We start from the raw sequence: 121,896 nt of genomic DNA on the forward strand, positions 1-121,896 counted from the left end.
AAACGGCAGGGAGGGACTTCTCCCGAGGAATGGACGGAAATTCGGAGGTTGGGTCAGCCAGGGACCCTCTCTCCAGATATACCAGCAATCATAGGCCAAGAGGCCAGGGAATAGGAGTCTGCTTGGTCTGTCAGGGTCTGTAGCGGGACACGAGGAGGGGGAGGAGCACCTGCCCTGAAAGTAATTCAACAAACCAATTATCGTGCAAGCTTCCGAGTCAAAAGATGTCAAAAGGAAGTAATTGGCTTTGCTGAGTTCCTTTCACATTATTTCTCAGAGCTATTATCTCGTTCATTTGAATGGCAGCTCATCAGATCCCCAGTCTATGGGCCGTCTCTTCCCAGGTTTTGGTGATAGTTTCTCTCCAGGTACTACTACTGTCTCCGCTCTATACATCGTCCACGTGGCAATCAATTAGCATTTCCATGCTGCTTTGCATTACGGTGTTAGATGTCAAACTCATAAATTTCAGTCATCTCAATGGATTGAGTTATCTGCCCTTCAGACTTCTTACACAACATAAGCCAGACCAGAGCACAATATGGCCCGCTCTAATCAGGAACATGCCCACGGAGGAAGTGGCTACAATGACAAACTGCAGAAACAAAATCTTGTTCTCTTCTGGTGATACAGCGTTGTCAGGCGGGTTTCGGCTGAAGCACATTTTTAGGCATTCTCTGACTGCTAACTCCCAGTGACTTGTCTCATTGACATAAATGAAAGGTTCGTCGCTGGCGACATGAGCTAAAGCGGCGAAGTTGAGGCGTTCAGAATTCACTCAGCTGTCCGCTCCCTTGTCTATTGCAGGCGGAGCTGGTTTAACTGCACCAACCCGCGATCACAAGAATGGGACGCACACCCTGACTTTTCTGTCAACATCAAGTCAAGTTAAGTTATACTTTACTGTCATTCATCCATGCTATAAAAACACATGGAGGAACGAAATGTCGTTTCCCCCAGACTCTCACAACAGAGGACATACATAGAACAGAGAACATACAATAAACGCAGACAAAATAAAATTTGCAAGTACAAATAGTGCAAAAAAACCCGTATATACAGAATACAAAGTTAGTGCAGGGTTAGTGCCAAACCGAGTTGGACGAAGAAAATACAGAACTCAGTGTGTTGCACTAAATGTACAAACATGTGCAGCAGCAGCCAAAGTTCTTGTACGCCATGTTCTTATACAACATGTAGCTGTGCCATCGACTGTGTAAACCAGTGTCATGATTTTAGAATTGTGGTCTGAGCAACTCATGACAATTAACACAGCGCAGCACGTAGGGAACCTCGCCGGAAAATTAAAATCCGCAGGAATTGCGAATTCGCAGTATTTAAACCAATGTTCACACCTGCCATTAAAGTGCGAGAAATGATAGCGTCGGAGACTTGGCAGCGTCTAGGTTAGTGAGGTTCTTCAAGAATATGGTTGCTTGTGACGCCTAATTATCCGCACAACTTCAGTCCAAAAAAACCTCATCCACAACATTCTCTCATAAATCAGACTTAGTTTACGGTGTACGGTGAGAGGTTTCTGGGAGATTTCAGGAAGCCCGAACCAAATATGTCTCCTTTGTAGCAATAAATTCTATAATCACCAATATCATGGCTATTTAACATTGGTAAGTAATAATGTAGGCAGAAGTGAATTTATGCATCTGATGACCCTGAAGGAATCAGGTCCTTGGTGAAATCATACATTAGGTGCAATTAGAAAATTAGTAGAAGAGGCATTTGTCTGTAATTTTCATTAGAGCGCCTCAAAACTTCTCATACACTTATTGTGACTTTTTTGGTAAGGTATTTCTAGATGTTGGTCTGTGGACCACTATTAACCAAGGCATCGTGAGAACTCATCTACTCTTTTGTTTCAATGTAGCGGGTAGGTCCGTCCGATTTATCGAATCAGTCCCAGGATGGTACATTCACTGCGCAACACTGCTCAACACTGCCGAGATTTAACATGCAGTCTCTCAAGCTATGACCTTTTGATTTAGAGGCGAGGATGCCACCAAATGAGCCAAAGCTGACACCCACTTTGAAGTTGGCTGCATTTCACTTAAGGGATTTGTCCAATTTTGACGTTCCGGCGCTTTTGAATTGCGATTAGCTGTCAGTAGTGCATGGAGAACTGAAAAATCTTGTTGCAGTGTAAAATAGTTACATCCCAGAACGGAAATAATTCAGGTATTAGTAACTGCTCGCTTGTAATTGCGTGGAATTTGAAGTGAAAAAGTAACTTGGATGTTCCGAGGCAATCGCCGCACCCTGGGTCTACATTGGGTATTATGTTCCCACGGTTGGCACCATATTCAATGTCCCACTCAGTTCCCTAAGAAACTGTGGTGTGAATTTACAGTTGGAAGCTTGGCATCCCAGAAGACCAACAGAAAGTTTTGGTTGTCAGATGCGTTGTTGCAGCCATTTCCAGGTCTTGGTCCCTCTGGTAATTCCGTGTTGGGCATTCCCGTCTGCAGCCAATAACTTGGCAGACTTCTGCACTAACATGATGCAAAACGTCTGTCTTCTCAACTGATACTCATCCTACCTAATGTCAAGCAAATGACGTAATGTGAAGCCTTGTCGTACCTCACCAAGTGAATTCCTTGTTTGAGATGCTATGCAGTGAATGTTGGGAAGATATTTTGTCCTGAATTGTATCACAACTGAGTTTAATGAGTCCATTCTCACCCACCGTGCGCGCACACGCACCTGTAGAGAAGGAACCCTTCGTTATTTTCTTCAATTCAGTGATACTGATGCCGCTGCGCGGTCTAAATCACAGCAAGGTATGGAAAACCTGACCTTTTACCTTCCTGTATTTAACAATGGGGTTCTTCATGTAGCTCTCGGGGAACTGTGATACTTTGATAGGTGGATAGATTTCGGATTCATTCTCCATTTTACTAATGTCATGACTAAAACGCCGGCGATAATCTATCTTGAAAGGTCTTGGTATAAACAGTGAAGTCATTTTATGGCGACATGTCTCTTTGTTCTACATACATGACTTTCAGAAAATAAGAGTGGTCTTACACAAGGAAAAAAAAACAGCATATTAGTGTTCCTGGTAGCCTTCGGTTCACCTTTATTCAGAATTTTCACTCCATAAATCAAAGTAGTAAACTTGCAAAAACTATCTGGAAATGAATTCATTTTCAAGCCCAGAATGTTTCACATCAACATTGTTTCGGTGCCTTGCATTTAACTGAGGATCTTGCAGAACCATTCTTCAGTTGAACTGAAGCAACAGGAGACCCTTAAGGTCTTGGTAACATTTGTTCTGACATTTATTTCTAACACCAAATATTTCTCATCGTCCTGTCCCGGTATTCCACACGATGTCTCCCCACAGGTCAGCTGATAGAAATGGTTTCTCGGCAACAATCTATGGTGCCAGATCTGCTTCGATTAAGTTTTCATATGTTGGAAATACTTCGAATATCTTCAATGCCCTGGTTGAAACAATTCACACAAATATTTTGGCAAAATGGGGCTTTAGTCAAACGGAGGCCAAATCAGCAACACCAGTAACTGAGGTCCAACTTTCTGTGAAATAAATTAATTTGTCGCATGTCTCCCAGTACATAATATGCTTGTCTACAGTCATGCAAAGCGTATGAGTTCTTGCTGCCTGGTTTCAGGAATGTAGAGATGAGCTTTAGGCTTTTATAATTCGCATGTTTAAATCTATTCGTGAAGATAAATATTTCATTCAGTGTTCATATATCCTTCCCAATGGTTTAAAGTTAAGTTGCGTTGTTCCAGAACATGACAACAGGAGGTCTTTGAGGTTCTGAGTGCTCGTTTTACAGTTAATGGAGACTTGTCATATTGACTCAGACTGCTGCAATCTTTAAAGTATTTCGAGATTCAAATATCTAAAAAAAAACTTCATATCAGTAGGACGTTCATTATTATTAATGTTGAATCTATTGTTATACCAAAGCTAAATGCTGCGATCTGCCTTTCTATTCAACTATTTAATATATTCCTTCCACCATTACATTTAAATGCCACATTGAACATGACTCATTTTACGTTCCAGCAGTAATGTTGCAATTTCCATTGCTGCCACTGTTACTGAGTAAGCAATAGGTAAAGATTCTGATGTCCCACGGTGTCAAGAGATTTGGAGTTGAGGCGGAGCTGGGGGTAAGGTACAGCTTTAGTCTGGAACTAATTTGGAGTTGAGGCGGAGCTGGGGGTAAGGTACAGCTTTAGTCTGGAACTAATTTGGAGTTGAGGCGGAGCTGGGGGTAAGGTACAGCTTTAGTCTGGAACTAATTTGGAGTTGAGGCGGAGCTGGGGGTAAGGTACAGCTTTAGTCTGGAACTAATTTGGAGTTGAGGCGGAGCTGGGGGTAAGGTACAGCTTTAGTCTGGAACTAATTTGGAGTTGAGGCGGAGCTGGGGGTAAGGTACAGCTTTAGTCTGGAACTAATTTGGAGTTGAGGCGGAGCTGGGGGTAAGGTACAGCTTTAGTCTGGAACTAATTTGGAGTTGAGGCGGAGCTGGGGGTAAGGTACAGCTTTAGTCTGGAACTAATTTGGAGTTGAGGCGGAGCTGGGGGTAAGGTACAGCTTTAGTCTGGAACTAATTTGGAGTTGAGGCGGAGCTGGGGGTAAGGTACAGCTTTAGTCTGGAACTAATTGTAAGGCGGGACAAGATCAAGTGACAGGAAAGGCCATCTCCCGTTCCCGGTGTTGTTGAGCATCCCCGATTTCCTTTGGCAAACCATGACACCACTTCCCAAACCTCTCCTCTCAACGTCCCCTTTCTTTGAGGTTCTCCTTGAGGTTTCAGTGGGTCTAGTGTAGGAAACTGGCGCGATGGTGGAAGACCAACCATGATTTTATTGACTGCAGGAGCAGCCGCGAGGGGCTTTTACTTCTTGTGTTCTTAAAACCTCTCTCTTTGACCGAGTTTCTGATCACCTGCCCTCGGTTGTCCTCAGTGTCACGGAAACACCTTGGGAAGTTTTGCAGTGGTAAAGGCGCGGTGTCAGTTGCTGTTGTAGCCGTTACGTCGCCACTACACATCTCGCAGCTCATGCGGTCCAAAAATGGACTTAACCCCATCCCGTGAGAGAATGTTCGAGGTATAATGCAATGCCTTACCTTCAGATTTCCTTTCACTAGCTTCCCCACACCCCTAACCCCATGGGGAACTGCCAAAGCCGATCACAGGAGGTGGCCACGTGCGGACTCATGGACCGCAGGAAGGGAGGAAACTGAGTTACCGAAGGCAACCCGCTCCCGCCATGTACATATGACAGGGTGCCCAATCTTTACACAGCGCTTTAGAGACTCCCGCAGCCGTTTAAACGACACAACCTCTCCATCCAATTAGTTACATCAGTAAATTAGAAGTCTGGTGCAAAGTAACTGAATTCTGTTCATAGGACCATGGAGAAATATATATATAGTCACAGCTGCAACAATCTGGAAGGCTAGAATTAAATGAACACTGCGTTGCAAAAGTTCATACTTTGCAGTCGAAATGGATCCATAGTTAGGTTTTAGTGAAAACTTGTATTTTTTTTAGCATTGTTATAAAAATACCAAAGCAATTAATGTCGCAGGTAGCAGAACTAAACTCTCACCGGCTTCGCGCTGGAACAATTGTTTGAGGGGATTCTCATCTTTTGTGTGACGCTGGTCATGTCCACCCCGCCACCAATCCTCACCTAACATCACTTCACCAAATGATGGGCAGAAATGCTTCAGAAAAGTCAGGCTCGTTTTAAAAGCACTGTGTGGGGTTGGAGGTAATCTCTCTGGTTTCGGCGATCCACACAAAAATCGATTTTTAAACGATGAAACTTATTGGACATTAGTTTGTATTTTATAAATTCGTCTCAAGCTGTAAAGTAGACTTCCGTTCATTATTCGAGGTCGTTTAAATAGGCGTGGTAACCAGATGAGCGCCGGAAATTGCTATAACTCTGTGAACCATTGTCCAGGTTCCTGACTTCGGTGGGCTAAATTGACCCGCCATCTGGTAGATCTGTCCACGCCCCGAAGATCTTGGGGGTGATTCTGAAGCAAGTGCCCAATATACAAGCCCCTTGGTTACACACTCGGCACTTTCTGAAATGTGCCCAATCAAGTTTGCTCGATTGTGGGCCAGGTTTATCTCCCAAAGCTGTAGCTAAAGCTTGGGTCTAACTTTCGAAGGTGCATCCGGTGTGTAATTTAACGTCATCTGAAAGTAGCCTGGACGATGGAATCACTCAAAAGCACGAATTTTGGCGGAGATGCAGGATTTGGAAGAAAGTCAGGAGACACCAACTTGCGAGAATGCCTAAGACCAGAAAACTGTTGGAAAAAATTGAACTGGCGAAAGGCCACAGACCCGAAACCTTAGCTTTGGTTCTCTCCCGAAGCCGCCTGACCTGCTGAGTTTTTCCAGCACTTTCTGTTGTCTCACAACACCAGCGTTTACCCTACAGCGCCTTTGCGAGAAGTTCTGCTTTGTGCCATGCATGAGAAAGAGAAAAACTCACCACTATCAAATACATAGAACGTGACAGCACATTACTGCCCTTCGGCCCACGATGTTGTACCGACATATTATCCTGCTCTAATATATACCTAACCCTTTCCTCCCACATAGCCCTCAATTTCTCTATCGTTCATGTGTCTATCAAGAGTCTCTTAAATGTCCCTAATGCATCTGCCCCCACAGCCTCTGCCGGCAGTGCGTTCCACACACCCACCACTCTCTGTGTAAAAAAATTACCTCTGACACCCCCTTATATCTTTTTCCAATCACCTTAAAATTATGCCCCCTCGTGTTAGCCATTTTCGCCTTGGGAAAAAATCTCTGACTATCCTCTCGATCTATCCCTCTTATCATGTTGTACACCTCTATCAAGTTACCTCTCATCCTCCTCCTTTCCAAAGAGAAAAGCCCTAGCTCACTCAACCTATCTTCATAAGACATGCTCTCCAATCCAGGCAGCATTCTGGTAAACCTCTTCCGCACCCTCTCTAAAGCTTTCACATCCTTCCCATAATGAGGCCACCAGAACTGAACACAATACTCCAAGTATTGGAGATCACAAATACATGTGATCTAATGGACAGGAAGGTGTATCGTGTGAAATATAAAACGTGAACGAATGGCACAACAGTGTTTCATATGTAGTTCATGGAAATCATTTCATATTCACAATTTATGAATGGCTGGCACAGTTCCATATCTGGTCTAAGACAGCGCCTCGGGTGCTTTCTGTGTGGAGTTTGCACGTTCTCCCTGTGACCGTGTGTGTTACCTGTGGGTGCTCAGGTTTCATCCCATATCCTATGAATGTACCAGTTGGTGAGTTAATTGGTCACTGTAAATTGCCCCTAGTGTGTAGATGAGAGGTGAAATTTGGGGGTGATGGTGTTGTTGAGAAGGTGGGGGTTAATGTAGGATTAATGTAAATGGGTGGTTAATGGCAGGTGCGGACTCAATGGACCGAAAGTCTCGCTTCCATGCTATATTTCTATAACTCTATCCCCCCGCCCCGCCCCCGAACCCCTTTAGCCCGAAAATGGTTGGAATAAATGAACAGCAAAAAAGAAGTCTGCAGATGCAGGAATCCTGAAATAAGGACAAAGAGTGCAGGAGATTGTCCGCAGGTCAGGCAGCATGTGTGGAGGGAGAAGCAGTCAACCTTTCATGTCCATTATATTTCACGTAGAAATAAATATTGTTGCGCCTGTTCTCTGATGCAATACTGAACGGATTTTTTTAAAAAAATACTCCATCCCAATGAAAACTTAACTTGTGGAAAGCTGCCATGACAATGAGGGGTGAGGGACATTTGCCTCTACGCCCACTCTTCAATTGGTTTGAAAAGGATGCAGAAGAAAATGATTAAAACCGTGCTCAGGAATTTAATTTATATGGAGGATTGAGTACCAAAATAAAACTAGTCCGACTCTGTCAGAACCGAAGAAGTGCACACCATGTATTAAACCGAGGTTGACTGGGAACTGTCCCCAGTGTCTTGGTCAACGTTGATCCCTCAACAAAACAGGGAAAAGTACAGGAGAAATGTGGCAAATATTCAGGGGATATTTGGGTGGAGTTTTGCAGAGGCATGTTCCAATTAGACAGGGGAGTCACGAGAAGATACAGGAGCCGTGGTGTACAAAGGCTGTAATAAATCTAATCAAAAGGAAAAGAAAAGCTTCCAAAAGGTGCAGAGAGCTAGCTAATGTTAGAGATCTGGAAGAGTATAAGGATAACAGGAAGGAGCTTAAGAAGGAGATTAGAAGAGCCAGAAGGGGACATGAGAAGGCCTTGATGGGCAGGATTAAGGAAAACCCCAAGGCATTCTACAAGTATGTGAAGAGCAAGAGGATAAGATGTGAAAGAATAGGGCCTATCAAGTGCAGCAGTGGGAAAGTATGTATGGATCTGGAAGAAATAGCGGAGGTACTTAATGAATACTTTACATCAGTATTCACTACGGAAAAAGATCTGGGTGATTGTAGTGAGGACTTGCAGTAGGCTGAAAAGCTTGAGCATGTAGATATTAGGAAAGAGGAGGTGCTGAAACTTTTGGAAAGCATCAAGTTGGATAAGTCGCCGGGACCAGATGAGATATACCCCAGGCTGGGAAGCGAGGGAGGAGATTGCAGAGCCTCTGGCAATGATCATTGCATCATCAGTGGAGACTGGAAGAGTCCCAGAAGATTGGAGGGTTGTGGATGTTGTTCCCTTATTCAAAAAAGGGAGTAGAGATAGCCCAGGAAATTACAGACCAGTCAGTCTTACCTCAGTGGTTGGTAAACAGATGGAGAAGATCCTGAGAGGCATAATATGATTAGGAATAGTCAGCATGGCTTTGTCAAGGGCAGGTCCTGCCTTACGAGCCTGATTGAATTTTTTGAAGTTGTGACTAAACACATCAATGAAGGGAGAGCAGTAGATGTAGTGTATATGGATTTCAGCAAGACATTTGATAAGGTACCCCATGCAAGGTTTATTGAGAAAGTAAGGAGGCATGGGATCCAAGGGGACATTGCAATGTGGATCCAGAACTGGCTGGCCCACAGAAGGCAAAGAGTGGTTGTTGAAGGGTTGTATTCTGCATGAAGGCTTGTGACCAGTGGTGTACCTCAGGGATCTGTCCTGGGACCTTTACTCTTTGTGATTTTTATAAACAACCTGGATGAGGAAGTGGAGGGATGGGTTAGTAAGTTTGCGGATGACACAAAGGTTGGATGTGTAGTGGATAGTATAGAGGGCTGTCAGAGGTTACAGTGGGACATAGATAGGATGCAAAGCTGGGCTGAGAAGTGGTAGATCCCATTCAACCCAGATAAGTGAGAAGTGGCTCACACCAGAGGACTATGGGTAAGCCTAGTAATTTCTGGGGTAGGGACATGTTCGGCACAGATTTGTGGGCTGAAGGGCCTGAATTGTGCTGTAGTGTTTCTATGTTCTATGTTCTATGGTTCATTTTGGTAGGTCAAATATGATGGCAGAGTATAGTATTAATGGTAGGACTCTTGGCAGTGTGGAGGATCAGAGGGATCTTGGGGTCCGAGTCCATAGGATGCTCAAAGCAGCTGCACAGGTTGACTCTGTGGTTAAGAAGGCATATGGTGTATTATCCTTCATCAATCGGGGAATTGAATTTAGGAGCGGAGAGGTATTATTGCAGCTATATAGGACCCTAGTCAGACCCCACTTGGAGTACTGTGCTCAGTTCTGGTCACCTCACTACAGGAAGGATGTGGAAGCCATAGAGAGGGTGCAGAGGAGATTTACAAGGATGCTGCCTGGATTGCAGAGCATGCCTTATGAAAGCAGGTTGAGGGAACTCGGCCTTTTCTCCTTGGAGCTACGGAGGATGAGGGGGGACCTGATAGAGGTACAGTATATAAGATGATGACAGGCATTGATCGGGTAGATAGTCAGAGGCTTTTCCCCAGGGCTGAAATGGTTGCCACAAGAGGACACAGGTTTAAGGTGCTGGGGAGTAGGTATAGAGGAGATGTCAGGGGTAAGTTTTTTACTCAGAGAGTGGTGAGTGCGTGGAATGGGCTGCCGGCAACGGTGGTGGGAGCAGAAACGATAGGGTCTTTTAAGAAACTTTTGGATAGGTACATGGACCTGAGAAAAATAGAGGGCTATAGGTAAGCCTAGCAATTGCTAAGGTAGGGACAGATTCGGCACAGCTTTGTGGATTGAAGGGCCTGAATTGTGCTGTAGGTTTTCTATGTTTCTATGTTTCTAAAACCTAATCATTATCACACTGTTAATTGTGGGATCTTGCTTTGCACTAGTTGGCTATGGGGCTTCTTATACAAAACATATTTTGATGCAGTAAAGCGCCTTGGGACAAAATTAAGGATCAAGAGGTCGTTAACAGCGTTATCTCGAGAGAAATCGATTTTTTCCTCTTTAGACGAAAAGTGACTGAGGGGAATGTGAACGGAAGTGTTCAAAGTTCGGGTATAACTGAAAAGAATCAGTTTAATCTGCTGGGCTGGTCGGTAACCGAAGAAGACGGAGTTAAATCGCAAAAAAAGTCTGAGGCGCGACGAGGGGAGTTTTGATGCACGGCGAGTTATTGTGATCTGGAATGGCCTGTCCGAACAGGCGACAGAAGCACATTCAAATATAACTTTGAAATGTAACTTTGAAATGACTTGGATACGTTTGACAAGGGTCAGTCGGACGTGTTTTCAAAGAACAGTCATGGCACATGGACCGAAAGTCTTCCCTCTGCGCTGGTGAATTGTATTGCAAAGAGTTAATGAACATTTGATAGTGGCAGAACGTGTTCAAATTATTAAATGAATAAAACAAAAGCTGGAGGGATTTTGTGGCGTTTCCTTAGCACAGATAACACGCCATAAATTCTCAAAGGACCCGGCAGCGTCTGCGGAGAGTGAAAGTTCATGTTTCGGGTAATATTTCAGGCCAATGTCATGTATTTGATGAAAGAGCGTTGACCTGACGCGTTAATTCTCCGAGTATTTCTCTTTCCACAGATGCTGCCTGACCTGTTGAGTTTTTCCAGCATTTCTGAGTATCTTGGAGTAGCTCTTTCCGGTTATATTTCTGCTTTTCTACACCTTCAACTGCTGTACTTCTGTCCTTTGGCAATATCCGAGGGAGACAGACTGAAGGCTTTTGGCAGTACGATTAGAGTGAAGATGAGCTTTGTTCCGCCAGAAACCGGTCGGATTCTGGATCTCACTGTCTGAAAGGAAGATGGAGGCAGAAACTCTAAGCACATTCTAAATCTATTTAAAGTAGACTTGAGTGACTACAGAACCACCGACAAGAGTTGGGGACAGGGATATAGAGACGATGGGCCCAAAGATCTCTTCTTGTGCTGTAATGTTTCAAAATCATTCACTGGGAGGCGGCTCTAGGCTGTTTTACCAGAACCTGGACACTGGCCTGAAATTTTGCTCACCCCCCCCCCCCCCCCTCCAAAGATACTGCCTGACCCGATAGGGGTTCCAAGAATTCCGAGTTTTTTTAAAATTAATTTAGATCTCCAGCACCTGCAAACATTTTTCTCCACTCCTTGGTTTTGTTTCATTGGAAGTAAATCGGAGTTTTTTCGTTGGTATGGGTCCCGCTTTGTCATGGACGGGGGTGGAGGCACTGAGGTGTAACCTCTCTGCTCCCCTTTGTCTCGAACCATCCTTATGTTAAACAGCCCGGAGCGAAAGCTCTTGTTATGGGGGCATCGACTTTGCATCAGGAAAACACCCCGAGGACGCTCCTACAAACTGGGAATTGCATCTAAGTTCTGGGCGCGAAACAACGGATCCATGGTACAATTCCCGGGACGTTTCTGGGATCTTGTTGTGCTCTGGACTTACATTCACTCGGTGCTGCGTATTTACTTCTGAAACAAAATCAGAAAAAGCTGGAAAAAATCAGCAGGTCGGGCAGCATCTGTGGAAAGAGAAACAGTCAACCTTTGGGGTTTGCGACCCCTGGTCAAAACTGGAGATAAAACGAGATGCAAGTTAGTTTTCGGTAGGAGAGAAGTGGGGGCAGGATTGTGGAACAAAGGAAATGTCTGTGGTAGCATAAAGTGGCTTTAATGGCAAGTACTTATCAACACATTAAGCTTCTTAGACAATGTATTGAGTTTCTCTTTCGAAAGATGCTGCCTGACCAGCTAAGTTTTGTCCAACATTTTCTGCTTATTTCAGATTTCCAGCATCTGCAGTTTTTTTATTTTGCATTGACTTCTGACATTGATTCCAGTTGAAAATGACTGACCGCACCGCTGCAGCTCAATGAAAACAAACACAACTGCAGCTGCTGGAAACCTAAAGTGAAAACAGAGAGTGCCGGGCGCTTCCACCTGAAACATTGACTCTGTTTCTCTTCCCACAAACGCGGCCTGAGTTGCAAAGTATTTCCGGCATTTACTGTTTTTACTCGAACCCAAAGTTGGTTGCGGCATTTTATATCAGGGGGATCTGGGCTCAGTTTCCTTCATTCACCACTGAGACATCCCTCTCCAAAGTACCAACGTTACCAGTGAACCTATTATCTGAATCATTAATCTCACGATACAGTGTATGGATTTCATTGTGGGCCTAGATCTGGTTAGTGCAAACTCCTGGGGCTGTTATTATAACGGCCACATTATGGAGATTTAAACTCAGCTACACGATTAATTCGGGGAAGGTTCCTTCCAGTGAAAGTTTTATAATGAGCTTGAGTAATGAGCTTTTAATGAGGCTCCATTCTGCAGATGCGTGTTCTTGCTGCAAGACACGTGTTTCACTCTATAATCTACAGGTTTAATTGTGGTACCTGCATTTTAATTTGTAATGGAAATATTCTCCGTTATACTCAAGAGCACAAGAGCATAAGAAAGAAGGAGCAGCAGTGGTCGACCAGATCCCTCAAGCCAGCTCCGCCATTTTATATGATCATGGCTGATCTACACTGGCCTCAACCCCCCTTCTGTGCCAGTTCCCCATCACCCTCAATACCTCGATGTTTCAAATATTTATCTATTTTCACAAGTATATCTAATGACCCGGTCTCCATCACCCTTGGGGGCATAGAATTCCAGAGATTCATTACCCCCAGAAGAAATTTCTATGCACTTCGGTTTTAAATAACCGGGCCCTTATTTTGCAGTCGTGTCCCATTGTTGGTGACTCGGCGTGATTTACTGAATAACGTTTGTCTGCGTTCAACAAATGAGGAATGATCCAGGGGGCTTCCAGAGACCATGGCGCATTCCTCGCTTGTTCTCCAACTACCAACTTGAATGTACATTTACCTTTAAAACACTTTACAAATAAATTTTCTGCTCGATTTTTACATTCCAAATTCAGGAATAGGATGGGATTGAAGCCAAGCCAGTCTCCAGTATTGCACAGTTCAAATTAAGGATAGCGTTTGATAACCAAAATAAATGTTCTGAATGAGAAGTTATTACCAGAATTAAATAGCGAACGCATTTTATAGGATTTTATGTCATTGGAAATTTGAATTTTAATGCTTCCCCAAAACGCTGGTAGGATGGAATCTTAAAGCCAATGCTGCTTCCATCCTACACATCCAGTTTCTACCAGACATGTGTCGCTCCTCCCAAACTTTGTGTCGAAGGTCCTTCTTTCCCTTCTGTTCCAGTCACCTGTAGTGTTTGACAATGCACTCATTTAAGTGTGCAACTGCACCTCACTGCTGATATACCTCAAACGGACTGACTGCTCTCCCTCCTGTGCAGTGGGCGACTTTTAGTGAGATTTCAACCAATCACCCAGACCCCGTTGACTTTGTTTATTCCCCATTTCTCACGCTTGCATAACCTTTAGTTTTAAAACAACCTATTCGGTTTCATTCTCAGTTCATCTCTTACTGGCGGGGAAGATAACGCTTGCGTTGGCAGCGCCTGATGTGTGCACGGGGTTGTGTCGCCGCATTCCTTGTTCTCGGGGACCCTCTTTAGCCGCGGTGCGGGGATGTGGTTCCCGACACGCGACCTCACCTCCTCACTGGGGCTCTCTCCCCATATACTAAACAACCAATTGCAAATGTTTTGTCATCGCCACCTAATTTACCCTCTGCACCAGTCCTGTTAATACCTCGGATCCGGCTCCAGAAGAGCCATCAGTAACATATGAAAACAACACAAATAATTTAAAATAGCCAACTGCATTTCATTCACAGTTGTTTTTACTTCTGCTATTATAACAGGCGATTCAATTGAATGGCTATTTATTCTAATATATGCCTTATTAATGGTATAATATTCACAATCTGGCACATTTATCCCCACAACAGTCGGGATTGTGCGTTATTTTACTTGGCACCTAGAAATAATTTTCTAATATACTCAATCAGCCGGCCGGTGATCTCTTGAACCGATGCTCGGCACCACAATTAGAAACTAGCTTTAGATGAGAGTCTAAAGCACTCAAATAAAAATGACCTCAGTTTAGTTTCAGCCTATTTAGGAGGGTCCAGGAAATGAATGGGTCGCTGGGCCCGCAGTATTGGGCCCAGCAGTAAATTAGAAAGCCTTCCCTTATCGTGGAAATAAATAGAAAAGGCAATTAAAAAGTTAAGTTTTACGACACGATGAAATAAGATCATGAATTTGCGACAGACTTCCTTTTAAAACAAACTATAAAATACTGAAATCTCTTTAATTGCACATTAACAACAAAATCAAATTTTGCCATAAAAGCAATTTTGTTGTTAAATTGACCGCTCCACCAGAGATTGGTGAGTATGAATTGTGTCAATTTACTTGTATGGGACTGAAATGTGAAGAGTTGGGTAGACACCGGAGGAAACGTGGAAAGGGCAGTCTGAGTGACACGGCGGCCTGTTTATTTCGGAACATTTCCATCTGTCCAATGCAGCCGGTGTGGAAAATATCCCAAATCAGTAGTAACATGGAAATCCAGAATTAATGTTAAAAAACACAAACCTGTCCTTTGCTCTACGTAGGAATGTTTGCACAGAATTAACAAGCGTGGAGCAATTGGGATAACACGGTTACAGTATAATTTACCGCCAGAGCTTTGAGTCCATTGCACGGTGTGGTCAATGGAAAAAACACACAAAGTCAGTTAATAATGTCTTTAACATCTGATATTAAAACGTTCCATTATAACCCCTTCAACTAATAGTGGTATCACAAATTCCGGATCTCACACGTCCAATAAAGTCCCTTTCCGGTCATAAATATGGGTCTTGAATTTATCAGTTATGTATTCTCAACTCCTAATTGGGTGCGAGTTTTTCATCCTTTCTGATGCTAATCTTTCAAGTTTAAAGAAAACCAAAGTGAACGAATTTCTGTCGGGGCCACAGCGGGAGTTTCCCTCATTGAACACGTGAGTAACATTTCTGACCTGTGCACTTTTTTGGGGAGCGGGAGAGGTGGGTTGGTGGGTGGGTAACAGGCTACTCAGACACGTCATGTAGCCTTTGCACAGTAAAGCACCCCAGTCAGGCGAGGGGTGGATGGCACAGCCCATGGTCGGTCTGAATAGTAGGGAGAAGGAGGAAATGTTAACAAATAGCTGGGCCCAGCTTCTGCCTCCGTGGAATTGTCCCAAAATCCCTCTGCCCGGTTAGTTGGTTATTAGTTCGTCCCCTCATCCCGGAAATTGTTTAAATGGATTTCAGACAACGGCCAATGGAAATAAATAATGCGACATTTTACTTTTGTTTAACTTTGCCATAAACTTATCAGAAATTTCACCGGTAATTTAAATGAAAATCAAAGAAGAAAACTGCAAGATGCTGGAAATGTAGAAAGAAAAGGAAAGTGCTGGAAATTTTATCCATTCAGTCACCAGCAGCATCGCCCGTTGGTTGCAGCTCTAAGAGGTTTTATTAAAGGATTTGATTTTGCTGAATAGTTTCGCGCTGCACTTTCTTTGAACAGTTCCCCCTTCTAAATACTCATTTCATTAAATTCCAGTAAGGTCGATGATTTGCATCACGTGACAGGGGAGTCTCCGCAGATAAAATTCAGTGTTAAACTCAACGAAGCTCCCAGCCCCTGGCCGCTACGCATATTCCTTTTGAAGGAGCGGGGCCCTCTGTTTGAGAACCTTTTACCACGGCACTGCACTGCGCATCAAATCTTCCAAGAGATACTGGATTATCTGTTTGCAAAGACAGGACGTGTTTGGTAAGACACTTCTTAAAAGTGAGGGGGATTTAAATAAATCCAATGTGCTCGCAAGAATGTGGAGTCTAGAGTGATTTTAATTGAAGCTTAAACAGGAGAATCGTGATCCAATTTATTTTTCTCACCTACAGGCCGCGTCGAGAATGTCAGCAGCAAGCGAGCGAGCTTTAATTTAATTGAATACAATCTGAATGCCTCGATATTAATATCTGGTTTGAAATGATACTTTCCGGCGTTAAGCTGACAAGTTCTAACTAATTCTCAATGCATGTGGCGTTTCAGTCGAACACTAGAGATTAACCAACGCGTTTTTTTAACCATCTGAATTATCCAAATTACTTAGGGATCATTGTCTGGTTGGCTGAAAGTCTGACAGCGATGACAGAAGATGATAAATAGGAGGAAAAGCAGTGAGACGTGGGGGTTGGGTGGAGGATGTCACTAGAAGAAAGTTGCAGCACAGAGGACACCGACTGAAAGACAGAGAGAGAGAAAGTAGCAACGAGTTTAGGAAGGGGGAGCCAGGAGCGGGGGCGGTAAGAAAGAACACTCGAACTGAGCAAGTGTTTATGTTGGAGGAATGTTACTGTATCTGCTCGAATTTTATAGCGAATCAATATAAACAAACAGCATCCACACTGAATGTGCCCTTTCAGGGCGAGTGGGTAGGAACTGGGCCACGCCATTGTTTTTCTGTGTGTGCTGACGTCGGCTGGTATTTCCTAAAGTTAATGCTAAGATTTTAATTTTAGTCTCAATTTGTCCTCTGTTGTTCAGAAGTTACTTCAACAACATTCAGGTGCAGAAAGAATGTCAGGCATCACACCCCCATACACAATAGTTTTGTTTTAAAGAAACGAAATCCTATTCTGAAATTAAACAGGTCATAAAACCGTTTGCTTTTGGAGAGTCTGTATATATCTACATATCTTGGTGAGCTGATGTGCAGTTGGGACTCTTGTTAGTTTTCCATGGTTTTATTAACATAAATGATGCGACTATAAACGATCAAGTGGCAAAGCGTGGTGTTAGGTTCACTGACCAGTTTTACTGGAGGGGTTTACAAAGTAGCTAACTCTTATTTTGCGGCTTTCTCGGCGCGTTCCCCGGTCTCTCGGCGGGTTCTACCTTATTTAAACCCGAGTTCCATTCGCCACCGGCAAGCTGCAAACCTCAATGAAAACCCGCTCTCTGGACTTCAGTGGCTATGACTATTCCGTCAATTCCTGCCATCCCTCCTCTCATCCCAACACTTTCAATGCAGACTCCTTCAAACCAAAGTTTAACTGTTTAAAAGTTAGAACATATCTTCCATTCCCACCCACCCCCAACACAACCCAAATCTGCACCGTGCGGGCGACGAGTAAAATAGTAAGTCACTGGAGGGGTCAGTGTATATAGAAGGGGGATTGTTTATCAGGATTATTTATTACACTTAAACCAATGTGATATAAAAGTTTTATAAATGCACTTGACCTGTTACCGTGAAATAAACTTGCTTCATTCTAGGGCCAAGCTTTGCATTTTCTCACATCTGGGTGATTTATGTCGAGAGGGTCGTCGATAATAGATTTCAGCGATATCATTAAATCATTTTCTTTCATTGGGCACAGGAGTGTAAAGGAAAATTTATAAATTTGGCGGGGGCAGGGTGAGGTGGGACGGGCGATCAAATCCAGCCCCAAAACAATCCACAGTTGGAAACACAATTTTTGTCTCAATGTTAAAATTCAGCGCCAAGGAAGGGTATATTTATCCTCATAATTGTCCCTTGTTGATAGCGAATAGACGAAGGGCGAACTGTGGGGGTGATGATTGGGGCAGAGGTGAATGTTGACTGACGCGTGTGGATCTATGAGCGTTAGGTTCCCGGAGAGATTATTTTTAAAAATAATCTCAGGGTATAGCTTGAGCGGTTTAGAATCCACATAAAGATAGATTTAATAATTAAACACGTCTTCCATGGACACGTTAGTAAAGTGCTGGTTAATTGGAGAGAATAATAGAGCTTTAAAATAAAAAAATCGTCAAATAAAATAATTCAAATAATCTTTAGCCAATTTAACTTCAGACTGGCGACGGACCGACAGCGAGCAGGACTTCGAATATTGCTGTGGATTGGGAGAAAATTAGTTTGCAGAGATAGATTCTATTTAATAAAATGGATTTAGAAAGAGAAGTCTTGATTTTTGGATTTAGAACGTGAAAGGCAAGCGAGCCATCCGGCTTTGCTTAGACTTGCTCCCAACCATTGTTGATTGAAATGATCTCTCAGGCGATTCTACCCAGCGGCTTCCCCACATTCCCACATAGTGTGACAACATCCACATATTGCCCTACCACTGTGTGACTTACAGCTCAAAGCAACAATAAGTTGTCCTTCCCCTGGACAGAGAAAGCATTGACACCGCGTTACCCTCCTACTGACGCCTCTTTCAATGAGGTTTGCTTAAATAATCACAGGCAATTAGTGGTTATATTGAGAACTGTCTAATTATAGTACACCCCACCACAGCAAATAAACATTTGCTGGAATGTTTGACCTTAATTTCTGTATTATCATAACAGAAATTTTCAGGCAAAAGGCAGGCTGTTTCACTAAACTATTAAATACGTGTGAAGATTTCAATCTCCAATATCTTAAACACGGTTCCTGAATCGAGGGGAAAAAAAGGTACTGAAACTTGCGTTCTACAATTTAAAATTCGCGATTCCCCCCACCCCCAGAAAAAATAAATTCACTAGTTTAAAGGGGCCAGAGAGTTTTCCAATCAGCTAATTTCGATTCTTATATATTCGCCAAAATCATAAAGGGCCGAAAGGTCTTATATAGTAACATTCTGTGATTCTATAGGATAAATTTCGTTGCAGTGAATCCCTTATCTAACAATTCAAGATTTGAAGATTAATCCGTGTAGTTTTACAATTTACATACATGTGGAAGTCTTCTGTTGTGGCCTGGATATATTTCAACATCGGTGAGCATGGAGCAAGTTTCTCTGGAATGGATCCCGGAGATTACTGACCCTTGAGAAACAGGGCGGCAACTCTCTCCTGCCCGTGAGTGGAGTGTTATTCTAGGAGAAATCGGTCCGGCCTCGGTTTTTCCTGGTTTTCATTATTTCTAAATATCACTAATTTTTTTTTGGCCAACACCGGAAGGTTCAGTTAGTACGATAAAAGTCTACGTTATAAATGCAATGTTCGAAAACTGGGAATACGGTCAAGTCGCCTGAACTTGGTGTCATATTACGATCTGATATAATGAACCACTATCCTGATGAGCTCCGATTGTTTTTTCTGAACTAAGATTCCTCTGTCTACGGCTTGTATCTAATTGGGCAACAAGCGCACAATCCTGAGGTCAAGGAATCAACATTATTTTCTTCCGTTACCATCATGATGTTGAAAGGAGACCCTACTAAAGATGGCACAATACTTACCTATTTCCCCCGCCCCGTTCGGGTATCTCTAATTCTAAATCAGCTTCATTAACAATCTGACTGAGAATGGTGTTTACAATTCAAGGAAACGAGTGAACGAAGTGGGGTGAATTTTGAGGCAGTGCTTCAGTTGTTAATTTTAAATTGAATTTATTGCTTTTCATTTCAAAGTTTGATTCTTTGAACACAGTCTCACTGTGGCAAAGGACGGGCGAACTGTGACTATTGAATCTTTTCTTTATCAGTGTACGTGCTTTCCCTTGTGGGAATATTTATATCTGGGAAAAATACATGCAATTGTATGGTCTCCATGTACGACAATGGCCAGAACCGAGTTGTCTTCAAACCTAGAGTTCGTTGGTAACCGCAGCTTTGGACCAGAACACTACCACCGACTCTGGGTTTGGATGGGCGGGCTTGAGATGACCGGTCAACTGGGAGCATTTGGTTAGAAGTCGTGATTCACAAGAAATGAAACTTCAAATGTCACCATTAGTAATCAAGGCGCAATTTGAAGCAAATCATTTCAATTCGAACTTGACTGGGCAGTTATGGTTCACTACTGAACATTATATTCAATGTAAAGCAATTTATACAAACCACCTCACCTTAAATATGACTGGTTAAATATAATCAAAATTACAATATTCACATTAAAGCGCTAACTGCACTGGTAATCGCGACAGTGCTTACTGTTTTCATACTCCGCCGGCTGATGACTTTGCACTAAAACGTTTCACATTTATAGTTAAACTTCTTAATATTCAATTTTCACTCCTCTTCTCCAGTGGAACGGGGAGGGGGGCGTATTGGGGGAGGATCGTGGACATGTTAATTTGGACAAAGTCAAAACACTTTGGGGCCATTAGTTCAATTGGATTGGGAAAGAAAAATGTAACCTGAATAACGGTCCAATCCCACAAAAGCAGCCCAGGGCCCGACACAGAATGAACAAAGTATCAATTGTAGAGGTGTAGAGAACAGTTACTTGAGAATAATCGCCAACTTGTCTGCCTTTAAATTTATAGAATGGCGGGGTAGGATATTAACTCCCTGTCCACAGTTTATGCAATGCTGATGCTAAACCCGTGAACAAGATACTGGGCATCGTGGATTAAGACGGTGCCTCAATGGTAATTTAACCTTGTCTATTCACAGTTCAATTCTAAATCAGATTAGGTCCCAGTTTTCACCCACAATTAATGAACCAGCCACTACAATTCCTTAAACCAGTATCTGGATGATGGCGAGAGATGAGATTATAAATTTGAGTATTTGTATACAGCCTCGAGACATTGAAAGGACATCACCTTTCCTCCCTTCAAGTATAAACTGGAGCTCTGTATGGGAAATGTTCAGGGTTGCTTTTATCTGATGACACCAAACTGAGCTGTTTTCATAGAAAACCCGCATCATTGTGGATGACCGCGACCATTTTTCTTTAAAAAGCACAAGACCATTTAAATATTATCAGGAGCAACACATGACTTTCAGGAAGAAAACAGTAGACAAACTCACTGGAATAAACTTTAAAACCGCCTGGAGTGAGTTCAGCGGTGACGAATTTTCCAGCTCTCCAACCCTTCGGTACATTTCAAGGTTTCTCTTTCGGAGGCACCCTGGAATTTTCCGTTTTCCCTCTGAATGCTCCCTGCAGTTTAGCAGCGAGGTTGGGCCGGGCAGGGGCCCTCTGGCTAAACGCAGATCCTGGTAAAATCGCGCAACTTTTTTTGGCGGGTTGAGGTGGTAGTGAGGCGGCGGCGGGGGTGCGGTGGGGGGATGGGGGGATGGTTGCGTTCGGTGCTGGTTGTCTGTACCGTAGGGTCCAGTTGCCAGGCTAATGTGTGCCGGGAAACCCGTTGAAACACCCTAATGGAACCCAGACAGAGGCTCCTTGTTGTTTCTTTGTCCCGCCGTTTTACGACCATCTCAAATAATTCGCAATGCTCTAATTTCCTCATCATGATTCACCAGGTAAACCATTTCCGCCTTTCTCATTACCGAGGTTACTGAAAGCACATGGAGTAGTCAGATTCAAACTAGACAGACCAGACCTGGATTGGTACAGGGAAAAAAACGACCAATAACATAGAATCACGTTTCCATTTTGGATGGTTAACTTGCAAAACACGGTGAATTATTAGGAAGGCACCTCCAAACCTTTATTCAATCTGCTACACGAATGTGTGTGTGTGTGTGTTTTTCTCTAAGCTGTTCTAGAAGGAGCCCTTCACTATATTACAACCGCATTTAATGTGCACAATGTCCATGGGCACTGCATGGCCACTGAGTTTACAGAACCCAGAACTATTTAATTTCAGCACTGCACTCTTTATAACAGGAATTTCATAAACTACAATTATAACAAGCGGTATAATTATCGACCATTGGTCTATGCTCTTCACCACAGTTCAACACTGAAAATCACTGCAAACCCCTTGCATTTTGCAAGAGGATGAAATCTAACATGCTGCTCCACAGTATGGCGATGAACTCAGTGTGTCGGCGCACATAATCGATATCAATTGTTGCTTGACTTGTTCATCTATACATGGCCCAATAGGAAGTGGATTTAGTAGAGTGGGGGTGAGGTGAGATACCTGTTGTAAACAACAGGCGCATGGTGGTGAGCTCTTTTCCTGATGTTACGGTATTTGGGGGAAAGAGTGTGAAGTGAAAGCCAACTGTTGGGATGACCTGCAGGAGCAAGAGATCCCGAGGTTTTGTTTGTTTTATAAGTGTTATACCCGAGGAGCTATTCTACTGAAAGTGAGTGTTGATTTATACAAGGGGCTGACAGAAATCTTCTCGAACAACACTTGTGTTTGGAATGCCACGAAATGTGTTGCTCACGGTCGTTGAGTTGGCGATGGGTAGATGTGGGCATCCTGTAGCGGCGAGGAGTTGATATCGGGGGAGGGAGTAAGCATAAATATTGTTTACTGGGTTTGTTCTGGGTTGTCTGTTAGGGGTGGCCGCTGATATATGGAGGACATTAGCCAGTTCCCGAGGTTGGTGAATACGATAAATTGGTGAGTAGTAAGTATTGGTATTGGTTTATTATTGTCACCTGTACCGAGGTACAGTGAAAAACTTGTCTCGCAGACCGTCCATGCAGATTAATCCATTGCACAGTGCATTGAGGTAGTACAAGGTAAAACAATACAGAATACAGAATAAAGTGTTACAGTTAAAGTGCAGTGCAGGTAGACAAAAAGGTGCAAGTTCATAACGAGGTAGATTGTGAGGACAGGAGTCCATCTTATCGTACTAGAGGACTGTTCAATAGTCTTATAACAACAGTGTAGAAGCTGTCCTTGAGCCTAGTGGTTTTTGTATGTTCTGCCCGATAGGAGAGGGGAGAAGAGAGAATGTTCGGGGTGGGTGGGGTCTTTGATTATGCTGGCTGTTTACTGAGGCAGCAAGAAGAATAGACAGAGTCCATGGAGGGGAGGCTGGTTTCCGTGATGGTCTGAGCTGTGTCCACAACTTCTCTGCAGTTTCTTACGGACAACAATGTAACAATCTCTTCATGGAACCCACACACATGGAGTAAAATTTGTTAGAAGTTGTTTGGAAATTCTGTAATTCTTTGACTATGAATGATTATAGAATACAGGCCGTTCTTTATTAAAATCGCCATGGTTTTATTTTATTTGGGGCTGTTGCAAAAAGGGGGTTACTGGATCCAATGTTTACGTTGTGATGTGTGGGCCAGATGAACTGGCACCCTAAGAATGTTATGCACGGGCTTCAGGATACTCTCTGGTATGAGGTAGACGGACACATGGTGCTAATTGTGACTTTTTTGTTTGGAACGGGGTTTGCTTGCTCTGGGAAGGGACCGATCGTCTGTTTCAGAGGACCTTTGGGTCCTATTGTGGGAGCTTGTGGGTTGAGAAGCTGACTTGATGATGGATGTCTCGGGCCGTTTATTATTGTCGAACTTCACTGAAGGATTTTTTTTTACGGAGTCTGCTACACTGAGACGTTGAATGCAAGAGTGCTGGAGTCTACTATATGTGTGCACAGAGGCTCCTCGGAGGCGGGTTGTGATTGACAGATCGACGTCAGCACTAAGGCAAGTAGGCCCTGCTCCCAGAACATTAACGGGCACCAGAGCACTGGATAGATTCGGCAGCATCCAGCTGCTTCACACCGTGAGAATCATCTGATAATCTTCAACTCCGCTTTATATATATTGATAATATAAAGATATACATCAGACATCCCCCCTGATTATCCCAGGAGCAGTTGAGGAGTGGAACGCCCTCAATCGTGGGGATCTTTGCAGAAACCAGCTTTACTGCAGGTCCTGGGATATTTTTTACTGGGTCGCCCGACGCTACACATTCAGAGACTTTGGTCCAGGGAAATACCGGGGCCCCTCAAAAATAATTTGGATTTGCTGCACTTTGCAAAACTCCGAATGGGGATACGCTGATCGAATCGGATAGAAGACAGGTTCAGTTTGTTGTAAGTGATCATTTGTGACGCTTGTTTAATCGAAATGGAACAGAAAGGGGGTAGTAAAATTAAAATATAAGCCGATTGAAAATGACCTGGCTATTATATAGTAATTGAAAAAGACCCGTCCAAATAGACTCTCTCTCTCTGTCTCTCTGTCAGATGTTCAAGGCAGAGAGCGAAGCGAGTTTTCGCATTGAAACGTTTCTTTCCAGGCGAAGGCCCGTGAGTTTGAAGTTTTGCAGAGTTTAACTCCTAATTCTGTAACATCTTAGAGGAGACAGTTTCTCCCCGACCTGGCAGATCAGGCTATTGTCTGCTTCCCCACGGCTGCGTGACCCTCCGGTGGACTTTCACCTTTCTGTATATTTTATTTCTATCTCATTCTTGCTTGTCTGGTCACATTGGCCTTGGAGTGAAAGTGTTTTACAAGAAAACTTGTCTCCTTTTGTCTGCCGTCCTTTCAACCTTTGCTTTAACTTTCCTATTTAAAACCTACCTCAAAGTTCCCAATTGGGCTTTAGATGTTTTTCACGTTTTTTAGAAATGCTTGTTTTCGCCGACCAATAACTAGAAATTATTTTGACAGTTTACACAAAATTCTAAAATCAGAGTACCCAGTCTAATCAAATAATTCGGATTCTTGCTCATGGAGTTGAGTGGTAGTTGATCGATTTACACATTTGACACATATTTATTATTCTGTATTAAGTTAACAAACATGAATTATTGTACCCGTATTCTCCTCCTCCTTTTCTGCTTAAGTTGTTCAGGGCATTTGTGTTGCTTTATGAATTATGTGCATTTTAATTGTCGCAAAAAAAGAATATCTTCATTATATGTTACTGGCAAACCACAGAGCACAGTGTGAACAAGAGTTTCCCCAATATATTAACAGGTTTATTTTAGTCGAGGGTTTATTTCTTTTCTATTTCACTGGTCTTTCCATTTCAACGCTCATCCGAATTCTCTCTTCTTTAACCATTGGATTAAATTTGCAGCGAAATATGATATTACAGTTAACAACTTGGAGAGTTTTGGTTTTGCATCCACACCTGGTAATGGATAAAAATTGCTGGGCGTCTGATACATTCTGTTGTAGAAAGTGCTCACACAATCATACAGACTCAGAAATATATACTGAGAGAGGTGTGGATGTAGCAATGCCCATTAAGGTCCACAAGGGAAACTTAATAGGAAAAGCGGAATAGAAAATGCCGAATAGGTTTCTCCAAAATTGGTATCGGGTGTTTACACAAGGAATCCATTTTAACTGGACGCAAAGATATTTGAATATTTAATTTTAGGACTATATTTAAAAATACATTGTATATGTACTTGGTTAATTTTGTTGGGGTGTTTCTGTCTAATATACGAAGAGCAGGCTTCCTGGAATGTACCCCATGTGTCAAGGTAGAGCAGGATTCGAAGGCTTTGAGTCAGTGACTCTGGCGGGGAACGTACAAGCGCTCCTTACAACCAATTAGTAAACTTTAATTATAACGGAACATTTAATAACTGTCGCTCTGAGTGCGCAGAATCAAGACATATAGTCTGCAGAGAACAAAAATATATTTTTTATATTTAATGTCTGTTGTTCTAAAACGGCAAGTACTTGACAGCGAATCTAAGAGCTCGACATCTCCTTGCTTAGTCTGGACATTTATTCTCTGAGATATAAATCAGACCAGTCACTAACCCTGCGCCATCATGCACATTCCAAGTTGCTGTTTGAAGGTTGCAAGTTTAAATTATTGCTGACTACTCGCCCTATACATTTGACACATTGAGTTGTGCATATTGTTACCTTACCGGAGCAGTGAGCAGCCCAGACAGGCAGCGTCCATGGGTGGGGATTGCAAATCTTAATTTGGGGGTGCTGCCGAAGACAAGCAGAGAGAGAGAGATTCTCTAGCTGCTTGAGATAAGTAAGGTAGATGAATACTGAAATTGTTAAATAGGATTATTAAACAAAATGTTACGCTCCGGATAGAAAGGGTACAGCATAAAGATGGAATGATCCTTAATTGTGGAGGCTAATTAGAACAACGCTTTTACAGATGTCATTTTAATTTATTCGGCCAACACGCCGTCCCCACCCCTGCTAACAGTCCTCCCTCGCCCACTGTAAAGGAGAATGGTCAAGAAGATTTAAACATTAAAGTTAATTCTAATTGAGTCAATTTTCCCAACCGCATTCCATTGTTCAAAAATTAGATCACAACGAGCAATGGGGAAAGGATTACAGACAATAAGCATAGAAGCAAGACCGTTATTTTGGGGGAAACTTTAGAACTGCAGAACCAGAAAAAAAAGAGATGCATATATAGAGGTGGAGGCGCGGGGCAAGTCCTGTTCCTCCCGCTCCCCATTCGGGTGGAAAATTGTCCATTCGACAAAGTACAAAACCATCTAATGGGGCGCGGGGCTAATGTAACCAAGGTGCGAGAATAAACGATGATGAACTAACTTCTGCCATGAATGAACTATCGAGGGGAGAGGGTGTGATGTTAGAAGAGACCGCTACACGGCAGATAACGGTCCTCATGTGTAAAGATAGAATGTGGAACAAACCACAAAACGACAACGAGCTGTTATTATTTTGTTGCCTTTAACATAAAGAGGAAACGCATTTCGCTCTTCAAATCAGGGTCTGAAACAGACACAAAAGTCGCGCGTTACTTGTTTTGTTTCGAGATTTCTGTCGAATTAATTTTCTCGTGTAAATACAAAATATAGAAGCTCCAAAATGAAATTGGTTAAATATACTTTTAGAGGAGCCTCTGTCAATTTATTTTCTGCTTAAACCGATTTCTAGTTTACACATGAAATGTCTCTGTTAGAAATCTTTCCCCACTCACGAGGGTCTTCGAACTAAAATCTAATCACCATCGACATATCGATAAGTGGGGAAAATATTTTATGTCTTTATAGGGCCGTGCTGCATATCAGCAGTTATAATAAACTCAAACTGTTGTAATAAAATGTTGACGACAAAATTATAGAATTTGGGGGAGAAAAATAGCTAACGCAGTCGAGAGGGGCTCCCAGTCTTTCTCTCGTTGCCCAGTTTCTTGCTCTATTTGTATGTGTTTGTGGACGTGAAGTTTTGGTTGCCCTTCACTTGTCAATTCTCGGTTCATTCTTGAAATTACAAAAAAAAACTTCCTCCACTTGTCTGCAATCTAGTGAATGATCGCGGTGCCTCGCAGAAGTTGCAGGGAACTCTCTCGTCCTCCACTCGTGAAATATCTAACGATGTTGGGCTTCAAAGTTGAACCTTCACTCAGTGCGTTGGACGTCGCTAATAATTCTGGGCACGGGTTTTGTTCCCCTAAATATTTCGCCTCGAACACGTAAGCAAGCTCAAGGCGAAATAAAGTGCAGAAAAAAAAACAAGTGCCCGCAAGGATGATGGAAAACTGCAAAATTTTATAGCAACATTGTCATATTATATTCCGATGAGAGAATCCAGGTACAAAGAGCTCGTAATATACAGAAGCTGGAATTGACAAGCAGATAAAGTGAGGGGGAGGGGAGGTGGGAAATGAACAAGGAGGCCTTTTTGTGACAGAGACAATTCCAGAAATATACTCATTCAATGTAATTTATAATCGATTGCCTTCATGGCGTTTTGATTTAAAGGTTAAAGATCACGAAGAGCACCAGCCAGTATCGGGAGGGCAAATGTTTGTAACTTCCAAGCAAGGTTCCGATACTGCACATAATAGAAAGTTGCATCTTATGGAGGTCAGTGTTCTACAATTCCCCGCGAGTACCTAAGACTTATCAATGATCGGTGTTTACTCTCGCCCGAGTCTGATTGGATTTCCTGTAGGAAGTTTAGTTGAGGCTGACCTTCATTGTTTGGAAAATCGGCGGCTGATTTCGCGAGGGATCTTATGTGCAGCCTTGAAATAGGAGCACGTTTTCTGTCAGGACAAGTCCTCAAAACAAAGGATTCCTAGAATGTAGGATAGAGGGTGATTTATTGATTGCACTTCGTAGATCAGAAATAGTGAATGCATCAAAACGTCGAGAATTTCACGCTGTGTCAAAACACACATGGCCCAGAACCGGGTGGTGGAAAATGCTGACTGTGTCGGGAGCCTTCGGTTTAGTGAGCTTATCAGTGATCAAAAGTAATACTGATACGTGTCCGTCTGGCAGAAATAGTGAAGGGTGTGTAGTCAAGGTGGTTGAATGGAGTCAGCGACGCTCTCATGAAATGGCTGAACTGGCTCCAGGGAGTGAACGGCCGCTTCCTACTTGACATTATACCAGGTGTGGACAACACGGCCCAAGCAAGCGAGTTCCGACATTCTCAAAGGGTTCCTCGCTGAACCTTTACATCAACTCCACTTTTCCCCACCCAAACCCAGTGTTTCCTTTACTGACCTAAAATTCATCGATCCCAGAATATAATCGATCTCAGTTTGAACCATACTCAACAACTGAGTATCTAACCCTTCTGAGGCAGATAGTTCTCAAAGATTCACAGCACTTTAAGTGAAGAAATCTCTTCGCATCGCTTTCTCAACTGGCTGAGCCTGCCCCCAGTTCTAGATTCCCCAGCCAGGGGAAAGACTCCCAACACCTACCAAGTGGAGTCATTTTAAGAAGATTGTACATTTCAATGAGATCATCTATTCTCTTAAACTTCAGCGAATATACTCAAACCATGGTCACCGGGCGGTCCTTTCAGTGAAGCAGTTGTCCAGTGAGTCTTTGTTTCATCCACTTCAAGGCCTTCCTTCAGTGAAAGAGACCACGCAGTGCTCCAGACCACGTCCGCAAAAACAACATACAATTGCAGCCCGCCTGCTCTTTCGCTACAAGCCCGATACATTGAAGGTTGGCGAATCAACTGCCTACCTAATTGTTTGTTTTACCTGCATGTTAACCTCCAGTGATTTGCGTACAAGGGCAGGCCAACATTTTTAAAAACATTCTGATTTTCCTGCTTCACACCAAATTAGATAATCCAGCGCATTCCTAAAATCTGCATTCTTACACACCCGCTTATAATTTCTATCATTTTCCCATCCTCCTTAAAACTGACCCTCCCGCCTGGTTTGGCTAGTCTCGAATATAATCCGCTTGATTCCCTCATCTACCATTGATATTAACTAAATAACTGAACCCACATAGCAATCCTTAAAGCTCGCCATCTGTTACACCTAGGTATCTAGGGGATGACTAATTAATTTCTCTTCTCTGTTAACCATTCAATGTCCCCGCCCGCTTCCCCCAGTCCCACCAGCCGTGATTCCGTTTCTATACTAAGTATCTCAGGCCATGTTACATTTCTAACAATTGACGGAGTAACTCTACAGTTACGAGGCCATCTCTTGTTGAAACTGTGCTGAACACATTTAATATTTAAGAACTACTTGAACCCAGGCGATGGGGGCCATTCGGGTCGTCTATCCTCTACCGAATTAGCAGCCCCAACTCCCACCTGGTTCCAAACAATCGGTTGGAGGAACCCGGCGGGTCGAGCAGCATCTGTGGAGGGAAAGGGATTGTAGACGTTTCGGCATCAGGACTGACGTCATCAGGTTTTCGACCCCAAACGTCGACTATTCCTTTCCCCACAGATGCTGCTCGACCCGCTGAGTTCCTCCAGCAGATAGGTGCTCCAGATTCCAGCGTCCACCGTCTCCTGTCTCTCTCCCTCCTTTCACATTCTTCCTTTATCAGGCATTTATTTAGTTCCATTTTATATTAGTTAAAATTTACATTTATTTTATATTTTCGCGATATATTTCCAGCAGGGAATAATTTTAACCAACGCAATTAAAGGTTTTAAGGAGAGTGAATTTCAATATTTGGGCTCCAGTGTGTCTAAGATTAATTAGAAGCCTTGCGCTGGTCTTCAGACTGGACAGAACAATAGGCTCTTCGTGACTGAGGGTCACTTGCTGCCATCCCCGTTTGGTGAGTCTGGAGGCGACTCCCGAGGCCAATGTGGGTACCACCGACTCTTCCGCGGACGGGACGGGTAGCCTGTGAGGTGATGCTCTCTTTCCGTCGCTTACACGGGGCTTCTGTGTGCTCCTGATGCATGATTCTAGGCTCTCGGTACCCTCCTGAAAGCGGCTGCTTCACTTTGAGCGGTGATGGGCCAGTGATCTCCGGGAGCCAGCCTTTAATGGCTGAAGCAAATTGTGCTTCCCGCTCGCCAATCCTGCGGAAAAAGCGAAATATCAGCAAACTACTTAGCCTAATTATTTATTATTTCTATTGTCGCCACGATTTTGAATCAGCGTTGTCCATTGTTCCAAAGTATAACGGGGCGGGATGTTTGCTTAAAAGTGAACACCTCAGTGGTTTAAAAAGTAAACTACCTTGCATCATATTAACGCCTTCAAAGATTAAAGAATCTCCGATCTTACAGTGGGCGGTCAGTGACGTTATCTGCATTAGTGTGCAGAACTAAAATTCACACAACTTTCTTCCGAGTACCCAGTGATTCCTGAAAACACTTCGTACTTACGTGTACGAGTGCTCAGATTGTCTCCAGTATTTTTCCTACTGGCTTTGAAGGGCCGTCCATTTATTATCTGCTGTCAGACCAATTTATGCTTTCTTTACCCATCTCAGCTCTTTACTTGAGGGTCTCAGCCCCTTCTACGCTCTGTCTGAGAGACAGTTCGGCCACAGACACGGTTACACACATCCGCAAAGCTTTTCATAGCAATAAAACCTCCTGAATGTTTAGAGTATGCAGGCAGTGCTGTCCAAACATTTCATTGGACTGTAGGTACTAAAATTGCCGGGAGGTCCAAGGGAAGGTCGCTGGGGTTTGGGAGGTGGGTGGGAGCGGGGAACGGGATGTTGCACTTCACAACAGCAAGGTTCGGTGCCTGCCAGCGGAATCACTGTCTCCTCCATCCCGAGTGAGGTGAGACCGACTTACACCAACTCTTGGGCATCACTGCCAAGCGTAAACTGGAAACTGAATAACCGCTGAACTAAAGCTGCGATATATATCCGCAATATAAACACACCATTCACTCTCATTCGGTTTATGGAGATTGTGTCATAAAAATAATGATACGATGAGTACATCCGGCTAAGTCTTAATCATAACTAAACAAGTAAGTGCTAGGAACCTGTAACAAAAAGAGATTAACAGCCGGAGTAACACAACTGGTCACCTAGTAGCAACTCTCTGTTCTCTGTCCAGAGGTTGAGTGACCTGCCAGTATCTCCAACTCGTTCTGCTTTTGTTCCAAATATCCAGCATTTGTAGAACGTCGTTTTTCTGTAATGATTAAAAATAAGTCCAGTACACTCTTTCACAATTATCATGGCATTGTCACCGCTGTAAACCAGGCGAAAGGTTGGGTGGAATTATTGTCCAGTGGTAATGACCAGCATTTACTGACATTCCTTGGTACAGCAGCGGGGAGCTTCAGGATTTTCGTGTACATGAACTTTACTACAGAAATCCTGAAGTTGCTCTCGCAATTCTCTCTTATAAACACCCCAAAAATATAATCGATTATAAAGTAAAAACAAAATGAATATCTTTTTTTTGGTGTTTCATCATACGTGCAGGATTATCTTTACTCAATGCTCCTTAAAATATTTTTATAAATAATCAAAATTTGTACTCTTCACCTACATTAGGTAAATTCTTTATCAAATGAATAGGAAAGATAAAAAGGAGAGGGTTGCGGGTTTACTGTGGGCACCAGTTACCATATTTGATGTTGAAAGAGCTGGCTAATTAATTCCATTCCCATGATCTCTCCCCACAATCCGGACAAGACTTTTGAACTTAACTCAATATCCAATTTGTCTTTGAAATATTCTATAGAATCTGCCTGTTAAATTTGAACATTATTGAAGAACTGTTTAGAAACTTGGCAAGTCACTAATATGAAAAAAAAATGACACAACACTTGGGGGTCAAGTGGACCACCTATTAACTTTCACATTGCAATGCTAGAATGTCTAAGAGTTCAGGAGACTTTAATCTTACATTGCAATGATTTCAACTGTATGGTGGTGTTCCCAAGCCAGGTCAAAGTGAAGTTACATCCTCAAGGTGGCTCTCAGACTGCCAGCCTCAATTTGGTTTGGAAACCTCACACCCAAGTTATACTGCAGATCAGAATTGGCACTACAGTACAGGGTGGCTCTTAACGAGTGTGGAACTCTGCAGATAAGGGAATCTGAAGGAAATCTATATTTTGTGGTCTAGATTGTCAAGCAAGGCAGCTCAAGAGCGACACGATAAATCCTTGAGCAACTCTGCTCACCATTTGGTGCAGTTTCATTTACCTCTTGTAGTTTTCATTATATGAGCAAAATTGATTAAAGCTTATTAATAAAGGTGGGTTCCCTGCTGCATTAGATTTCTTTGTGGTTTAGTTCCAGTGCAGCTGCAGGGCGAGTGAGTGCCAACAGGGCTATTATCCTGGGATGTGGGTTTGGATGTGGTTCTGAACATCTGAACATTTTGAACATTTCTTTGATGTCAAAAAGAAACTGTGGATTTTGTAATTAAAAAGTGATGCACTGGCCCGTGAAGTATGAAAGCTATAACCTGGAAATGGTTTATCTTAAATCCTTGATTGGTTCCTACTGGAAAGCATTAGAAAGGCAGAGAAGCAGAGACAATTAGCAATCCTCAGAAATCTATCATTTTCCCATTTTTGAAAAAGTAACTGGAAAAGAACATTGATATTAAATGAGACAACGTTTGAGGGTTTAGAGAAAACAGACAGAATTCCAGAAAGTAATCCCAAAACACTGGTAAATATCCAGGCATACCATGTAATAAAAATGGAATTTGACTCAGTCACTCACCATAAACCAGTGTATCTGATTATAGGGAATAGCAGAGCCTTTGTGTGTTATAGGCAAGGGCATTCATTTTTAGTTGACATGGAAAAACATACAGGATTGTATAAAGCAAATTGCAAACTATTGGTAAAAGTCATGGAATTCCATGGAATAAACACAGCATTTGATTTAGTAGGTCGGAGTAAATCAATGGCCTTGAGTAGAATCTTGTACTGTGGAGATTGACTGCAGTCCAGATGAAGAATTGTTTTCAAATTCACATCTTCATGAGAGTTGTCATGTCCCAGTTTGCCTTCCATCATTTAGCTTTTTTCATAAGTCAGCACCCAAGCAAGCAGTTTATTATAGCATTACGGGCTGTAGAAATGGATCTGGATATAAAACAGAGGAGAGAGATTGAAAAAAGCCAGGAGGATATAATACAGTTTATAATCTAATAATTTGGTCAATTCCAGAACCAGGTTCAGGTTTCCTAAATATATTTGTGAAACTCATTTCAAATACTATCAGCTGCTTCTGTTACTGATAATGATGTTGATAAGGCATGACCAAAACCTCATACAGTGACACCAAAGAGCATAAGGATGAAGGTTAATCCATATTCTAGTAAGTGTAAGAGAAATGTGTTGATTTTACATATTAGTGCAATTGTAATGCAGAACTGAAACTTCAACCCAGCTGTTCTATGGTGACAGTTAAGCTCCTCATAAGCTTCCTCCTGTACTTAATCAATATTGTCAGCATCTCCTTTTATTCATCCCCTTAAGTGCCTCTGTGCTGTTCAAATCAGCCACACCATGTTCACATTCTCACCACTCTCTGATTAAAGACATTTCTTGAGACTTTTCTTTGAATCCATTGCTGATCATTATATATTTATATAATGTGAGTGGCTGTCAGTCATTTTGCAAAGACATAGTTGATAGGAACTTAGCAACAGAAGAACTGCACTTCACTGATAGCACTAATTATCAGTTAGTGAACTGCAAACGAATCAAGACCCCATGCATTCTGTACCTGACCCACCAGTATATGACAACCTGCCACCCACTCCCATTGTGGGCAGCCTACCTGATGAATTCTGTCTCCAGAAACTTTTGGAGCAAAGAATGGGAATCAATGGAAGAGAAGAACAAATTCCTTGTGAATAACCCTGCACTTTTCCACGAGGTTATAACAACCCAACTGAGAACAGACTGTGCTGAACAGATTTAGAAAAGGCCAGGGTCAAAGTGAAGCCAATTTTCACCCTTGGGCCTTTCAATTAGCCCCTTTTGTAGTGGTGGTGAGAAGCAGACAGTGCTGGATATTGTCGAGGATTGTCCTCTCAATGAATATGGATAGACATTCATTTAACAAATAAATAGCAGTGATGTAAACAAATACTTATTGGTTAGAGGAAGGAACAAACTTGTGTTTATTGAGTAAAAGCAGCTGCTCACTAGTTTTATGGGCTCTTGCTTGAATATACAGCAATGTTTAGGCCACATCTCAGGACATCTGTTTTTTCCAATTGGTTAAAGATGCCCAATTTACAATATCGGAACTTAAAGTAAGATCAGAAGTTCGGCCCATTTCACTTAGCCTCTCACCTGGGTCCACATTTGGGAGTCACTTTCATTTCCATCTTGGTCCCTTCTTGCCTCCCACCTCATGGCTCTCTGAACAACAGCTGAAGCAGGATTCCATCTGTTTCCCTTTGAACACTGCAGCCACGTTTGCTTTCTCACTACAATGCTGCCAAGCACAAAATAATTGTTCAAAATACAATTTTAGAAGTTTTGATACTCCTAATTGAAGTTTCTGGGAAATTTGTTGTTAAATTGTCTGATTTGCTTTGTGATGCTGGAAGTAGTCAAGGGTTGTCTCCACTAGGAACATGTGGGGCAGAGTGCAAGCCTCTGTACTGGATTCGATGTTTGGTACTCAAACCCTGCAAGGTGCATACTCAATTATTTTTCAAATGTATTCAATTTGCAGAACCTGGCATCATTGGCAAGGCCAACATTAATTTCCCTTTAGAATATAGTAGTGAACTGCCTTCTGATAAAGGTTTCCACACCACTGTAGATGGATGCATGGGTGCCGTGGAGGATTCCTGGGATTTAGACTCAGTAATGATGAAGCAATGGTGACACTTTTCCAAGTCTGGATGCTGTGTGAGTTGGAGGGGAACCTGTAGGTGGTGGTGTTCTCCTGCACCTGGTAGTAGAGGTCACAGGTCTGGGAATGCTGGCAGAGTAGCCTCTTATAGATAGTACACACTGAGCCACTGCATGCAGTAGTGGAGAGAGTCGATGTAGCATCAATCAAACTGGATGGTGTTGAGCTTCTTGAGAGTTGTTGGAACTTCACTTATACAGCAAGTGGAGAATATTCCATCACACTCCTGACTTGTGCTTGTAGATGGCGGAAAGGCTTAGAGATGTCAGGAGGTGAGTCATTCACTGCAGAAGACCCAGCCTCTGACCTGCCCTTGTAGTCATGGTATGTATGTGACTGGTTCATTTGAGTTTCAGATGATCTACAAGATGGACTGTAGTTACTCAGCCTAATTAGCAAGTATCAGCACTTCCAACCTTCACAGGGTGTTGGTAGTGGGAGAGCCATTAATGTTATAGAACGTCAAGGGTAGATGATTAGACTCTCTCTTGCTGGAGATAGTTAACGCACGTCACTTCTGTGGTGTGAATTTTACTTGTACTTCAGCTCCTGCCTGACTATGTCTAGACCTGGCTACATGCAGGTACGGACGGCTTCATTTTCTGAGGAGTTGCAAATGGAATTGAACATCGTGCAATCATCAGCAAACATCCCTTATGCTGGAAGGAAGGTCATTGATGAAGCAGCAGAAGATGGTTGGCATTAGAACTATACCTAAAAACGATGCCATGAAACTTGTGTCAGTTTTATACTACAGTTATAAGAAAAGCTAATACAGATAAAATGTGAACATTTAAGCTTTATACTTATAGTTAAGTTAAATTAGAGACAATTCGTTGCTGACCTTCATAGTCCTCAAAGTATCACATGAACAGTTCTCCTTACTTCTTATCATAGTGTCATAGAGTCACAGATCAACACAGCATGGGCACAGGCCCTTCGGCCCAACCAATCCATGTCAACCATGGTGCCCACCCAGCTAGTCCCAATCTGCTGCATTCGGCCCATATCCCTCCAAGCCCCGCCCCTCCATGTACCTATCCAAGTGCCTCTTAAATGATACTGTTGTACCTGCTACAACCACTTCCTCTGGCAGCTCGTTCCATATACTCACCACCCTCTGTGTGAAAGTGTGAAATGCATTGATGCATTGTGAACTATTCTGTGCTTTATTTCTGCTTGATGTGTGTTAAATTACACATTATATTATGGGAATGAGCCTTCTTTCTCTGCTTGGATATCAATCGATTTCACTGGGGTTTCACCCAGACTAAGCAGCCTTTTCACAATTCACAAATATTCTAAAGCAGGCAGAAGCCAGCATTTTTAGTTCCGGACTATGATCCCATTTACAGAACATTACCTCTGTAGCTGAAATGCCATCTGACACTGGTGTACAAGGTGCTAACAGCTTCAAATCTATCTGAGAGGAATGTTGGTAGAAAAACCTGCAAAATAATATTTTCTCACAGACTCAAGGGACTGCCTACTGGTGGAACAGCTGTGTGTAACTTCTAAATCATCAGCATTTTAGCTATAAATTCAAATTTCAACAAATAAAAGGAAAAAAACATTTAAAACAGAATTATTCCCTGAGAGTTTAATTCCTCATTCAAGTTTTGACCAATATTTTATCTTGGCCATTATCACAAAACCAGATCACCTGGTCATCATCGTGTTCTACTTTGTGGGAGCTATCTGTGTGCTGATTGGCTGCTGACATTTCAACAAACATCAACAAGTTCTTCATTGGCTTTGGAATATCATGATGTCATGAGAGACACAATAGTCTTTCCTTCCCCCGTGTTAGTTTAGGTTGTACCATGAGCAAATAGTGTGAAATGAAGCACAGTCAACAGAATGACCGTGTAAACCTCAGAATTTAATTTGTAGCAACACAGGAGGGGACATTCAGTCCATCAAATCCAGGCCGGCTCCAAGTAGCATGATCACATTTACCCTCTTACTTTCCTGCAACCTGTCTCCTCTCATACATCCTCAATCTCCCTTTGATACTTTGGCCACTTATCTTTACTGTGGCCAATTAACCTTCCAGCACATCTGGGGGACATGGGAAGAAACCAGAGCACCCAGAGGAATCCCGCACGGTCACAGGAAGGGAGTGCACACTCCACACAGACGCCACTGGAGGTCAGAATTGAAACTGGGATGCTGGAACTGTGAAGCAACAGCACCAACTGCCATTTCACTGAGCCATCCTAACTGCATAGTAAGACTAGGAGAGGAAAGATCAGAGGAAAGCTCCTGCTCATAATCATACATCAGCAAATTGTACTTCACCTCAAAAAGCTTCCCACTGGAATTGACCTAATCTACAGGACATGAGAAAATGTTCAACTGTCTCCACTCCAGAATAAGGTCCTGTCAACATCAGTGATTGAGTTGCATTATGCAGATAATGCTTATCAGGCTCTGAGTCCTCATTGAATAGTTCACTGAAGTGTACAAAAGAATGGGCTTGGAACTCAACATTTACAAAGCAAAGGTCTTCTCCCACCTGCCCCTGCTGTAAAACACTGCACTCCAGTAATAAAGGGTCATGGTGAGACCCCAGAAAATGTGGACCACTCCCCTTATCTCAGGAGACACCTCTCAGCAAAGGCAGACATTGATGATGAAATTCACCATTGCTTTTAGTGCACCAGCAAAACCTTTGACTGACTGAAGAAAAGGTGTTTGAAGGTCAAGGTCTTAAATCCAGCACCAAACACATACTCTGTGTGGGCAGCAGTGAACACAGCCCTTCTACATTTCTGAGATTTAGACCACAGGTACCTCAATATACAGGAGACATAACACCAATGCTGTCCGCTGTCCCCACAATATCCCCCAAATCCACTGGCAGGATAAGTGTCCTCTTCCTGGCCAATATCTCCAGCACTGAGGCCTTGGTTACGCTTACTTGGCTCTGGTGTGCAGACCAGATGTGCTAACACAGCTGCTCTATTTCGAATACTTTTGCATGAAGAAGTTATCAAGTGAACAGAGGAAATAATTCATGACGTTGTCATTGCCACCTCGAAAAAATGCCATGTCCCCATTAACTCCTGAGAATCCCTGACCCATGACTGCTCAAAGTGGAGATTTGGGATGGGACTGAATATCTCACATCCAGAGAATCTCAAAGATTGAAACATGCTGTTGTGCAGAGGGACTTGGGAGGGCTTGTGCATGAATCGCAAATGGTTGGTTTGCAGGTGCAACAGGTTATGGAGAAGGCAAATGGAATGTTGGCCTTCATTGCCGGAGGGATTGGATTTAGGAGCAGGGAGGTTATGATGCAATGGTAAAGGGTACTGGTGAGGCCGCACCTGGAGTACTGCTTGCAGTTCTGGTCTCCTTATTTGAGGAAAGATATCCTGGCTTCGGAAGCAGTGCAGAAGAGGTTCACCAGGTTGATTCCGGAGATAAGGGGTTAGCCTATGAGGACAGATTATGAGTAGCCTGGGACTATACTGACTGGAATTCAGAAGAATGAGAGGGGATCTCATAGAAACATACAAAATTATGAAAGGGATAGATAAGATAGAGGCAGGAAGGTTGTTTCCACTGGTAGGTGAGACTAGAACTAGGGGACAGGATTCGGGGGAATAGAGTTAGGATGGAGATGACGAGGAACTGCTTTTCCCAGACGGTAGTGAATCTGTGGAATTCTCTTCCCAAGGAAGCAGTAGAGGCTACCTCATTAAATATATTTAAGACACAGTTAGATAGATTTTTGCATAGTAAGGGAGTTAAGGGTTATGGGGAGAAGGCGGGTAGGTGGATCTGAGTCCACGGCCAGATCAGCCATGATCTTATTGAATGGCGGAGCAGCCTCGATGGGCCAGATGGCCTCCTCCTACTCCTATTTCTTATGCTCTTATCCATGGAACCCCAGTGCAAACAGTGGAAGGAGCACATACCTCCCAAACATCTCCTGCATCACTTTGTCTAAATCTGTGGGTCCCACAGTGGCCTCATCAGGCACTTCAGGATTGGAGTGCATCAGATCATTCCCACTCCTGAGGGACTGCTTCAGATGGAGGAGAAGGTGAGTGTCCAGTAACAGAGTTAGTTCAGCAATGCCGATTCAGAATCAGAATCAGAATCAGGTTTATTATGACTGACTTAGATGACCTGAAGTTTGTTGTTTTGCAGCAGCAGTACAGTGCAAAGACATAAAAATTACTATTAATTACGAAATAAATAAATAGTGCAAAAAAAAGAATAACGAGGTAGTGTTCAAGGGTTCATGGATGGTACAGAAATATGATGGTGGAGGGGAAGAAGCTGTTCCTGAATCTTTATAACTAAAGCCTGCTGAGACATTATTTATGTTTCTACATTTCCCTCCATGGGCAGGAATGGTTTGGGACATTCTAAAGTTGCAATAGTGTAGTGGCAAAGTTACCAATCTAGCAAGTAGAGTTCTGGACCAATGATCCTGAGACACACAGCAAAGCACTAAATGGTTGTACCACTCACCCCCCGCCCACCCAGTGCCCCAGCAGATCTCTACACCAAGCCGTGGGGTGATTCACTGCTGGATTTGCATTAGGTTCCTGGCACAGCAGTGCACAGCAGGAGAGGGCAGGGTTCGTAACAGGTTTCTAGCACCCAGGTTCCTGGCACAGCAGCAGGGAGGACAAGTACAGTTGGTGACTCATCTCTCTGTATGTAATGCTTTAATGACACTTAATTCTGATTCCATTAGCTCTCTGGTTTCTGGCCTGCACTCTGAATGAGGGACTAGTTTATTCTATTTGTTATAATCTCAAAAACACCTCCAGATTTGTCAAACACAATCTCACTTTCATTAATCTCCGTTCAATCTGCCCAATCTTGCTATTATTTCCCAAATGCCCTGTTATCACTCTGATTATAAAAGCGAACTCTATTGATGTCTTCCACTGATGTCAGACTAAATGGTCTGCATAAAGGATATTTCAATTAGTAATCAATAGTTTTGTATTTAGGCACTGTTTTATTAGAATACGAATATAATATACCTTTCAATGTATTTTCCAAATAGAGTTAAACTTTTTCTCCTTAGAATTTACAAAAATCAAAGTGCTGAGGCTGAACAATTTTGTGAATTCAAGTTATGTTCCCAAAACTTCCCAAAAAAACTCTTATCTGGAAAGATATTTGCCATTCTCTCTCAGAGAGGGAGAAATGTGCAGAATCAAAGTGACAAAGAAACTGCTTTTTTTAACTACAGTGACATGCACTGAGGACCTAGTTATACTTATTTGGATCTGCTGCATCAAATGTTTCAGACCAAACTTTCAATGGTATAATTTTCAGGTACTTCTCATTCTTTGTAAAGTACTTTTACATTTGAAATAATTGCTACATCCAAGGCAATGGCAATTTTTTTTTCAAGGGCTTCTGGGGAAAATCTTCAGGTTCTATTTACATTACAGCTAACAAAGTGAGGCTAGGAGTTAAAGTTTAAATATGATGCAGGCCAGAACCCTGCTACCTTACTTGGCTCTTGCCTGCTTGGCATTATTCAGGTGTCAGTTCTGCATTCCCACAAGGTTCTTTACCATTAGACCACAAGGATTGTCTATCAAGTTACCACTGCAGAATGTGCCCATTCTCTGAGTCTGGAGTCATCCTGAATCAGTATAGACTTGGAACTTGCAGTGTGAATGAAACTTCACATGCAAATGACAACTACTGTCATCAATAACCTGAATGATTGCAGTTTGCTGTGCTTCTGATGGATGTTTCCTACATTACAACAGTGTCCACACTTTAAAATTACTTCACTAGATGTGAAGTATTTTGGGACTCTCTCACAATGTAAGAACATAAGAATCATGAGCAGCTATAGGCTACTTGGCCTTTCACGCTTGTTCTGTCAATCATCAGCATCTTGGCTGATCTTTCACCTCAGCTCCATTTTCCTGCACTATCCCCCACCCTTTATTCCCTGAATATCCAGAAATCTGTTGACCCCTGCTTGGAATGAATCCAATGAGTGAGCCTCCACAGCCTTGACGGTAGAGAATTCACCTTCCACTGAGTGAAGCAATTTCTCTTCATCTCAGTCCTAAATGGCCGACCTTTATTCCCAGACTGACTTCTGGTTCTAGACTCCTCAGCCAGGGGAAACACTCTCCCGGCATCCACCCTGTCAAGCCCTGAAAGAATTTTGTAAACTTCAATGAGATCACCTCTTGTCCTTGCTTACACCAAATAATACAGGTCTAGTCTACACAATCTCTCTCATATAACAAAGCCACCATCCCAGAAAAAAGTAAATGTTTGATGTCTTCACTCAATGGCAAATGTATTTTTTCAGCAGGTAGGTAAAGACTGTACATGATGCTCCAGGTGCAGTCTCATCAAGGCCCTATAGAATTGTAGAAAGCCATTTTTACTCCTGAACTCAAGTCATCTTGCAATGAAAGCCTATGTACCATTTGTCCTCCCAATTGTTTTTCAGTGATTTATGTCACCTAGGTCCCAAATTATTACCATTTAAAACATCCTTTTCTTTTCTATTTGGTGCACCAAAGTGGATGACCTCACATATTCCATCTGTGATATTCCATCCACTCAACATCTGCGTACTTTCGAAGTCTCTTTACATCCTCCGGCCCTGCTTAGCTTTGCATCATCAGCAAACTGGTTCCCTCAGTCAATATAGATTATGAATAACCAAGGCCCAAGCACCGATCCATGGTGTACCCACTAGTCACAGCCTGTCAGAGCCATTTATTCCCTCTCTTTGCTTTCTGTCTGTTCACTAATTCACAATAGCGGCATATCGCTCTCCATTCCACGTGTTCCAGCCTTGTTAACCAATCTTCAGAGTGGAACGGTATCAAAAGCCTTCTTAAAATCTAAATACACCAAATGCACTGAGGTTATGAAAGGTGCAACAGAAGTGTAAGTATTTTCTACACTGCTTGAAGATTTCTTCTGGATCAACAAACACATTTATCTTGTGACATTATTAATTCTGAATAATTGATGGCTGCTTCTCATGAAACAATATCGAAACAACATTTTTTGATACAACAATTAATAACATATCTTAAATACTCACCAAAGTTCCATTATGGTAACATTTTAAATGAGCTTTTAATTAGCTGTAGGGAGAGTTGGGCTAACCTGAGGTTCACTTTACAAATGCAAGTGCAAAAAATTATTGAGATACTGGTGAAACTTTTAGGTTTAGCTCGTGCTGTAAAACAGTGGTAGCAGTTGCTCACGATACAAGATTGTTTTTTAAGAATTAATTTCGGCATTGTGGTTACTGCTGGCATGACCAGCACTTATTTACCATCCTCAATTATCCTTGAGAAGACAGTAGTAATTTTTTTGAGCCAGTGCAGTCCCTGTGGTAAAAGTGCTCCCACAATGTTATTGGGTAGAGTGTATCAGTATTTATACCCAGTAACAAATAAGGGAAAGGTGTTTTATTTCCAATCAATATAAAATGTAGCTTGCAGAAATTACAGATGGTGGCCTCCCCATCTGCATCCTTTATTTTTTGAGGAGACAGTTTGTTGGTTTGGGAGGTACCATTGAGAAGGAGCCATGGTGTGTTGCTGCAGTATATTTTTTAGATGGAACAAGCTGCAGCCAGCATGAGCCACAGTGAAGCTGGGTGCCGATCGAGCAGGCTATTTTGATATGGTACACTCCTTCAGTGTTTTTGGAGCTGCAGTCATCCAAGCAAGTATTCTCTCAGACTCCTGACCTGCCTTGTAGATGATGGAAATGCTTTCTGGGGTCAGAAAACGAGTTACTCACCAAGAATATCCAGCCTCAGACTTGTTCTTGGAGCTTCTGTTCTTGTATTTCCAGTATTTTCTTTATAAGAAGTAGAAATGTGTTCAGAGAGTTCCTGAGTCTGTGTGTTTAATTCTGTGAACAACGCAAGATCACTCATGATGCAAGGATGGAACTGAAAAAAATTGAAAAGTTTGCCACAGTCCAGAATGCGATATTTGAGAAAGTTTTGAAATTTGATCCTATTTTCCTCTGTCGATCTACGGTGAATGACATCACTACATTCCACGTTACTGTGAGTTATTCCAACAATTGATTCATTTGTGGATTTTCTATAGCAACTTTTGAAATATTGCAACAAAATGCACATAAAATGCATTGCTTAATAAAATCATATTACTCAATTATTTAGAGGACATTTTATAATGAAACATATTTGGAGTCCCTCTGGAATTATTGTATTAGATTGTGATCAGCACAGCAGGATTCTTCTCATCCTTTGTACAGTTAATTAATTACGTGAGGTCCATACCATTTTTGATTTACCATTCCCTAACCGATATCTAGTACAACTTTTACACTTTTTTCACGGTGACAGTAATAAAAGTCTTCACCACCTTGTGCTTTTTTTACTCAGTAAAGTTAGCAATCAGATGACAGTTACCTTAAAGAAAAATAAACCTTTATTTATATGGCTATCCCAAATCACCGCCAGGTTAATGGTGTGTTTTTGAAGGCTCTGAATGAATTTGCCCACGGCAAACTTCAACAAGCAGAGATGGGGTAAAATGTCAAGATAATCTGCATAATTTATATTAGTTGAGGGATAAGTAACCAGAACAGCAGATTAACCCTTCTGCTCTCCTTCAGTTAGCATCCTGAAACCTTTTACAATCAGCTACAAGGGCAGGTAAGCCATGCTTTAACCCCACCTAAATGACTGCACCCTGAAAATGTAAAGTCCCACAAGAAGAAAGTTGTATATTTCAATAGATCCTCTTGTGACTTCAGAGTGTGCCAAAGTGCTTTAGATGAAATGAACTATCAAATGAAATAGTTTTGAAATGCAATCACTATTATAATGTAGGAAATGTGTCTGATAATTTGTGCAAAGCAAGCTCCCACAAAGAGCACTGTGATGATGATTATTTCTCTAATTTAATGATGTTGAATGAAGGATAAATATTGACCAGAACTTTCTTTCTCTTCTTTAAAACACCCTATGGGATCTTTAATATCCAGCTGAGAGCGTAGCTGTAGTCTTGGTTTGAGATTCAGCCAAAAGACACCCCAGGCAAAAGTTCACACAAGAGAGACTGCAGATGTTGGAAATCTGGAGCGACACACAAAATGCTGAAGGAACTCAGCAGATCAGGCAGCATCTATGGAGGGAAAAGAACAGTCAACATTTTGGGCCGAGACCCTTCATCAGGACAATACTCAGTGGGTTTTTTTGCATTTTGACTCATTGCTCAGGATTAGCAGTGACTTGGCTGCTGATTTGATGGCAACCAGTATGAATTAAACCCATTCCAATGAGAGTCATTGGTTTCAGGAGAGAGAGGGAGAAAGATTGGGAAAAATAAAGTAGAGAGGGAATGAAGGGAATGGAGGGATATGGATGATACACAGGAGGAGGACATTTAATATAAATTCTATATTATTTAGTATAAATTGGCATCAAGATTGGCACAACATTGTGGGCCGAATGGCCTGTCTGGTGCTGTACTGTCCTACGTTCTATATTCTATGTTATGAGAGAGTTGGGATTTGAAGATATTGGAATTGGTTTGAAACAATAAAGACTTTAGGGTAAATTCACCAACCTCACACTCCCAGCATGGAACAGGTCTTGAAGACATTGTGGGTCAGAGCTGAGCCTTGCAATCATTCCCTTTGCTTGCAGAATTATTGAATTTTCTATTAACCTGCAATAGGAGCACAGACTTAAGATTAGTAGACGGTGTGGGGAAGTGCAGATAATGAAGGATATGCTGGATTCCAGCCATGGCTCAGGAGGTAGTGATCCACCCTGTAAATCCGTTCAAGTCCTTCTGTTGAGGTAAGTACATAATCTGGGCTGACACATCAGAGCAGGACTGAGGAAATTCTGTCAGAGTGCTGCTTTTAGATGAGACATTAAAACGAGAGCTCATCAGCCCTCTCAGGTGGATGTAAACGATTCTATTTCCTTGGGGTTCTCTGCAAAATTTATCTCTCCTTGATCATTGCTAAAAGTCACATTATCTGAGAATTATTGCTGCTTGTTGGACCTTATCGCTTACAAATTATCCATTGCACTTTATACATTACAGCATGTCTAAACATATTACACCATTACCTATATTTCAGAAATACTTTGTTGACTGTAATATGCTTTGGGACATCCTGATATCATTAAGGGAACTGTTGAAATGGAAGTCTTCTTTCCGGATTTCTTTCTGGGATAATCCAGGTATAGATCAAATTCCACTGGATTTTAGTGGAAATTTTAAGGAATCTGGTTTAAATCGGCATTTTGACACCTTTCAGAGGCAAGTTAAAGCAGCTGCCTCACCCTTGATCAGTCAGATGGAAGTACTTTAAATCGAAATCAGTGCTTCAATTGTACATCATGGACCCAGTACTTGAGTGAATGCTGACTAAAGTTTTCATAAACTGTTGAACTATAGCCAGCAGTTCCGTTCAAGTCAGATTTGCTTCCAAATTCTCAGAGGTGGCATAAACTAGAGGCAGTCTTACAGATCTCCTTACAAAGCTGCTGTTATGGAAACAGGTCAGTTACTAAAAGTTCTGGGACAGTAACAGGACACACTGCCAATGATGGGAGGAAACATGCACTGTTGATGATGGAAGTAAAAGAAACATTTACATTTACCTCGCACCCCCTGTGCTCATTTGCTTCCAGTAGGGGGCTGTCAGATAGCAATAAAGAGGGGCAATGAAGCCCATTTTCTTTCTTTTCCTTGACACAGGAGTACTGAGCCAATTATAGCATTACTTCCACCAACCCAACATCAGATTGCGAGACAGGAGCAGGTCTAGATAACTCACCACTCACTGGCTCTTAAAGAAACAAGGGAGGAACATGCAGAGGTCCTGCCATCATTTTCCAATCCATCTTTACTAAAGGATTGGTGCCAGTGTATTGGACGGCTGCTAACATTGTACCTTCTTTTCAAAATGGAATGAAGTGATAAACCAAATAATTACAGGATGGTTAGTTTAACATTGTTGGTGGGGAAACTTTCAGAATCAATTTTAAGGGACAGTATAAACCTATAGTTAGAAAGGCACAGTCAGCATGGAATTGTTAAGGGAAGGTCAACTCTTGATTAACTTGTTTTTTTTTTGAGGAGGTAATGAGGACGTTATTGCACTTCATGAAGCCTACGTGGACTATAGTAAGGCTTTTAACAAGGTCACACATGTCAGTTTGGTCAAATAAAAGCCCAAGTGATCCAAGGGAGAGTGGCAAATTGGGTCTTAAATTGCCTCAGTGGCAGGGTACCAGTCAAAAGGTGTTCTTGCAACTAGAAAATGGGGGTCCACAGGGCTCAGTAGGAGTATTAGAAGGGACATGAGGGGAAAAAAAATCATTCGGAGAGTAACAGAGGTCTGGAACTCAGTACCTGAAAGAACAGAAGGGGCAGAACCCCTCATTACATTTAACAAGTGCTCAAACATCTATTTGGAATTAGAATTGGAATTGGTTTAGAATTGTCACTTGTACTGAGGTACAGTCAAAAACTTGTCTTGCATACTGTTCATACAGATCAATTCATTACACAGTGCATTGAGTTAGTACAGGGTAAAACAATACAGAATGCAGAGTAAAGTACCACAGTTACCGAGAAAGTGCAGTGCAGGCAGACAATAAGGTGCAAGGTCATAATGACATAGATTGTGAGGTCAAGAGTCCATCTTATTGTATAGGGAACCGTTCATTAGTCTTATAACAGCAGGATAGAAGCTGTTCTTGAGCCTGGTGGTACATGCTTTCAGGCTTTTGTATCTTCTGCCTGATGGGAGAAAGGAGAAGAGAGAATGTCCGGGGTGGATGGGGTCTTTGATTATGCTGGCTACTTTATCAAGGCAGCAAGAGGTAGAGACAAGAGTCCATGGAGGGGAGGCTGGTTTCCGTGATGTGCTGAGCTCAACTCTCTGTGGTTTCTTGTGGTCCTGGGCAGAGCAGTTGCCATACTAAGCCATGATGCATCCAGATAGGATGCTTTCTATGGTACATCGATAAAAGTTGGTGAGTGTCAAAGGGGACATACCAAATTTCTTTAGCTTTCTGAGCAGGTAGAGGTGCTGGTGAGCTTTCTTGGCCATGGCGTTGATGTTGTTGGACGTTGATGTTCACTCCTAGGAACTTGAAGCCCTCAACCCTCTCGACCTCAGCACCATTGATGTATACAGGAGCATGTGCATCACCTTCCTTCCCGAAGTCAATGACCAGCTCTTTTGTTTTGCTGACATTGAGGGAAAGGTTGTTGTCATGACACCATGTCGCTAAGCTCTCTTTCTCCTTTCTGTACTCCGAATCACTACTTGAAGTGCTTGTAACCAGTAGGAATACGAACCAAGTGTTGGCGGTGGGATTAGGCTGGATACAAACAGTTCTGAGGAAAGGTCATCGATCTGATACATTGACTCTGCATGGCTGCCCACTGACCTACTGAACATTTAGCATTTTATTGTTATGACATATTTCATCATATGCAGTTTTTTTGCTTTTCAATGAAGCAGGGTAGCTCTTTGTCAGTGGAAGGAACATCATGATCCCCAATAGTTTCCTTCTGTGTTTCTAGGATTTGTATGGATTATACAGAGGAGCCATTGGGGATTTAGATAATAAACTCCCCCCAGCTGGTAACAGGCTTCACTCTTCTGGCTGGGATCACCATCGACACAGCAGTCTGAACTCAGAAGCATCACGTTTGATGAAAGATCATCGGCCCAAGACATTGACTCTCCTTCTCTCTCCATAGATGCTGCCTGACCTGCATCTTCTGGTTTTTATCTTTGATATTAATTTGGTGCAGAGGACCTACACTGGACCTGTACCAAACTGACGGCAAAATAGAAGCTTAAGTGAAGAAAGCTGAAGCAACTTGTTGAAAGTATTCAGAATTGTGGTGGACTTTGTTAGAGTAGATGGGGAAATGTGTTCCACTGGCAGGAGGACTGGTAACCACATGAAACAGGCTTAAGGTGATTGGCAAAAGCACCAGAAAGCTATCAACAGCACACTTTACAAGTTATGCGGCACTCTTTGAGATGTAGTCACTGTTGTAATGCAGGAAACATGCCAGCGACTTTCTGCACAGGAAGACTCCACATCAGCAACATGATATTGATTAGACAATTTGCTTCATTTTGTTGAAAATTGCCAGAATTCTGTGGATAACTAATGTACTTTCCTTCAATGTCGTTCCAAGGAATCTTTTACATGCTTCTGAAAGGACAGAAAGGGCCTTCATGTAATGTCTCATGGTGCAGCGTTCCGTCAGTACTGCAGTGGACCCGAGATATTTGTGCCTGTGCTCAAATCTCTGGAGTGGGAATGGACCCAGAATCTTTTGACCTAAGATGCAAGGAAGCTGCTGAGCCAAGGTTGACATCTGATTGGTGAGGTGGGTGGGTGGTCCTTTGATCGATGGGGAAATAGGGAGCTTTACTAGAGAAACAAAGGACTGCAGATGCTGAAATCTAGGTGACACAGCATCATAGTGTTTTTCAAATAGGGAGCTTTTTTTTGTAACAATCTTCCTGAAGAGGTTAGAGGAAGCAGATTTCAAAAGGGAGCTAAGTAAATATTTCTTCAGGGAAACGGGCCAATTGGAGAGCTCTTTAAAAGAACCAGCACAAGAACAATGGGCCAAATGACCTCCTTCTGTACTGTATGATAGTGTCTTTATAAACCTGATCTCAAACTTAAGCCCTCCATCTCAGAACAAAAATATAAGACCATAAGACACAGGAGCAGAATCAGGCCATTCGGCCCTTTGAGTCTGTTCCACCATTCAGTCATGGCTGATTTATTTTTCCCTCTCAACCCCATTCTCCTGCCTTCTCCCCATAACTCTTGATGCCCGTACTAATCAAGAACCTATCAACCTTCACTTTAAGTATACCCAATGACTTGGCCTCCACAGCCGTCTGTGGCAATGAATTCCACAGATTCACCACCTCTGGCTAAAAAAATTCCTCCTCATCTCTGTTCTGAAGAGATGTCCTTCTATTCTGAGGCTGTGCCCTCTGGTCCTAGACTCTCCCTCTACTGGAAACATCCTCTCCATGTCCACTCTATCCAGGCCTTTCAATATATCAGTTGAATATCTGGAATTGGTTAGTTTAAACTTTTGATTCCCTACTTGTCATCTATATGTGATTTATTGTGGTACTTCCTCCTCTCATTTAGTATTGAACCCTCCAGCAGTTTCTTTTGCGTACCAGGATGGGACTAATGTTAGTAGTAAAGCATTACAAAAATGGGACAAGGGTTGGAAGCCTGCTGGAATGAGAGGTGTGATTATGCTTACAGCAACTGGGAAAGCTGTGAGGTGCACTGAAATGGGTTTCTAATTAGTCAGCAGGCTGCAAAAACCATGAGAAAGAGCAAAGTTGTTATTCTTTATTCCCAAGTGAGCAAAACTGGAAACTGCTCATGTAAAAGAAAAGAACAGAGTTGGTGGATTTTGTTAGAGTCTGTAATTAGTTCAGTGCATGTTGGCAACTAATGAAAATGCTCCAGGATATATTGGCATCTAAATTCATTTTTGAAACTTTGTTAAATAGATGATGATTTTAGTGTTATTTTTCCTCTGTGCAGTTTTTGTGAAGGCTTTAATTCTTTGACTAAGGCACAGGTAAAGGGGTGTGTGCTGCAGCTCATAGCTTGTTAGCTGATGGTACATCTCCTTCCTGCATTGTGTGTTGGAAACAGGAATTCCTGTGAGAAGGAGCCCAACTCTCTCACTGTCTCTGACTGAGATTGTCAGTCACTTAAGAAAAATAATGTGTTGTTAAAGCATCTTTCATGACCTTGGTTATCCCAAATTGTTATACGCCCAAGGTATCCTGTCTGAGGTGTAGGCACTATTGTGCTGTAAGAAAAGCAGAGTCCAACTTCCTACATGCAAAGGTCCATGAACAAACAGAAATAAGAACAATGACCAGTTAACACACAGAGTGCTGGAGGAACTCAGCAGGTCAGGCAGCATCTACGGAGGGAAATGGATGATCAACATTTCGAGTCGAGACCCTTCATGTAATTGGTAATGATGAGTTAATCTGTTTCTTCAAAGGTGTTCTGGGTCCATTCTGCATATACCTGAGAGAGTTGAGGGGACCTCAGTATAATGGCTCATCCAATAATGATGTGTCCAACAGTGTTGTCCTCAGTCAGTGCTGAACAGAAGTGCTGAGTTAGATGAAGTGCTTAAATCTTCAGGCAGGGTTTGAACACACAACTCAGAGAGCAGAGTACTCCTGTTGAGCCAAAGATTGACACAGACTGAGCCATTCTGCTATTTTCAGCCTTTGTGATTTTGAAGTCAGTTCCAGGCACCAACACTTGTGTCTGCTTCAGTTATATGATGGGAACCAGGCATTGTATCTTACTGAATACAGGTACTTGTAAGTTGCTTGTGGAATCACCCAACGTGACAGATTTGCTGGGCCAAGCGGCCCCCTTCTGACTGATAACAGCTCTGTGATCGAGGAATATAATGCAGGGTAGCACAAGATGGTGAAGAGGCACTCCAGTCATCGGTGAGATCTGACAATTAAAGCAAAACTGTCATGTCAAAGCTTCAAAATTCAATTTCCAACACTACATATCGATGTACAATGTCTGTACAAAAATTCTGGCTTGAACTAAATTTTGAGGCCATTTTATTCAAAGTTATGGTAATATAAAATCAACATCCCAATGGATGCCCATTTCTCCAACATTGTCCAATTCCTGGAGAAGGATGGGGTGTGTGGAATGTGACACCTCCAGCTGCTCCTTTGTCAATGCAGCTACCAGATAAGCATCCAAACTGTGAGAGGTCAGAGTTAAGTTTGGTTCAACCTTGTGTTTCTTCTCAGAACTTCCACCCACCAGAGGTTTCACTGGCCGCACTCAAACGTGCCAGAGGTGATGTGACTCCCGTGTTGCACTGCCACTGCAGTATAACTCGGATCCAAAAGGAGGAGGAAAAGCTGCATAAGAGATACTAGCAACATCACAGAATCACAGAAAAGATGCAGTGCAGAAGGACTTGCAGTCATTCAGCCTATCTAGTCTGTACCAGTCTGATGCAATGCAGGTATGATCAAAAAAGAAAACAGACGTGCAAACATTAGCAAACAAAGTTGTTATGACACTGCAGAACCAATTTACTGAATCGAACAATCAAAGAGAACAGATAAAATGAGAGAAAATATGTCACTGGACGGTGATGCTGGAATCAGTGCAAACAAGATGTGAAGACAAGGCGTTAAAGAACGGAGGAAGATCAGAATCAAAATCCCAACTGACAGGAAACGTGAATGAAGATGTCGTAGAGACAACAAAATAAAGCATAAGAGTTAAACATTAGCAGACTTTGTTTAAATACAAACAGAAAATGGGAGGAATTAGTCAGCAGGGCAGGCAGCAAATCTCCAAAGAGGGGACTCTTCCAGGTCAATGACCTTTTATCCAAACTGGGTAAAGTGAGGGATAAACCAAGCATTAAGGTACAGAGAACGAAGGGGTGGGGTGGGTGCAGAACGGACAATAAGGGAGGCTCTGTAATAGAATGGAGGCAGCAGAGGTTAAATCACATAAGGGTGAGAGCAAAACAAAGGTCCATTTGGAGGCATTGTAAATGGGAGAGGAATCATCTGAACTTGCAAATGGAAAATGCTGTGAATCCCAGAACTCTGCAACAAAAATGGTGAAACAAAAATTGTGGAATTCAGTTTTAAGTGTATCAGGCTGTAATGTGCCCAGTGAGAAAATGAGGTTTTATGTTCCAATGTATGAAGAGCTTTGTTGGAACAGAGCAGTGGAAGTCAGGCATGTATGATTGGGACTGGGGCAGTGAACTAAGTAGACAGACTAGGAGCGAAGTGGAGAATTAAGATGTCAGAGTGGGAGTGGGATGGAGTGTAATGTCTTTGGCACCTCTCCATTTAACCCACCTGCCCTTTTCTCATAACCCTTTACAAGTATTTATCTAATTTCCTTTTTGCAGGTTACAATTGAATCTGTTTTCAGTTACCTCAAGTCAAGCTCCATTTATCAGCTCAGGACTCAGGGACACTGGGCAGTCAACACATTGTACTCAGGCTGTTTGTAGATTGATCAGGGATATGAGTTAGGTTTCACACGTGGACGGTGCCAGTCTATTGCCTACAGTGTCCCACATGGTGAACTCCTGGACGCAGTTCTGAAATCAGCGAGATTCAGAGTTTGGTCACAGAAGGGAAAGAGAGCGAGAGAGTTACCCTATCACCCAGCACAAATCTCATACTAACGTGTTCAGGCTAGAGATTTATCTCAAAAACCATGTGGATGTCATACAGAGTTTAAATATTCGATTTTCTGTCACAAGAATAACCCCAAAGTTTGTTAATTATTCTGCCTTTTAAAACTATTGGTTGATATGCCAGCAGTTAGTAATAGGGAGCTGTACATTTGCAGCATAATTTCTTCTGACTTATCATTATTGAATTTTGTTGGCCCCTCAGCCCTTCACACTTTTCTTGTAGCTCCTCAAATAGTCCCACTTCTCCCGCCCTTTCCCAAAACCTGTAACTTTCCCCTTCTCAAGTATCTGTCCTGTTCACTTGTGAACATTACTAATGACTGTTCTTGGGATGGAGGGAAAGATTGAAGGATGTGCTCAAACCTTCTGTGAAAAAATGTGACATCCCCACTGACTCCTGGGAGTCTCTGACCCATCACCACTCAAAGTGGAGAAGCAGCTTCTGGACGGTATTGACATCCATGAGCACAAAGGAGCACACAGAACCCTGTGAAGGAATGCACCACCTCACAAGCGTCACCCGTCCTCCCTGTCAGGTCCCCTCTGCCCCATCTATGGGAGAGTCTGTGGCTCCCACACGAGCCTCATCAGGCACCTCAGAACCCACAGAAGCAGAGTGGAAGCAAGTCATCCTCAATCCTGAGGATGTTGCTTTCATTGCTTCTTCAGGCAGTGTTTTGCAGCTCATTAATAAATGTTTTACGTAAAAAAGATTAATTTCTAAGTGGTTTAGTGGTTTCCAGTTAACTTTATTGGATATTGTAATTTTGTTGAGTTCAACAATGATGTGTACACCTGTGAGTCATTCATCAAATGCTGTGATAGGTTGCTTCTCCTGAGCCATCGAGCTAACGTGGGTCAGGTGACCTCCCTTTAGTATGTTTACCTTTTTATCTAATGACATGAATCCACCGTGCACAAATAGGGAGTGAGTTGATCCTTAGGATGGCCAAATGACAACTGGACCTAAGTCTGAAGAGAATAACTCTTAGCACTGCCGCACGTGAAGGTGACTGAGGGGAGGTTTGGCTGAGGATCACATCACAGATTTGAAGTAAATGAACTGCATAACTTGAGCAGAGAACCAAAGAGCAAATTGGCCATGAAAGAATTGTAAGCTTCAAACAAGTTTAGATAACAGCAGTCCTTTTATTTCCCATAGGACAGAGAATGTGGAGCAGATTCCAAGAGAGGGAAGTCAACTTGAGCTCAAACATCAAATGAAGCTGGATCAATATTTGCTGCGAAATTAGGTTGAGCACTGAGGAGCTGGAAATCACATGACTTGATGTACAGAGGGATCTTGGGATCCAAGTCCATACCTCCCTGAAAGTGGCAGTGCAGGTGCATGGAGCAGTGAAGGCGGTGTACGGCCTGCATGCCTTCATCACTAGGAGCATGGATTATAAGAGTCAGGAAGTCACGTTGCAGCTGTATAAAACTTTTGGTTAGGCTGCACTTGGAGTATTGTCTGCATTTTAGGTCGGTTTATTACGGGAAGGATGTGGAGGCTTTTGAGAGGGTGCAGAAGAGGTTCATCAGGATACTGCCTAGATTAGAGGGTACCAGCCATTAGGAGAGGTTGGACAAATTTGGATTCTTTTCTCTGGAGCATCAGAGGCTGAGGGGAGACCTGATAGAAGTTTATAAAGTTATGAGAAGCTTAGATAGCGTAGACAGTCAGAATCGTTTTCCCACAGTAGAAATATCAAATACTAGAGGGCATAGCTTTAAGGTGAGAAGGGAAAAGTTTAAAGGGGATGTGTGGGGCAATTTTTTTTACAGAGAGAGTGGTGGGTGTCTGGAACGTGCTGCCAGGGATGGTGGTGGAAGGAGATACGATAGTGGCATTTAAGAGGCTTTTAGAAAGGCACATGAATGTGCAGGGAGTGGAGGGATACGGATCATATGCAGGCAGAAGGGATTAGTTTAATTTGGCATCATGCTCGGCACAACATCATGGGCCAAAGGGCCTGTTCCTGTGCCGTACTGTTCTCTGTCTATGTACCTGATAGGACCAGGGAACAGGAACAGTGTTCAAGGTAGGAGATGGACCATTTGTGGATGAACTTTAAACAGTCCAGGCTTTGCGTACTCCAGAGCTTCTTATTGTTTACCTGACTCCCACCTGAGGGCAGTCACGCGGATGAGCATTGAGGAGAGGATCAGCTTCAGCAGTGGCTGACCATCCATCTCTAAGCCCACAGGTGATTCAATAAACATCTGAGTGTGGAATCAAACTCAGTGTCACCCGGCTCGTGTGAATCAGTGCCTGGGAGAGTTAGAGCTGATGGAAGAAAGACTGAAAGTGACATTAGCAGAAAAATACCCTCTAATCCAGACAATATCCTGGTGAACCTCTTCTGCACCCTCTCCAAAGCCTCCACACCCTTCCTGTAATGGGCCAACCAAAACTGCACACAATACTCCAAGTGCGGCCTAACCAAAGTTTTATACAGCTGCATCATGGCGATGGACAGGGTGAAGATTTGGAGCTCAGACCAACGTACTCTCAAGTGTTAATACGTGAGATTTACCAGTAATGTGCATAACTAGGCCATAAATTAGAGAGTGGGACCTGAGTATCTATTTGATTATAGCAGCCAAACCTTGTGTGTATAATGTCCCACAGTGAGTATATCTGTGCTGTTTCATTAGGAGATGCTGCAAGAAAAGAGTGTGACAGAAAGTGAAGAGAGCTATCCAGCAGCTCAGGTGGATGGACACCAGGATCACAATGTGCAGTCCCCAGGGCACGGAGCACCAGGAGCCAGCAGCATGTCTCCAGGCAGCCCACAGGGACAGGACCCTGACCAGGTAAGAAAGCATCATCTCCCCCTTTGCCACAGAATAACACAGGCTTGGTTGGAAGACTGAATCACCTTGTCCCCCCAGGAAAGATTCTGCCCCCATTTCCTTCTCCCCCCGTGGATGCCGCTCAACATAACACAAATATACATTGAAGTGCATTGATGTTCCTTGGTCTGAGCTCCAAGCCTTCACCCTGTCTATCGCCAAGAACCATCCTTTCACCTACCTATCCTCATCCTTGGAGACCCTCTTGCCTTTGTAAGCTCCAGCCCTGACTTTACCAGTGCCCTACTTGCTGGCCTTCCAATTCACATCCTCTGTAAACTTATTGAACATAAAATACTGCAGATGCTGGAAATCCAAAATAAAAACAGAAAAGGCAAGAAGTACACAGCATGTCAGGCAGCATCTGTGGGAAGAGAAACAGAGTTAACATTTCAGGTTGAAGACCTTGCATCAGAACTGGGAAAGTGGAAAAACAAGTTGGTTTTAAGTTGCAGAAATTGAGGGAGTGGGATGGATGTCTCTGACTGGAGACATGTTAAAGGTGTAAAATGTTGGTCACAACTGTTTCTGAGACCTGAAACTGAAAGGATACTGCTGGAAATGCCTGTCAGATCAGGCAGTGTGTGCGGAGGGAGGCAAACGGATTTACTATTACAGATGGATAACCTTACAGCCAAATTAACCGTTTGCTCTCCTTTTCGCTAAGCGCCCTCATTAATCTATCAACCAGACTTTTCGGCAAACAATGGGATCACATCAGCAACCCTGGCCTCACTCTGTCACAGACTGGGGATGCAGAATGGTGCAGAATTGGAGGAAAACAGAATTCTATTGGTGTTGTAGAACCAGAGGAAGTCAAGAGGTCAGGGGGGGCAAGTCCACAGAGGGATAAATTTCAAATCAAGTCTGAGATCTTTAAAACTGAACCTTCCCAGACCCAATGCTCATTTACCAAAAACAAAGACTTCTGGAGACTCCGGTTCTGATGAATGGTCTCCGACCTGAAACATTAATCTTTCTCTTTCCACAGATGCTGACTGACCTGCTGAGTGTTTCCAGCATTTACTATTTCCAAAATCTTTACTGTCCGCAACAGAGTTCTCCACTTCTCACTGGGCTGGCAACCTCTACCACTTAGAACATAGAACATTACAGCACAGTACAGGCCCTTCGGCCCACAATGTTGTGCCAACATTTTATCCTACTCTAAGATCTATCTAACCCTTCCCTCCCACATAGCCCCCTATTTTTCTATCATTGTCTCTTAAATGTCCCTAATGTATCTGCCCCCACAACCTCTGCCGGCAATGCATTCCATGCACCCACTACCTTCTGTGTAAAAAACTTACCCCTGACATCCCCCTTATACCTTCCTCCAATCACCTTAAAATTATGTCCCCTAGTGTTAGCCATTGTCGCCCTGGGAAAATTGTCGCATTGTCGCACTTCTGGATCGCTCTTGCATTAACCATTCTTCTGAACCTGTCTTTTCATGCACCTCCTCCCACTGGTGGCCGCACTGTCAGTCACCTCACCCCCACACATGTTCGCCTCTAAACCCATCAATGTTATTTCCTTCTTTATAATGTTATAAAGCATCCCTAATATCTACTTCTTCAGCAGTAACCTCCCTTAATTCCCCATCGATCCCTGTTTGGGTCCAACCCCAAACTGGCAAGTGTCTTGAGGTGTCTGGCAACAATAACACGTTGCAAATTTTGAGACTGTACAAGATGTTCTTTCAGGTTCAACTTAACTGGTTTCTTCCATAAATAGATCTTGTGGTATTTTATGATCAAGGTTAAAGAGGCCAGTACACAGCCCAACTGACGTGCTCCATGTATTCATAACATTATCACAGTGCCAGCAACACACTCTTTAGTATTATAGTATTTCCATAAATTGTTCAACGATACAAACTAGTGATTGCCTCTGGCTTCAGGGGTAAAGAGCAGCTCTCTTGTTTCCATGGGCCCCTATGTCTCTAGTAGATATGGGTGTCCATATCTCGCTTGGATTCAGAGTCCATCCACCAGATTTAGCCAACCTCCCAGTTAACGTGCCTTCAGCAATGAGTCTGTTAAATCCACAGACGCTGTCATGCATTTCAATGTAAAGTTGGCCAACTCTTCACTGGCCTGCCCAGAGGCTGATGGTGAGTGAGGGTAACCTGGGCCTCGGCTCGGGGGAATGAAGGATGAAAGTAGAAGAACAAGAAGCTAGAAAAGTTTTTCTGAGAAAAAGGGAAAATCTGGAACCTTTGCTTCTCCAAGTGAAGGGTGCAGGTTAGTGCCGTTTACCAGCAGCCAGAGATCTGGGCCAGTCATCCAGAGTCATAAATTCCAATCCTACTATGGCAACAGAGATTTTAAATTCATCAATTAAAAAAAGCTGCAACTTAAAGAAACAAGAACACTAGACTGGGAATAAAAACCCATCTGTTTCAATAAATTCCTTCAGGGAAGGAAGTCTACTGTTCTTACCCAGTCCGGCTGATACATGACAGCAGACCCACCAACAGGGTTAAATCCGATCTGTCTTTTCAGTTCAGGGAACTTAGGGAGAACAATAGAAGCCAACATTGGATCAAAGACCCCACCCAACCCAGACATTCTCTATTCTTCCCCCCCCAACACTGGGCAGAAGATACAAAAGCCCCAAAGCACGTACCACCAGGCTCAAGGACAGCTTCTACCCCACTGTTCTAAGACTATTGTCCCCTAGTACAATAAGATGGACTCTTGACCTCACAATCTACCTCATTATGACCTTGCACCTTATTGTCTGCCTGCACTGCACTTTCTCTGTAACTGTAACACTTCATTCTGCATTCTGTGATTGTTTTCCCTTGTACCACCTCAATGTACTGTTGTAATGAAATGATCTGTATGGATGGCATGCAAAACAAAGTTTTTCACTGTACCTCGGTACATGTGACAATAATAAACCGACTTAGTTTACCAATTTACCATTGCCAGTGACATCTGCATCCTGCCAACAAATACTTCAAAAAAAACCTTGTGAAAATTAGAATATAAATTTCTCGTGAGACGGTGTCTGCTACAACCACAGAACGGAAACACTGAGATCTTTCTGTCTGTGATTTCACACAAATTCCCCTTAATTGTTAAATAACAGCAGGATAACGTGTAGTTTTGCTCTCTGTGTTTCTGGGCAATTCCTGGAGCAGAAGCACCTGGAATACTTATCTCCAGTTCATAAATCTGTGATTCAAAGAAAGATTAACATAGCCAAACCACCTAAATAACATCATTTTAAAACTATTTCTTTGATGTCTTTTATAAAGCAGGAGTGGGGAGGGTGGAGGAGGAGTTAGGGGCAGATGATAGGATGGTCTGAGATCTGTAAGGTTTCTCTGTACGGTGGAGAGAAGAGGCTGGAAATGGAATTTAGGGAGGGAAAAGAGGAAGGAACTGAAGAAGCTTCACTCAGCTGTGAAGGGAAGGGAGAGGGAGTACACTCGAGCAGGGAGAGCAGTGGGTATGAGCAGGAGATTGGGGGCTGGCGGAGGTTGCATCGTCAGAAGGGGAGGGAGACCATGGGTACATTAGCAGCCAAGAATAAGACTGGATAATGCTGAGAGTTGGGGTCCAGAGGCACTTGGCCAGTGACGGACTGGTAGAAGAGTTGGATTTTGTGATGAGAAATTAGGAGTTTATGCTGATGTGATCCTTGGGAAGGTTTTAGATAAGTAGAGTTAATTGATGATATTGTTATTTGTTGAGATGTTGAAGATCTCAATGATGAACCAAACGTGGGTTTTAGAAAATGTTGACATTTCCATTCCCCCCTACAGATGCTGCTCGATCTGCTGAGTTCCTCCAGCAGATTGTTTGTTGCTGGGAGTTTTACAAGTTTAACTCAAGGTCGGGCAGCAGCCCAGCAGGGACGCTGGACCTAACCATAGTCACAGGCAAGGGGATGGCACTGGCAACAGAGATCAAGGCCCGAGAGAATAGGTTCAGCCCAGTCACTGACGATGATATAGAAAACTCTGGGTCAGTCTAACAATAATGTCAGTCATGCAACTGAAGTACACACTGACTGTTGTAGAATCACTGGTAAAGTGGGATATCACTGATGACCAATAGAAACATCCACTGTTTCAGGCTAACATCACCACGGCAACATACAGAGGAGGGATGGGCACAGGCAAGGTGGTGATAATGTGGAACCCACCAACCCCAAATTACATTGAGGGAAAATATGCAGGTATTTAGTTTATGAGTTTCATATTCAGTTGACTTTGTTAAAATATGAGGAGACCATAGGGAAATGATTCAAATACAGTGTAAGACATTTATTAAAATACTCCTGGCTCTGGGCAGATTGGAAACTCTTTAAACTAGAGGGGGAAGCTTTAAAAACCTGGTCCCTTTGGACTTTGCTCTTTATAACACGAAAGAATTCAATAAAAGAAGGATTTGTAGGAATTACCCTAGATGACAACTATGAAGTCACCTTACTTTCTTGGCGAAATTCTCCTCACTTATACACCAGTTCTGCAAAATGAGACATTTGAAATGTTGTCATCTGCTCTTCGTCTGATCCACTGGGTGAGGCCACCAAGTTACTGGCCATTTGGTGAATGTAACCCAAAGCCTCTGCAGTGTGGTTGAATAAGGCCTCAACGTATTTTTACAGCTACCAATAAGAGCTGACTTTACACACTGGTCCCAGATGTGAAAGGTCACTGTCAATAATGATGCATCAATATGGCATGGCAATGTACTACAAAGATACAAAATATATTTAAAATCAACATTGAAACCAATTGCCTGGTGATGAGACAAATAATCTCACCACATGTATGTGCTTGTTCCACAACCACATGGAAATATGCCCAGAGTACTGGAGACAAATCTATTTTTATAGATGGAAAGCATTGCATACTGTGAGTTATACTTTTCAACAGAATATATGTTAATCTTCTGTAAAGAAGATATTTACATCTTATGTAAAGGAAGTCTCATGTTATGGCTCCTGAGAGGTGCAGTGGGTGAATCTTGCTTTTATTCTCTGGTAGCTATTTACCCCGACAGTACTTATACACTCCAATTGATTTTCTCGTTCAAGTTTCTCTGCCTTGATACACAGTGGAGGAACAGGAAGAAGTCACTCAGCCCCTGAAACCTTCTTCCACCATTCAATTAGATCATGGTTGATCTGTACCTTAATTCCCTTCTTTAATGCTGTCATTCCTGTATCAGGTTAAATCATTGCCGCAATACTTCATTCCCACTTCCATTTCATAACAGACAGCATCAAGAACAAAAAGTAATATCAGCTGCTTCATAGGCTCAAGATCTTGAAAGTGTTTGGTTCATCAGCCAACTAAATGAGAAGAGTTGCTTGTTGGTGATTTTCTGCTATGGGGTTGATCTAAGTTTCTCAGGAATCCAAGTTATCATTTACTAATTTGAAATTCACATATTACTTATCGTTTTAATGTATTTTTTATTCATGTAGTGGCCAGCACAGGCAGGACTGTAAGTGATTAGGTCCTTTCTCATTGCTTGGCATTTCTGCAGTGTGAATGTTTCTTGCCTCTTCTCACCCAGTGTCTGAATGTTGTCCAGGTCTTGCTGAGGACTTCTGAGGAGGAATTGAACACTGTACAATCAGCAGTGAACAAACAATCAAACGATATTGTCAATGAGATTTAATCATGCACTCTATTCATTAAGTGCAGAATTTTTGAAAAGTTAGCCTTGTACGATTGGAATTTGAATTATTGTTATTACACAAAATATTTACAGTACTAAAGAGATCCATTCACTTCCAGAGCATAGAGAACATCAAGGTCTATCTCCATGAAAAGGAACTCTGGAAGAAATTTCATGAAGCTGGCACAGAAATGATCATCACCAAGGCTGGCAGGTGGGTTTAGTGTGTAAGCAGGAAGAGCTGTGCATTTCCTACAAATTGATTTTATTTGTTTCAGTTAACAACATGTATTATTTTGCTGCTGTTTGGGGATTATGGTATGGATGCAATTGAGCTGCCGTTTTGCCTGAATTAATCACCAGAAATCCCTATCAGTGACTCAAGGAATATGTTGTTTTATGTGGGAAGTTCTGATCTGCGCGCACTACCCAAAAGGGTGATGGATGTGGGTTTAATGAACATTTGTAATGGAAATGGATAGAGCCTTTAAAGTGGGAACATTAGCAGCACTATGGGAAAAGAGCAGGCGGGTGGGATTATTTGGAAAACTCCTTCAAAGAGCAGGCACAGGTACAATGGGTAAAAGGCCTCCTTGTGCGACCTGATGATTCTGCAATCCTGAAACAGAAAATCTTCAACGTTTACAAATATCATTTGTGTGATAAGGTCGCTTAGTTTAGAATGTGAGTTCACTAGCACAGTGAGATAGACTGATGGAATCCAAACTCCTTCTGTATATTTGATCACATGGTGCAAAGAGTAACATTGCCCAATGTGTAGACTCCAGATCTGACATTCGATCGAACTGAGTCTGTCATTTTGTGCACTCTTCCCTCCCTCCTACAGCTCACTTTACAACCTAAATATGTATTATCAGCAAGTATAGATATAACTGTCTCCAACAGCACAGCTGCTTTCAGGGGGCTTTTAAACTACTCCCACTCCCGTCGTTACTAATCTCGAGGAACAACAGCTCATCTTTTGTCCGGGCACGTTACAGCCTGCAGGACTCGATACTGAATTCTCCAGCTTCAGATAACTTGCTCTTTCTTTCTGTTTGAATCAGGAGCGACCATCTGCACGTGCCATTCTCTCCCCAACCTTCTCCTTTCATTTGTATAGCCCGGCATGCCTCCCAGCAATTGCCTCCCAACTTCACAACATAAGCAACACATTATACATACAAAGAAGTAAACTGTCCCTTGGGTTGCTGTCTGTCATTTCACCCCATTAGTGACATTCCCTTCGTTCCACCCACTGCCATCCCCACTAACTCGCTTTCTCAGCTCTGACGAAGGGCTTTCGAACAAAACATTAACTGGTTTCTCCTTCCACGGATGCTGCTTGACTGGCTGAGTTCTTCCAGCACTTTGGGTTTTGTTTCAGATTCCAGCAGCTACACTTTTATTTGTCTCCCTACTAATTATCCTTTGTGGTCTCCAGTTCTCCACCCCTGTGGGCTGAGGGTGCTCGGTCGTATCATCTGATCGCTGCTCAAGGTTAAATCGATATCCTGACCTTCCAAGCTAAAATCATCCTTCATTTCCAGAATTACACCATCTTTAATCCTTACCTGTCCTTTCCAAATGTCAAGTATGCTGGAATATTTAGTTCCAAATTTGTTCATCATACAACCACATCTCTGCAATTTATTATCATAATTTACGTTACTTTTATTTCTGCTGGACATACCAGAAGGTTTGCAGCTCAATGGATTATTTTGATGAATGCCTCTTGTAATGTAGGAAAACTGGGAACCAATCTGCAAACAGCGATCTCCCACAGACCGCATCAAGATTAGTGGCCGATGGTCTGTACTTTAGTCTCATTGGCTGCAGGATGAATGTTGGCCAAAACCCTGGGAGAACTCTTTCTTCTCGGAACAAGGTTGCAGGACCATTCACAATATCCTTAATGCAGCCTCAATTTTAACAACTCATCCAAAACTTCTCACCCTCTGATGCCTAGGGCTGCACTGTAAATTGGTTTAAAGTCAAAGTCGAGTTTACTCTCACAGGCACAAGTATATGTGTGCACAGGTCAATGAAAAACTTGCAGCAGCATCACAGGCACAGAGCATCAGAGACACAACATTCACAAGAAAGACATAAATTATGCAAAATTATACAAGAAATAAACAATTAGAACAAAAAAGGACGAAGTCCATTGTTGTGCAAAGTGGTCATGGTGTTCCTATACTAAGGAAGTGATTAGAGTTGTGTAGGTTGGTTCAAGAACCCAATGGTTGAAGGGAAGTAGCTGTTCCTGAACCTGGTGGTGTGGGACTTCAGGCTTCTGTACCTCCTGCCTGAAGATGGCATGGCCCGGATGGTACCCATGACACTCAAAGCTGACAATACTATCACGCAGCCAAACAAACAAGTACAAGCTTTAAACGTTCTTCCTGAAGCCAATAATGTTAGATCAGCTTTTTGAGAATGCAGGTCGCAAAGTAAGTTTGAGTTTAAGAGTTGCTTGTTCAGACTGGGAGTTCTGCTGAGCTGAGCTCAGTTGGAGCCAATCAGGTTTCAAGGTTCACTGATCTGGTTGACGTACCTCACAATTCTCATGATTCAGATCTGTCTATGTAACTCTGACTCCTACCATGTATGATTTTCTAAATCTGATCTCCTTCCAATATCAATATCTCTAAGTGAGGGATTTTCTGAACAGACAGTCCTATCTCAGAGTTTCTAGCTATTTGGAAAATCAGCCCGAATGGAGAAGAAATTCTTTCTCACAGTCTGGCACTGCCAGTGCCTCTGAATCTCCTGTTGAGATCAGCCATACAAGATCTGGATTGGAAGTGCACAGACTGTAATGTTGGCACAGGCAATGTTTAATCATTCAGAGGCACTTGCCTGAAGCAGTCACCAAGCTTCTAAAATGTGTCAATCTGGGTCTGACGCTTTTTGCAGAACCGCAAGTTCTCATTCAAGGTGAGCGGGGTAGATCGCCTCTGCTCTCCCTTACTTCTATCTTATGCCAACTAAGCTCTTAACACTGAAACCAAACCACTGCTTGGGGGACATCAGGGCGGGGATGACAGCCGCAGCTCGGGAGCAGACACCCCTGTTCCTCAGACCCCCCCTGTTCCTCAGACCCTGACCTCGCAATCCTGATGAAGTGGAGATGTGTGGAGAAGTTCTGGATACAAAGTGGCCAGGAAGTCACCAGCCTCACACACACTTCCAGCCACTGAACATAAGAACGTAAGAAATAGGAGTGTCTGTAGACTGTTTGGCCCCTTGAGGTTACTTCACACTCAACAAGATCAGGGCAGATCTTCTAACCCAGAACCTATCTCCCTACTCTGTCTCCATGTCCCTTGATTCCTTTAGTGTCCAGAAATCTGTCGATCACTATTTTCTATGCAACCAATGACTGTCTTGTGTAGAGAATTCCAAAGATTCACCACTCTCTGAATCAAGAAATGTCTCCTGATTTCAGTTCCAAACAGCCTAGCTTATTCTGAAACTGTGTCCCTGAACTGAGACTCTTCAGCTGGGCAAACATGCTTCATGGAGTGTGGCAACATTTGATCAATGTCATATTCTGATTTGCTGGAACCATTCAGCAGGTTGAGCAGCACCTATGGAGAGGGAAACATTTTAGGTTGAAGACCCTTTATCAGAACGGGAGAAGTGAGATTTAAGTTGCAGAAAGGATGATGGGGAATATATCTGATATGGTGAGGGTTGCCATGGTGATAATCCATTTTATGAGGCTGTCTGGTTGAAAAATTAATAAGGGCAGTTAGACAGAGGGAAAGCAAGCAAAGGTATATGTAAAAGCTGCAAAGTGCAGATCAGAGCTGCAGTAGAGCATTGAAACTAAAAAGGTTTATTTAAGATGCCCAGTATCCACAGTTTTGATGTTCTTATTCTAATTTGCATTCACTTTGACCAGAATAACATGGGCTCTGAGTTTGTGTCCTACCTCGAAGAAAGCTGCCCACAAAATCCAACAGTCCCTGTGGCATGGACTTCCCCTTTTCAGATGTTGGATGGTGTCAGGCGTCAGTTCAAAGTGAACCCTGGCAAACCAACAGCCATGGTGTCAATCAGCTGACCGGGCAGCCAATTACACTGAGGAACTCTCAGGGATCAAACCCGGAATTAGATGCTCAACTCTTAGCTAATGTTTGAAACATTTTTCAGAGCGTGAACAAACACAAAATATGATGGTATAAATTTAAGGACCAGAAATAAACTTATTTTACGAATTGTGTTTTTTTAAATTTAAGATCCATTTTCTGCTGAATAATCTACCATAGGGAATTACAACCCACATATCTAAAATTGGTAATAGTGGCTTGTTGCAACATCAAAAACTATCATTAAAGTTTTCTGCTTTCAGGTTTTATTACAGCAGGACTAATTCCTCTCCTTGAAATCTCATCAGTTCACCAATTTCTCTTAATTGGAATGAAAAGGGCTGCAAACAGCCACTGGATGAGTGTTGTATCACTGAAAGCAACATTGGGATTTCTACATTAAACTACTCATGCATGAAAATTCAATGTTTCTGCCAGTTTCACAGTGTAATGACGAGTCAAGTTGAGTCAAGGCTAACACTGACATGGCTAACGCTGACTGTTTTCTTTTCATTAACTGCAAAATCCATTCCACTATTTTGCAGATCCAAACAGTAAAATGTTTGCAAATAACTGCAAGACAGGTTCCTTAATATTTGTGCTTTTCAATTTACTGAATTTCTGCAAGTCTTGTAGTTTGTTCAACTCAATGATATCACTTCAAACACCCTAAGTTGACTCCTTTGACCAATTCAAGTGGAGAAGCTCCTTGTGTTGGCATTTAGGATGTAACGTGTGTTGTATCTCCGATTCCTAGAGCTCAAATGTCTGTGTTAAAGTGGCAGAAGAATTATGATGTTTCATCACAAGATGAAAGGCCATCGATCTGAAACGTTAAATGCTTTCCTCACTCCATAGATGCTGTCTGACCTGCTATTTTTTTCCAACATTTTTCATTTTCAATCCAGTCAAACTAAACTCAATACTGCCCTGACTTGGATCTCTCTACACATAATGGAATGAGTGGTGCTCTGTCAAAAACAAAATTCTTATACAAACCGGTAATACAAGTGTAAAGAAAGACTTACATTTATGCAGTGCCTTTCATGGGCTCAGGATGTCACCTGCTTCGGGTCCAATATCTCCTGTCACGTTATACATCTTTCTCTGAGACAACTCAAACCAGGAGCTCACTCGAAAAGGAAACTTGAACAACCTAAAAAAGATACAATATGAAATATTTAGTCCAAGAAAAAAAAGAATGCAATGCCTTTTAATGTCTCTTAAAATGTTTCAGAAGGCTTCATACAGTAAAGTACAGTAACTGTTAGGTCACCAAACTCAAGGGCATTTTGTCCACAGTTATGAATTGAAGAGGAATCTTTGGGCTCCACTGGCATTTATAAAGTGCCGGGGCTTCACTTGGTAACTTTTCAAAGAACTCACCACCGGTCTGTTTATTTGACATGCACCATAACTGGATTCGAAGGCAGGTCAGACATTTCTTCAAAAAAAAATTATGTAGATATTAGTATTTTGTGTCAGATGCTGTTGTTAAGTTGTTATTGAATAGTGAACATGATTTTGATGCAAACAGCCTGTTGGCTTAACACAAACCAAATGTACATTTTTCATGTCCTGTTTCTCACACTCAGTCATACTCATTATTTACGACATACACGGAGACAGGTAAAGAGAGCTGCAAATGCTTTATCCCTCTTCCTTTCATAATTGGACCAGATTACTCTGTAATTGCATGTTACTCAACACAATTGTCAATGGTTATGCAAAGCAGCACCACAGAGGTATACTTCGCAACAGTTAGTAACACTGCAAACTTAGAGCCTGCTCACAAAGTGTGATTGAACTGAGTTGTTTAATACTCTTTACCTTGTTTACTACCACTCAGCGAAGTATTATTGTGAATCATGTATAAATAGACATGCATTTCTATCTATATGCATATCTAGAATATCTAGATGCATATATTTCTCTGATGATTATCGGGGGGGAGCGACCTATTCCCCTGCTTGACCTCTGACCCTGCTACGTGACCTGTCTCACCTAAACTGCACCCCAGTGTTAGTTTTGTCTAATAATGCCCTTATGGAACGAGCTGCCAGAAGGCGTGGTACAGGCAGATACAACCACCACATTTAAAAGGCATTTGGACAGTTGAATGGATTGGAATGGTTTAGAGAGATATGGGACTAGCTCAGACAGGAAACTTGGCTGGCACGGACAAGATGGGCTGAAGGGCCAGTTTCCTTGCCATTTAGCTCTAACACACACACAAGGACCTTTGGGACATTTCAAGATGTTCAACAATACATATATGTTGAAAGATGAATGTTCCAAAAATCTGTGAATGCTATAAGCTATAAGCTATAGGGCATTTCACAGTATTGGAACAGAGGGAGCACCTGAAAATGGCAGTCCAGGAATCAACTTGAATCTTGAAAGCATAAATACTCAGGAATCACCGTTTAGCTGCTGACCTGACTCACCCAATCAAGGCCTGAATACTGGTCCTGATGAAGGGTCTCGACCCGAAACGTCAACTGTCCATTTCCCTCCACAGACGCTGCCTGACCCATTGAGTTCCTCCAGCATTCTGTGTGTTGCTAAGTATCTGAAGTTTCCATCCACTGTTCAAACTGATAACAACTCTGGGAGCAATACAGAGAGTTGAGACACAGAACAGCTTCAATCACCTGATGACTGTAGGCCCTCAATTTTGTCTGAAATCAGCTGAGCGTTTAACTCAGTGCATACTGAACTGCTGACGTGCTTGATATCATCAATACACCTCTCATGTATTTGAAGCTGAAGGTAATGAGAAACAATCAGCACCATTAGGGTGAGACAAAGGACACATGTGGTGGGCAGTACAAGATCTTTACGCAAAGCTACAAATTTTTTGTGTATCAATTTTTCTGACCAAGTTAAGGAATTCAATCAAAAAGTGATCAGGTCCTTTCTGTACAGATCCAAAATTTGTTCCAGATTCTCTTTGTGTAGGATGTACAGATGTGCAAATGTATGAACACGTGAATTAAGAGCAAGGGTAGGCCATTCAGCCCCTCTTGTTTGTTCTGTCATTCAATAAGATCACAGCTAATCTGATTGTAACTTCACCTCTATATTCCTGCCTATCTCGGGTAACATGTACCCCTGGCTTAACAAAATCTATCTACCTACGCCTTAAGGACATTCAAAGACTCTGTTCCAATGCCCTTTGAGAGGGAGAGTTCCACAGACTCACAACCCTTTGAGACCTGGAAGGCACCAGGCAACTGATGTCAAAAGGCACTTGACGCACATTTTGAAAATATCGTTTGTGGTAAGTTTATTGGTGCATCTAAGACTCATAAATTGTTCAGGCCACTCACACAGAACCAGACCCTGATATAAGGCTACCTCTGCATTAATTAAAAGGGACCAGCATTCCCTGATCCGTGGCTGGCTAGACCAAGGCATCCATTTTCTGTTGGTAGCTTGTACTTTAAGAACAGTGGTTGATGTTCACTTACACACCTCATCCCCCTCACTCCCAGTGGCAGTCAGACCCCTGCATGTCTGACTGCTCACTCCATCACTACCTGCTTGGACCTGTTGAGTATTCACCCTGCCCCTTCCCCACATCCATGGGTCAGAGACCTCTCCTCCCACCAGATCCCAACCTAATCACATGTTTAACCTTCTTCCCATGGGATCCCAGCCTGATTGTGTACCCAAGGCCAGTCCCCCCTTCCCCTGCTGTCCTGCCCCTTAATATCCTCAGTCTAGATCCCCCGATGGCCAAGGCAGAATCTTCAGGTGATTCTTTTGCACAGAGCCACGTTCCCAATAGACCATTGCTACCAGAGACTGTGCAGAAACCCAGCTCAGGTTCCTTACACAGTGCTGGAGTAAAGTGCCTCCTCAGGCACTAAAGAATTGCTAAACATTAAGCCTAATGTTTAATTATTTTAATTTTAAGGGCATGGTTTTAAGGTGATTAGAGGAAGGTATAAGGAGGATGTCAGAGGTAAGTTTTTTACACAGAGAGTGGTGGGTGCATGGAAAGCACTGCCTGCAGAGGTTGTGGGGGCAGAGACATTAGGGACATTTAAGAGTCTCTTAGATAGCCACATGAATGATAGAGAAATGGGGGGCTATGTGGGAGGGAAGGGTTAGATAGATCTTAGAGCAGGGTAAAATGTCAGCACAACATCGTGGGCTGAAGGGCCTGTACTGTGCTGTAGTGTTCTATGTTCTAAGCCAGGCCCCTCGATGGGAAATAGTTGCATATTTTTAATCCGCCTTATATCGGGGAGAGGTAAAGGTAATGTTAATACTGTGGTAATGTCTAGAAAGGCCTTTACAACTGACTGGAACAGTTGTAACTCAGTTTAACTGAAATCTCAGTTAAGCTGAGATTTAGCTATCAGGAAATCAAAAGTTATCAGAATTAAGCAGGTAAATGGAATTGAGGCTGAAGATAAGATCAGACGGGATGTTATTGAATGGCAGAGCACTTGAGGAGCTGAAGGCTTACTTCTGCTGCCATGTCTTCTGTCCTTATGTTCCAAGACTGGAAGGCACCCATGATGTCTTACTTCATGGTTTACTTCAGTATGAAATAAAATACAGTCCTATTTTTAATGGCAGATATTCCAAATCCAACGTTTATGGACTAAGTTCACTAATGACCTTCGAAGCAGAAAGACAAGTTTAGTTTACAACATAAAGTCCAAGTGCATCACCTTATAACATTGCACCGATACATACAAGGTGAATACCTGTAATGGATTAATCTTCTGAGTTGAAATAAAAACCCTCAGCCTGCGTTTTGCCCTGGTGTACAGTAAGCAGTTCCCCTTCACAAATCTATTTACTGTTTCCTGGATTGCACTGAGCAGTCATTTCAAGCAACTTTTGAATTACTTTGACATCTCCAATAGGCCAGAAAAAAGAAGATATTGGGGAGAAATATCAGTTAAACACGGACAGATTCCACTCAAAAACAATTCAAAAGCCGAAGTGTAAGACGCTTGCTGATTTGATTAGATCAAAGCCGCCACTCTGGAGCAACCTGTTTACATCAGGGGAAAAATCAATCCGAAGTTTCAACCAAGGAAGCAAATTCACCTCTCAAGTTATGACTTAGTTGTTGGAAGCAAAGTCCCCGAAAGTTCAAAATGAGGAGGAACCAGTGATACATTTTCAATGACGCGTAAAATAAATAAAGGCGACTCGGTGATAACAACAGCCGTGGCTGCCCCTTCACAGTTTGTTAGTAAGATTTACAGTTCACTGTTAAAATGTCCGGGAGATGGATGAGGATCAGGGCAGACTTCAGACGGATAAAAGGCGGCGTTAGATGAGCAAATTCGAAAGAAAAACGAGAAAACGATTGTTCTCCAGGAAGCTAAAAAGCGAAAAAAGGGACGAGAAGTGTTGCAAAAATTCATCAGAATTTAATAACGGGGGTGGGTTGGACACCAATCGCCATTGTAACATTGTAACACCATGATTGCAGTGTTACCTTCATTAGAACCGAGATCACAATCCTCCAGAGTCAAAGGCCAGGTGAAGCCCGGGCACAGCGGCAGCTGTTTTTGGTTTTCTGCCTTTACCTATGCTAATCCTGCTGAATTCCACACAGAAGGATCCCGACAACGTTCACTTTCTCAGTCCTGAACCGACACAGGTACACGGGGCGCTCGGAGGCAAGGGAGGCTGCGGACGCTGGGACCCGGAGCAACAGCCAATCTGCTGGGGAGCTCAGCGGGTCGAGCAGCGTCTGTGGGGGGAAAGATCAGGACTGATGCACGGTTTCGACCCCAAACACCGATAATTCCGTTCCTCCCCGCAGATGCTGCTCGACCCGCCGAGTTCCCCCAGCAGATTGGTTGTTGCTGCAGGGAATCCCATTACCCATTCTACCGTGTACTGAGATCATTCTGCTTTGTGCCCTGGCTCCATTCTCGGTCATACCTTCACCTAACAAAACCTTCATCCCATTCTGGACAGCGCCAATTATCCTTAGTGCTTTGGGCAGAGAGATTTAGATTTCTCCTACGCTGTCGAGTGGAGAATTTCTCCCGGTATGGCTGGGTTTGAATGTTATTTCCCGTTGATTGCCCCAATAGAGGGAATTGCGTTGAGATTCTTCCGTTTAAGTTTAGGAGGTCGTGCGGTTCCCCGGCCCCGATCCACCCCTGGGCGTCGGCGGCGCAGTTTTAGACCGCGCCTGTACTCCAGGAATTTTTGGCGACGCGTCCGCGGGGGAGCAGAGCAGATCCCAATACAAGGCAGGCAGAGGGGTAGCAGAGGGGAAGGAGCGTGTCTCCCACTTTACCGACGGCTCTCTGGATGGAGATTGTGTGTGCTGTGGAACCGAAGGGAAGGCTGGCAGGAGGTCTTGGGTAAACTGTTGACCAGGAGGGAAATTCCACCGAGCAGGAAGCAACCCATAGAATGGACCGTGACTGTACTGAGATTTCAAGGTTCTCAATGTCCTGTCTCCACACACACACACACACACACACACACACACACACACACACACACACACACACACACACACACACACACACACACACACACACACAGAGTTCATTGTGGGATCGATGTAAGACTTCTCTGCCACTCATCAAGATCATGCCTGACCTACCTCACTGCCATGTCCCTGCATCGTCCCCAGTTCCTCGGCGTGGGTTTCCTCCGGGTGCTCCGGTTTTCTCCCACATTCCAAAGACGTACGGGTTAGGAGTTGTGGGCATGCTTTGTTGGTGCCGGAAGCGTGGCGACACTTGCGGGCTGCCCCCAGCACATTCTCAGTAACGCAAAAAGATGCATTTCACTGTGTGTTTCGATGTACATGTGACTGATAAATAAATATCTGATCTGATCTGACAAAGGCTGCCTGGGGTAGAGCGGGGGAGGCTCGGCAGCCGTGGGGCAGGTGGTTTGGGAGGCGGTGCACTCCTTCCACTGGTCTCACTGGGCTTCTGTGTGCTCCTTGTGAACAGACCTGATGTCCTCAATCACATCCCAAATGCTGCTTTTCCATGTTGAGCAGTCATGAGGTTGGGATCCCCAGGAGTTAGTGGAGATGCCACATCTTTTCGGAGGGGCTTTGAGAACGTCCTTGAATCTTGGGGGGCCTGGTGTTGGCAAGTGAGGATGTGGCCTGCCCATTGGAACTGAAAGGTGTAACTCGAACCTTGGCTGCAAGTGTCAGCCTGGGTAAGGACGCTGATTGTGGATTTGGAGGATTGTGCAGAGCCAGTACTGACGTTACCTCACCTGTGGTCTGAGGTAGCTGCTGTATTCATGCCTGTCACAGCAACATATAGGAGAGCAGGGATCACTGCTGCCATCTTCAAACATCTTTTCCTCCGATGGCCAAAAGCCGGACTGATGCACTGAAGGAGATGGTGTTTATCTCCCTTCACTGAGGGCTGATTTACAAGTTATGGGATGCAGTCCATATAGTCCAGAGTCTAATTATGAATCTTTATTGCCAGAGGTCCACGTTGTACACTGGGTGAGGTTGGGACAGGACCCGTGTTTTGTGGATGTTGGGTATAAGGCTCCTTCTCACATCTTCAGTAAAGAATTCAGTGATGATATGGAGCTCAAACACCACAAACATAAGCACCATCTGCACCTGCAGCTCAGTAACTGAAACTGGGGTGACTCTGTGTGTGTGTGGTGAGGTGAGGCAGGCTGGATTGTCCGGTAGATTAGCTCCGCTCCAGTAGCTTTTTGGAAAAGAAGTGCAGTGAGAAAGATTGAAAAAAGTGTTGGGGCTCTGACCCAGCCTTTACTCGTACGTAGACACACACAAATAAACAGAAAACACACAGACACATACACACATGCAGCCAGCCAGCCATGCATGTACGCACACAGGCACACACACAGGCACACACACACACACACACACACACACACACACACACACACACACACACACACACACACACACACACACACACACACACACACACATCTACAGTATCTACATGCCCCCACCATCCAGGCCACACCATCTTCTCGCAGCTACCATTGGGCAGGAGGTACAGAAGCCTGAAGTCCCACACCAAATGGCTCACGAACAGCTACTTCCCTTCAACCATTTGGTTCTTGAACCAACCCGCACAAACCTAATCACTACAGTTTAGCACCACAATGACCACTTTGATCTCTTTGCACTAAAATGGACTTTGAGGGATATTTTGTTCTAAATGTGTTCTTTCTTGTAAAAGTTGTGTATAGTTTATGTTTAATTTGTTTTTCTTGTGAATGCTGCTTATATGATGTTATATAAATTGGTAAATTGGTTTAGAACATAAAACAGTACAGCACAGTACAGGCCCTTTGGCCCACAATGTTGTGCTGACCTATATAAACACCTACTCCTTGATCAGTCTAACCCCTCCCTCCTACACAGCCCATAACCCTCTATTTTTCTTACATCCATGTGCCTAGCTAAGAGTCTTTTAAATGTCCCTATTGTAATATCCTCTACCACCAGCCCTGGCAGTGTGTTCCAGGCATCCTTCACTCTCAGTGTTTAAAAAAAAACTTACCTCTGACATCTCCCCTGAAATTTCCTCCTCTGACCTTAAACAGATGTCCTCTGGTATTGGCCATTGCTGCCCTGGGGGAAAAGGTGCTGGCTGTCCACTCTATCTATGCCCTTCATAATCTTATACACCTCTACCAAGTCGCCTCCCATCCTGCGTCACTTCAAAGAGAAAGGCCCTAGCTCACTCAACCTTTCCTCATAAATCATGTTCTCTAATCCAGGCAGCATCCTGGTAAATCTCCTTAGCATTGTCTCTACAGCTTCCACATCTTTCCCATAATGAGGTGACCAGAACTGAATACAACACTCTAAGTGTGGTCTAACCAGAGTGTTATAGAGCTGCAACATTACCTTGTGGCTCTTGAACTCAATCCCCCGACTAATGAAGGCCAACACACCATATGCCTTCTTAACCACCCTATCAACTTGTGCGTTAACTTTGAGGGATCTGTGGACTTGGACCACAAGATCCCTCTGTTCCTCCACACTGCTAAGAACCCTGCCATTAACCTTGTACTCCGCCTTCAAGTTCAATCATCCAAAGTGTATCACTTCACACTTTTCCGGATTGAACTCCATCTGCCACTTCTCTGCCCAACTCTGCATCCTGTCTATATCCTGTTGTAACCTACAACAACCTTCTACACTGTCCACAACCCCTCTGAACTTTGTGTCATCTGCAAGCTTACTAACCCACCCCCCACTTCCTCATCCAAGTCATTTATAAAAATCACAAACAGCTTTTTATTATTATGGTTTATTATTGTCACATGTACTGAGGTACAGTGTAAAACTCATCTTGCATACTGTTCGTACAGATCAATTCATTACAACAGTGAATTGAGGTAGTACAAAGTAAAACAGTAACAGAATGCAGAATAAAGTATTACAGTTACAGAGAAAGTGCAGTGCGGGTAGACCATAAAGTGCAAGGCCATACGAGTTAGAATGTGAGGTCAAGAGTCCATCATCATACTAGGGGACTCTTCAATAGTCTTATAACAGCAGAATAGAAGCTGTCGTTGAGCCTGGTGGTACGCATCTTCTGCCCAATGGGAATGGGGAGAAGAGAGACTGTCTGGGGTGGGTGGGGTCTTTGACTATGTTGGCTGCTTTACCGAGGCAGCAAGAAGTGTAGACAGAGTCCACGGAGGGGAGGCTGGGTTCCGTGACATACTGAGCTGTGTCCACAACTCTCTTCAGTTTCTTGCGGCCATGGGCAGAGCAGTTGCCATACCAAGATGTGATGCATCTGGATAGGATGCTTTCTATGTGCCTGTGATGCTGCTGCAAGTAAGTTTTTCATTGCACCTGTGCATATGTGTACTTATGCATACGACAATAAACTTGACTTTGACTTAGACATGTGCAACACACACACACACACACACACACACACACACACACACACACACACACACACACACACACACACACACACACACACACACACACACACACACAGACTTGTGCAGATACCTACATAAAGATTCCAGTAAGGCTCTGTTTCTACACTTTAAACTCTTTCAACATTTTGAACACCTCAATCAAATCACCTCTCAGTCTTCTACAATGAATATGTCAAGTTTATGCAACCTCTATTTATCCTCTAAGGCCCAGTATTATTCTGTTGAATCAGTACTGATAGTCCTTTGAGACCAATATATCCTTCCTTAGGTTCCATGGGCATTATTGCTGGAGTCTGGCCAGGGCTCTGTGCATCTGAAACACCACTTCCTCCCCTCTATAACCCAGTCCTCTCTCTATTCCATTGGGCCATTTGAATGCTCTTTGTACTTGTCTGCTAATTTTAGATGATTTATGTACATGTATACCCAAACCTCCGTATTCACTTACAGTTCCTAGTTCCTCACCATTTATAACACACTCCCTTTTTTAGTCTTACATCCAGAACGGATGGCCTCACAGCTGCCCAATGCAAACTAACTCTAGTTTTATCCTTTCACTTCATTTCTCAATATCCCTTTGTCCCTAGATGCAAGTATAGAGCCCCCTTCAACATCAGCCACATTGGGTACAAGTGTTTGTTTTCCTATAAAATTAAAAAATATACTTATGCAGTCTTCAACATTGCTTGTTCTGTCTAAAATCTTAAATGGTGAGTTAAGAGTTAAGAACCCATTCTGAGACACTATCAGGTGTGATTGCAAATCTCTTAATTCACTTGGGGCTCGTGAAGCTTGATCCCATTCAGATCAAAGCTGTTTGCTTGAACTTGCACCCTAGCTCACTGTGGATGTATAATCTAAAAGATGCACTCACCAAGACAAAGACCTCCTTGTCCTGCCAAATCAGCCCCCAAGAATGGCTAAAGCAGCCTGGCGCCCTCAAGTTACATAACACCCTGATTTTGGGATACTTTGTGAAATATTCACCTTCACTGGGTCAGTTTGTTGGAACTCCCACCAAACTACATTGTGGGAATAACATTACAAGAAGACCCATCGTCACCCTCTCTGGGCAGCCAGATCTTGGTGATACATGTGGCTCTGACAGCATTGCCTACATTCCAAGAACAATTGTGAAAGAGTAGATTGATGGCAGTTCAGTGTAAGCAGACTGGTCATTGTTTTCTTATGACATCCCTAATAATGAATAATAATCAGTCTCTCTTCTCCCCCCTCCCATCGGGCAGAAGATACAAAAGCCTGAAAGCACATACCACCAGGCTCAAGAACAGCTTCCATCCTGCTGTTATAAGACTAAGGAACAGTTCCTGAAGACTCTTGACCTCACAATCTACCTTTTTAAAGCCTTGCACTTTATTGTCTGCCTGCACTGCACTTTCTCTGTAACTGTAACACTTTGCATTCTGCATTCTGTTATTGTTTTCCCTTGCACCACCTCAATGCACTGATGTGATGAAATGATCTGTATGGGTGGCATGCAAAACAAAGTTTCTCACTGTACCTTGGTACATGTGACAATAATAAACCAATTTACCAATTTAATCAACACCTTCAAGAGAAGAGAAAGAAGGAATTTCATGGAGATCCTGCAGTAATTGTCAAAACTTCCATAGCATGGACTACTATCATTTCAATTAATCAACTCTAAAGTTAATAGATAGTATAAAGCAGTGAATTGACATTAAAGTGAGCAGATAGAAAATTTGGTGTATTAATATGTAATGCCCTAATGGAACATGGATCTGTGCTCTTGAGTCCCCGCACAAGATCCCAATCTAGCAATCTACTGAAAGAGTATCAGAAACCCAAAATTACAAAGAATGGAAACAAAATCCTGTAATTGTTCTGGTCACTACCTCCTACCCAGTTACAGGAATTGATTTAAACCAATATCCTAGATCCAGTAACTGAGAGTTAAAGTTTGCCATTGCTCCCAGTCCATATCACAGAACCAAGAATGGGGAGTTACAGTAACTAATGGCAGAAATTATCCAGAGCCAAGGCATCATTGGTGGAAGGCAGGGTGCAAGTAACCACTTGTTTTCATTCTTAGCTGAGCAATGGAAGGATTCAAAGGGACCAAAATATCCACAGGAGAACAAAAGATGATCCCCAGAGGTACGCACTGAGATAGTTCAGTTCAGAGCAGAACAAAGTACTAAAAAAATGAGAATAAGAAGATCAATTAAAAATAAAGTCAAGAATTATACTGTTAACACATGAGGAGAGGTCTGTTAACTGAAGAAAACAAAAAGGAAAACTCATTAACTCTCGGTAACTTTGGAAACATGAAATATTCCAAATGTTCCTGTTACCTGATGCCCTGTGTTGTACATATCCATGCACACACAATGAGCAAAATACAGAATTAAATGTTCAAAGGACAAGGATGTGAAGGGGTCAGTTTTGCCTTTTTAAATACAGAATATTCCTACATTTCACAAGCACCAAGTAAACAAGGGGAAAACTTTCCAAAGCACTGGATGCAAATAGAATTCACTGGATGACTTGTGAAGCAATATTTTATACTCTCAATTCACTTATTAACTCCAGACTCAACCATTCTAAAGCCTACCTGCCACCTTAAAATTGAGCTCATTAAAAAACTCTGGTGTCTGTGTCCTAACTTACACCAAGTCCTGTGCACCCAATGTGGTTGTTGATTCACACAAACTGGCAATGATTTTAAAGTTCTCTTCCTTACATTCCAATCCCTCCAAGGGCAGTTTCTTCCCCGTCTCAGTAGCTGTCCCCATTCTCGTGGCTTATTGTGCTTCTTCCATTCTGGCATCTTGCAAATCTCAGCTTTTAATTGCTTCACTGTTCGCAGCCATGTCTTCCAAGACCCTGAGCTCTGGAATTTCCGTCCTGACATTATTTGCCTCTCTGCCTCCCTTTCCTTCTTTAAAGTGCTCTCTAAAAGTTAATTCTTTGACCAAACTTTTAGTCACCAGTCCTAATACATTTTATGCACCAAATTTTGTTTCATAATGTTGTGAAGTGCCTATGTATGTTGAGTGTGCCATATAAATGCAAGTTGCTGTTGAAATACAGGGAATTTGAAGCAGAAGGTTCTGCACTTTTAATAAACTGTTGCTGTTGGAATGACGTAATGAAAACCAGTCCATAGTGGGTTGTATCTGCACATGTTGGGCCTTTCAGCCCAAACCTCACAACCCCCATATGCACAACCTTCACCAAAGGTTGAATGGTAACTGTTGGCAGATTCAGTACATGGTGAGGAGTGAGGGCTTGACGTTGGTTTGATTAATGACTGATTGAAACTATTCATTCCTCATGGGCCGTGTCTCCCAGCAGCAGCGCTGACTGAGAACACTATGCTGATGAAGTCCGGAAAGTAACAGAAATTGTCAGACAACCGCGGAAGGAAGGATTTTTTTCTGGAAGCTTGGCGCTATTTGCAAAACCACACTTAAAAAGTCAAGAACTTTGCAGTTTCCAAATTCTCTTTCCCTCTTTTTGCAATCCACTTCCAGTCATGGAATTTTACAGTGCAGAAGAAGGCCATTCAGTCCATCATATCTGTGCCTGCAATCCCTCCCCAATCCCATGCTTTCAGGCCAAACTTCACAACTCTCCCATCGCCTTCCAAATTTTCCCTTTCCAAGTATTTATCCAATTCCCTTTTGAATATTACTATTGGATTTACTTTGACCACTCTTTCAGGAAGCAGATTCCAGATCATAACCATGTACAAAGTTAAAAGATTCCCTCTTGATACCTGTAGCTCTTTTCTAATCAATTTAAATTTGTGCCTGGCGGTCTTCAGCCAATAGAAACAGTTGCCTGAACTTTCAAAGCCATTCATAATTGTGAATCAAATCTCCTTTAGCCTCCTCGGCTCTGAGGAAAACTAGCCCAGCTTCTCCACATGACGAGTTCCTTGCCCCAGCTATCATCCTGGTAATTGTCCTCACCTTCTAGAGCCTGAAACACAATTTCACATGATTCTCATTGATCTATTGAGCTGAATCTTGAACATAATCAAAAACTAAGTTTCCACAACAAAGTTTCAAAAGATCTTCCACTCTTTGTTCTAAATAGTCGATCGTTTATGTGGTTTTGGGGGATTTAATCACATTTATCCAAGCCCAAGTAGTTTTAAAATCTCCACTGAAAATGAAATTAGACAATAGTGAGCTCAATAACGCTGCAGGAAAACTATCAGTTCACACTCCCCTCTTTTTGATAGCTTTTGATAAGAGATTAAACTGAATCCTGAACACTCCAGATACAACAACATATCAGAATCTTCCCTGTCAATTTCTTTTCTAGTCTTTAATAATTTTTCTTGAGTATGGGCCAATCTTATTTATTCGCTCCTCAAAGGATAGTTGCTTATCCCAGCAATCAATCTAGTTAATCCCCCCTGTGCTAGAGCCAAGGCCAGTACATCCGTCCTTGGGGATGGAGAGAAGAACTGCATACAGTTGGAGTTGCCTAATTAAAGTTCTGCACCAACCCTTATGTTAATGCACCAATCCTCTACCTGAGCAATAATAAAAGCCAATTGTAACAACTGGACAGATTCTGCTAGAATAGATGTCACACCTGAACCTTTGTGTCCTGTGGCCTGCATAATGAGGTCACAGGGTACTTGTAATCATGGACCAGGTCTGCTTACAATTCTTAAGGACAATCCATTCTCATAATATTTTCAAATATGTACTGATGGTATCATACCAGAGGGCTATAGTAACAAGTCTCACTAAAAAGAGTAATTAATCATTGGGCCTGTATCTTTATATCAGACTTTGCTCTTTTTACTCTAATTGAAACATAGAGACTTGACAATTACCCAGGTGCTTGTCTACCTGCAACCTGTCACCATAATCCCGGGTGGAATCATTCAGTGATTCAATTATCTGAGAAGGGGAGGAGATTCCTGCAAACTGGAGCATTGAGTTACTTGTTCACCCTTCAACCAAACAGAAGAGGAAATTTCAGCTGTCCTAACAAGGACATGATTTACTAGTTGCTTAACAAATCTGTGGAGGAGAGCAAGCGGTGTAACAAATATTCGATAATTGTGATTAATCTTGTGTACGTCGAAACTTGAACAGGTTCATCATTAAAGCTGTAGAAAGAAAGGAAATGGACAATAAGTGAGCACAGTAACATCTCAGACAGCACTCCATCCTTCCTACACCTTTTGACGAGAGGTTAAACCAAAGCTTGGTCTGCCCTCTCAGCTGGATCTGAATGATCACCTGACACTATTATGACAAAAGAACAAACGGCACTAATAAAAGATTATCTGGCCATTATTACACTGCTACACATGGGATCTTGCTGTGCACATTTTGCCTGCTGCAATTCCTACATTACAACTGCATCTCAAGAAATACTTTGTTGGTTACAAGACATCTGAGATCATGACAGATACCATATAGTTGCAAATTCCATCTTTTTTCTTGCTAAATATTACATACTGGAAATTCGTGAAGTTAAAAATAAACAGATAATAAAAACTTGCAAAAGGTCTTCAAAAAATGTTAAAGCCTTTTCCCATTCATTTATTGATCCAGGTGCTTATAAGTTGTTAATATTTTCTGGGGACTTTCAGATGATAAAAGTTTGGAGCTGATTTGTCAAACTTCTTGTTCTTGGATTGGAATTAAGTACAAGGTTGTCACACAATAAGGTTGTCCAGGAATAGTAGAGTGGAACTTAAACTTGGGCAAGAGTGACACATGGGTCAGGTGATGATTAATTTGGAGTTAACTCTACTAAACATCAGTTGATGGGATAGAGGGAGTATGTCTTACCCCCGGATAGCAGCTTTCAGAATTAATTATCCTGATCAGGAAAGGAAGGGGATTAGGGATGTTTAGAGTTCTCCTCCCTGAGGAGGTCTGGGGAAGTGCTGGATACATCTTCCTGATGCAGACCCACGCTTTCTGCTGTCATTCACTGCATGGATGTTCACCAGGAAGAGTTGTGTCTGGCTCTGGAGTCAGAGACAAGGCTTCCCAGGAAGCTGAGTGGCCACAAACTGCCTGAGTGATCAGCAGCTCGGGATCAGCTGGGTAGAAAACTAACTTTACTGTGGCTGGATCAGGATGGAGGAGTGGAGCAGTGGCAGGGCTCAGATGGAAATAAGACTCTCAACATATGGGTAATGAAAATAGAATGTGGGATAGTCCTTAGCTCTTAGACTACCATTGCTGACATCTTTGGTGAGTTGTAAAACGTCCTTGAAGATTCTTCAAGAGCAGTTTCAAAGAGATGCCTGAGCTGGAGCTGAGACTGCAGAGTACACTGGCCATTCAGTCCATCTGGACCAGACCAATGGTATACTCCACACCAGACTCCTACCACACTACATTTCACCCCATCCGCAAGGACAGACAAATAGACGTCTGCTAAACTGCACATGAGACCCCCCCGCCATCTTGCAGTTGTCTCACTGGACATTGGTAGGTTCAACATGGCAAACACTTCCCCAAATTGCAAGGAAGGAGAGAGCAGTGAACGGAGGCAACACACCATCAGGAGATGCTCTCAAATCATTCTGAGAAGAGGTATTGGTATTGGTTTATTATTGTCACTTATACCGAGGTGCAGTGCATACTGATTGTACAGGTCAATTCATTACACAGTGCAGCTACATTGAGTTAGTACAGAGTGCATTGAGGTAGTACAGGTAAAAACAATAACAGTACAGAGTAAAGTGTCACAGCTACAGAGAAAGTGCAGTGCAATAAGGTGCAAGGTCACAACAAGGTAGATCGTGAGGTCAGAGTCCATCTCATTGTATAAGGGAACATTTCAATACTCTTATCACAGTGGGGTAGAAGCTGTCCTTAAGTCTGGTGGTACGTGCCCTCAGGCTCCTGTATCTCCTACCTGATGGAAGAGGAGAGAAGAGAGAATGACCCATGTGGTCTTGATTATGCTGGCTGCTTCACCAAGGCAGCGAGAGGTAAAGACAGAGTCCATGGAGGGGAGACTGGTTTCCATGACGCACTGGACTGTGTCCATAACTCTCTGCAGTTTCTTGCAGTCCTGGGCAGAGCAGTTGCCATACCAAGCCAATGTTAACAGACGTGTGAGGTTCAGGTACTTTGGTGTCTTCTCACCACTGGGGTAGGGGAATGATTCAGGAAGAGCGTAAACTGAGAGGAAAAAGTAAATGGTGGTTGGGGAGGGGTGAGGCAGTGGTGAGTGAAAAAATTGTTACAGAGCATGAAAGAGGTGAACGAGAGGAGGCATCGACCGGGTAACTGGTGCCCTGACAGAAATCTGAAGAATTCATTTTTCACAGATTCTCACAGAGCACAAAAAGCACCTTGTCTACGGACCTGACACCAGATTAATGTGGCTGCAGACAACACCTCCTCACATCCAGGGGCTTGACTTCTTTTGTTTGTGCTAGTGACAGTGAAGTTGGATTTGAAAAATTAACATGAGACAAGAACTCCCATTGAACTGGTATTGTTTGTTATTATGAGAATTGCCTCTGGCGGACTCTAATCCAGCACTTCAAAGTGAATGGTCTTCACTGTATACATAGCACCATAAGGACTGGTGGAAGACATGATAAGGGGATGCAGAGACCTGAAATATTTAAATACTTAGAGAGGAGCAGGCTCTGTCAGGCAACCCCCTCTTTGATCTTGTCTAAAGCATTTTCTTAAAGTAAAAATCCATCACAAAGCACTAAAAGTAGAGAAGCTCAAAGAGCAACCAGAGCAATGCCATAAAATAACACAGCTTTTAAAGGCAATGGGTTAATTTATCCAAAAGTTGCTTAAACCCAACACTATAACAACTACTACCCTGCTTTGCCATGGGACTTGTGCAGCTAAATAATGATAAAGGCTCAGCCCATTTGGCTAGGTTGTTCAAGTATTCCTCCCTCTTCAGTGGCAAGCACGCTTGGCTCTGTCAGGGGTCCTGGATTCAAGTCCTGCTCCAGGGACCTGAGTTCAAAATGTAAACCTGACACTCCCAATGCAGTGCCAAAGGAGCGCTGCATTATCAGAGGTACCAATTTTCAGGTGAGATTTTAAACAATGGCCATGTCTGGTTTCTAATACGGATGTAAGAGATCCTATAGCTATTATTTTGAAAAAGAGTTGAGTCCTTCCCAGTGTCCAGGTCATTATTTATCACTCTGACAACACTACTGGTAGAATATATTATCCAGTCAGAATCACAGTCTTGTTTATGGGAACTTGCTGTTAGCAAATTTTCTGCTGAGTTTGCTGCATTACAGGAGTGATTCTTCTTGAAAAAAGTACTTCATTTTCTATAAAACCACTCTGGAAAGCTCTGATTTTGTGAAAGGTCTATTGAAATTCTAGCCTTCCTTTAAAAAGGGGAGTTGATCTGGCCATTGGCAGATTAATGGAATCTTGTCTTGTGCAAATGACTGGCCATGTGTACAAGGAGCAGAATGTCCTAGAGCAGACTGACTTTTGTTCAGAATATTTCCCTAGGATTAGAATAGCATTTACTCAACAATTAGTTGTTACTGTGCCTGTGTAAAGTGAAAACCAAGGTTTGTGCAGCAGAAAGAAATTCAAGCTTTGGATCTCAAGCTACAAGATAATAATACAGGGGGAAGAACCGACCATATTTAACTGTGGTGTTGGCTAACTGTGAAGGAATCCAGTCCTGGAGGGGTCTCGACCCAAAAGGTCGACTGTCTGTTTCCCTCTGTAGATGCTGTCTGACCCGCTGAGTTCCTCCAGCATTTTGTGTGTTGCTGCAAACAAAAAGCAGGATGGTTTAATGGTGAGGGGGTTCTGCAATGTGTGTGTTAGATTCTGCTTTGGGGGCTAAGGTGAAAGTTTTCAAGGAGTGCCTTAGGAGTGTTAGTGGGGGTTGGGGAGGAGGCTGGTGGAGGTGCTGGCAGTGGCGTTGGAATATGTTTTGGGCTGTTGGACAGTGATGTAATGGGAGGGGTGTGTTGGGAGGTGATAATGTGAGGGTTTGGGGCAGAAGGTGGGATATATAATGTGTGGCCAATCTCCTGCCAGGTTTACACCCCTAACAAAGTAGCAATTACCTGTTCAACATCTTAAGATGTATTTCTCTACTTCAGTGACTACTGCATTGGCAGGTGGTCACATGATGCTGTTCTCAGTGCTTTGAATGTGAAAACTGACATTTCCTGGAGTCCAACGGGGAGGCATGGATTTCTGGGCCAAATCACACCGCTCTGCTGTTGTGAAAGACTCATGAACGGATGAACCATTTTCCACCTCAGTTCATATTTGCTCCCCAGAATCATGTTTCTCTTCCAAGAGTAATGAGGGAACTCCGGCCAATTTGTAATTAAGTTGCTAAAGTTGGAGAGGTTTAATTAGATCAATGGGTTTCATTGAGGGAATTCCCAGGAGGAAATGACCAAATTTCATCTACGAGTGGAATAAAGGTCAGAATTTCGTTGGATCATAGACATACAGTGCAGAAACAGGCCCTTTGGTCCAGACCAACCATCAAGTACAAAACGAATGGGAAATGTGAGGTCAAATCCCACTGGTGCCAAGTTGACTGGATTTCTAGCAGAGATCTTGTCTCATGTTAATTTTTCAAATCCAACTTCACTGTCACTAGCACAAACAAAAGAAGTGAAGCTTCTGGATGTGAGGAGGTGTTGTCTGCAGCCACATTAATCTGGTGTCAGGTCCGTAGACAAGGTGCTTTTTGTGCTCTGTGAGAATCTGTGAAAAATGAATTCTTCAGATTTCTGTCAGGGCACCAGTTACCCGGTCGATGCCTCCTCTCGTTCACCTCTTTCATGCTCTGTAACAGTTTTTTCACTCACCACTGCCTCACCCCTCCCCAACCACCATTTACTTTTTCCTCTCAGTTTACGCTCTTCCTGAATCATTCCCCCACCCCAGTGGTGAGAAGACACCAAAGTACCTGAACCTCACACATCTGTTAACATGACCTCCTCTCAGAATGATTTGAGAGCATCTCCTGAGGACGTGTTGCCTCCGTTCACTGCTCTCTCCTTCCTCGCAATTTGGGGAAGTGTTTGCCATGTTGAGTGAGACAACTGCAAGATGGCAGTTGGAGAGATGTATGTGATTTAGAGTCCTCACAACCAAACTACAGCGAGAAATAAATTAAATTTTAAAAAGTGTTAGTTATTGAAGGAACAAGTGATTTATCCAATGTAGATATGCTACAGGATGTCAGAATACGAGGTTGTTATTCTGATTTTCACTCATATTGGTTGAACACCCCTGATTTCCTTCACAGAGTGCCATAACCTCTTCACTGGAGAGGTTGGTGGTGCATCAGTTTAGTATCAGCACCTCTGGCCGAGCTTCTGCCCCTCAGTACAGGTGCAGCAACAGCCTGGATTATGATTTGAAGGAATCTGAACTGATTCAAAGTGAGACTGTAACCCAGTGAATTCTGGCTGACAACTTAGTCACCAGAGCTTGTGAGAAGCACTTACCAATCTGTGAGGAGGGGGAGGGGGAAAGCCATCTCATCAGCTCCAGGCTAGTTTTGTATATCTGTTGGCACAGCCGTACCGATACAGGCCCCTAGGCAGAGTACCCACTGCCAGATATGGTTGGAGAAAATGTCTGGTGTAGCTAGGATTGTCAAATTAGAGAGCAGTTTTGAAGGGAAGGTGGCAAACACCGAGGCAGCTACAGATCCACATCAATGGAATGTCAGTGTTCTGCTTTTCCTGCTCATCTGGGAATTAAATAAACCTCCTGATGATACTGTAACTCACTGGTCACAGCACAGTCAAGTGAATTCTTCTAACCGTACAGTGCAGTCCATTCCCAGGTTATGAATGCCTGACTTATGGACACATCCAGATATGAGCAAGCTCCCATAATATTCTTAAATTCAAAAGTCCAACGTATTCTTATGAACAGCAGAACTAGTTTCTTCTCTTCCTCGGGTTTTAGTCATTGTTCTTTCTTATCAGTCGTGTGCTTTTGATGCCATTTGTTCCAACACTGTGGAAATGTGGTTACCATATCGAGTGATCTTTGTGTATTTTCTGAATTATGGGCAAAAGCGACATAAAAATGGAAAAATGGAACCCGTTCATTATCTGGGGACGATTGTAATTTGTAATTAGCGCAGTAGATGCTGAACTTGTAAAACCAAATATCATAATAATCGGCTACTCTCACACTTGGCACCTCTCTGCTCCTCAGGATGAGGGACAATAAGGACTTCAGGACATTGTACCACATCGATGTCGATATAAATGGAAGGCTTTGATCACAGATGGTGACCATTAAACTACTGGATTATTGCAAAAATCTGGCAGAGACTGACAGTTAGGAAACTGGCTGTGACACTGGCTGACAGTGACAGCTTGGACAGTACATTGACACTGGCAGACAGTGGAGAACCAGTGATAACACTGGTGAGTGGTGACAGAGCACTCAGAGACAGTCAGAACATGTCTTTGACACTGGCAGGCAATGATGGTTAAACACTGGCATTGACGCTGGCAGTCAGTGACAGTCAGAATACTGCATGACACTGAGAGTAGTCAGGGATAAACACTAGCATGCAGTAACAGTTAGAACACCAGCATTCACACTGGTGGGTGGTGACCGTTGGGAAAACACCATTGACACTGGTGGGTGGTGACAGTCGGAACAACACCATTGACATCAGTGGTAGTGACAGTCGGAACACCATTGACCCCAGTGGTGGTGACAGAACAACACCATTGACACTGATGGTTGGTGACAGTCAGAACAACAACGTTAACGTCAGTGGTGGTGACAGTCGGAACAATACCATTCACACTGGTGAGTGGTGACAGTCGGAACAACACCATTGACACTGGTGGGTGGTGACAGTCGGAACAACACTATTCACACTGGTGGGTGGTGACAGTCGGAATAACAACATTGACACTGGTGGGTGGTGACAGTCAGGAGACTGGCGCTGATACGGGCAGTTACTTTAAAACACATTTGTCAGGACAGAACAGTGAAAGGGTGAAAGATTGTGGGATGTTTTACAGCGTGTGACCTGCGGTAACTATGGTGCATGCCATGGGAGTCATCAAGAAGAGGAGGGGGACAAGCCTAATGTTATGAAAACATTTAAAAGCAACTTATCTTTGGTGTTCTGTCATACAACATTCTCCCTATCAAAATAATCAACTGTTCCGTGGAATTACATTGAGAAAAAAAGAAACGGAGGGTGTTTAAAACAACCACATAAAACATTTTTATTAATTGCATTCCCCACATATAAGCTGACACATTTCAAACACGTCATGTTCAGTGACAGGGTCCAGAAAAATCACAGCGGGTCACAGACAGTTAAAAATCCCACGAGGATGTTAATAAAAATCTCAAAATGAAAACCAGGGATCAGTAGGTCAGTTGGGCAGCAAGCTCCCCTCCTCAAGCTTAAAAAACATTTCCATTCTGGTAAAGCTCTGATACTTTCAGCTACTTTAGCGGACTATAATTCTGCTACTTGAGTTCTGTGTGAACCCACTTAAAAATGTCCAGATATGTCAACAATATGAATTTCACATGCCTCGACTCTTTTTATGGCCATTAAAAAAGCACTTAAAATTTATAAGGCCAGGCTACTTTAGCTGCTAACTTCAGGCATGTGGGTTGAGCAACAAATTATTTTCCAGAAGCCACGGGTAATAAATCCCGGTCAGGATGACGCTGTCTCTGGCGATCCGTCTCATTAACCGCCCCCACTCTCGGCCTCCCCTCCGTCCTCTTCCCTTCCCCGCCTCCTCTGCTTCCCCGCCTTCCCTTTCAGTTTATAAATCCCCGCGCCCGTTCAAGTTCTTCCCTTTCTTGATCCTTCTTAATCCCTCAATTTCAGTCCTGCACTCGCTTGGTCGGAGCTCTTCTGCTTCCGAGTCAGGTGGGGGGTATTCCTAATCCTGTCCCTCCAGATGTGAGCGCACCATCAGGGTTGACAATCCCAGCAGCGGTGCCGAGGGAGCGCCGCAACCCTGGCGCTGCGGTTCTCGGGAAAGACATTAAAGATGGAAAATCCCACGGCACCTTTTCAAAAAACAAGAGCCCTGGGCACGAACACAACAAACTATAGAGTTTGTGGTATCTTGCTGTGCGAACATTAGTCGCTACACTTCCTACATTAGTCACTGGACTCCAAGATACTTTATTGACTACATTTAAGCTTCTTAAAGATGCTGCAATGATGCTTTTCTTTCTGCACAGTCATTTCTTTCAGCCCTTTGCTCATTTGCTGTCTTCTTCAAGGATGATTTCTGCCCCGTGAATGATTCTGCTACTTGTAGGATCTCTGGAAACAACTTACTATTGACCCCTGGAGAGGATCACAAAGGAACCCAATCCTTCCACTGATCCAGATCACTGCAAATGTTTGTCATCCGTCAGAAACCACTTATGAATAACCAGGAACAGAGAGTTTGAGAAATACAAGTCTAACTAAAATGCCTCATCTCATATCATTCACGAGGCAGAAATAATTGCGGAGGAAAACTTAATAAACTCCACAACAGATTATTTTAATGTGGGTGATGACCAGTTTATTTTGAATGGGTGAAATACTTCGGCAAAATTAAATGTGAAAGATTATCATTAAGCCTTTAACAACTAACATCACTCAAATTTATTTAAGATGGAATGTAGGAAGAGGACCATAGTATTTTCAATTCTCAAACCTATTCTGCCAATATAATAGATTGCGATCGATCTGTAATTTAGCTTCATTTGCCCTCTTTGGTTACCTAATTCTTAATATCCTCGTTTAACAAAAGAAATCATTGATCTATGCTTTTAAAATTTCAAAGCAACCTCTCCGGCAGCTAATTAGGGAAGAGAGTTCCAGACTCCACTTCTCTCTGTGAGAAGAAGTGTTCCCTGATGTTACCTGAATGGCTTGGTTCTAGCTTTAAGATGAATCCCACCCCCCACCCACCCCCCCCCCCCACTCCCTTGTTTTGGACTCCCTACCAGGGAAAATAATTTCAATCTGCCCTATAAACTCATATAATTGACTTAAACAGCATAATTACAGACAGTCTTCTAAATTCGACAGAATGCATTGTTAGTCTATACAAATTATTCTCAAAATATAATTATTGCAAACTGTCTATTTCTTTCATGGTACCAACTATAAAGCATTTTAAAGTTTATTCTTAGGATGTGGATGTGATGAGCAAGGCCAAAATTTGCTACCGATCCCTAATTACCCTTGAGGAGGTGTGGTGAACCGTTTTCTTCAACTGATACAATGGTGTGGTGAAAAAGATAACGTTGCACAGGGAATTTCAACCCAGAGGCAATGAATGAGCTGGTTCTGTATGAGGAGACAGTTGTCTATGATCGGGATTTGCTGCCTTGGCGTCATTTGGTAACTTGCCTCTTTCTGCTTCTCTCTAGGCGAATGTTTCCAAGTTACAAGGTGAAGGTTACAGGGATGAATCCGAAAACCAAGTACATTCTGCTGATTGACATTGTGCCCGCAGATGACCATCGTTATAAATTCTGTGATAACAAGTGGTAGGTTCCTGAAACTTGAATCTTCCAGTTTTACCACTTTCTACCTAGTACAGGGACGGGCTTTTCATTCTTGTTTGTGGGCTAGGGCAAGCTGTGGTTTAACAAAGAAACCGCCCCTATAAATGACCAAATGACACCGCACAGAAGGAGCACATTCATTCCATCATACATGTGGCTATTTGACCAAGAAGGAAGTCATAACTGAAGCCAAGCCCTCTGCTGATTGGATAACCACAAATGATTATTGGGCATCAGGTGCTACTGAACAATAGTCAATTTGTCTCGTTTCCCTGCTCTAGCCCTAGAGGAGTACAATTGTTTTCTTTTTGTAGCTTTTATCCAAATCCTTTGAATCCGTGTTTGCTGTCCACTCGGCAGTCAATTCCAGACCTTTTCAATGTGTTGCATGGAATAAATTTCTCCTCCCGTCTTCTTGATCTTTTGTTGCCAATTGTCTACAAATCGATCTCCTTTTGGTATCGACTGCTACAAAATCACAGTACCCCTCACAGTCACCGAGTCCACAGGACACTTTTCACAACTTCTCATTTTGTACAGGATGGTGGCTGGAAAGGCGGAGCCGGCCATGCCTGGCAGGCTGTACGTCCATCCGGATTCACCAGCGACGGGGGCGCATTGGATGCGACAACTTGTCTCCTTCCAGAAACTGAAGCTAACCAACAATCACCTGGATCCATTTGGACATGTAAGTGAGCGGACAGGCAAAGACATTTGACCTTTGCCAGTTACTTAATGTTGATACCTGTGAAAGGCGGCCCAGGGAACTCATGGCCAATTCCCCTCTCAGCGAGCGTATAATGTCCACCATTGGTTCTTCATGTCATTGCCCAGGCTGTTACTGGGGTGAGAGCAGCCACTACTGTCACTGAATTGTTATCAGCTCTTTCATTGGCTATTCCAAGCATCAACCAACTCAATTACAGGAGTATTTCTAAAATGCTTACTTCACTGCAGCACCTTTCACAACCTCAAGACGTTTTGCTGCTAATGGGGCACCTTTGAAGAAAGGTTACTGCTTCAATGTAGGAAACAGGCAATTTGTGCACAGCACAATCCCACAAACAGTGACATGATAGCAACCAGATAATCTGTTTTAGAGATATTGGATGTGGGATAAATAATGGCCTGGAGACCGGAAAGAAATCCTTCAAAGTGCAATGGACTTTTACTTTTATCTGAGAGGGTGATGGAGGTTTGGTTTAACTTCCTAGCTGAAGCCCAGAACCTCCAACAGTGTAGTGCTCCATTGAAGCACCAAGTACATGCTGAGGCCTATGACCCAGGTGAGACCGACCCAGGTGAGAGTGACCCAGGTGAGAGTGCTACCCCTTCAGCCAAGGCTGTCAATACTTACATCTCCAGTCATGAACTCTCCACGCTAGTGGAATTACATTATATACATTTTAAATGTATAATTCAGGCCATTGCTTTAAGTCCTGTACACATCATCATTTTGTCCATGACTTCCATCTCCACAGTACCAACACTTTCTAGATTCTTCTTAATAAATCAAAGCTAGCTCCTTAACACAACCTCCATTGGTTCAAGCCTGCAGTTCCATCACCTTTCCAATTCTGCCTTTCGCTTGCATGTTCATTCAAAGGATCATTATCACAGGCACTTTATATTAGTACGCTGTATGTTGTCACTGTGTAATTCTGTTAACGGCATTGGCATGGACTTTATATTAATACAATTGTAAGCAGATAAATGTCCTGAAGCAATCTGCAATCTGTATGCACTTCCACCATGAAATTACCCGTGTTTAATGTAGGAAATTCTTTTACCTCATTTATTAGCACAGTTTAAACCATCTATTTTCATTGATTAAAAGCTTTGCTAAAATAGCAGACAAAGGAACTTCATGAGTTGTTTTAACTATTTTCAAACCAAATTTAATCTCAAAGTGATGTACTTAAGGGGTAATTCTACAATCTTGTACTTGCAGGGTGTGGATTTGAGAGGCTGATATAACACTACAGAAAGAATTTAAATTGATACTTCATGATTCACATCCTCAATGAACTGCACAGACTTTAAACTACTTTTGAAGTTTAGTCCAGTGGAATGTCAACTATTCTGCACAGCAAGATCCCACAATGAGAAATAACCTGCAAATTTGTTTTGTTAGTGTCAGCTGAGGGATAAATAATGGTGAGGATTCCACTAGAGTTATCTGCTCTTCTTCCGGTCATGCCCCAGGATCTTTTAATTCCACCCAAAATTACAGGGTTGTGAGTTAATGTCCTTTCTCCTGTCAATCCATACTTGCTCAGTACAACGCTAGAATGTCAGCTTAGCATACATGCTGAAGTGGACTTCTGACAATGCATACGTGTGGTGTCACTGAGATAAATTGCTAGGAACCCTGAGTTTCCAACCTACACTGCTGCAAAGTTGGGGGCTAACTCCGTTATGGACCATTATTAATGCCCAACAGTCAGTAATAGACATTAGAATGAAGAAAGTAAATCAAAATACACCTTGATCTTCCCTTTGGTATGTAGGTTGCCCAGAGAGGAAATCATTCTGGACCAGAAACAATAATCTTCAATTATTCATTTTAATTCCAGTCAGCACCACTTAGACAGACACTGGAATTTTACGATTTAAAGTCTAACCTCACTCAAAGCCCCATCTGCTGAATAAAAACTTAAATGAAACCAAACCACATCTTTATAAACAAGCCGTCATAATGGAGTTTGCGGGAGATAAAACAGGGAAAGTGGGACTAATATCACAGGCATGAAGCTATGAATAACTTCTTGAGCTGTATAATTTGAAAAAGAATATCAATTGGCAAGCTATTTGGAAGTTATATTCATCTCACAGGCAGTGGAAATCAGTAAAGGTTGGGAACTATTACGGCATACCTCCTGACGTGACCATTCCATTGCGCTCTTGACTAGCTCATTCTCCATAAACCAGCTCATCCAAAATTCACAGAAAAAACCCAACAGGCATTGAAGAAGAAAGTCACTGCAGTTTTTTTAAGATAAAGTAGGTTAATCAACTGTGAAATACTGGAAAGTAATGGCGCTAAAGCAGCTGCGTGACATGAGCAGAGAGCAGTCTGACATAAGGGAGCCCTGAAGTGCCGGTCCCATTGTATTTTTTCTAATTTGAGCTCATTAGGTCTTCAGTCTGTAAGGCGCAAGCTTAATCTCGTTGTCAGAATCACTTGTACCATTTATAAATGATAAGAAAGGAGTGTGGTACAGAGGAAGCAAGCAGACGTCACTCTGTCGTCCAGACCAGACCTCATTGTGCCAAAGAAAAATGAATGACACAAGAGCACATTCTTTTATTCATTAAACACTTCTTAATGTGATGTGTGCAGTTAATGGCACCAGTTATTGGTTACTTACACTGGGCTTGGTTCTTTATTTCAGCTGTTTTTAGAGAGCACACTAAATGTGCTTTAAATGAAAACAATTGTATGGTTCAGACAGTTTATCAGTGAACAAATATGGTACTGATTATAATTTATTAATAGATGTAAAGAGGAGAGCAATCGACTGGCAAAGTTCATGCTTTCCTACTTTTTTATGTGTGCTCTTTTACCGTGAAATGGTTAATGTCTGCGTAAAAATGTCATATACAAGAACTCAGCATTTGTAGTTTGTTCAGTACTTGGATGGGAATGTTGCTGATTGATTTAGTTGACTATCAGTGGGGCAGTTTCATGCAATAACTTACATTTCAAGGTGCCTTACAGAAAGAGTGATGGACAGTGACCAGGAAATCCTTATGAGTTTTTTAATTGTCTACACTCACCAGTTAGTCAGATGAGTGCATTATCCTCTGAGTTAAACTCCCTTGGTCATATCCTGCATTGTCGAAGGTCTGTTTGTTTTTCTTCACATTGAACCTTTTAGCTTGAGGGGGCATTCTCAAAATAGGGAAGTAGCAGCTCCCTTTGAGATTGGTGGCAGCTCTCTTTGAGTGAACCAGTTGTTTTCTTCTAATAATCTTTTGTGGTTAGTTTTCTGGTGCTAGTCCAATTCAACTTCACAACTTATCATTTGAATTTATTATTTCTGAACTGTTAGTTACTAAAGTGTACTGAGACCACTTGTGTTTCTGTGCTAACAATATAAAGCACACAATTTAGGACAGGTCAGAAGATTTGTCTTTTAAAGATAGGAACTTCAAGATCAATTGTTTGGGTTTTAGCAGAAACAGATCATAAAAACTCAGTTTTGCACCTTTCTGACCCCTACTATGTTTCAGGGAGGGGGTGAATGTGGGTGTATTCTCCGTCCATTCCATCCCACGTCAAGGACCTGTGTTGTGACCAGAAGAATTCCTGAACTGTTCTGGCATGTCCACCATCTGCTGATTTCTTGCCAAGGTTGGGAGTGAAACTGGCCCTGGGGTGGATCAATTATTTTACTGGGCATGTAAGACTCCCATTGGGAGCTGAGTTTTTTTCAGGTAGCTGATTCTTTGGGTTTGTTAGGACTTTGGGAGGACCCTCAGTGGAGTGACTATGGGTCACTATGCCTTGGTGGATGCCATGAAGCATTCATGCAGATGGGAAATGGATTTTTTGGCTCATTCCTTCACAATTTAACTTGCTTTTCGTGCTTTTGCTTTTGCATTTGCTTTTTTTGCTTTTGCTTAAGTTGCTTTTGCTAATTGTGTGCAATTCTGGTCTCCTCACTACAGGAAAGATGTCAAGGCTTTAGAGAGGGTGCAGAGGAGGTTTACTAGGATTCTGCCTGGATTAGAGGGTATGTGCTATCAGAATAGGCTGGACAAACTTGGGCTCTTTTCTCTGGAGCGGCGGAGGGGTGATCTGTTGGAAGTGTATAAAATTATGAGGGGCATAGATAGGGTGGACAAGCAATATCTTTTTCTTATTATTGAGCGATCCAATACCAGAGGGCATGCATTTAAGGTGAGAGGACGTAGGTTCAGAACAGACGTGAGGGGTAAGTTTTTTACTCAGAGAGTGGCGGATGCCTGGGATGCGTTGCCTGATAGGGTGGTGGAGGCAAATTCATTGGGGCTTGGATGGGCACATGAATGAGAGGAAAATGGAGGGATACGGGCATTCTGTAGGTAGGAGGGATTAGCTTTGTTGGCACAACATTGTGGGCCAAAGGGCCTGTTCTGTGCTGTACTGTTCTATGTTCTATGTTTTCTTATTTTCTCATACTTCAACATACCATTTCCACTTTTCCTGTACCACGTTCATTGGATGCAAAGTCAGAGATGTGATTTGCTGCCTCTGGATCTGTGACAATGCTCATTGGATAACAAGTTGGTTGGCGAACCATAAGTGGAAGAGGGCCAATTCATTTACTGCCTGTTTCTGCTTTTGGAAAAGGGTGCTCTGGTTGGGGAGAGGAACATAGAAAGATGTACGAAAGACTTGATTCATTGTAGAATCTTCTATTTGCTCTAAGGGAGGCAAACAGCTGCCAAAATGCTTCATGTCCAACAAATCACTTTTTGAAGTGTTTCCCTGTTGTGATGTAAAACTATGGCAGTGAATCTGAGCATAACAAGGACTCACCCCAAAAAACTAGATGATTTATTTTAGAGATCTTTAATGCAAAATTAATATTACCAGGACAATGAAACCTCAGCACTTTCTTTAGAAATGTGCCACAAGATGTTTTACATCCATTTGAGAAAACCTCAGATAAATTCACTATTACATTGGAGTGTCTGTCTATTGTGCCTATTCTCTGGGGGAAGATGAGCCCACATTCTTCTGAGGTGAAAGCACTATCAGCTGAGCCTTGGCTGATACCTTAAGAGATCACTGTCTAAAGTCAATTGTCCATTTACCATACACTGAATTTATGTTGGCTCCATTGTCTTCAATAAGGATACAAATATTTGTGATAAGGCTGGACTTGTAACAGAAAACATTCAGATAAGAGAATGCTCCTCTAAATTACCTTTTTGCCTTTGTAAAGGAACCCAGGCTCTTGAAGTGGTCTCGTGCTGCTAACATTCCAAGCATTCTTTGAGCTGTTGTCCCTATTGCTTCTCTGGAAGAAATCAACAATAAAAATGAAGGTGACATTTAGCACTTGGTTTTGTTATCGAGCAGTGGGCCTTGAGCTTAGTTTCCTCGCTGACTAATCACAAGGAAAAGGATTTGAACCCCACTCCAGCCTCTCCCAGGCAGTGAAGTGCAGAGTATGATAACAAAATGCTGGGCTGAAATCTAAGGTGAGATGCAAGAAGACATAACAGGCCATTAATCAGAGTAGAATAAAAGCAGAGGTGCTGGAAACACTCAGCAGGTCAAGCAGCATCTGTAGAATGAAACAGAGAAACAGCATTAACGTTTCAAGTCTATGTTAGAACTGAGAAAGAGAGAAATAAAGGAGCAGAGAAGGTGGGGGAGGGAGGGTAGAACAAAAGGAATATTTCTGACAGGGTGAGAACAAATGAGCCAATGTGGCCTTTAGAAGCAAGTTCTGTTCCTTTGTGTGTGTTACGTGTTGCTGAAGGCAGGATTGTGGGTCATGTTCAGCAACTCAGTCTGGACTTATGGAGAGAGAAAAACTGAGCCAGAATCACACAGCGCGACAGGCAGAAAAGGCCGGTTCTGGCACAGACAGAAAGAAAGTGAGTTACCTGAAGTTGGAGAATTCAGTCTTGAGGCCAGAAGGTTGCAATGTGCCCAGCCGAAAGAGGAGGCATTATTCCTCAGGCTTGAGATGGACCTCAGTGTAGGCGACCACAGGCAGAGAGGTCCGAGTGGGACAGTTGACGTTTCGGTCACATGTCTTGTTATTCAAAAATTCTGGAATCTGATAACGTTCTGGAGAAACATAAAGATGGTCTCTGACAGTGCAACAGTGACTTTGATTTCAAGATCCCAAGGGGTTTGTACACACAAAACAAGCTACTCATCATGTATCAAAGACTTGAAGTGGATCTGGGAGAGCTCTCAAGCAACTTCTCCACATGGAAGAGGGAACTTGCCTTTGCATAACACTTGTTAAAAACTCCTTACTATATTTTGGTCAATGAACTCTAAGTTAGTTATTGGTAAAAGATAAGAGGGCTAATTTGTGCACAGCACCGTCCCACACCTAGTAATGGAAGATAACCTGCTTTTAGGGTCAAATATTGAACAGATATAATAACGCCTATTTGTTTAATGTTCACCTGAGATGGCAGATTAGCAATTGGTTTAAAGTCTCATTGTGAAAGACAGCACTTCTAATGCTGCTGTACACCCCAGTATGGACCAAAAGTTTCAATGTAGGTTTTCTACTCAAATCTCTGTCGTGGGACTGAATGGTGAACTTTCTCATTCAAAGGTAAGGTTGCGTCCAAGTGAGAGCAACAAATCAGATCAGGTTTATTATCACTGAGGGGAAGAAGCTGTTCCTAAATCATTGAGTGTGGGTCTTCAGGCTCCTGTACCTCCTCCCTGATGGTAGTAACGAGAAGGGGGGATGTCCCAGATGGCAAGAGTCATTAGTAATCGATCTCGCCTTCTTCGATGGTGGGGAGGGTTATGCCCGTGATGGAGCTGGCTGAGTCTACAAACCTCTGCAGCCTCTTGCGATCCTGCGCATTGGAGCTTCCATACCAGGCTGTGATGCATCCAGTCAGAACGCTCTCCACAGAAATTTGTAAGAGCCTTTGGTGATGTACCCAATCTCTTCAAACTCCGAATGAAGTAGCACCGCTGGCGTGCCATCTTCATGATTGCATCAATGTGTTGGGCCCAGGGCAGGGTAAATCAGAGCTTGGGTCACAATATCACGAGAAAAGGGAAACCGGATTCTGCCACCTGACCCCACCAGTCAATGTGATCTTGGCTAATCTGCCCCAGGCCTAATTCCTCACATTGGTCAGTGCTGAAACTGCATAGGTAGAGGTGCAAGACTGGAATGGGTCCTTGAATAAAGCACAATCAGCAAAAACCAGTAACACCTGTGTAAAAGATCAGAAGTTTATTAAGTACAAGATTATATACACAACAACAGGCAAAAGCTGATGAGTAATTCACAGTCCTCGATCCCTGCAGCTTCTTGGAAATGGGTGATGATATGTCCACTCTATTCTGCTCTTCCTCCCATGTGGTTATTAAAACACTGTGAACTTTCTAATGTGCTCAGCTTTGTCCTTCAGTGCTCAGAATGGAGTCACTCAATGTCCTCATTGAACAGAGCCAGGAGACACAAGGGACTGCAGATGCTGGAATCTGACGCAACAAACAATCTGCTGGAGGAAAGCAGCGGGCCAGGCAGTGTCTGTGGGGAGAGAGGAAAGTCCTGATGTGAGGTTTCCACCTGAAACGCGACAATTCCTTTCCTCCCACAGATGCTGCTTGACTCGCTGAGTTCCCCCAGCAAATTGTTTGGTGAACAGAGTCTACTTGATTTCATTGTCTCTAGTGGTCAAAAATGTCACTGTAGCTTAAGACCCTGTGTGACCACTGAGTTCCATCCAGGTCAGCACTCATGGTAGTTCAGCCATTGTTAACCACACCAAGACCCTTTGCCTTCTCAGCAATAAATCTTGCAAATGTTTATTTCATTACATAGAAAAAACACCATCCCAGTTTCTGTTCAATTGTTTCTTCTTTTCCAACACTGCATTCACACCTGTTCCTACCCCATTCTCCCTGCAGACCTCCAATCTCATTAACAATTGCTCATACTCCCTGATCTCTGCCACCTTAAGCAAGGTTTTGGTCTGGTTTGTCTTTATTTGCAAGCTTTCTAAAAAGCAAACAGTCAAGTAATTGGACTAATGGTTATTGCACAGAAAAACAACTTTAATGAAGAGATATTTAGACAGCCTCTCATTTCTGCAGCATTCTGTCGGGGAAATAGGAAACCAAAGATTCTGATCTCAGCTCACAGAAAGCACAGGGTATACATGGTTGCATATTAGCTCCACAATTCTCTAATTGCTTGACTTAATTTGCTAAGCTACCCAACATGCCTTAAATTTTACAATTATTCACAAGTAAATGATTCGGAGAGAAATGTTCGAAACCAGAGTCATAGAGCACGGGAAAAGGCCCTTTGGCCCACTTGTCCATGCCGACCCGATCTAGTCCCATCTCCCACAGTGGGGTGAAAGGTCCTTTGAATATAAATACAGAGAAAGGCAGAAAAGATTTCCTAAAACATTTTAAATCTGATGAAATATTTATGACGTGTAGTCACTTTTGCAATGTAAGAAATGTCCAAGTTAGTTTACACACAGGAAGCTCCCACAAACAACAGTGCAATAAAGGACGAAGATCTGTAGTGGAAGTGAAAACACTAACTGCTGGAGACACTCAGCAGGTCAGGCAGCATCTGAAGCGTCAACTCTGTGCCCTACCCACAGACGCTGCCTGACCGGTTCAGTGTTTTCCAACAGTTACTGTTTTAATTTCAGATTTCCAGCATCTGCATCTTTTTTTTAATTTTCAGTTGTTGTGGAAATGTTGACCAAGGCGCAACTATCGGCCAGGTCAGGAAGACCGACTCCCCTTCCCTCCCTGGAGATAGTGCCCTGGGATTTTTTACCTGAGCAAACGGACATCTTGGTTTAACATCTCATCGCAGCTTCGGCACCTCCGTAGGGAGACGTCGGGCGGCGAGACCAGAAATAAAACCAGATGGAAAGCAAAATGAAGCACTGCCTTTTCACTTGCGATCCCTGTTCAGAAGAAATCCCAGCTGCCCTATTATTGACCAACGTTGTGATTGCCAAAGATTTCACAGCAGATTTCACTCCTCTTGATGCATCGTTGAACCCGTGGGGCAGGGCGCCCGTGGATGCTCCCCACATCTTCAGCTGTAGTGTTACAGACAGGGGGATAAAACTATTAGTGGTTGATCATTTGTTCATTGCCAGGACCAGGACAAATAATTCACTAAACAGCATCTTCCTGTTAATCTCGCCAACTCTCATAATATATTTCACCCCTTTTCCACAGATCATTTTGAATTCCATGCACAAGTACCAACCGAGACTCCACATCGTGAAAGCAGACGAAAATAATGCATTTGGTTCAAAAAACACAGCCTTCTCTACCCACGTATTCACGGAGACGACATTCATTTCAGTCACATCGTACCAGAATCACAAGGTAAGTTCTTTCTCATGTTCTCCCTCTGGCCTTTATTCACTCCCGGTCGTTGCGTTGGTACAACCTTGGGGCGAAGAGTATTCCTGAGAGTTGTTCCTCTCCTTACTGATTCTAGAGTGGATGCGGTTCCAAGGTAAGTTTTCCGGAATGTGTGATTGGCCCATCAGGTCAAGGACGAATAGGCGTAGTGAGAAACAGGTGATTGTTTCAGTCTTTGAAGTCAGATGGAAGCTGCACCAACCTCCGAAACTCTCCCGGTGGTCTGTGTCTCCCTCCTCGGTTACATGAAGCCCAAAGGCCCCTGAAGCCCCTGTTGGGTTAAGGGAACCCGTTGCAGTGAAGTAGGTGGGGTGTGGAGGGGAGTCTTATTTGCGCGTTTACCTTGAAGGCAGGACTAAGACTGTCGCTCTCCGGTCTGGTTCTTCCAGCCATGGAGGGAGTGAGACAAGAGGCGGAAATGGCAGCGTTAAGCTAACCCTCTCAAATCAACCACCTGGTTACCCTCTTTGGCTTGTGGTCGATTTTTATCAGGCAAAGCTCCTCTGAATCTTCATGACGGTGGTTTGCGAAGTTAAAAGTACTATATAGAGACCGAGCTATTGTTGTTGCGTAGAGAAAGCGGTCAGTTGAAGTCTCTCTGTTCACTGTGCCCATGTGCGTTGACAGCGCGACGGCCTGACAAACTCGGTAAAACATCGGGTATCCTGTTCACAAATCCACAAGGCTGATGTTGCATTTCAGTTGCATATTTCCATTCATAGAATGCCGTCATTGCTGGCAGGCTTCTACTCATAACCTATTCTTAATGACCCTGTGAAGACAGGAGTAGGGCGCCTGCTTGAACCAGTTTGTTGCAAATTGTCAGGTTATTTGAGAGGGTCGTTAAGGATGAACATCATTGCTGTGGCCTGGAATCAACTGAAACTTTCATTTCAGAAGCCAGTGGCAGAGACAGATATAAGTGGGGGTTTCTGGCAGGGTCCATCACCACAAGCATTGACTGGAAGTCTAAAAGGGGAGGGTGGATTTGAGTTCCGCACTTTGAGTTACATTCACTGACAGAATCATTGTAAAAGAGGCATTGTATATACCTTATAATACACAGCTTTCAAGGTGTTCCTTCCATTGACTTCATTATGGCATAGACCACATACAAATCATCTGGTTAAACTGAGAATACAGTTGTCTTTTCAAATGATAAGTTAAAGATCCCATAGTCCAATTCAAAGAAACATCTTGTACCAATTACAAGATGGATGGTAACAACTCACCAAGTCTTCTACTGCTGGTAACTCTCCTGCTGAGGTAAAAGGTAAATGGGCAGCGGATGGATGGGAATACCACCTCCTACCTTCCCCTCCAAGTCAGAGATCCTGTTGAATTGGAAATAGATCATTGCAACCATCATTACTGGTTCAAAGTCCTGGAACTCCCAAACAAACAGCACTTTCACCCCTCATGGGATGCAGAGTTTCTGGAAGCGGCTCACCTTCAAGGCCAATAACTACTGGCCTTGCCACATCCCTTGCATGAATAAGTCTCCACAGAAGCCTATCCAATATTCATTTTTATTATTACATTTAACAGATTGTTGTTAGCATTGCTGTTCATGAGGCCTTGCTATGTACAAGTTGGCCACAGGGTCACCTTCATTCTAACAGTGACTACAAAAGTACTTAATTAAGTAAAAGATCACAGGATATCCTGAAGTCATGAAATATATAATACTTGCCTAATTTTTTCAGTATATTGTAAGGTTACAAGGGATACTAAATAAGGAGAGATTATGTGAAGAGCATAGTTTTTCCTATATTGGGGTTTTCTGTGTGTGGAAGTGTTTCCTAACTACATTCCTGAAAGGGCTCTGCATTATGGACTTCGGCCTCTAACTAGATTTCCCAACCAACAGAGGTCATTCCTTTCCATCTATCCTATCAGTTGGCCCTAAGTCTTGAAAAGTTCAATCTAGTCACCCTTAACTATCTAAATTCAAAGAATACATTTCTAGTTTCTAATCTCTCCTGATCATTCTGGTAAATCTGTGCTGCATTCCTTTCAAATTCAATTTATTCTCCCAATGGTGTGATACCTAGATTGCACACAATGTGCAGATGTGGTTTAACCAAGGTTTTGTTTAGCTGGAGCATAACTTGTACCCTGATTCTGGTACTCCTGCCCTCTCAATATAAAGGTCAGTATTTTTTTTGACATTTTAATTATTTTCTGTACTTGTCCAAGACATTTTATTTGGACCTCCACTGTTTCTAGTTTTTCAGCATTTACACTGTTCTGTCCTTCTTGTGTCCAAAGTGAATGATCTCACATTTGCCTGTGTTGTAAACAACTTGGCATAGGGTGGCCCATTCGTTCAATATATTAATCACTTTGTGGTTTAGTGCTGTTCATTAAGCTAATTTTGTATCATTGTCTTTCTATCTTGTCATCTAAATCATTTATAAATATGAAATATGACTAGTTTCTGCCTCAAAACAGACCTTTGCAGGACTTGCTGATCTGAATATCTGCCAATTGTTCCCAGGTCACTGTCTTCTGCTGCTCAGCCAGTTCCCTAGCCAGGTCAATGAACTGTCTTCAATCCCATGGGCTTTATCTCATCAAACTTGTCTCTTGTGAGGAATTTTACCAGAAGCCTTCTGGAACCTTTTGCAAATAGATATACCCTGTCTATTAACCAGTCAAAGACATCAGATGCGACCTACACTTTATAAATCCACACTGCTTTCTCTGGTGAGAAAGCCAGTGTGGATTTATAAGTGTAGGGCAGTGCAGGTTTTCAAGGTCTTGAGTCTCTCTATTCTAATAGTAGATTTTGGTATTACTGCACAATAGATGTTAGGCTAACTGACTTATAATTTTCTAGCTTTTAAATGGAATGCTATGCACATTTTTCCAAACTAAAGGAAGAACACTTCCAATACTAATAATGAAAAAAAATGAAAAAGTGACAAAGGAATAGAAAAAAGGTACAAATCTTCTGGAAATCCACAGCAAGTCAGCCAGGTTCTGTAAATACTAAAGAAGTTAATGTTCCAAAAATATGAATGAAGAGGCCAGACCCTAAAAGGTTTTTACTTAAGTTATTTAATTACCAATATATTTGTTTGAACTAGCTGAGGGACATAGTATGCATTTCCAGCTCTTTTCCCTTATTCTAATAATTCTGGCCACTCACCTTATCTCCAATTAAAGATCTTTCCTCAAATAGAGGATCATCTGACCTTGTCATTAAGAAACATGAGCAAAACAAAGGTGGCTGTTTGGTGTGAGTACAGGAGATATATGGAATGACTCAACATTCAAAATCAGTACTGCATCTTACAGTACACATGGATCATGAATGCAGTCTTGGAGTATGGGTGTCACTGGCAAGACCAGTATTGTCTGACTTTAGTTACCCTCAGAAGGCTGGCTGTAAATAAAGTCCTGAAACTGAAGCTCATAAGGTGCAGGTGCCATTAGGTACAGAGTTCCAGAATTTAGACATATCGCGCCATCATTTGAGTAATTATTATCCAATTACATAACTATTCAATTTGAATGATAAATAATAATAACATGGCTTCATTATTCAAATAACTCATCTGCAATTCTCATTAAAGTTAAAATAACAATCTCATTATTAAAGGATAACCTCTCCCGCCTTTGGACAGTCCAGCGGAGTGTCTGCACACCCTCCTTGCCCAGGCTAGCCACAGTGGGGTCTTGGGTTTAGTTGCCAACAACTCACCATGAAGTAGGTTATACTGGTTTAATAATATCAAATAGCACAGAAAGTAAAGCCTGGCTTGACTTGAGAAGAAATAAAGAAATAAAATAATTCCTTTGAACAAACTGACTCCTAATGTCACTTCCCCTATACTGTGTCTCCAAATTCACCAAAAGGGCTTTTAGCCACAGGCCCTCATAAGATTCAAAGAAGATCAGTATCCAGTCCTGTTCCATGTATATCTCCTTTGGCTCAGTGTTACTTTACACTTCCTGGGTCATTTTCCTTTATTAAATGCAAGTTGTTGTTAAAGCAAGTTAAATAGCCAGCAGTGAAAGACTGATTCACCATACACTGATTTCAACATAGATTTCATCCAACAAGGAACATGACCAACAACTTAAACTTGTTTTACACTAAGTCACAACAGCATTGTCCAATAGAAATGGCAGATTAGCTACAAATATTGTTCCGAGATACTGTTCCAACTAATTCTGTTCACTTTAATAAAAAATGCCTCACTCAATGCATGTATTTTGTGCATATTATTGAACAATTGTTTACTATCATTCAAATTTTCATGCCTGAGGTTAATAGGTTTTTATTTCTATCAAGCAAAACCCAGTACAATGCAGCTGATGTACAGATGAGCCACAATGTAATAGAAAGGCAGAATGGGGTTGAGTGGTCAGATGGACTATACCTATACACTACCTCCATGTTTTCACTTTTTACTTAGTAAACAAGTCCTATTAAGCACATCTGCAGTTCTCTATGAGTCACGTGCAGTCGCTGTCTAACACATTGCACAACGCTGAGGAACAATCATCACTTATAAAAAGACAATGTTATCCGTAAGGTGGGGCTGGAGAACCCACATTGCCCAAAGAAAAACATGTGACTGGAGACACAGGAGACAGCAGATGATGGAATATGGAGCAAACAGCAAAATGCCAAAGGAACTCAGCAGGTTAAGCAGCACCTGTCGGGGCAAAGAGATGGTCAACATTTCAGGACGAGACACTCCATCAGGACTGAGAGTATAGAGGGACGAGAGCCAGTTTAAAGAGGGAGAGGTGAGTCAGGGGCTGGTAGGTGATAGGTGGAACCAGATAAGGGAGGGATGATGGGCTGATCCACCTGCCCATCATCCCCCACTTCACCTGGTTCCACCTATCACCTCCACAGATGCTGCTTGACCCACTCAGTTCCTCCAGCAGTTTGTGTTTTGCTTTTAAAACAGATGACTGGATCTTTATTGCAAACATTCTTTAGTTAAAGTAACATTTTAACTTGGTGGTGTCAATAGAATATTCATTGGAATAATATAATTGTTACCACTATCACTGTAACATCCACATTTTTAAAACACATAAAAATAGGACCTGTGCTCTTGAATTAAAACATGAAGCATCAATACGTCAACTACTCCAATCTCTTCCAGTTTCAGAGTACTTATTGCCATGTCAGCCAGTGAATTGGAGGTGGAGTGGGGTAATTTAAGGAAAGTCTACTCTATAGCAAAGTCGATTTACTCATTAAACAATATATTTAAATAGCAGAAGAAATAAACTACAGCTGCTTCTACCAGTAAAAGTAAGATCATTTCTCCAGAAAAGTGTGATGTGAAGTATAACTAAATATAACTCAAGTGCACAAATTCTCTGACAGTAGTCGTGTGATAGTGTAAATATGCAATCATCATTCATTCTAGTTAAAGCGTTGTCACAAAATGCTGTCTTCTCAGTTTTGTCAAAAACTCTACCCCTAAGATAGGAAATCCCTCTCAGGAGACCAAACATTGCATCTAAAATAATCAGAGGCAAGTCAGATAATGAGCAGCAGATACTTTTAAACAAAAGCTTATCCTTTGTCCATTGTTCATAGCTGTGTATCTTTGGGATTTCTTCATACGCTGTAGAATTAGGGATGATTAGTTGAGTGATCATGGTGGGAGTTAGGCCAAAAGATTCTCAGCTTGAAATTAAATGCCTTCATGTATCAGTACAATAAATCATGGCAAACTTGTTGCTTTTTTATATATGTATTAGACTGGAAATTATGGCTAAGTAACTACAGTGAAAAATATTCTACTAATCTTTACAACTGCTTTTTATTCTAAATTATAATTAAAAAGTCTCACAACTACTGGTACTATTCAGAGTATTTCAAACATCATAAAATACCACCCAATTAATTGGGAATAATGTAGTAATTTCTCAATGAAGTTCACACTACCCTGGAACTCCTGATGCTGTAGCCTTGAGCAGACTTTTGCTAAAAGGAGAAAAACATATAGACCTATAGCTGTAGGCATAGACAAATAGTCTACTGAACACAGTGGCTGACAATGACATACTAACAGTCTGACAACTTTACAAGTTTAATACGTTGGATTGCACGTCATTGAGGCTTTATATATCATTACTTCATGGGAAAATGTCATTTGAAAGAATCTCTGGCACTGGGAATTGAGGGTGAGCTCATAGGAAAATGTGACTTTTACTACTCTTTCCTTATAATTGCATTTTACAAGTTTGCCAATTCAGTTGGAAGCTGGAACTATGAAGAATCTGTGACATATCCACACATAGATATGTTGACCTTAAACTACTGCTCCCTGTTCTGTTGCTGTAAATTTGGCAGACGGTGCCACCTGTTTCACACGGGGGGCTGGGATTGGAAACTTGCTATGTCATGTGATTGCATTGCAATGGGACAGTGCGGTAACACAAAGGTCTAACAAAGCAGCAATCCTGTACGGGAGCTGTCTCCTTATAAACGGGAACATTGTCAGGATGCCTAATTTAACATAATGCACCAGGAATGTTCAAAGGTAAACATGGTGGAATTGGGTTGGATGATTTTGCCAGGAATTCTAAGGGTCTGGAAAGGGAACTGGGAATCACCGCAAGGGGTTCCAGGCCAGTTCTCAGCTCTCTGCAGCAGATGGTAATGTTTTGATGGAAGATTGACATTCAAAATGTTTTTAATATTTTTAACTTTGCATTCATATTATAAAGTAAACACAGATAGTGGTCAATAACCTCTGCAAATTTGTATTGAGTATATCCACTGCACAGAGCTTGGCTGTGTAGCATGAGCTTATGTTTAGTAAACCGAGGGGTAAAGGCCTGTTTGGAATGCACCTCTGCAGTAACTGTACAAGTAAGGTCAGTTCTTGGATCTTAGCTGGCATGTTTTGCTCATGGGAACTGGTGTTAGACAACTGAGTGAGAAGCCCTGAAATTGTAAATTAAAAATACATATTTAAAATGGAATAAAAAATCCACTCCTAGCTTAAGGGACTGTGGAAAGTGCAGTGTCACCAGATACTATAAAGTTAGAACATAAACCACTGATAATAACACTTTGAGGTGTTCCTGTTAGATCTTCCCAATGCTGTGTAGTCAAAGTCATGTGTTCATTTTCCCCAGGTAGTACATTTTATTGCCATTATTCATTAAATCAGTGCAGAGAATGTGCTGGCTGGCCTACCCTATTTTTGGGAGTCAAATAGGTTAATCAAGGTTGCAATACAAGCCAAATGTGCCAAATCTTTAACCTTGCTGCGGTGTTTCTTACAGCTAACATAATTGAAATATATCAGTTACATGGGGGTAGTGTGTCCTTCAGTACACAGATGAAGGATAGTGAGAAGTACTTTGGTTATGACAGTATCACACATGATTGGAGATGAAACTAGTTTTGATATTAGAACCAACCCTTCAAAGTATCACATGGCACATTGCGTCAACTTTACTCTGATTTAAAAGACTGCACTAAATGAAGCTTGGAAATAACCCAATTTTCCATGCCCAAGAAATACATTGAATGTATATTAAAGATTCATATGAGATTAAATATTGACTGAGCAAGACACTGAGCTCCAAAGGCAGGAAACAGTTCACCCTCATCTGGACAACAACCATACATTTACCTGCTGGTTCTAAGCTCCTGTGTTCAGTTTCAGTTGGAATTTTGACATCTTGATGATGATCCTGTTATCATGTTTTAAATCTGTTCTGAAGACATCTTTATTTTCCAAGAGGGAAACAGATGCTCTGAATCTAATAGGAGTATGAAATAACCACTTTAGGAATGAGGAGGAGGATGGCTTCCGAATCACTTCCCAGCTTTAGTTCTTTTGTAACAGGCAGGGATTAATTTCCACTTGAACTCAGCACATGAAGGACCCAGGGGCATACTCTGTGGTTCATCTGTTCTCGAATTTGCAATGGACTTCTGCAGTACTGTAGTTTTAATGCACTACCAAGGCAAAGTGGCTTCTATTACACTGTACCAGGCACCAGTTTTAATTAAAACTATATAAATGAGGAATAAATATTCACAAGATAAGGGCTTATTATTTATGACATAAGTAGACAGTGGGAGCAGACTGTGAACTACAGCCTTAAAAGGATGTTTTCAGTGAGAAAGGAGGAAGTAAGTATTGTATCTTATCCTCACAGATTACCCAGCTGAAGATTGAAAACAATCCATTTGCTAAGGGATTCAGAGGAGGAGATGACAGTGACTTGCGCGTATCTCGTTTACAGAGGTACGTTATGCAACAAACATGCAGGTACTACATTTTATTTCAATGACTGGATCTTTTTCTTCTAACATTAGTTGTGTTTCTTTTACATTTCCCTTTCTACAAGTTTTCCTTGAATTTAATGCAATGCATTTTCTGGGCATGAAAACTGGTTTATTTCTAAGCTTCTTTAATTTTTTCAGGTAGCTTATAAGTCAGGAAACATATTTTCCAATCAGAAATGACCGTTTTGAAGTGTAATTTTTTTTCCATTGGAAAATTGATGGAGAATGAGGAATCTGTGAAATGTTACCTGTAAAATATGAGAATGCATCAATTATGGTTCAGTCAGTAAGTAAAATATTCCATATTCCCTTACAAGATGGAAGGAGGCCATTCAACCCATCATATCTATGCCAGCACATAGGGCAGTTCCATTCCCCCACTAATTTTCTCTATAGCCTATTCTCCCCTCATTCCCATCAATTCCACCACCTACACTACACCAGGGGACAATTTTCAGTGACTAAGTAACCTACCAACCTGCATGTCTTTGGGATATGGGAGGAAACTGCAGCACCCAGAGGAAATCCACACGGTCACAGGGAGAATGTGTAAACTCCACACAGATAACACCAGAGATGAGGACTGAACTCGGGTCACTGGAGTTGTGAGACTGCAGCTCGACTAGTTGTGCCACTGTTGATGTATTTGGAAAAGAGGATAAATGTGAATAGATATAGGCTCCATGTTGATGAAGATCAAAAGGGTTTAAATATAGTTTCACAAAGCACAAAATACAAGATCCTTCAATAACTTTTTGGATTCATCTGCCTCCTATTGTTGCTAATTGATAAGTTGATAAAAGCAATTAAAGAGAAAAAAGTAATATAATTCTTGATTTTACCTTATGAGCTTTAGAATGTAAAACTCAGTAGTGATGAGTCTGTATCAAAATAAGATCCCAGTTTTTACAGCGTAAAATGTTTGTTTCCACACTATAGACGGGATATTGAGAGGACAGAAATAGGGTTCCTAAGTACCTCCTGTTATGAGGAAGTTCTGAAACATAGAAACCCTTGAAACATAGGTACTTTTTTGCTAGAATAATGCCCGTATTGAGACAAATCATGTAAGGTTTTACCATAATGAAAGAAGAGTTGCTATAAGTACACTGTTTTCAGTAACTGGAAGTCTAGAGTGAGGGGAATGGATGAAAAAACATAGTGTAAAACAAGCAAAACTGAGTTCATAGGATTCATTTGAGGCACAAACTGTCGACAGCCAAAGCTAAACTGGACAATTGGATGGTGAAAATGGTGGAATGATGGAAAACAGAACAAAGAAGAAAAAGAAGTGATATGGAAACAGATGGGTAAAGTTGTTTAGCACTATTGGCTCTTGAGGGATTTAAACACTAGTATAGTTTAGTTGATATGAACAACCTGTTTCAGTGCTGTAATATCTATGCATAATTGAAGCTCTCTGTTTCCTATAATTTTAGAGATTTCTGATAGTGAGATCATTCCCTTAATAGTGAAGAAGTATTGGTCATGATGGAAAAGTTTTACAAGCAAAATAAAGGCAAATGGTGAAGGAAGGAATAATTGCTGCGAAATACGGAAAGCTGCCATTAGAGTTTATAAGATTTTTAAATGTTTTTTTTGTCTGTGAAGAATGAATTATTGATTCAGTCCAAATTTTTAATCCCCAACCTCATTAAAAGGTTGAATTTAGATTTGCAGCCTAAGAATCTCCCTTGCTTTTCCTATGCTTTAGTTACATTTATGTGTCAACAATTTTGATGAAGGATTTCTGTCTCCACAGTTACAGTGAAACTACCTGTTTAACTCTGATGACGATATTCCCTGGAATTACAAATTCCCAACTGCGGTGGTGCTTTCATACCTTAATGTTGGTTCTTAAAATTGACGGTTTTATTTTGCACAGAAATAATTTATTTTAAGTCTTTTGCCTGGGCACCTTACTCCATTTATCTTCCCTCTCTAATCCCTCTCCTATTCCCTCTTGGTTTTACATCTCTATATTTAAAGTTACAGTAGAATATTCTTCCGATGTCCTTTGTTTCCTTTGCAGAGAATATCCAGTTATTTCTAAAAGCATTGTTAGACAAAGACTTATTTCAAACCACGGTCAATTGACACCGAAAATGGAAAGTAACGTGCCTCATGGGACGCAGGGTCACCAGCACTACCCTTACGACAACAATGGACCAATACAAATAACGGCATCGGGCACTCAGGATCTGGCAATCAGTCCATTTGCACCCCAAAGAGATTCAGGACTAATCTATCACTGTTTTAAACCACGAGGTAACTGATAACAGAATTTAAGTGCAAAATTAGTAGTGATTCATATATAAGGTTCAAGCAAAAAGTAAAGGATGGTACTGAAATGGTGTTTCCAAAGAATTCTGTTTTAAGGCTAATTCTCAAAAGTATTCCCTCCATTTGAGAAGTTATAAAATGCACACCGAATACCCACAATTGTCTCCCTGCTTCCCCCACCGTGCGCGCGCACACACACGCACACACGCGCACACACGCGCACACACACGCACGCGCGCGCGCGCAGACACACATCGTGTTAAAGTTTCCCACTGGTCACTTGTGTCAATGACTTCCTATCCTCCAACATAGATTACTTTATTCCTCCAAGATTTGAAACTTACTGCCAGTGAGTGCAGCTGCACTAGATAACAAGGGCAAAGTTGCAGTGAAAAATTAAAATTCTTTGTTTCTTATCAGTTCAAGAATTATGCAGACAGCAAGTTGCATTTCCCAATGCAGCACTTCAAGCTCATCTTATCGCAAAATATTTATCAGCAGAACCTTTATATTTAGTTACTGCTTTACCCTTACTATGATTTACCATTTATTTACCAATGTTTTATGAATCATTATTTTGACTTTTGCTCCCATTATCTGATGGATGCACCATAGACAGCAGAACAGTAACACAATGCCAATGGGAAGGTAGAGGATGCATAATCTGAAGATATAAGACAAATAGAAAAAATATTGTGATTTATTTTTATATTACAGGTGGCACATTTTAGAAATTACAGGGCCACAGACAAGCTGTGGAGTTTTACAGAAAATGTTTCCAATTTCCTTCCCTCTTAAGCCTTGTCATCAATTTCATGATTTAAAAATGAGCATGGCTGCAACTGAGTGGGGCTGATTGCCACAAGTCAGATGTGCCTGTGGTGAGCACGGTCCCCTCTATAAACCAAGTAGCTATGTATTGTTAAATTTTAAATCATGTTCCATTTCCATACAGCATCTTTTAAAAATTATTCATCTCAGGATTCGGGTGTTGCCAAAAAGTTGGCGTGTATTGCCCAATCCTAATGCATTCTACATAACATGCATGTAACATAAGTGCACTGTACGTCATAAAAATATTTATATGGGATGAGTGTTGCTTCTACATCACTAAAAAGAGATTGACCCCATCGCTCCTTACAACCCCTCCTTACAACTGTAACATCCACAAGTGACAATGTCACTATGCAAGTTGCATGGACAGTGTTTTGTCTAGGCCATGTTTCCACTCATGCATTGGAAAGGCACAATTTCAGAATCATCCCATACATTACACTGGATTTTGATGTCAGCACTGAGGTTGTGGTGCTCGATGGTGTCTCTGAAGAAAGCTGCCCACAAGGATCCAGCGATCTCCGTGTCGCGGATTTCACCTTTTCCAAATAATGTGCTGCCAGACGTCAGCCGTATCCAATACCAGAGATGGCACGAAATATCCAAACTATCCAAATATCCAAACATACTAAAATATTCCAAACATACTGAGGAATTTGCGGAGACAGCAAACTAAGAAGTTCAATCTGCTTATTCATTACTAATTTCTTAATCATTTTATAGGGAGCAAACTAAAGACTCGGACATAGGAGTTGAAATGTTATAAACAAACTTAAAGAAAAAGTAAAAATAGGATCTGTTGAAATAACTATATGAGGAAATGACAATTGTTTTAGGGCTCCAGAGGTTATTAAATAATACTCTGGCTTTGTACGCAATTTCAAACTGATGCCCCCATGCATTACAAATAACAGAAGAACAAAGAATCTGCCGGAGGAACTCAGCAGGACGAGCAGCGTCTGTGGGGGGAAGGAATTATCGACGTTTCGGGTCGAAACTCTGCACCAGGCTCCTTTCCCCCCATAGATGCTGCTCGGCCTGCTGAGTTCCTCCAGCACATTGTGTGTTGCTCCAAATCTGCAGTCTCTCCAAATGCTGGAAGATCTCAGCAGGTCAGGCAGCACGGAAGCAGAGAGGAATAAAGTTAACCATCATTCACTAGAACTGGTAATTTTTTATTTCCTGTTTTTGTTTCCAATTTCCGGTATCTATTATTTGCTCCAACGCATAACATAACTACCGTGGTACATGCGCTAAACGTACGACATGGAACTGCCCGAATCCTGCTTCCAAACTTCGGTCCCATTATTGTCAATGGAACCATTTCTCAGAAGCGGAATGCGATTCACAGTCGCTGCTTTACTGCCCTCCCGGTGGAGGTGCCGGCTGCACTTCCGCTTTTAACTGCATGCACAGACCAGGCGTTAAACATTTTCTCCATTTTGACAACAAAGGTTATTTCTCACCGCAAATTCTGGGCCATTATTACTTATAGAAGGTATTTATTAACCTATAAATCTGTTGTATAAACTGTACATTATTTATATAAATAGGCAACCTTTAGATTAATGTCTTTTACTCACTGGGTCTCTGTCCAGATGAAGATATTATCTTACTGACATTAATGGGAAATGCAATTTGACTGTGGTGAGGATAGAAGGGAAGGGGCGATAAGTGAATGAAAAAGGTTGCTTGATCTTGTTGGGGAATGTGGCGGTAAATGTATTGTTGGTGTCTGGGTAAGTGCAAGACCGGGGCCTGAAACAGACGGTTAGTAATTAACTGCGCTCAGGCTGATAAGCATTCCTTCTGTTGGTCGGTGTTTGAGGAGATTTGTCTTTGTAGCTTTACAGTAATGGTATTTTTATAACTCACAGAGAGCTGAAACGATCCTCCGATTTCTCCTCGGACAAGCTGTTTCCACTTATATTAGATAATGGGTGGCAGTAAATTACCGAAACGTCCACATATTCTGAAATAAAAGGCCAATCAAAAGAAACAGCATTTTACTGACAAATTGCCGGTTTCTTTAAAAAGTTAGTTTTGCTCTCTTAATGTGTTATTTCATTCTGGTTCTCATCTGATGGTGCTGCTCTTTCGCCAATGAGTTGACAGTGAACGCTCCGGCATCCTGCACTCCTCATCTACACTGAGAAACTCCTGTTTCTTACCAACATCTCACACAATATTAAGACCTCGGTGCAGCGAGGCATCGCCAGGTAACCCTTCTCTGTCCCTGGGCTCAATCTGACACTGGTTGGAGGCCACTTGAACCGTGGCGTCTCTTCCATTTCGCTGTACATTGACGATATCAAACCTTTTCCTTCTCTGACCACTGCAGCTTGGTTCCACAAGAGGCCAAGCCCTCGGGCTCTCTCCTGCGTGTTTGGTTGTATTTTTTGTTTCCTCTTTTCCCAATATTGAGAGAACGGGCGCATTCTGCGGGGGTTAGGAGTGTCAGAGGAAAAGTGAGGGGCAACCCGCCCTCCTTGAATACTATCCACCTTGTGGGGAGAAGATGGAGTCTTCACCTACACTTTGATCGGCTGCAGCTCTGCCTGTGGAATGGAATGCACTGCACGAACAACTGTATGGGAAGTGAGCACATCATTCCAAAACGCAGGCAGATGGTACTAGCTCAGGTATACAACTTGGTTGGCATGGACGAGTTGGGCCAAAGGGCCTGTTTCCGTGCTGTATAACTCTATGACTTACAATACGCCAAGAATGCCAACACACAGCGACAACTGATGTTGCCGAATCCTTCCCGTTAGGTTTTTAGACTGACTTTTCAAGAAGTAATTTGCAATTCCAGTGGAATTTCGAAACCTAACCGATTGAGGGGTTCTGTATATCCCCTAGAATTCAGGCCTGTCCATTTTTAGCCTCAAGAATTCACGGCAGCTAAGGCTTTGGGGCATAAACGTTAGGTTAGCGCGGAGTACAGCCTCTGTCGGCAGACTTAAGTGTAGAGATTCTTTTATCTCATTGAACTGACTCAGTACATCTTCAGCAGTTATTGAATCGCAGGATTAAACAGCACGGGACTCGGTTTGTCACGTAATGTGTGCGACGGCTCTTTCAAAGGGCTCTTTCCCCAGAGCCCTGCCAGAGCGTCCCCTTCAACCATTTACCGAATATCCCTTTTGGAAGTTAATATTGAATAGCTTTGCACTGTGGTTTCATGCAGCGCAGTCCAAATCATAACCACTCAAGGCATGGGTGAAAAATCTCGTCCTCTCCCCTCTGACGGTTTACCGATCACTTTAAATTCATGTCGTCCAGTTCCTAGGTTTTCAGGAGAAAATGGAACAAATCCGAGGAGTTCCTTGTGCACCTTTTGGTTCTAGTGGCAGCAGCAGAAGATGGAGCCCATTGCTCACTGCTTCTGCAACCAAGGGATGAAGGAAATTGAGGCGGATGCTGAAGAAATAAGTGGAATGAATGCATACCCTAATGGGACAAATTACATTCGATCAAATTCAACCTAATAGAAAATTTGGACTGCTGTTTACAAAACATCCAACATTTTGGAATATGTGCATGAAAGATCACAGAAAGATTTATCAAAAAGAACGTTACATTCAGATATATCATGTTTCAGATTGAAATACCCAATGTTACTCAAAATATATCGAAAATCACTTCATCAGATTACTGAGTTAGATGTGTTGCGACTCTCAGCAGTACCTCTGAACCATACAACACCCTTAACTGTCAGCAACAAACAATCTGCTGGAGGAACTCAGTGGGTCGAGCGGTGCCGAGTTCCTCCAGCAGATTGTTTGTTGCTCCAGATTCTAGCACCTGCCGTCTCTTGTATCACCCTTAACCGTCACCTTTCCCTGTCCACCGCCGCCCCCCTCCCCTCTCCCCGTACTTAACATAGGTACTGAAAGTAAAACCTTGGGAATGTGTCACGGTATTCTCACTTTTAATTTTTTCCTCATATTTTCTTACAACGGTGGAGGCTATTGGGCGCATCAAGTCTATATGGGCGCCTGAGGCATTTCCATCCCCCCACTTATATCCCCGTAACCTGTTCTCCCTCGTCAACCCCACTGTGATTCTTCTGACACCCAGCCCCCACACTCCAGCGGCCATGGAACCCACCAAACAGCCTATTCTTGGGTTGTGAGAGGAAACCCCGGTGGTCACAGGGAGAACGTGTTAGATCAGGAACAGGTTCACTTATTCTCCATTTACCTCACTTTGTAGCTGAAAGAATGGGAAGAGTTATTTCACTCAAGAGTTATAATGACATTTTTTAAGTGTTCGTTTATTAAGTGCAAAAGATAAAGCCGGCTGTCGAATTCTCCCTTTGAACCAGTCTGGATGTTATACCGTGTCATAATTTAATCGGTTTATAGACGAACATTTTAAAAGGCCTGATTTTTTGACTTAATAAACAGCCTGCGAGGTGTCGTTGTGAAACCAAAGATGAGTAATATTTTCGTCGGTACGGAGCCTGCTGCTCTAGTTGATCAGTAAGGTCTGTGTCAGCTCGTAACTTTCACCTCTCCCCTTACTCACTTACAGAAGCCCATGGTCACCCAGAGTTGCCCTGTAAGCGACCTTTTCTGGAAGCGCCCGCTTCCATTGCTGATGAGCATTACTTTCGTCCGCCACCTTATGACCAGCAAGTGATGAATCCATCGTATCGGAATGAACAAGATTTAAGGGATGCCTGTATGTTTTCCGCTCCTGGGAATGACGTGCCTGGAGGGACCACGGTCGAGGAGCACCCTTCTCAAACGCTAAACTGCAATATGTGGGCGTCTGTTCCACCCTATGGTAACTGCAGCGTTCAGACCATGGAGACCGTCCCTTACCAGCATTTCTCAGCCCACTTCACTACCACGGCTATGATGCCTCATCTCTCCAGCCTCCCTGGACAGAGCTCACAGCCCCCGTGCGAGTCACAGTTCAGCGGCTACCACTCGCCACCACAGCAGCAGGTTAGACAGAGGGTGCCCATTTCTTCTTGTTCACCGCGGGACAGAGTGGCTCTCTCCCCGCACGACAGGGTCCCACCGTCTCCTCATGCTCAGAACCCTCGCGAGTTCCTTTTCTCACAAAGCCTATCTTTACCGAGGGAGCTCCCTACCCAGTACCATTCTGGTTTGGGGCCCGTGACTAACTGGACAGACAGCTGACTCAGAATGATGTAAACAAGCAGTATTAGTAAGAAAGATGCAGGACAGGCCTGGGTTGCTACCGTCGAGTAGTGGTCCCACTACAGAAGCTTACAATATGCCTCAAAAAAAGGTCCCTAACCGGGACTCCGCCACGTCAGAGAAACCGCCCAGAATACATCTCCAAGGATACTGCTTTTCTCACTATTTGTTTCAGATTACACGCTCCTTGCTCTATGGTGAATCCCCAAAACCAATTGCAAAGATGATTCTGCAAATAAATGTAAACCAAGAAAAATGTAATGTCAATCCTACAGTAATCTCCTATGACACGGTTCTGTCGGACTGGACTTGGAAATCTAAGGGTTCTGCAAATCATTTTGTGTATTATGGACAGCACTAAAAGACAAGTATTATGTGCTTATATCCAATAGTGGAATATATAAATAACAGTATAATATTTTTTAAATCATCTATCTATGAATAATTTTGGATGACTGTGAATTCAGTGGCTGGAGCAGTAATTATTTTTGAAGATTTTGTTTTTCTAACCAAGTTTCATCCTCTTGTACCCCACCCACCATTTCCTATTGTGTGCTCAAGGCATAGTTTATTCTGACACCTGGAGTGTGACCAGCTGGCTGCTGATGCCGCTCTGAAGTGACAACAGAAAGGTGAAAAACATTTGAATTAAGGGCAGCTTCTGTGTTATCCTGCTGTTCCCCATGGAGAAATGGGATCACTTCACCCAGCATCTTCCATTGGTTGATATTTGAGGTCCACCATCTGCAGGAAAACTGGGAAGAAAGAACATCCTCTCATCCTACATTGCTGTGTGCCAGTGAATGAATCCACTGCACTTCTGGAATCATCGACTTGTAACTCTTCTTGTAATTTAACCTTTGAATAATTGTCCAGTTGCTGAATAGTGCCAAATATATAGTTGTTTGCTTGATTATCCATGTAAACTAGCCATTTTCATGTGCATAATTTGATGCAATTATACAATCTTTTTACATGCAGTTTTTGATAAGAAAATTGAAATGTTTGCAAACTTGGGTAATCAATTGTTTGCAGTGTAAAACCTGTGTAAATCATGATGTTCAATTACTGATGCAGAGAAAAATTGAAAAAAAATGTATTTTATTCAAATGTTCAGTTTGGTATATAATTATGGCTTAATAATATTAAAAGACCTTGAGTAAACTTCTTTGAAATCCCATTCTAAATTCAGATCTGAATCTTTGAAGCATTTCAGATATCCATATCAGTGTTCTAACCCATTTTGTTCTAATTCATGACACAGATTAGAGCATAACTCCACATCAATCCTGCTTTAGTCAGCTGTCAGCCTTCCAATTGTTGGTGTTCATTAACCTCTATGAGAAAGCTTGTTAAGAACAAGCATGCAAAAGGAGCTTTTGAAAAGAATGATTTTACTTCTGTTAGTTTGCAGCATACTAAAGTGTTCTAGATCAGAAGAATGTGATACTTGCACTTTTGAGGGAGGGAAGACTTCCCTGTGTGTTTGAAATAGCAAAAAAGAATTACTTATGAATGAGCTCTCCAAAGTCTACATACAGGGAAACTGTCTCTTCCTGATTTTAATAAATCACCCTTCCTTTGCTATGTTTCAACCAAAGGGCAAATAATCTTCTTGCCCTCTGACCTCTTTGAGGAGATACACAAGATGTGTGTTGAATGGACAGCTGATAGGTTGATATAACAAAGCAGTATTTTAGAATTCTGTTTGCTTCTTTTCCCTGTACAGAGTGGCTAATCTTATCCCTTAAAATTAGACATCAGTGGGCCACTGAAAGCACAGAAAATGTGGCAATGACATACTAACACTAAATTAACAGAAACAGGTTATTTTGCAAAGATTAAACTGGTAAGAATAGTTGCAGCGCAATTCTATGCAAATGCAAGCTACCACTTTGATGCCATCTCTTTGACTGCTGTCTGCGTTGCGCCAAAAGGATATTTCTGTCATGCTCATTGTACCATCAGTACTGAGCTACAGAATGAAAGAATGAACTTACATTTTCACAGCACCATTTTAATTCCTTGCAATTACCGTAGTACTTAATAATTGATGGAATTTTTGAAGCATAATTACTGCCAACTTGTTAACTGCCAACTTGTATCTTCATCAAGTCTAAAGACAAACATAAACAGATGATTAGATGCCCACATTGTATTTTGTGGCATGACACCCTTCTATGTTTAAAAAAGGCAGCAATACCACCTTAGATTCACAAGTGATGCAGTACATAGTGTGATGTTGCTTATAGATATAAAAAAAGTATTTATCATGAAATTTTTTGTGAAAATGTAAATAATATAGACATTTCAGCAATCACATGGTTAATAAAATGCTTATTGCTGCTGTAGAAAAGGGTGCAATGACTTGTTGATAAGAAAAACTATGACTAAAGAAAGGAAAAATATGAACTAAAATTGACTACTTATCACCATAATCTGTTGATTGATGCAATACATCAATAAAGGTGGCTGAATTCCCTGTCCTTTTGTAATTGCAAAAGAGATCAACTAGTGCCTTTGAAAGATAACTTTAATAGAAGTATATCTATTGTCACTTTAGTACCAGGATCAGCCTAGCACCGTTATGAACCTATATACAGTATAATTGTGCCAATTTGCTGGCCAATTGTTAAAAAAAACAATCACTTCATGACTTGCATTTACAAGAGCATTATTCAATGAAATTCAACACAGATGCACAAGAACATACTGGGATAGGTGACCAAAAGTTTGGTCAAAGAGTTAGACTACTTAATCTTAAAGTAGGAAAAAGAAACAGAAAGATGGACTGATTTAGGGTGGGAATGGCATAGATTGGGGTTTAGACAACTAAAAATGTGGCTGTCAGTCGTGGAGTGACAGAAATCAGGAATGCCTGTGAGGCCAGGGTTGGAGATCGTGGAAGTTGTAGGAATGGAGAATGTTATAAATTTAGGGAGAGGCAAGGCCATGGAGAGATTTGAAAACAAGTCTTGAGAAATTTAAAATCAAGACATTGCCAGAGGAAAATATGATGCTGTGTTATTCTCTGTTGACATCTATGGGTGAAAAACTATCCATTTTTTGTTGGTAAATAAACATCAAATAATGTCTGTATTAGTACTTGCCATTTCTGCCTTCCATCATTTTCGCTCAGTTTTTTTTCTACTAATATAGTCTGACCTGCTGGGCATGTCCACAGTCTTGCTGTTAACAACACATTGCACAGACAAAGAAGCACAATGTACTTCTAACTGCTACGTTAACTGCTAGATTAACTCACCTGGTCTCATCCAATAAGAGATATTCCCCCCTTTCTCCCCATCCCTGCCCCATCTTTTCTGCTACTGAAAGACAACTTGTTTTCTCTTCCGATTCTAATGAAAGGTCTTTGACCTGAAACATTAACTGTTTCTCTTTCCATAGATGCTGCCTGTCCCGTGGAGGGCTTCTAGCATGTTTTGTTCTTATTTCTTTTATCACTGGAATTCAAGGTGCTAGGTTAAAGTTACTCTAAACATGTCAGTGGTAGATTATCAATGAGGACTATTAACTCATTCTTACAGCATTAATGAAAAGTTTTACTAATAACGGTCATTCGTGGCTACAAAAATAGAACTTCCCTTTACCCTCATGCTTCTTGTGACTGTTCTTGTTAAGCAGATGGATTCCACTCAACGCCACTGATGAATAAGAACATGCATTTCTCCGTGTGATAGCATGTGGCTTTGGGGTTAAGTTCACTGGTAGCAATGGAGTAAAGGGCTGATGGCCAATCAGCAGCCATGGTACAGCAGTGTGATTTATTTAAATTTGGAATAAAAGTAGGAAAAGATGTAAAGCCAGCCACTGATTTGCTATAATTCATCTTATAATATTGAACTGCTAAAATGATGTGCCATGAATTTATTACTTGAAGTGTTATGAAAGAATCTATGTTAGACAATTTTTTTATGGTTTCTAACATCAGTTTTACGGATGATTTGTCACTGAGGAAAATGTGCAAATGTCCTAATAAGGTGGGAGGAAGATTTCACCTGTAACAAGCAGAGAGAGAGAAATCTCAATCTTGAACTGAAATTAATGTGCATTGGAGAAAATAGCTAACTTATAGAATCGTAGAGTTGTACAGCACAGGCCCTTCAGCCCACCATGTCCATGCTAACCTTTTTGCTCATCTACACATCAAATTTACCCTCATTAGGTCTACATCCTTCTATGCCTTTCCTTTTCAAGTTCCTTACTGAAACTCTCTTAAACATAGTGATTGTATCTGATTCTACCACCTCCTCTGGCAGCGAGTTCCAAATATCAACCAGTCTGTGTAAAAAACCTTCCCCTCAAATCTCCTTCCTTTCACCTTAAGCCTATGCCTTCTTGATTTTGAAACCCCTACCATGGGAAAATGATTCTGACCATCTACCCTCTCTATGCCTCTTATAATTTTATGTACCTATTCTTCCTCATGCGCACATCAACTCCCCACTGATTTTCCTGCCACACTCCTGCACTTGAAGTAATCCACAACAGCTAACTAACATACGAGCATGTCTTTGGGACATGGGAACAAACTGGAGCAGTCGGAGGAAACCCATGCAGTAATGAGGAGAGTGTGCAGACTCCACACAGGCAACACCTAAGGTCAGAATTGAACGCAGGTTACTGCTTAACATTGGTTCCACAGTGCTGACCCAATAGAGCCCTATGGGATTATGAAACAATTTCATATAATAGATGTAGAAGGGATGTTTCTCTCTGTGGGTGAGACCGGAACTAGGGGTCATCAATAAAAGATGATGACTAATTCCAATAGGGAATCGAGAAAAAAATATTCTTTACCCTGAAAGTGATTAGAATGTGAAACTTACATGGAGTAGTTGAGGTGAACAGCATAGATGTAGTTAAGAAGAAGCTAGATAAAGATCTGAGGGAGAAAGGAAAGGGATTTGTTGATGGGATTAGATGAAAGAAGGGATGAGATTTGTGTGGAACATACAACATGGGTCTGTTGGGTCAAATGGTTTGTTTCCCTGCTGTAAGTACTTTCTCCTTCTTTGTAGATAATTTGATATCTGGGTGTAGGACGAGGTGATATTGCAGGTTCAACATTCATTTTTCTTTCATGATTGACTCACAGAAATAGGGCATCTGTTACACAAATAGTGGGTGTATCCTACATGAAGCACCTTGGTGACAATATTTATCCACCTGCAAGAAAATTTAGTTATCATATTTCTTTAAGAAACGACATTTCTGCATTGTGATATCGGCTTATGGCAAAGATCTTTATCAACTTCACATGCTACAACATTGCTTTGGTGATTCTAAAAGTATTAATCAAATACTTCCCACCTTCTCTGCCATGGGTTTTACCTGTAAATAATTTGTTTTACCTAATTTCCTTAATGGATTTTGTCAACAATTTTGCACCAAATGAAGGAAAATGCTCTTTGGTCATATACATTTTTTCTAAGCATATTATATGATATTATATTATATTCAGCTTTAAAGTGCATATAGTGGATACATGCAGGGTTACTTTCTGTACAGTATATTATGCAAGAAAGACAATGAAATAATTCACTAATAACACATTCAGAAATGTTTTGTCAGGTCCCTGAGCCATGTGAATTCATCATATTCAGATAGAACCATACATGTTCAATTGTGTCATCATTGGGTTGCTGTATTAAAACAACCAATTAACAAAAAAAAAGCAAATTGTTTGGCAGGAGGCTTATGTAGTTGGCCTTGATACTCAGCAGACCCATTTCAGCTGCAACCTGGAGCTTATGGAGATATCATTACACTA

The 121,896-nt window shown here is 42.3% G+C and overlaps 1 protein-coding gene across 1 annotated transcript; it reads left to right on the forward strand.

Moving 5' to 3' along the window:
- Positions 1–54,991: 54,991 nt before the first annotated feature.
- On the forward strand, positions 54,992–116,095 carry tbx4 (T-box transcription factor 4). Its single transcript, XM_052035275.1, has 9 exons — positions 54,992–55,147; positions 60,954–61,048; positions 89,264–89,383; positions 89,942–90,089; positions 99,327–99,479; positions 107,679–107,767; positions 108,096–108,098; positions 109,841–110,076; positions 115,465–116,095. Exons 1-9 carry the CDS (start codon positions 54,992–54,994, stop codon positions 116,079–116,081), a joined length of 1,617 nt encoding a protein of 538 aa, XP_051891235.1. The 3' UTR covers positions 116,082–116,095.
- The last annotated feature ends 5,801 nt before the right edge of the window (positions 116,096–121,896 follow it).

This window comes from Pristis pectinata, chromosome 21 (assembly GCF_009764475.1).
Source record: "Pristis pectinata isolate sPriPec2 chromosome 21, sPriPec2.1.pri, whole genome shotgun sequence".
Lineage (NCBI taxonomy): Eukaryota > Metazoa > Chordata > Chondrichthyes > Rhinopristiformes > Pristidae > Pristis > Pristis pectinata.

What these genes read in the sequence shown, in the direction of transcription:
- tbx4 (XM_052035275.1), top strand. Translation starts at nt 54,992, where the DNA reads ATGCTGCAAGAAAAGAGTGTGACAGAAAGTGAAGAGAGCTATCCAGCA. An exon ending in AAATTCTGTGATAACAAGTG is followed by an intron (nt 89,384 to 89,941) that starts GTAGGTTCCTGA and finishes CATTTTGTACAG; the next exon opens with GATGGTGGCTGGAAAGGCGG. An exon ending in TCACTGTTTTAAACCACGAG is followed by an intron (nt 110,077 to 115,464) that starts GTAACTGATAAC and finishes ACTCACTTACAG; the next exon opens with AAGCCCATGGTCACCCAGAG.